The sequence below is a fragment of the Schistocerca americana genome, chromosome 3 (genome assembly GCF_021461395.2).
Source record: "Schistocerca americana isolate TAMUIC-IGC-003095 chromosome 3, iqSchAmer2.1, whole genome shotgun sequence".
Taxonomy (NCBI): domain Eukaryota; kingdom Metazoa; phylum Arthropoda; class Insecta; order Orthoptera; family Acrididae; genus Schistocerca; species Schistocerca americana.
In genome coordinates this window covers 594448067-594592245 of record NC_060121.1, presented here as the reverse complement: position 1 = coordinate 594592245, position 144179 = coordinate 594448067, and the positions used below count along the sequence as shown (strand labels likewise).

The 144179-nt window shown below is 39.9% G+C and overlaps 1 protein-coding gene across 3 annotated transcripts; it reads right to left on the bottom strand.

The window, feature by feature from the left end:
- Positions 1 to 30464: 30464 nt before the first annotated feature.
- Positions 30465 to 112622, bottom strand: LOC124605130 (protein phosphatase PP2A 55 kDa regulatory subunit). 3 transcript variants are annotated; one of them, XM_047136611.1, is made up of 11 exons: positions 112504 to 112622; positions 70439 to 70504; positions 70089 to 70186; positions 68346 to 68511; positions 65062 to 65174; positions 41429 to 41606; positions 39562 to 39726; positions 39066 to 39235; positions 38450 to 38665; positions 36512 to 36691; positions 30465 to 34880 (listed from the first exon to the last, which is right to left on the bottom strand). In XM_047136611.1, the coding sequence occupies exons 1-10, from the start codon at positions 112613 to 112615 to the stop codon at positions 36539 to 36541; spliced, it is 1437 nt and encodes a 478-aa protein (XP_046992567.1). In that variant the 5' UTR covers positions 112616 to 112622; the 3' UTR covers positions 30465 to 34880; positions 36512 to 36538. The 3 variants fall into 3 exon arrangements, with proteins under 3 accessions (XP_046992567.1, XP_046992568.1, XP_046992569.1); XM_047136612.1 differs by lacking the exon at positions 112504 to 112622 and adding an exon at positions 70607 to 70887; XM_047136613.1 differs by lacking the exon at positions 112504 to 112622 and adding an exon at positions 70687 to 70886.
- Positions 112623 to 144179: the final 31557 nt, after the last annotated feature.

The following is a 144179-nucleotide window of genomic DNA, read 5'->3' as shown; positions in this document are numbered from 1 at the left end:
CTCCACTGTGTCCACCCGCGGCGCGTCAACCGTGTAAAGGGAAAACAGCATGGGGGCCAGAACAGACTCCCGAGGCACCACAGCTCGGATAGGCCGGACGGTGGTTGTCACTGATTCTCTGGCATATCTGTATATGGGCGCAGTGGACAGTCGAAGGGAACACCTGCCCTCATCCGCTCTGTCCCCAAGTAGCAGCAGCTAAATGCCCGCTTTCTCAGGGACACATCAATTTACATAACACTGTTGTCTATCAATTTACAGTTTTCGTAATTTTTATATGAGTGGAGTTAAGTAGGCCTTAGCCACAGAAAAACCCTTACCTCCCGTACATATAACCTTTGCCATCTAGAATTTTTGAAGAGAACTGACAGTAGAACATTACCTCGGAACTACATCTTTAAGAGTCCTTGTATTGATTGTTATTTACATCAAAGTATTGAAACTTGTTATGTCTTCATTATTTAATAAATGTCATCACGTACTGTAGTCAGCACTGTCTATCATTAATATGTTGCTGCTGTGGTCTTCAGTCCTGAGACAGGTTTGATGCAGCTCTCCATGCTACTCTATCCTGTGCAAGCTTCTTCATCTCCCAGTACCTACTGCAGCCTACATCCGTCTGAATCTGCTTAGTGTATTCATCTCTTGGTCTCCCTCTACGATTTTTACCCTCCACACTACCCTCCAGTACTAAATTGGTGATCCCTTGATGCCTCAGAACATGTCCTACCACCCGATCCCTTCTTCTAGTCAAGTTGTACCACAAACTCCTCTTCTCCCCAATTCTACTCAATACCTCCTCATTAGTTATGTGATCTACCCATCTAATCTTCAGCATTCTTCTGTAGCACCACATTTCGAAAGCTTCTATTCTCTTCTTGTCTAAACTATTTATTGTCCATGTTTCACTTCCATACATGGTTACACTCCATACAAATACTTACAGAAACGACTTCCTGACACTTAAATCAATACTCGAGGTTAACAAATTTCTCTTCTTCAGAAGCGCTTTCCTTGCCATTGCCAGTCTACATTTTATATCCTCTCTACTTTGATCATCATCAGTTATTTTGCTCCCAAAATAGCAAAACTCCTTTACTACTTTAAGTGTCTCATTCCTAATCTAATTTCCTCAGCATCACCCGACTTAATTCGACTACATTCCATTATCCTCGTTTTGCTTTTGTTGATGTTCATCTTATACCCTCCTTTCAAGACACAGTCCATTCCGTTCAACTGCTCTTGCAAGTCCTTTGCTGTCTCTGACAGAATTACAATGTCATCGGCGTACCTCAAAGTTTTTATTTCTTCTCCATGGACTTTAATGCCTACTCCAAACGTTTCTTTTGTTTCCTTTACTGCTTGCTCAACATACAGATTAAATAGCATTGGGGAGAGGCTACAACTCTGTCTCACTCCCTTCCCAACCACTGCTCCCCTTTGATGTCCCTCGACTCTTATAACTGCCATCTGGTTTCTGTACAAATTGTAAATAGCCTTTCGCTCCCTGTATTTTACCCCTGCCACCTTCAGAATTTGAAAGAGACCATTCCAGTCAACATTGTCAAACGCTTTCTCTAAGTCTATAAAAGCTAGAAACGTAGGTTTGCCTTTCCTTAACCTTTCTTCTAAGGTAATCATTAATATAACAGATCCTTAATCTACCACAAATAAGGAAGTTTCTGCTCCAAATTTAGTTTTCAGTAAATTACTTGAAACTATTAGAGGTAGCTTAATGGGGTCCCATTGTTTATGTTTTTATATCGAACTGAATTTTCATACGAATTTTTATGATTCTAAGTCTAATACTTGGCGCCTTCACGTTTACGTAAAAACGTGTATTCCGACCAAAAATTGATCCAACCAAGTTGAAAGTTGTAACAGTTGATTTTGACATACCAGTACATTTGCACATTCTGAGCAATTTTTGGCTTTCTAGCTTTATTATTTACCACCACTTGTTTTAAATTTAAAACTATGCATTTAGGGAACATATTTATCTGATCACTCTGAGATTTGACAATTTAAACATTAATATACTGAAACATGTGTTGTCAAACTTTGGAAAAGTTTCTTTAATTTTTAATTTCATTCTTAAATTATTGTGCAATACTTGTATGCTACGGACAGGTGCGTTATGATAATGTGGCGCTACTAACAGTAAACTGGGGTAAGTCCCAGCACATTCGCTTGCCCCTGTATCTCTTAAATGGTACAGCCCTTGCTTTGCCACATCGTCCACTGCTTTCTGCCACAAGTTGAAATGTAAGAACAGCATGTTCTACAAGAGATCGGGAATCACGTTCAGAATGCATTGCACAATACTTACAGTTCAGCTATGTTCATAACTGAAGCACGGAACACAACATCTTTCAGATAACCACACAGCCAGAAGTCACACGGAATACAATTAGCTGATCAGGCGGTAGAGAAATGATGGCTGATAATTTGCATTTCTGAAGTGCCTCTGTAGCACCCGCTTCACTGGCTGTGCAATGTGTGGAAGACTGCCATCTTGCATAAAAATGGCCCTATCCACACGTCCTCGCTGTTGAAGGGCTGGAATGACGTAGGTGTGCAGAAGACTCTAATAGCATTTACGAGTGACGGTAATGGTAACAAGGCCTGCAGGTCTCATCTCCTCGAAAAAATACCGCCCTGTGCTAAATGGTGCAATCAGTCTGCCCCACATTGTCACCTTTACAGAAATGAATTGCACTGGCTGACGTGGTGAGGATTTTCTATTGCCCATATTCCGCATTTCTGCATATGGTTAAGTCCTTGGAGATGGAAACGCAAGTAGTGGGACAAAGCGGTTTCTGCTCCACATTCAATTTTTGGCAGATGTATTCAAGTTGGCGGCGATGACGTCATCCCAGATGGCGGTGTGTAGACTTTGCAACAGTGCATGATGTCATCCAAGATGGCGGCCATGATGTCATCCAAGATGGCGGATTTTGACGGGATGATAGGTCAGTTGGGCTACCTCCAGTAACCTATACCCCCTCCCCTTCCCCCCTTGAAAAATGGTGGGAAGTTCAAATTTCAACAGGATAATGTATCACACCTCTACTAACCGAAGAAAATCGTGGGTAGATAGGTCGCTTGGGCTACCTCCACTAACCTAAGTCACCCAACCACCACCTCTTCCTAGGAACTGACGCCAAGTTTGAATTTTTGTGGTAAAGAAAGGTCAGTTCACGTATCTCTACTTGGTTAAGAAAATGGCGTGAAAGAAAGGACACTTGGACTATCTCCAATAACCTAAGTCACCTGACCGCCACCTCCTCCTAGAGATTCATGGGAAAAGGACTCAGCCTGCACTGGGCTGCCAGAGAAAGGAAGGAGTGTACTTTATTTATTTTGGAACAATTGATTTAGGAATGGACTATATTTATCACAGTGATACAGAACACACGCTCTGACATGAAAAAGAGCTTACAGATCTGCAAACTTCTCCTAAATAACTCATGTATAATGCTCTACACATGCACTTGCTAATTGTAAACTGTCAAAATGATGCACTGCACTGCACAGCCTACAGACACACTAACCACTCGTAAATAGTCCAATACATTTACGTACAGAGAGCCAAACAACTAGTAAATTGTCAAAATAATAAATAATAATAATGCCACCACAGGGCACTGTAGTCCATTCTGTGACATAATCCAGGATGGCAGCCATGACATCAGCTGTTGACGCAAGTTCCGTTATCCACGATGGTGGCATATATCGTGTTCAGCATGTGGTCTAGTACCCAGAGGGCGCTGATCCATGATGGCGGCAAACAGTATGTTCACCATGTGGTTTTGTACACAGTACCGGCACCAGAGTACGCTGTCTTCCGTGACATCACCCAAGATGTTGGCAAGCAGTGTGTTCGCCACGTGGTCTAGGACACAGCCAGAGCATGCTCCCCTTACGTAATCCAAGATCATTGCTCATGAAAGATGCGTCACCCCTCGCCCCACCTGTAATCAAGCGCTGAGAGAGAGATGTTGCAATGCTTCCTCTTTCTGCACTATCCTAACATACTATGCCATACAGTATGTATTCCAAATACCATCTTCACTCATAGTATGAATTATTTAGCTGTAAATTGATAAATTGTCATAGGCTCAACTGTCCTCGAGGTACTGGAAGTATATGAATAGTTCAGCTTTCAGTCACTGGGGGTGCTAGTGAGTCCATCCCCAAAATGCTCAACACTCATTGGTTCACACTGAGATCACGTGATACTCCATCATCACATCTATGTAAGGAATCACTCTCCAGCACTCTTTCTCACTTGTCCGTTGTTCATTTCTGGATTTGTTCGTGTGTGTCTTTGTGTGGTTGCTATATCATTTACCAGTTCAAAGGTGAAGAGAGTTAACATCAGCACCTCAGAGTCTGCTTGCAAAAGATTCAGAGTTCAGGATATGGGATTGCCAAGTGAGTAGATAATTTCTACTTTGAGTGTGAATTTTCATGTTTATGTTAAATTCGCCTTATTAATTAAATCTCCTTGTTACAGTGCAATTCGCAGATTTTATCCTCGAGTGTGGTGAGCGAGCTGGACTGCACCAGGTTCCGGAAGTCCAGCATCCTGTGTTCGATGCATGATCGGAATTGCCTTGTCAGTATAACTGTCATTCTAATTTGTACTTCTTCTTCTTTTATATAAGCCATTCAAATTATTTTCTTATTTCATACTTCCTATTTTTTTTTCTTTCTAGATCACTTAAGGCAAATTCAAATCGAGTTGGAGGTAGAGCTGGGTGCTGCTCCACGTAGGGCTGCCGAACTGCATAACTGTGTTCGGCCCCCAGCTGTAGATAGCTGAGAACATCTTTCACGTAAGTATAGAGAAAAATATCTATGTGTGTGATCTTTCAGTGCATCTCAGCATTCAAAATAAATAAAATTATATCTCATCCTGTTACAGGAACAGCTCTAGATGATCTCGATTTAATAGACAGGCCGCTGGAGGCTGTTCATCAGCAGATGCGGGAGCAGCCTCCAGCAATAATAATGAGATGGCCAGGCAGCATACTTGTAAGTTTAAAAAAAGGTTAACTTTCTCTATTAGTAGTGCTGGTAGTAGCAGTATAGGAAGTTTTTTCCTCTAAGAAATCGATTTATATATCTCATTTGTTCTAGGCAGTGATCACGATAAATCACACCTATACAAAAAGTGCGATGATTTTTTTGAGGGGGCGGTGGAGACATCTGGCCAATTGTTTATTCCCTGGAGAAAGATCGAAAAAGGTAATTACTCACAATGTACTTATTTATTTTATCTCTTCTTGCCCTTCTTCTACAGCAGTCGCGCCTCAATATGGTGTCACAAGCGTACTGGCGGCAGCTAAACCCTCATCAAAGCGGCATCCGGAAAGGCATGCGTCCCCCATCAGGGCACCACTAGTCACTCTGCAGGAAGCGCAAGCCGCAGCGGCCACAGCCACTGCATTGGGCCCAACCCCACTCTGGGCTGCTCTCACTGGGGACTGGCTACTACCCCGGCTGCCGCCGCTACCCCATCACTCAGACCTCCATGGGCCACCTCTCACAGCAGCTCAATTCATCATCAGCATCTCCTCCTGCACCATCACATGAGGTACAGCGCATACCAACTAGTTCTAGTTATAACAGTATTAGTGAAGATCCTGTGGCTAGCGGGGGTTCTCTCCCCTGTACTTTTATTGAAAGACATCAAGTCAGAGACACCATACCACAGTTGCAGTACTCGGTGACTGCCAATGCCTTTGGGAAGCGAATCTCGTTCACCAGGACCGAAAACCTGGCAGAAGAGTACCACGATCCTGTTGTATTTCTAAACGCAGGCCTTCCTGTCATGGAAACAGAGCGCCTCAAGTTAGTCAATGATCCATGGTATCCCGCCATTAAATGCAGTGCTGTGCTTCGCTTTGAATTATCGCACCCCCCTTAAGTTGAATCTGGTCTTGAAGAGATGAGTATCCATTATCTTTGGGGATAAAATGGCGTGATAACGTAGAGCACATCAATCACTGAGTGGTTTCGTAAATCTACCTTGAGTGCTATATTGGGCCGATTTTCAGAGATGGAAGTGAAAGGCTCAGCAGAATTCTACACCTGGACATCCATATACACGTCTACAATCCGATAAATGGAGGGTCTAGCTATGTCAAGCTCCCTTAAGATATAAAAATGGTTCAAATGGCTCTGAGCACTATGGGACTTAATATCTGAGGTCATCAGTCCCCTAAGACTTAGAACTACTTAAACCTAACTAACCTAAGGTAATCACACACATCCATGCCCAAGGCAGGATTCGAACCTGCGACCGTAGCGGTCGCGCAGTTCCAGACTGAAGCACCTATAACCGCTCGGCCACTCCGGCCAGCCCTAAAGATATAGCTAATAAGCATGCATGCATTAATGTCGAAAATAGAAAAGATCATGCTTGTTTTGCACGGTCAATCCTGGCTTGCAAAAGAAAAGTATGATCGAAGGGATCATCCTGAGCATCCCATTACATAAAATGTAGGTGATAATATTCATTCGTGTTATAACTTTGATGGTATAGAGTTCCCCGTCAAGATCCAGGACATACCTAAATTTGAGGCCCAGAATACTGGCATATCGATTCATGTTTATGGCCTGGAGAAGAAAAGCAAGTCAGATGAGTAAGACAAACACATTGTCGTCGCCCCCTTCCATTTCTCAAAATTTGCCAGTGAATGTGAGCTGCATGTAAACATGCTGCTCTTCTATGTTTGGATCAAGGACATATCCCGACTCCTTTCCTCCCAACTATCAACTAATCGTTGTCAAGTAGATTGCGCTTCCAAGGAACCAGTAAGTGTTATTATGCCTAATGAGGATAACAAATTCATATAGTTTAAGAATGCTCACCACCAGGCGCGATGACCATTTGTATTGTACGCCGACTTTGAATGCCCCCTCACTCCTGTGGCCCTCTGTGAAGACGACCCTACAACCACACACATCACCTTCACAGAAAAACACGTTTATATGCGGCAGTGTACCAAATTGTATCGTCATATGAGTCCAAACTTAACCAATACAAATCTTACATCGGGGACTGTCCTGTGGTTTGGTTGCTCTCTGAGCTTGGAAAATTTTCACAGGAGGTTGATACACTTTACAGCGGCAATGTTCCCATGACCAAATCGAGGAAGAATGAAGATCTGTATAATAACGCCACTGACTGTCACATTTGTGGGCTGTCTTTAGACTAAAAAGTGGAAACTCCTCGTAGGGACCAGAGTCACCTTACGGGGAAGTTCCATGGAGCAGCTCACAATGCATGCAATTTAAGTACCAGCTACCTAGACACATACCCGTTTTCTTCCACAATTTAAGTGGGTGTCATACTGACTTTCTTTTTGAGCACTTGGCTGATTTCGGTTTGGAGAAAGAAGAAACATCAGGTCAGTGTCCTACCTGAGAGCATCGAGAAGTATATTTCATTCTCCAAACAAATGTTGCCAGGAAATACACTCCGTTTCCTTGATATACTATGTTTTATCCAGGCACCACTCCAGAAACTTGTTGAAACTCTACCTCAGGGAGATATGCGTATTATTTGAGCTGCATTTCCCAACAAGAAAAAGTTTCAACTTGTGATTTGGAAGGGGGTTTTCCCATATGAGTATGTGGATAGTATGGTGAAACTCAGAGAAACCAGGCTACCTGACATAACTGCAGTCTCCAGCAACCTCACAGGCGATACCATAACAAATGCATAGTATGAGCATGCCGTGAATGTCTGGCGGGAATTCAATATTTTCGCTTTAGGAGAGTATGCACGGCTTTACATGGACACAGATTTGGGCTTGCTTGCAGACTTTTCGAGAAATTCTGAAGTCTGTGTATGACCACACCTTTTATTACAAAACACCTGGGTTGTCTTGGCACGCAATGCTCAAGAAAACTAAGTGCAGCATCGAATTATAGACCGATTCTAACATGCTTCTTTTCTTTGAGTGAGGGATCCATGGAGGACTTTGCCAAAGTGTCCATATGCACACTAAAGCAAATAACCCATGGATGGGTGACAGGTTCAACGAATGCCTTGATTCAAGTTATATAATGTACCTCGACGTGAATAACTTACACAGGCATGCCATGTAGTAATCCCTTCCGATAGGCGATTTTCGATGGCTGTCCGGAAAGGAATGCAAGAGATTATATGACAAATCATTGGGGGTATGGCAGCTGAATCTTTAGTAGGGTATATGGTAGAGGCAGAACTCAAATACCCTATTAGTTTGCATAATGCACATATTGATTTGTTACTGTGCTCAGAGCAACTAGTTGAAACAAATTGCAGAAAAAATGACTCTTCCTCAGGAATGCCAGAATTTGGAAGGAAGCTGTGACTAATGTTGTTTACAGGCTTAGACTTGGTGCACCATTTCTGGTTTTACAACCTGACAAGATTAATGGGAGGCAATCTGCCTCAGTATGATGTATACAAATGTAGATGGTAAATAGGTTCTTTTTATCTACGTATGGCTGGTGTTCACTGTGAAACCTGTATTTTCTTGACCCTGCCTGGTAGCATTGTGCACTAAGTCCAGGACATGTTTTGGCATCATTGCTGCTGGTGTAAGAGAAGTCTGAACTGAAAAAATTTTGGTATTTATTTAACTCCTTCACAAGCACCTTTTTTTGTTATGATTCAGTCAAGCTTTTTATAAATGCATTAAAATTGTAATCAACTGACAACATTTATTTTGATAATTTTATTTTTATGACATAGAATCAAAAACTACAGTGCTATCTAAATCTTCCTCACCCTTACATAAGCTTATACTGATGCCTCTTCTTTAGTCTTTCTCTTCTTCTTGTTTATCCCAGCTTCTTGAGATCTCTTGTGAAGAGACATGATACAAGTTTCGTAGTGATGTAGGACACTCAAAATGAAGTTACACAACAGTTAATAATGAACTTTTGAAACTGCCAGTTTATTGGCATCTATGGAAAGAAAAACACTCTCCTACTCTCATGCGGTCAGCAAACTTCATGTGACATTTTGTGTGTGTAATAGGCCTTACTACGTCGGAAATCGATCTAATGAATTAATTAAGCTGGCTTACAGTGTTGCTAGGCAATGTAATCAACAAGGTGATAAGTGTATCAATTAAAATTGGACCTCAATATTTTGAATAAACTTTCGGTTCATTTTTTGTCAAAATGAGCACTTGTCTCAAAATTAATTTCCAACTTCGTGCATTAAGTCCAAACGCATTTGTAACTATTGTACGCAATTTACTGGACAGCTCGATCACACACTGGTATTTCAAATTGAGTGCGCAGGTTTCAGGTTTCTCTAATGGGCTAAATGACTCTTGTGTAATAATGTGATGCGTCTCACATAAAGTTTAAACAATACTGGATTTACTCTCCATTCGGGTCCTGATCACAAAATAAAATTCACCACATAGGTCAGCGAACTGTACACGCGCTATATTGGCACTCTAAGTGATAACTCGGCTCAGAGTAAAAGCCGCACATAAATTCACACTTTTTTCATGCATACAAAATTCAAAACAGCTTTATATTAAACAAATAAATTATGGCATGTAATTACTAGTTAAACATTTCCAATTCTGAATAAACTTCAAGAACTTGTGTTTCATAATCAATAAAATATTATTGCCTGAGAGAAATGATTAGTTTGCTAAAATGGATTCAGATTACAGTCAACTCTTGTCTGGATGATGACATCACGAAACGACCCTTGCTTGGAATGAGCGAAATACCTGTGCTGAAAAATACTGTCCGTTGAGTAATTTACTGACTATTATAGCAAATTTGGTGCCCCTTGCATCATTGCACTGACCCCCAATCTGTAATGTTGTGATAAGATCGAAGATGTTACAGGATTCACTGGAGCATGCTAGGGTTGAGTACTGTGTACATACCTTAGTTCAGCCATCCCAAGATCCATACCACAAGTTGTAACATACACTTCACATCAAATTTTACATGAATAATTGTAAATGGGGGACTAAGAGAAATTGCCCATTTAACCAGTTAAACGAATCTCCAGAAGTCAATGAATATGTTCAAATTTCACTTTCTAACACGATGTACTTCACACTCACTACACAACACACACAACACTTCACTATTTGCTGAGAAGCCCTTTCAACTGGTTGCGCAAGGCAGGGATTGCAGCCAGTTCCGATAGACAATGGATAGAACTGTGACCTCCACTGAGCCGTACGCGCAGCTAAAGTCGGCTCGGTCATCATCTTATTTCTTGCGTTTCAAATGAGCCGTGTACAGTGTAGTATTGAATGACATGACATATTAGCTAGTAACATCATCTCTGCTTCTCCACCGTGTCTCTTGCGATTCTCTCTCCAGCAAGTGTTGTGTCTTTGCCTGATATTGTTTGTCAACCAACACTCAACTTCAACCACTGGTTGTCTTCTTATTATGTTTTCCAGATTGAAACATCGACTAGACAGTTACATCAGCTTCCTTTCCATCCCTTTTTCAGATTTCCGTTAGCTTTGATTGTGCCCATTACACTTACATGAAATTTACTTTCTACAATTAATACATATGAAATTCTTTCAACAATTCATAAACATAAAATACTTATGCCTCTAGGGTGGCATTCTTTTAAACTTAACTAATCACCTTGAAGTCAGTTAATCTTGCTTTCTCTTGTTCTTCAGTCTATTAACTGCTTCTTTCCCTTTTCAGAAATTATCTTTTCTGCGAACTTTTTCATTTTAATCTTCTTAAATTATATTATCGTGGTATGTTTGCCATAACACATATATTATATTTAATAAAAATTGAAGAAAATAATCCTCATAACTATATGTAAAAAATTAACAAAATAATACATCTTGTAGCTCATCCTGTGGTTGAAGTCTAAAGCCCGATCCACACGCAACGATCTGTCTGCGCAGACATCGGCGCAAATGTCTGTACATGCAAAAGATCGCTGCAAATGTGGAGTGTGCACACGACACAAACCCCAATCTACTACTCGCCCGCCATCTGTCGGTATAGAAAAGAAATATTAGTGGCAAGCAACTACGCTCCCCGTAAACGTCAAAAATTTAATTCAGTTATTTTGAAATACAGAAATGGAGGAAGTTCTGTTGTGGTTTGTGTTCGCAACTTGTGCTGCAAAAAACATCCAGACCAACCGCAAGAAACAGAGAAAGCGGTCAAAATGGTGTAGACATTGGCTGCTAAAGCGGAAGCAGTTTTCTCACGTAAATTTACTGCGAGAGTTGCAGGGCGAACCTAACGACTGGCGAAATTAATTGCGGATGGATGTCGAAACTTATAATTATCTCTTAAAGCTTGTAAACCCTCATATTATGAGACAAAATGCTTTTATAGAGAAGGGCAATTTCCCCTTATGAACGGCTGGCGGTAACATTAAGATTCCTAGCAACAGGAAGGAGCTACAAGAATTTGGAATTTTCAACTGCAATATCGAAACAAGAGTTGAGTGAAATAATATCCGCAATTTTTCAATTAGAGCATTGTATGCTGCTGTCTTTTTGTCTCTGTCACTATATTCTTTACTTTAATCTTCCACAAACATTGGTGGTTTCTATATATTTCAATGAACTCGCAAAGTCTCGAGAACACTGACGAGTATCAGCCATTTTAATGCCCTGTGCACACAAATACAAACACTAGACTGAGCAAACAGCTGTTTCACGCCAGATTTGCGGCGATCTCCTGTCCAAACGCTCCAACTTGTGTGCGCAGATGTGGTTTGAACCCACAGATTTGAGAGGTTCCGCTCAAACCTCCAACTCCAACTTCCAGGTTTGCACACACCTCAGGTTGGTGCAAATCTGTTCACACGCAACGATCTGTCTGCGCAGATGTGATGTGCGCAGACATTTGCGCAGACAGATCGTTGCGTGTGGACGGGCCTTAATATTGGTGTCCTGTCGGTAATGCTCTTCTCATTCTCCTTTCCTTCATTATCTCTTCATAAATGGTACATATCTTCTCAATCATAATATTTTTTTATTTCTGTGTGGTAGAATAAACCTTTTATCACATCATAATTTCAGTCAGCAAGTATATAACTTCCTTCGTGGTGATTTTGTATTTTTCTGTATGGTCCAGTATATAAATATTGCCATTTCTTATATAACTTTTTGTTTATCGAGGCCTTTGGATGGTTTCTCACCAAAATTTCTTCTCCAACAACTTCACATTTTTATCGAATTTTGCCTTTCATAATTTAGCTTGATGTTGTAGATTTGAGTAAACTTTCTTCAAGATGTCCTCCTTAGTGAGAGTGTCTCCTTCAATTTGTGGCCATCCTTTTAGCCAGTCTTGAGAATCATCCTTGCCATACATCACTTGGTTGGGCGAATATCCTGTAGAAGTATGAGGCAAGTCGTTATAAAGCCTTTCAAATTCTGATAACAACTTGACCCATTTGTGATGTTTGTGTATGGTATAGGTACATAGAAATCAATTTAATTCGCAGAACAATCTTTCAATTGGATTCCCGCAGGGATAAAAATGTGATATTTTTATATGATCAATACTGCTTTCCTTCATAGTTTCTCTCCACATTCTGCTGGTGTAATAGCCAGCATTGTCTGTCAATATCATCTTCGGTTTTCCAATCTCTGTTATGAAATCATTGACAAATTTCTTTCACATAGGACGCACATGTAGATTCCTCTAAGGATACAATTTCACATACTTCGAAAAAATATCATAGAATGCCAGAATATACTTAAATCTTCCACGAGTAGTATGACATGGTCCACACACATCACAAGATATCAATGTCAAAATTGGTGTGGAATGATTGGATGTAATTCAATTTTTAGGCAATAGCTGGTGGGTTTAGTTTTCTGGCAAATCTTACAATTCTTTAGAATGTCACTAGCCAAGCGTCCTAAGTTCATATGGTAGCAATATTGGGTTAACTTGGCTTTGCATTTTAAAGATCCAGTGTCCCAACTCCAGTTGTGTATACCACAGTAAAGATTCCAGATGTTCCTTTGGAACGCATACTTTCCATGGATCGTCATGAGTTTTTCTTCAAAATAATATATTAGATTGTAAAGTATATAGGCTACCAGAGTAATTTGTAGCTCCTTGGCTGATTACATGTTGAATAGATTTGCAATAAGGATCTTGTTCTTACAACGGGGACATATTGTGACACAACATTGAAATTTGTTTCTCACAAAGTGCAATTGACAGATTCATTACTTTGAAATCTAAAATCTGTTCCTCAAATTCTTTGTTATCCTGTCTTCTAGGCAAACGAGATAGAGCATTTGCTATAACGTTGTCCTTCCCTTTTATATATTGCACTGAAATGTAATATTCGTGAGGTAACAAGGCCCATCTGGTTAACCTTGAGTGAAACAATCTTCCTGTTAAAATATAAAACAAAGCTTTATGGTCACAAAATATTGTTCGTTTCCCATGGACAAAATATCTAAACTTTTTAAGTGCCCATACTACAGCTAGTACCTCTAAATCTGTGGTACAGTATACCCTTTCACATTTAGAGAGCATTCTACTTGCGAATCCTATAATCTTAATGGTATTCATATCTTGTGGATCATCCATTTGGAAAAGCATAGTGCCTAGGCCTATTTCAGAAGCATCAGTGGCAATGCAAAAATCCTGTTCAATTTTTGGATGATGTAACGACGGGGCATTAACTAAAGTGTCTCGAATTTTGTCAAAAGCTTGACTACACTCAGGGGTACATTTCCACATGATGTTCTTTCGCAATAACTTTAATAAACATTCTTTGCTGACTAATTGATTAGGCAAAAATCAGTGGAAAAGTGAGGCTAATCCCATGAAAGATTTTAATTCATTTTTATTTTTAGGATAGGGACGCTCTTTGATAGAACTCATTTTCTTAGGATTCAGCATAATACAGTCAGGCATAATTAAATGTCCTAGGAACCTCACTTGACTTCTAGCGAATTTAAATTTCATTAAATTTAATGTTACTCCATAGTCTTAAGAATTTCACAAATACTTTTTCAAGCAGATCGAGATACTCCTCCCATGTTTTGGTAGCGATCAATAAGTCGTCCACATACAAGGTAACTCTATCCAGCAAATCTTGTCCAAGTACAGTGTCTAGTGCCGATATAAATACACTTTCACTAATATTTAGTCCAAATGGCATAACAGTGAATTGGTAACTTCTGCCTGCCGGAGTGGCCGTGCGGTTCTAGGCGCTACAGTCTGGAGCCGAGCGACCTCTACGGTTGCAGGTTCGGATCCTGCCTCGGGCATGGATGTGTGTGATGTCCTTAGGTTAGTTAGGTTTAATTAGTTCTAAGTTCTAGGCAACTGATGACCTCAGAAGTTAAATCGCATAGTGCTCAGAGCCATTTTGGTAACTTCTGCCCATAAAAATAAAAGCAATATACTTTCGAGATTCAATAGAGATTTACGTTTGCTGGTATGAACTTCTCTTATCAAGGGATGTCAGGAAGCAGGCACCACAGAATTTCTGAATTAACTCATCCAAATTCTCAGGTCTTGTCTGTACCAGTATGATTATCTTGTTTATCTCTCCGGCGTCTAGAACTAATCTGACGTCACCATTCGCTTTGAGGACTGCCAAAAGAGGGCTACAATATTGAGAATAAGAGGACTCTATAATTCCTCACTCTAACATTTTGTTAATTTCTTTCTTAACTGCCTCTCTCTTTGATCAAGGAACAGAATAGGAAATGTGACAATAAGATTCGTGTCGATACGTCTTAATGTCATACTCAAAACCTTTGATTATTCCGGGATGTTTGCTAAATACAGGCAGATAATTACTTAACAAGCAACACAAATCTTCTTGTTGACTTGTAGATAGGTATTTGGATTCAGAGATTTTCTCCTGCAGTGTAACTTGACTTATTTCTTCTCCAGTATATTCAATATAGAAAATATCACCAATTACATTATAGTCAATGCCAATATAGATAACCATTAACTTGATGCAATACTGATACGGGACTGTTCTGCCCTTTATCATAGAGCCTGTCATAATGTCGCCCTAAGAGTCCAATGTACATGTTCCTTCTTTTAAATTAATGACTGCTCCAGAATTACACAAAAAATCTAGACCCCAAACACATGGTACAGTCATTCTTGCAACAATCAAAACGGTACTTTCTATTGAAGCCCCCCACATTATGATGTTGACCCACACCTGCTTTGAGATTGTTTGCTCTTTTGCACTAAATTCTCTAGATACAGTACATCCAGTAACATAGATACAGTACATCCAGTAACAGGAAATGTAAGCACTTTTGCTCCTCGACTAATTTGTTTAAAACAATCTTGCGTCATTACGCTAATAGTTGCTCCAGTACCAATCAAAATTTCAACATCAATACCATTTTGAACTACTGCCTGCAAAATTCATCCACTCTTATTCGAAATGTAAGGTGTTCCTTCAATCAGTTCCTCCCTTAGATCCAAATCATCATTATACCTCAGTACAGTCACTTTAAAATGATGCCTAAGGCTTTCATGGACCAGTTCTAGTTTAATCTTTCAGTAGATGTCATATTTTGTGGTTCATGTACTTCAACAATACGTACAGTATGGTCAGAATTTGGTAGTTGCTCCCTTCGTGACTTCATTGCTCTGTTACCAAGTGGTATCTGTCCTTGTGGTTGTTGTGCTTGTAGGGCTACATTTGCATCTACCCATTGAACTTCAGGTGTCGAAGGGTCTTCTGGGTATATAGCACATCTGTGTGAATTACCATACTGATTACTCGAATCATTCTGTCTGCATTTGCGATTTGGTTTTCCTGTACTAATCTGATTTACCTGATTATTATTATTTCCATAGGTTTCTTTAGTATAATAGGTGTTACGTTTCTATTTATTATTATTGGCTTTAATATATCCATAAGATGTCGCTTTTCCTCCTTTGTGTAGTATAGGTTTAGTATTTCTATCTCAGTTGTCATTATTATTATTATTATTATTATTATTATATTGTGATTTGACATTTGATTATCATTCCATACCTTTACAATCACACATATCATATGACCTTATTATATGGGGACATTCCCCCCATGTCGATAACATTTTAAAAATACAAAAGTAAGTTCTGCGTTTAATAAACCAACTCAGAATTTCCAATAACTTACGAGTCTTTGCTTGGACCATGGATATAATTAGTTTTAAACGTAAGTGGTACAACTGGTTAACAGATCACCCTTTTTATGATATTAAAGAATACTTTGATTTACCAGATTATTATATTAACTTTTAAAAACTGTTATTTTTAATTGTATTATTATGTACTGCATAAACTTTGTAGAACTAATATTTAATGCTACACATTGTTCTACTGTGCATTGTATATACTTTACCTTGTATCAAATTGATGAAACCCGTATAATTGTGAAATGATTTATGGTGAATAAAGATTCTTGATACTCGGGCATCTTCTAGTATCATATCGATCAAATCAACCACAGACAGGAATTGTTCCCCATCATAGTCAAGGACATTTGTAAGTTTCTCACGTGTATGAATAGGTAATCTTCCTTTCAAAATACGTATCACTTCTCTATGGGAAACAGGATCACTTCAGTACCTCGTTTTATTAATGTATTTTTCGAAATACTGTCTTAACGAACCTCGTTTACAATTATAAAATTCTGGTTGATACACCTCCTTCTGTAGCCTCTGCTGCTGCTCGACCAGTATTTCACTAAGAAAAGTTGATCAAACTCCGCGCATGTATTACAATTCTCACTCGTTTCTGCAGTCCACAGTACTGCTTCACCTGTGATCTTGGAGACATTGAATTGAAGTCTATCACGTTCAGACCAACTGCGAGGAAAAATACGCTTAAAATTGTTGATGGAAATTTTTGGATCGATGTCATCTTTTTCAGTTAAAAAAAATGTAGGAAACTGTCTACTTTTGAATATGCTTGTCTCAACCTTTAAAGACGACAAGTACTCCCTTTGGACAAAAGTGTCATTTTCATTTCCATAACAGTCACAACATTTATCAGGTGTATTCCCACAACAGTTACATTTTACTTCACTACAGGATTTATTATTCCTAAGCCCATCTTTGGAATAGTTTCTTTAGTCAATACATTTCATGAAGATTTTTGTTCTAATTCTGACAATTTGCAATTTGTTTCACTTAGCCACTTAGGTAATTTTTCAATTACTTTAATAGCATGAAACTCATTAGTAAATAACTTGACAAGTTCATCATTTTCCATCTGTTTTTCCTTAACTACCGTAAAATGGTATTACTTGAAACACTTTCGAATTTCCTCAGCATCTAGCTTTTTCAATTTTACAAAAATAATGAGTTAATGAATTTTAAAGTACAGGTGACATTGCAGTGTAGATCCTGCTGGCAGAAAAAACTATTTCTTAAATTTCTTTATGCTGATTTTTTTGCAAACATGTTGGTGTTTCAAGTTCCCTCATGGGAGGGTGTTAACTTGAAACACCTATGCTTTTATACTGAAAACTTGCAGTTTTGCAAGTATGACCTACTGTGGGGTGTTTCCAATGATGAACTAATTACAGAAGAAGATATGTGATATATTTTCATCTGTCAGAAATACAAAATTGCGTACAAATTGTAAACAGTAATGAAAATGTCTTATTGATGTAAATTTCAACTGGAATATACGAGGGTGAAATGCAGTACAAGTGCAAAATAATGACAGAAGTACCTCCAAATTAAAGTACAAAGTTATATTTCCAATGGAAAACAGTAACGTCCTCTTCTTTCAAATAAAGGGGTAACCACACGGATAACATTTTTATGGTAATGGAGCCTATATCTTCTACTCGAGAGAATACATATATGTTTGATGCTTTTGTTAATTTTCTAAAGAATTTCACATCATATTTGTCATTAATGCTCTGTATTTGAGCCACAGTGTTTCAGAGTCTGTTTTTTCATCCCTTCATCATATGTAAGACACACCAAGATGAAATCATTCAGCTTCAGCTGTCTAGTCAATATTTCCAGGGCCTGCAGTTGCATGTGTTGTATGATTTTCATACTTGCCCTGGTAGTAATATTCTTCAGTTTCTTGTTCAAGAGAACTACCAGCAAGGTTTATGTCACTGCTAGAGTCATGCACAGAATAATCATCAGTATCACTGCTGGTGTCACTGCCAGTACAAATCACCTTTGGTCTATTCTGTTCCCTCCTTTTATTAGTGCTCTTGACCTGATGTTGTCCAGATTGCATTTGTTGCTTCTCACATGGGTTATTCAGTCTCCTTTTCTTCTGTTTAGCAGTACCGGAACCTGAAGGCTGCAAGTTTTTCATGTCAGTGTGCTGTAGTTCCTGAACATCATCCACCAAAACACTTCTTCCTGGTGTTATAGCAAGGTGCTTATTCTTCCTAGACTGTGGTTTGGAGCACTGGCTCACTGAAGGTTTTGCACTGGTGTGTGACGTTTCATATCTCTTAAATTCCTCCAGAAACTCCTTTAAGCTGTTGGAGCAAGATTCACATCTGCAGTATCTTCATATCCTTTTGGTAGATTTTTCAGAAAGGCATGATCCCAGTAGCCTCAAATCCTGCCATCAAGTTTTGCTTAGATGAAACATATTTTTCTAATTCAGTCAAACACTTCTTCAGCAGACAAGGGAAGCAATTTTTTGGGATGGGTCCTCTGTGCTTCGTCTTATATTAATTGAGAACCATCCACAAAGACCTTGTAAGAGGCCTGAAATATGCTACATCAAGAGGTTGACACAAATGGGTACTGTTTGGGGGAAGAAGAACAAAATGAATGTTATCCTCTTTGCACTCACTGATAGCTATCAAAGAAATTTGGCTGCTGAGATAATCTTCAATGAATACTTTAGGAGACTCTTTATCAAACTTCTTGAAGTACGGCAAGGCAACACTTCGAAACCAGTCCTCGAAAACAATCCCATTGAACCATCCATTTTTAGATCTGTTGTATCGACAGTCAGTCTTGAGTCATACATGTGTTCAGCTTTGTAACAAACAGACTGGTAGAAAAACTACAGAGGCTGAACCCCTAAACATTACAGATACACTAGACTTTGAGTGATCGATTATTCAATCTGGATGCTTACATCCCCTGCGAGTAATAACTTTTTTCCTTTGTGGGTCATCAGTCATGTTGTTCTCATCAAACGGATTCAGATTACAGTCAACTCTGGTCTGGACGATGACGTCACAAATCAACACCTGCTTGGAATGAACGAAATACCTGTACTGAAAAATACCATCAGTTGAGTAATTTACTGACTTTTATAACAAATTTGGTGCCCCTTGCATCGCTACAAGCTGTTTGGTAGTAAGTGTGTTTCCCACTGAAGAAATAAATCATTTTTTTCTGACTTCCCATGTGCCCGGAGTAGTGATGTCAGACAAACAGAAACTGACTGTTGTAGCTGTTTTTATAAACTTGGTACACTGTACTACCACACAGTGTCAGGCATATCCAGTGGTGAGAAATCTTTCAAAAGCTTTCCAAAACCACTAAATTTGTGGGAAGTACAGACATAATTCTGTGTTAAGCATACTTCCCAAGATACTTTAAAACAATGATATTTGGTAGAATGTGTACTTCCCATGGGCCCAAAAGCTGTATTTCACAATGAACATGTTTTAGCTGGTGCAGCAGACTACTACTACTACTACTACTACTACTACTAGATGCTAGGATGAAAAGGTGGTATAATGTATACCTACGAACACAATAAAGAAACACGGTAAATGGTAAGTATATCCCCTATGGCCTGCAGAATGGTTAAGAACTTCTTTATTATGATTGCCCTGACTCCAAACTGCTCCTATTTCATTGTATTCATTTAAAACATCCCTTTGGAACTTTTAATTTATTAATCAACATTGTTGCATTTTTTCATAATTTTGGGTAGGTTTTACTGATAAGAGCTTTGGATATATTCCATCCAATGTTGAATGCAAGCAAACAAAAGGAAAATTCACGTTGCAAGAATAAATTTTACAATGGATATTATTTATTGGAAAGATGACTATTTTGCGAATACTTTCGAGTCTTGCTCTTACGATTGTGTAACTACCTGAAGCGATTCCACAATATTCATAAAAGGAACCAGGTTTTCTGCTATTGGATTCTACATTGTTTAATGAACAAAACAAATAACAAGGATGAGTATTTCTCTGCCATGTAATATGCACCGTTTTGAAATATCCTGGCTGATTAAAACCGAGTGCCATACCAAGACGGGAACCTAGAACCTTGCCTTCTGCATAGACTGAGCTATCTAGGCATCATCTGCAACCTGCTCTCATGGCTTTGTTATCCAGCCTGGCACAGATTTTTGAGCTAAAAGGAAATTTTACAAGAAACCGTTTTTACAGTGCAATTTACATTTCGAATATGAATATAGCAGCCCAATGACAAATGTGATTTCAGGTGGCCTGTACAAGACTATTGGTCATTCTGCATTATTTGGAAATTTTGTTACTCGTAAATCTCTAAACAGGAAAATAGTAAAAACTAGCTAGTGAATGGAGATGATGTGGCAGCATTGTCAGCACTAGGATCAACAGTTAAGCTACACTAGCAGAAAAAAATAGGGTCCTGAAAATATTCTTGATCATGTGGACCACCTGTAGTGACACGTGTACAGAGTGAGAAACCATGGTGACACTTGGAAGAAGGTGAGAAAATATTTGAAAAAGGTGACTACATGGTAATAAAATTTTTTAAAAATGTGACATTCAATAAACAGATGTGGCACAAATGAATTATGTTCATTCTTGATAATGTGTAAAAAGTCCAAGACTATAATAAATTCCTCCATCATCATCCTAGATGGAACAGGCCATTTTGTTTTTTCCTTCATACAAATACATGCTGGTACACTGGTAATTTGATATTGGTAATCTCATTCACAACCAAAATCTACATCATGTTTTTATATCCAATGACACACTAGACTTCATTACTGGAAAAAGACCAACAAAATAGTATGGATTACTGTTTCTGAGTAATATCAGCAAAAAATGAAGTAATCATACTAACATTTCTTTTCTCAAGGTTTTTCTGGATGTTTCTCTGCCTACTTTCTTTCATTCATTCTTCTACTTCCATCATCTACACACCCTTTAAATCTTTTTTCATTACTTTCTTCAGTTTCACTGGAGCTTGTCATTCCTCATCAAATAGATGTTCTTTTTCTTTTCTTTCAAAGCAGCTGTCTCAATTTTTTCGTGTAATTCATGCTTTTAAGCTTCTCTTCAAGATACCATTGGTTTTGATCCTTTTTTTCCTTTCATATTCTTCCTTGTAAGTGATATAATTTGCATGTGCTTTTTCTCCATACCTAAGGGGACATTGTACAGAAAGAAATTGGGGCTTTGTTCCAAAACATCCCCACAGTCAAAACACTTCAACAATCTTGCAGTTTACAATGCTCTTCAGCTACTTACCCACTAGCAACTAGATGTTCATGATGAAGTATATTATATAATTTAAGGCATTCATTACAAAGAAGTTCAGAAATACATTCAATTCTTCCCAATGCAGAAATCTTCAAAACAAAAGCCAAAAAGATTTGAAGCATATTTTCTATTTCTACATACAATCTGTGAATCAGAGGTTTTTCCACTTTGAAAATGTGTGAACTTACCAAATAGTTCTGCACATGAACGTACAAATGACATTCTGCTTTCACTGAAGGTTTTTAGGCACTCACTGGTATCATAGGATTTGGATTTAACAGTAACAGAATTCTTTTTAGAGGTTAATAAAGTAATACTGAATACCAACCTAGTGTGCCAAAATCCTGTAGGTTGGAGGTTTGAATGCTTCAAAAACTTGTGATGTAGAACGTTAAACTTGGATGAACTACTTCAAATTCATCCCAGCAAACAGGCTAACCACCAAAATAATGGTAAATATTAACCAGAAATTTGGATGCTTCCTCACCCAAATGCTCCAAGGCCTTTACATTGCATAAATGTTGCAAGTTCCTATGTATCTCCAGGACATCACGACCTAAAAGCCTGACATTAGGCCTGTTTGATCCCACCATAACGCACTTAGTTAGTAACAAGTTGGCTTCAGAAAGTGTTTAACATAAATTCTGATGCAATGTTTCACCATCCACTTTGCCAATGAGGAAAGTTCTTAGGTGACTCATTTTCATGCATCTCTGGCTTAAAAGTAATGGTTTGTTGTAATTCTTTTTCTATCCTTAACATTGGTAGTTTCATCAAACTCAATTCATATAAGATGCCTCTGCCAACGTGTCTCTCCATGAATACAGTACAGTCCACCAGGTATGTCATTTACTTGGACGAAAGTGAAAAATTTTCAGGAACACTTATCAGGGAACATTGTAAAAATGTTAAAAATATCATTTGAAAAATCCATAGACTAATTGCGAATCACAGATTTCATTATGCGATATCAGTTCAGTGATGGTGGAACTATCCTTGGTACACACTGAAGTTTAAGGTTGTGTCTGATATGAATGGTCTAAATGTAACTGATGTGGTCCACATTTAGTGTTGAAGTTAAACATATGTTTTATTGAAAGTTACTGGTTACAAACTGCCTGAAAATATTTTATCTCAAAATTAACAAAACAAGAACATGCACTGCAAAATAATTACTTGCACTAACTCCCCCCCCCCCCCCCCCCAAATGCAGTACTTTACTTTTTAAACTACCTGTCTCTTAAAGCCAGTCACTATGAAATTTGCATTTTCCCCATCTCAAAAACTTTACTTTAAAAAATGAACAGAGTATCACAGCAGCAGTTTTGTTACTACAACAAATTTAGAAACTGGAACAAAAATATCAGTACTTTCAAGAGAGGGTTACTTTACACTGATAACAATCGGCAAATATAAAAAGCACTAAAAACCACAAAGGAACAATCTAAAATTTCAGAAGTCTCACAGGTTACATTTTATCTACTTTCATAATTGGTGCATTCCAAGAAGATAAACTAACAGACATGAATGCGGAACTTTGAAACGAAAGTAATATATTTTCTTCCTAAAAGAGCAAAAAGGTTGAAAACATGACAAACTGAGAAAGGTGATGCCAAAATGAAGGTGGCTAAGGTCAATTCACACTGGCTGTCATGTAACATCAAATGAAGTGAAGTCTTGGGATCTCAGCTCGCTTGGCTGTCCTTACCTATTTTCAATCTGTAACAAAAGACCAAAAAATGACCAAGTGAAAATAATAAAGAATGAACACATGGAATAACACCTGATATCAACCAAAAAAAAAAAAAAAAACCACGACCTAACAAAAGCACGAAGAAAGAGCATAGCTGTGTCTCGCAACGAAATAAGCTTGAATGTCATGAGAAAAACTGATGTATCAGCTGTCAGAACTTTGCTCCTGAGAAACTTTGACAGTGCCACGAGTGTGAATGCCACCATCGGAAATGCACTGTGGAATGCTCTGACATGCCAGTCGGTGTGAATGGGCCTTAAATGTGGCTGACTTTCCACCCTGCATATGAGGCACCTGCTCAAATTCTCCTGAGACTCCAATTTCATCATATTAACACAGTTTAGAGAAATGCCAAATTTCATTTAGTCTCTATTAACCCTTAACCGGAATCGATATTTTGACAAACATAACTGGAATCACGTGTCCAAATGGACGCTTGAATAAAAATTCAACATAATCCCCATAAAAGATATAATTCATATGTAAATATGTAATGATTGTATTAAAATAAGTTTTGTTTCAAACATAAATCAATTTTTATTGAGCAAAACTTTTTCATAATATTTTTTTTAAACCCTTAAGTCCTACATCTCATATTTTACAAGAATTTTTAGTGCCTTACTTTGGAATGCTACACGATTACAAAAAAGGCTTAGATTAAAAAACCTCGATATAGCACGGGGTTTCTCATAACTTCCCCTTAACATAAATAGGGATTCTTTATGCCATCACTCAGAAACAAAAATAATGACAACAAAACATAGAAGTGTCCAAATGTTATCTATATCAGTACCTGAACTAAGAATGGCACTTGGTACACAACACTTTTTTTTCTGCATTTCGTTTACAGATGAATTTAAGGCATCTGTCACATTTTTGTGATTGTTTGCTGTCAGTTTTAGGACCACATAAATAACATCTTCCTTGTTTTCGTGAGCCACTTTGATTGCTGCGTGAATTTTCTAGTCGTAGGTCATTTTGTGGTTCATCAGCTGCCCCTAGAAAATTATCAATTCTACACTTCAAATCTACTGAAAATAAAGAATACTCCGTCTTCCTTTCTGTGATAAATGGCCTTATCAAATTCAGTCCAATTTCTTTTATGTAATGATTACGTTTCATATGTTTTCCACTATTTGATGCCTTCCATAATACGAATCCATTTGCACTCGCAATATTCAATATTGCTGAAAAAAATGACACATGGCCATCATTGAGTTCTTCTAGAGACTGAATAATTGGCACATTTCTGATCTAATGTATCAACACCACCTTTTGTTCTGTTGTAAAATTCAAGTATCTCAGGTTTTGCACTGTTTTCATTGACTGAATTGTCATGGTGCATTGATGAGATTACCACTACACTTCGATTCTTTTTTGGGACCTAAGATGCCAAAGTTTTATCCTTCACAAAACCAAATAACGTAGATCCTACTACCCGTCGTTTACTGGCTAAAAATTCTGGTGGTATTTCCCTTTTATTTTTGCACATCGTTCCAACATAGGTCAAACCATTTTTAATCAGTCTGTCAACCAACTCCACAGAAGAGAATCAGTTATCAGCAGTTGCATCTCTGTTTGTTCCAAATAAAGTTTCTGCAAGCTGCAGTACATTCTGTGTTGGAACTGAGAGTTGGCTTGTTTTATTAGTGATTTCTTTGCCCTTATAGATAAAAGCATTGTATAAATAGTGCATTTTAGCGTCGCAAAGGCACATATCTTGATGCCATATTTAGCAGGCTTCAATTTCATATAAACCCTGAGAAAACATTTCCCTCTAAAAGAGCAAAGCATTTCATCAACCGTCAAATATTCTGAGCGGCTTTAGTTTTTCTGACAGTTCTGAATGAAATTTCCAAATATTTCTGAGGTGAGACCAGCGCGATCATTAGTAATTCTTTCTTCCCTAGAATTCACATCATCAAATCTCAAAGCAGATAACAGGGACACAAATCGCTTTACCGACATCGTTATTCTGAATATATCTTAGCCAGTTCCATCAGTTGCCCATAAACTTTCTATATCTTCATGGGCAGATTTCAACACACCTGATAATAGCAACCACCCAAAAAAATGCTTTCATTTCCATAATACTCACATGGTTAGTGTAAGTAGCATTAGTTTTATACTTTTCTGAATATTCTGTTATTTTCTGATTAGTGAGTGCAAGTAATTGCGATCATTTCACCAGATATCAGCAACTGCCATGATTCAGTTGGTGACATGTTCTGTTTTTCACGAGCTGTACCAATGACATCAGGCAGGTGAGTGATGATGCGGCTCCTGACTCTGGATCTAGCTGGTGGACGAGTAGACCACTTGAATCAATTTTTGCCACGAAAATATGCACTACTTGATAGCCAGCTATCTCTCTCTATTGAATCATCATCAGATGATGAATTACTTGAATCAGAAGAAATTTGTGTATTTTCATCGTCACTTATGTTCTCTTCATCACAAGGTTGAAAATCACTTAAAAGATTCTGTGTCTGAATAATTTTCGTATAATAATAGTTCACAGATTCCTTTTTCAGTGAGGCCCCGATGCATTGTAGCAATAAAGTGCCTGAAACACCACAAAATAAATCAGTATACACCGACTTCAAAAATCCTCTATCTGGAATCGCGGGTCAAATTGGACCTGGCGATGGCACTTACCTCCACTTCTAGTAAATTTCAAGCAGTGAGCTCCCGGCCCCTGGTGCACCTCACAATGTACTGAGATTACACTGGCGCGCGAAACAAACTCCGCACGTTTCCATTGTTTGATGGTTTTATTGTTGTCGGTAGGTCCAAAATGACCCACAATTCCAGTTAAGGGTTAATATATCTTTTTGCTCTTCTCCCCCCATTAACCTTTAATGAGAACATTCTTTGAACAACTACATTTTATGTCATATTTTTATAACAATTACAAGATAACACAGCATTCCTATTTATATTCATTTTATAACAACAGTTTTTCAAGTTTTTGCACAGATTCTGTACTCAAACTTCAAATACTGCAACAAACAAACCTACTCTATAATCCATAGCTAAAAGCTGCAACAAAAAATTCATATATAATCTATTTATCTCATAAATATCTATCCTTGCTCTACTGCAACAAAAACTGGCCTCAGTCTCTCTACGATTAATAGATGTAATGACTGACATAATAAGATTTATAACTCAACATCTGGGAAAGGAATAAGGGAAAACATTCAAAATGTGTACAATATTTAATGGTTTTAAAAAATTACATTAATTGCCAATGCAACCAAACAAGTCAAACTACACAAACAGTGTAAGTACTGAACACATATGTTTCACTATTTTACAAAACTGTTGAGTGCTATACTGCTTAACTTTTGCACGTTCAAAATATTTCCATATTACATTTCCAAAAATACGACTGGAAGAGGATTGCCTCGTCTTGTTCATTGAACTTCATTTGTAAGAACAGACAATTCTAATTACTGAGCTCTACTTCACCATTAAAAACTTTAGCAAGAAACAGTTTGTAGCAAATACTGAAGCAATGCATGGACAAAAAAACTTGTTTACTTAAAACCCAAAGAGACCATTTTCCCCAATTTCATTGGCTGCAAAATACAACTTAGTGGCATCTCCGGTTGCATTTAAACTTGTGAGACTGCCTTTTGGAAATGTCCAGGGTACTATCCCCTCTAAATTAAAAAGTCCTGGAATTTCCTTCATGCCACCTCTAACAGTACACACTGCCATTTTTTCTTAAATGGCTCCCAAAGATGATGTACAAAAGTGATGTCATAGAAAAATAGATTGTGTACCATAACTAATAACACACTGTGTTTGTACAACACATTTCAAGATTTATGTTATCAGGTACACATGGGGTGCTGCTCTTTTAATCACAGTAGTGTACCTATGTTAATACAGTGAAAATAATTATTGATAGTATAATGTAAATGGACAGATAAAAAAAATCTGTTCACCAAGTGGTGGCAGGGAAAAAACAAAACAAACACACACACACACACACACACACACACACACACACACACACACAATGATTTTAGAAAAGTCACCTAGAACCCCAGGTCAGTGGAGACTGTCCTCTCAGCCCATCTGGTAAGCCTCCCCCAATCCAGGATTCTGGGTGACTTTTCTGAACTGTAACCTTTCCCGAAACTTCTGCCGTCCTTTTCCTTCATGCCTTTTCCTTCCCCTTCAACTCTTCCACCAGAAGCAGCCACAGGCTCCGAAAGCTTGTAAACGTTAGACCCCTTTTGTGTGCGTGTTCCCCTGCAAATTTTTTTATCTGTCCATTTACATTATAATGTTAATACAGTGTTTCAATGGCAAACCAGTTTAAAATTTAGAACAAATACGTATTATCCAGCAGTAATGTCAGCTTATCTGTTCTATCCTCTGCTTCTGAAAATGGCTTCTAGTTGCGATAAGATTATGTTGTTCTGAACAGTGGAAAACCAGATTACATTAAAGGAGAAATGAGTTTTACGTGATGTTTAGCACCAAAATAAAATACTATAGGCTAAATGCATAATGACACTTGCATTGCAGTAAATAGAGACTCCTGTAAATTTTGTCCGGATTATGTATAAAATATATTCCAATCTCAGTGCTGTACGATACATGGTACAATACAGTCAATTATTGGAATGAATCATTCACTTTGCAATGAAAAGTGTACTGTTTTTTAACTTCCTGACATACTGCAACTGCTTGCTAGACCAACACACAATTTTAATCTGCCAAGAAGTTTCATTTTCTGTTGTTTACACACACTTTTACATGACCAGCATTTTATATATGCCATGTCGTTACAGTACAGTAACATTCTACTACTGCTTAACATGTTTATGGGCCTCACTCAATAAATTGCTAATACATTTCTGTTGCACTGTAACAATTTTTATTATGCACTATCCTCCATTATTTAACTTTACACATACACTTTCCTTAATACTGTATAATCGCAACAACAAAATCTTTGATCATAACAATACTGTTAAGTGGATGGCTGCAGTGATGTTACTGCAAATGTCATCCTCTGCTGCTTCTCAGAAACAATGCAAATTTTTAACTTAAATTTTTATCATGGGTATAATCAGTAACCTAATGTTACAGCTTATCAGAAGACTGCCACAAAATATCACAAAGCAAAACCAATAAAATGGAATATGTAACAAAGATACTACTGGCACTATGGTATTAAATCTTGAAATGAGGTTTACTAAAGTCACAGAAGTATGACCAGTTACTGATGTAGCCTATTTACACACTATAATAATGATGACAGGCCTTTGCTGAAATGTTTTATCCAAAAATAATGGTATTTTCTGTAGTCCCTTTTCATATTCAGCTACAATCAATAATGAGCCACAAAAACAAATAACAGAAACTGGTATTCGGAATCTAACGTGCTCATTCTCACAGCCTGCGATTCACTAGAATGCAGGAATAAAAATTACTGCTGAAGTAGATAGCATATGCAATATCTTTGGCTTTCAAATTAACTAACTGCTTCACAAAACACAGCAAGAGAATTATACCAAAGGGACATGGTCTCCTGTATTTCGAGACCCCATGATTACCAGTCATGTATTTTTTTGAGTAAAATTTTACAGTTTCATTGATGTTTTTAATCTCATTTAGAGATAGTTACTTGCAATGAAACTTTTTTCAATTTGAAAACATAAGGACAGATCTACTGCATTAATTATTGGACACTCCTTGCACTACAATGGTATAACGAGGACGAAAGACAGCCGGATTTCTTTGGTATTATCATAAATATAATCACTGAAAAGGAGACAGGCAAAATAATTCACACACATTTACCCTATAAACTTACTACACAACAAAGTCTTTTGAATATCAGCAGCAGAAAAAAGTATCAAATCTTACTCTCTGGGTGTAAAATATTTTGGACTGGTGACAAATATCTGGCAGACGAGACAGCCCTGAAGTCTAAGGGATATCTGAATAGAGACATCACAAACGAGAGGAGAACCAAGAGACTTTGGTCTCAGAAAATAAGGTTAAGCTGCATGTGAAAGTTTTTTTTATACAAGTAACATTTGTGTGCAGATAAGATAAAGTATATAATCAAAAGTCATGTCAGTGCACCAGAAGTACTGTCATCATGGGGCCATAGTTTCGCTGAAAATGGATATTTTACATAATATTTTCGTACAATTGATTTGGAATCACAGAACTGTTCAATAAATCTGTACTTACACAAGTAGTCTTGAATCTAATCATACTGGCAGTATTCAATTACTCAAGCATTCATGTTTTGCAATTAATTACAATCTAACTACCCCACTGTCACAAGGAAATGTCATACAAATAATACTGACAAATAATATACGTAGTGGAATAAATGGTACTTTCATTAGCATATCTGGTATGAGCTGTGGTCAGCATTTTTTTTAGTCTACCTTAAAGCTGAGGGAGTGCTGATATTTCCCAAAAAATATATTCCTCTACACAAAAGAAAAGATTTTCAAAGAGGGAAGATCTGCTTTTTTTCTTAAATTTTTGAGGAATATCGAAGGCACATTATATAGGAACTTCTAACAAATAAAAACAATGCTGCTGTTGCCAGTTTTCATTCTAAAAAATCTCCCAAAGGCACACACATTCAGAGAAGTCATTCTGATGACTATTTACTTATTTCATTCAAGCTCCAGGCAATATTTTAAATTACAGTTTCCACATACTTTAAGTTTGTAAGTACAAATTCTCCTGCACTAGCACTTTTCATCTGTATACAGAAAGTGAAACAGGAGTAATGCCAGTAACAGCAGTAAAATAGCCTGTATCATAGTGTGCACTTTTAGTTTCATAACAGTTCTCAAGGCACAACTTGAAAACTTAACCTGATTGCAGTATCACTTTAAAAAATTGTTGTATGCGAAGATTGTGCTATGTAGCTTCAGTACTACTACATTCATTCATACTATCAATACTGTAACCGTTCGTAACTTCCCAAAGTGTAAGTACAGCCTGAACAGACGCAAATGCATCAATCAAAATTATATACTTATCACTACAGAAATAGTAGCCGCATGATTTTATTAAATATTTTTCATATTCCAGTTGTAATAATATGAAGGAGGCACTGTGACACACACACACACACACACACAGGAGAGAGAGAGAGAGAGAGAGAGAGAGAGAGAGAGAGAGAGAGAGAGAGAGAGAGCGCATTATTACTAAGAATTATTTAACTCTATAGCAACAGGAAAAAAAATATTGACTGCAACTTTTTATTTTACAACTCTCATATATCTCCAAAATACAACAGCAAATACACAGATAAGAAACTGTAGCCACAATCTCTTATGTTTCATCTTATATGAACTGAGAATCTTGTGTTGAGCAACAGCAATTTCCAAATATGCCACCACGGGTAAACACTGAAAACTAACAAAATAACACCATTCTGCAGACATTCAACACTTTACTCAATGGAATGGTTTTCTTTTTTTTTTTTTTTTTTTTTTTGTTTTTTTTTTTTTACAGATTCTGTTGAATATAAACGTTTTACAGTGTAAAGTGAAAAAGAAAATATACAGGCTTCCTAATTATTTGATATACAATGAAAAACCTGAAAAGAAACATTTCACTGTCACAGAATTAGCCATGTTTGAATAGTACAAAAACAATGCTGAGCAAACCGCCTTCATGAGGTACTTCGTAATACTCCTTCTAAAACAAAGGAGTACTAAATGCCCAAAGCCAACTTCATATGTGAACACACGCAGACACAGAGAGAGGAGAAAAGTCCTAATTTTTTTTTCTATACACATACCTCCATTAACACAATGCAGGTAAGCATGAACGTCACTACACAGTTCTTGTATATAAGCGTACCACATACCAATTGAAATACTTCAAAAATATGGAGCTCTATTGTCTGTACACAAAACAATGTGTCAACATTTTCGAAGTGTTTGATTCAACATTCGCTGTAAATGAAAGCAAGATCCAGTAAAAATCTCCATCAGTGTGAAGGGCACACACTGCAATTGGCACAAAAGTGGAAGCAATCAGCAAAATTATGGCAAAGATCACCAACTGAATGACGTACACCTTTTTTTGCAAAAGAGTAACACTCTCTCATGCAAAAGTTTTGACTCCAAGTTTTTATGCAAGAATGTTAATACACAAACACAACATTCAGCTTCCTAAACCATTTTGTGAGTGAATGACTACAGGAGGACAGAACAGATTTTTCTTTATACAGTTTCAGACTTTCACTTTTACTTTACAGCCATTCTGCAAAACAGCTGGAGAAACACAAAGTACTTAGTAAAGGAAGGTAAAACAAAGGATGTGTCTCAAATTCTACCAGAATTGGTCATGAAATTGTCAACAAATATCAAATGACACAAATTAGCTATTAAATTGAGGCATGAATGATTATTGATCAGTTCAAACTTTCTCGTTAATTAAGCTTACACACAGCTGCATTGTTTAAGAGAAAGTTTAAAATGGGGAGGAAATGCAGAACTTGGTTGCTATATGTCACGACACATCAAGAACCTGAACACATGCTTTTGTCGCTGTATGACTGAAGAAACAGTATTTATAATTAAAGAAAAGGCCATCAAAAACTGGAAATTACTTCCTGCATGGAGTAAGTTTTTTATTAGTATTATTGTCTGTCAGTAGCAACGTACTACTAGAAAAATTTCCATAGTGATTCTTTAGTGTGAGCAAAGTTACTGATGCAGCTTACTTTTGAAATCCAATGTGACAGAATCTCCCTTGAAGGAAGATAGACAAACACTAACTACAGGTTTCAGGTAAAGAAATTGAGCAACAGAACGAGAAAAAAGTAGCACATATTTGACTGACTATAAAAGGTGGAAATATTACTCCTTAATTTCTATGAATTATTGTGAACATAACTGGAAGATACAAACTATCAAAACACTGAAAAATGAAGTACAAGAGCAATCAACTCCACAGCATGAGTTAACAGATCATAATGTGATGTAAAAGATTTCATCAGATATGTGGTGTATCAGAGAATCACAATTAAAATTATGAACACAAGAAAGTCACACTGCACAATAACCCTGACAGAAAAGCTTCTCCTGTCATTTTTTTTAGGCTAGTCTACAAAAGCATGTCACTTAAAAAAATTAGTTGTCCAGCTAATCAAGATGAGAGCTGCAGTGGTATCACTACTTATTTGGATTTTTCCGAATTTTATGTGAATGAAGTCTCCAGTATATAGTCTGACAATATTGAAAAACCTAGTGGCAAGCTGCTGTGACACTGTTTAATACGTTCCATAATACCCCTGAAAACTGTGATACGTCGCCTTTGGAATGTAGACTTCCAGTTTTATTGAAGTATCTACAGACAAGCTGGAGTTTGAAATTGGATTATGACATTTCATTCCATCAGAAAGTAATCTTTTGGCATAGTTACAAATCAGTAAACTACAAAAAAAATTTCTTACTACATGACAGCTGCGCCTGAAAAATTTATGCAATTTTTTTCGCTGATGATATAAGAAAAACATTCTGCAAAAAATAATTTCAAAGTGCCAGATGTAGGTAGTTTTTTGACATCTGATATTTGTAAAATTTCAGGGTTCCAGAAAGGCAATTATATTCACATTCACAGTTAGCTGAAAATATATTATACACATCAAAAAGTAATACATTGTAAAAATGCAGTATGAGTCAAATAGTTTTCACAATTATGAAGGCATCTGTCTGAAAACTAGCTATGGTTTTCTGTTAGCCCATTGCCCACAGCAAAATACAGAAAAGTTGCAACACATGTAATGCACAATGTTTTAGAATATCTAGTTCACTACAGCTTCAGAAATTCAATAATAGTGATGCTGGTGCAAAATTTCTTATGTGGACCTCTGTTACAGATACATGTGACGTCCTATTAACAATGCACAAATAACTTAGTCCAGGAACTACTAGGAAACAAAATTCTTAGAGTGAACTGGTGGTTCTGTGAAAAGATGACGTACTGTGCATTGCTTTTGTGAAACAGTAGTTCTAACAAACTAATGTATTTATTCTTCCGATTTTGGTGAAATATTGGTGTTGTTAGAAACTAATTTTGATAATTGTATGTCCACAGATTTTATGTTCCATATTTATAACTAATAACTAATTAACTATTATGACTCCCACTGCACTGAGTGTTTTTATTTTATGTTCACTTACTGAAATATAAGATGTTATGAATCATTTTCCTTAACATATCAGCCAACAGTCTGCAGAAAATCACAGCTCATATAGAAATAAATAAATAAAGTAATGGTGAATAACTTAATCATAATATGATACATTGGAGGATGACACATGGAGTATTCACTCATATCCCACCTACTTTTAATGGAAGGAAACTGACTTCAATCAGCCATTCTGTAACAAGTCATATTATGGTATATTCCACTTTATATGTATTGGTACAGCCAAAATTAAAATTAATTTTTAAATAAAAAATGAGTACAATTAAAATATATCTACTTTTTTCATACACAAAGGAGTAACTGTCGAAGTGCCTTACATCGAAAGCTTCAGAGAAGGAAAACAACAATCTACAGCACACGCCAGATTCACATCTTACTATACATATTTTGTGCACCATTCTGTATCAGTAATACATAACACAAGAAATAATAAATAAAAGGAATAGAATGCCTTTGAAACGTTGTTCAATTAACACAACATATATTTTACAGTGTTATTCAGGACCATGCATTTACAATTTCAATTGCCTACCAACAGAGAACGCCAATTTATTAACAAATCTTTAAAAAAGGAGACAAGATTTTTTCATAAATTTTATATTAAAGGTAGTGTTTGTACACAACAAAATGAAAATAATCAATATATCAAATTAACCTGTCATTCACTCGCCATGTCCCCTTACTTATTGCCGTAATCCACAAAATACTCCAATATAAAATGCTAACAAATATGAGTAACGAGTGTTATACCAAAACTGTTTCACAATCTGATTAGCAAAACCGGGAGTAACAACACTGTTACCCTTGTTTATCTGCAGCAGTCTCTCTCTCACAAAAACATTTTCCAGTCAACAGATACACTTCAAACTGCTAAACACTATTGAAAAAATAGTTTTAGTCCACACTTCTTGAGTATTTCAAAACAGTTTCCACGCATACACATTCCGGTACAGCCTCCAGCATGTAAGCATACACGTCAAAAATAGAAACTAAAAATTTATGAAACCAGGCAATATAAAGCCGCATACTGCCAGGCCGGAAAACTATCTGGCGTGCTTTTTCTTACATTTGGACTGTCTATAAAATAGTGTAGTCCTTGCACTGTAATAAAAAAAATCCCAGCATGCTAGACATAGATATATACTGGAGCACGTTTATGTGGAGGCAGTTGCATTATTTCCAACATCACAGACACTGGGGACAACTGTGCACTGGACTCCCTCACAAGCCCTCCCTTTTTATCATTTTGAACATTTTATATAAAAAAGTACTTCACAGACATGTCTTGACACTAGCGGTGGAAGAACGATGCTGATGAGCTTCAAAATGGGCATATGGATTCTGCACTGTAGCAATGGCGCTCACCCATATTATTGCTCCTCTTCCTTTGCAGTTATGGCTATTAAGTTCCACTGTCAATAGCACTTCACAGAAAGCTGAAACAATTTTAATTAAATTGTTATGTTACTCAAATATATTTTACCTTTTGAATACAACATGCACAAATGACAATCAAATTCACATCATTTAGCACTTCGGCTTTCACATTCAAATGTACCTGGGCATGGCTCAGGTGACTAACTCAGCACCGAAACTATTTATCCCATACACTTCAAGTGATTTAATGATGGAAGAAACTGTTCTAAGATAATGATGATGGCAAAAAATATGCTTGTTCTATACTATGAAGCTAGGATTTTTAATTAGAAGAATAACTGTCATATAACCTAGTGTTGCACCAATTAACATGCCTCACTGCATACTAAGGTACTTCATATTGTTTCACAGAAATTAAATGCCTGCGAAACTGCAAATTGTTAAAATGTGTGAATGTGTGTGTGTGTGTGTGTGTGTGTGTGTGTGTGTGTGTGTGTGTGCTGCCGCTGCTTTGTGAGTAAACTTTTTATCTATCCAATTAAATAATACATTATTATTTGGAAGCAATAATTCTTTTACTTTGGGGAAGAAGTTGTCACATATACCACATCAGATTTACACTTCAATTCTGCCTCAGATAAACTATGTTTTCTTGCTACGTGAAATACTTTAGCAATTACAGAAACATGAAAACAAATAATTATATTTAAATAAACATATTAAAATTTTATAATGTTTTAAAATCTAACTAACACTATAAAATAATGTATCCTGCCCTACACAAATAGTTGGGAAAATTTATGACAATTTTTAACAGCTATGAAAATACCTCTAAGATTTACAATGAAAAATGTGGGGTGCATGTGACATAATAGTTACGAGGTCAACTATTCATTCAATTACACACCGTACACGCCCTACACTTTCTCTAATAAATCTCTCAAGTATGTTCACAGTTATTAAAAATTTAGAATCATGAATTTTCAGAACTATATCTATGGGGTTATGAATCTGTATGTGGGTACTGAGAAATTATTTCACACTTTCCAACAAAATGAGCTCCAGCAGATTTCAGTATAAACATGCAGACATTACACATAATTGCGTAAGAGAAACAACATTACTCTAAGGAAATTGAGCTGTTTTGTGAGTGCCACTACAGTCACCACACTAAATTCACGCTTGCAAAAAGGTCAGCAAACACGTTACTTTAGGAAAAATTCATTTTGTAATGAATACCAGCACAGTCTTTGCTTTCTGCTTTTGTGATGACAATATCTTAGTAGACACACTCATCCACATTTAATTTAACTTAGATATTGTCATGGTTGTCTTCATTATTTCTAAGCTGCGAAATTGTTGAAAGACTCAGAAAAGCAACAGTTCATGCATAACGAACTTATAGAAAAAGGGTAGTACCAAACAGAGAGCACTCTTAAAATAACTACACAGCAGGGAGATAATCAAGAACACATGTAAAACACATGAATTACTGGGATACTCTCACATTTGTTGGTTTATAGTCTTGCAGCATACTCTTGGTAATCTGTCTCTGAAAGCACTTAGTTGAAACAATAAGCAATACAGAAGATTGTGAATGGCGTGTAGGTTTCAGATAACGTGACACAGAATTTAACAGAAAGTAATCTTCCGAATCTACATAATGAGTTTGGTTTATGATGATATTTACCCAATTTGTTTCTCTCATGCCATTCTGCTAGAACTTGTCCTGGAATAGGAACAGATTATTTGTAGCAGCCACTGCAATTATGTTTTCCGAAGGGTGCCATGCTGTATGCAATATTTTTTTATTGAAGTCCAAGCAGTCAACAGTGATTTCATCCTTCTTCCGTTTACCTCCTGTGCATACCTGTTGAACATATAGAATGCAATTCTATAAACCTGCAGATATCTATAATATTTAAGGGAGCATTTCTTCCTGGTTACTTAAAAAATACGTTTGTGGTGAAACTAGAATGATCATTTTTACTTTTAACTGAAAGTGTAATTAAATGGAGTAGTTTGTAACACGTCCACACTTTACGACCAAAATATACCAAAGGGACCAAAAGCGATTCACAGAAAAAGCACTTTGTTCCGTTTCAACCCCAACATATTTCAATTTGTTACATAAAACTACATACCAGTACAAACGTTATGGGAAAAAATTACACAAAATGCAAGAACAACCCTAAAAATTTATTTTTCATTGTTTAGCAGCCACATACATACATTTTATGAGCAAGAGTATCCGGACACCTAGCTGAAAATGACTTACAAGTTCGTGGCACCCTCCATCGGTAATGCTGGAATTCTATATGGTGTTGGCCCACCCTTAGCCTTGATGACAGCTTCCACTCCCACAACCATACGTTCAATCAGATGCTGGAAGGTTTCTTGGGGAATGGCAGCCCATTCTTCACAAAGTGCTGCACTGAGGAGAGGTGTCTATGTCAGTCAGTGAGGCCTGGCATGAAGTTGGAGTTCCAAAACACCAGACAGGTGTTCTATAGGAATCAGGTAAGAGCTCTGTGCAGGCCAGTCCATTACAGGGACGTTATTGCCGTGCAACCACTCCGCCGAAGGCCGTGCTTATGAACAGGTGCTAGATTGTGTCGAAAGATGCAATCGCCATCCCCTAACTGCTCTTCAACGGTGGGAAGCAAGAAGGTGGAAGGCCTGTGCTGTGAGTGCCATGCAAAACAACAAGGGGTGCAAGTGTATTTTGTCTTCTGATTATTTGGGGGGGGGGGGGGGGGGGGCTATCTGGAGACAATATGAAAATGTGCCCAAGAGAGTTAACATTCACACAACAGAACATATCAGATGTAAGCTTGTCATTTGCCCCAGATGGTGGGAAATTAAATGTTTGGACCTAAGTGTGCAATCTCTCTCTCTCTCTCTCTCTCTCTCTCTCTCTCTCTCTCTCTCTCTCTCTAAATCTTTGCACTACTCGGTGTAGTGTATTCAACACTTTAATCCCCTTCTTTGTCTCATATGAGGACTCTCAAAGACATTTCAAAACATTTCCCACAGTGATAAATTTATTGAATCATACTCTGATGCTCTTCACATGAAGTAATGCAAATTTATGCACTTCTTGGGAAATTATTGGCACTGATATTGTCAATCTTGTGGTGTAGCTACATCAATTTATGTAACTGTGAGACTGTCTGGAACATTTATCAGTCCTGCAATAAACTTTTCTTCTTTGTAGTGCTGATTCTTTATATATCAACAGCAGTCATCCACTTACAATTATTACATGAAAGTGTTTCACAATCAGAGAAGTTAGGTACGGACACCTCTACTCCCTGTTAGTAAATTATGAATAATAATGTCAATTACTTTTACGTAGGTAAAACAACAGTTTCTAATAAGCAATATTATTTACTGTGCTTTTATGTAGGAGAGAAACATTAGTTTAGAAATTATGAGAGCCATGGTTAATGACTGTAGTGACTAGTTTCTACAGACATTAAAGTATAATGTTTTGGAAAATTTTATATCAGTAGTGCTTGTTTACACAAATGCCTACAGTAGGGCATACCATCCAAGCTCTCATAATGATGTCTTAAAAAATGAGTAGTTGTGGAAGTTTTAATTGACTTATTGTACTTTTACACACCTTCCGAGGTTTCAGAACAGTTCTTGGTTTATCAATATCTCTAGATGCCTCCAGAGTAAGGTCTCTCTTCGTTGTGCGATCAAAAATCCTAAAGAAATTATTGTATGATCCAGTCATAATTGATGTATCATTTCCATTCCAGCAGCATTCAAATTTATCAAAGATACAGTCATTTTCATATAGTGAACATAATTTTGATCGCAGGTACTCGTGAACCTGAAAGGAAATATCCTTGTGTATCATATCTTGATCTCTGACACAAGTAGTAATCTTTCTGAACCAGACACATTTACAAAATGCCAAAGTTTGTCTATTGCTTCATGCATCTACAAAAAAATTAGTTACTAACTAATTATGAACAGTTATAACCAAGTTACAGTCAGCAAACATGAACTGATTTTAATTAAGAATTTAAATACAAGGTGTTTAATAACAATTGCAAACAAGAGGTACCATCTGCATTCGGTTTTATTCTCTGTCTTTAAAAAAAGTCAGGAAAGTAAAAATCCAGTTTTAAGCAAGCAGATAACAGGCAAAACAGTAGTACATTTGGAAATAATATTCATGTTCCTATACTACTGCCATTCCATGTTGAAAAAGCATTTTGTCTACTCACTGGATACGATTCTATAGGTTTGGTTTCCATGTGAAGATCCCAAACCTTAACTGTCAAATAATCCCTAGATATCATATAACGACCAGAATTAGATAGCTTTACATCTGATATACTTGAGATTATCTCTGAAAAGAAACTCCTATTCGTTGGATCCTCTGGTTCTTCAAACACTGAAACAAAAGGTAAATACCATATTAGACAATGTAACGACCATTACTGATGGAGTAAGTTGTTTTGAAGAGGAAGCATAATTTGGAAATAAGCCTCAAATTACATGCTCTTATTCTGAGGTAAGCCACATTTTCCACAATTATAAGGGGTGTGTGTGTGTGTGTGTGTGTGTGTGTGTGTGTGTGTGTGTAAATTTTGTAATGAAACGTGTGCACTAAGGTCATTCATATTTCCTCAGTGTACATTACCATTGAATATTCAATATGAGAAGGAGCTGGAACAATACTGGCAAATTTTTACTGATATAAAGAACAGTAATACTCACTCTTTGCATGCCTGTCACAGAGTGCTGCCGCTCGCATGTCACACAGCCTTATTGTCCCTTTACTACTGCTATACACAAACAGATTACATTCAACTGGGTGAAACTCTGCAGCAGTTATAACTTCTGTAAGCTCCTCCATATTTGTCGGTTTTATGTCTACAATATCTAAAGCACAAAGTTAAGGATAGAAACTTAATTCACTCATTTTATGATAGATACTGGATAAAATAGTTTCCTTTTTATTTAATTATTTGACTTATTTATTTGTGCAGTGCTCAGCTTGATTCATAAAAGTAGATTATTACACAAATAACTTTTGACACCCAATGCCCAAAGGAAGCTGTGAATAATCATCCCATCACATAATATGACTGTACTGAATCTAACTACAAGCTTTTAATCTTGTGACTGCTTTAACATCAGAACACTCCTACACAAACAGTGATACGTCAAACACCTACAGAAAAAGAAAAAAGAAGTGAGAAAAAGTTACTTCATGGAATGCATTTGACACCTGATAAATTCAGAATAGATCCAGGAGAAGAAAGTATACCACCATCAAGTTTCAGACAAAGCACAACATTCATCTTCATAATTGGCACTAAACTGTTTCTTAGCTGAAAAGGTAAAGGTGCAATATGTATTCAACACTTTTAAGCATTGTTGGGGATATTAAACCGAGATGCTGAAAGCAATACTGATGCATGAGATACAGACACACTGAACTGAAGAAACTGTGAATTTCTCTGACTGCAGCAATAAAATTTTTGAGAATATAATCTAGAATAGTGTATGGTCTCATGATAAAGTGCCTGCTCATCCTCACACATCCTGGGAAATTTGGAGAAAATTGGAAGACTGTTATTTAAAGTTATAAAGTTGTGAAGTTGACGAGATGATCCAGGCAGAATATAGTCATTCCTATATACTCCACAACAAAACTTCTACAAAGCAATTACATGAAAGAAATCAAAAGATGTGACAATTGCATGTACCACTCATTCATATAGAATATGCCAAAGGCTAATGGTTTTTCACAAGTTCTGACACTAGTTTCAGAAAGCAGCATGTTGATCTCTCATTCATTTGAATCTCTCAACAATGTTTAAAAAATAGTTCCACCACTGATCCTGTTCTTCAGTGATAATTTACAAGAGGTTCACATATTTTACTTCAACATATATTTGCATTTATCTCAGTTTTTAGATGTGAAAACATTGTTCAGAATGTTTTACACTGGGTATCTTCATGCAAGAAAAATTGAAAATTCCACAAAAATTACAGAAAAACTGTAAAATAATTTAGAACTGGTATACATTAGTACTCAAAGTTACTTTCAAGCTATCGACACACACGGCTAGATGCCTTTAAACATAGTACTACCCATTATACCAAACTTCCTGGCAGATTAAAACTGTGTGCCCGACCGAGACTCGAACTAGGGACCTTTGCCTTTCGCGGGCAAGTGCTCTACCAACTGAGCAACCGAAGCACGACTCACGCCCGGTACTCACAGCTTTACTTCTGCCAGTATCTCGTCTGGTAGAGCACTTGCCCGCGAAAGGCAAAGGTCCCGAGTTCGAGTCTCAGTCGGGCACAGTTTTAATCTACCAGGAAGTTTCATATGAGCGCACACTCCGCTGCAGAGTGAAAATCTCATTCTGGACCCATTATACCCTCTACACATTTTCTTAGAATTAGAACCCTCTAAAACTGTACACACATCACGCAGCCCATTGCCTAGCATACAGGGAGTGATGCAAAGTAACAATTAATACCGCTGACCTTTATTTCTTGTGATCACTAATTAGCAATCTGCCAGTGAATCATAAATTTGAGTTATATTTTTTGTGATGGAAAAGGATACTGAAACTCTGATCAGTAATTTCTAAGTGCCACAAATTTATTCGAAGATCATCTGCAGACAGGTATGTTTCCTGGTCGGAATTGACACTAATTGAATTAATATGATAAGTATGTGCATTAGCAAATATTCTCCGTGGTGAAGCTTCAACCATCAGTTCCATTGGTTTTATAACTGGAACCTGAAACAAGCAATCCATATAGCCTTCAGAGTACTGTAAAAAGTATATTTTATATGGAGCAAAAAAAGTCAATGAGAATGACATCCAAAAAATTTAGCAGGAAAAAACAATGAACATTGAAAATGTGGTCACAAATAATGGTAAATCACTGTTTTTATTACTGCCATGATACTGGAAAATACTGTCCACTTTCCTAAATTCTCTTCATATAGAGTTAAAGATATGTTATTTAGAATAAGTTATAGTATTTTACCAAGAAAATTTTGGTGATATATCTTAGCCAACCTTCAGTACAAAAAATTGTTTTTGTCATACTGACAATTTCAATTTTCACAAAGACAATGATGACTACTTTAAAAGGAATTCAGACACTTATTATTTCAAATTCTCATGCAACCGACAAAAGACATAGATGTGACACTGTTTACTGCCTTTTCAATAGTAATATACGGCTCCAGTGATATGACCACTGTATGTTCCACGTCAATGTGCAGTAACCACTCGGATGGCAGGGACAGCTCTGGCAGTGTACAACACAAAGTGTTCAGGGGGATGAGGAAAACAGTGTGATGACTATTATAATGCGTGAATGGAACAATTTACCAGCCATCCTAAACAGAATCTGACGAAAATGGAGCGACTTCTTCAGTTTATTCACACACACCGTCTTCATCAATATCTTTGTGAGCAATTCGCTCATCTTTTACCAAGAACTGTTTCCCTGCTAGAGTTTCAAAAATTCTGCAAAATATTTCTTCTCCAATTTCCACATGTTCTTGTGTTATTACAGCAACACGTTTCGAAGCAATGAGATTGTTTTGGAGAAGGAGCTGTTCACTGTACAGAAGTGTCATTTTTAATTGTACTTCTGAAGCAATTCTGCTTCACTATCAGGTTCAAATTCTCTTGTTGTCGAAGAACCAGGCGCATCAATACATTTACTCGTAAAATCAGACATCTTGGAGCATTGACATGTAATTAACACGGGGGCTAACACAAAATGAAGTATTTTTCATGTTTGTAAATGCTGTTCCTTTTCTCTATCCATCCACCAATTGTGATTTGTTTGTGCACAAGCCACTATTGTGGTGGGTCAAAACAAACTACAGGATTACCAGGAAAATGGGTTCATACAGTGAGTCATACCATACCTGTATTTCTGTACTTATTCTGGGAAAATGGGCTCGTGGTGGGTTGAAACGTACCTGCAGGAATATGGTTGTAATGGTGAACCACTACCGGCACATTAGAGAAAAGTCCAAATTTTCAAGGTGAAGATTATGTTAACAATAAATGATTCCTTATTTACTGATAATCTGCCTATTCATAATTAACCTGCTATTAGAATCTTGTGTGAAGGGGGAAGTAGTGGGAGCAAGATTCAATCCAGAGTACATCTTATGAAACCAAGCACTTACTCAGTAAGCTCTGTTGGCTATGCACTCCTTGGCTGCTAGCAACGACACATTACTATATATGCACTATATTTTACATTCAGACTTAACTTTCTCGAAAATAGTTGATAGTTTCACCATCCTTTTTACATACATTGAAGTCCTAGCCCCCAATCAATAATCCCTATCCATATGAATCAAATTGGTGAGCAAGTACATACAGTCCCCTTGTTAGTCCTGGTTAGAAGGCAAACTATGGGGATTCCATGATGAAGTTTTGCATTCCGTAACTGGTGGAAAAGTACTTGTTATGGGTTTTCAAGATGTACTACTACTACTACTACTGGTCATTTTGTTCTAAGGCAGTTCATGAGCAACTGGGTCTTTGGGTTGTGGATAGAATGGGATGACAGGTTGTGGTTTGGTATCAAGTTCATTTTAATTGTGTAGTTGATTCAAGTTTTTTGGAATGAGTTGATAGTGTAGTACTGAAAAAATTTCATTTCAATGCATTCATGAAAACACCTTTGAGATTCTACAGTAGTCTGTGTGAGATCATCTTAAGACGGTTTCTGTATACTGGCGGTAGCTGCTCCATGTGTCTACAATGTGATTTTGTGTATAGTTCTATGCCAACACCTCTTCACAGCTCTATGAACAGCTATTGTTTTCACCTACTGCCATCTGCACATCACAACTGAAAGTTATTAAAACCACTGCCAGGCATCAGGGATTTCCTTAAGTTGACTCAACTGTAGAAATGTCTCAGTAATAAAACTGTATTAAAACTCCATGCATTGTGCAGCATTTTTTCACACACCTCAGTGTTTATGGTGTCTTATCTCTTGAACTATGTGTGGTACGATATAATTTTGTAGGTGCATTTAGCGGCATATGTGGACACTCTCTGCAAAACTTATTGCAAACAGTGTTAATAGTACAGGAGTAAGAAATTTAAATGTCAAGCATGATGTAGCAGTTTTTCCATGTATTTCACTGTTTATGATGTCACATCTACTGCACTGATAGGCAAGTGATTCTTAGCACCACAGTGATTGTTGCCTGAGAGTAGTGTGTACCAAGTCTGGTTGAAATCTGTTCAGTGGTTAGGAGGAGATACAGAACATTAAAACATACGAGGGTCACTCCAAAAGAAATGCGCACTTTTTTTTAAATCCATCTTTTATTCTACATGTCTGAAAGTTTTACAGTATGTAGATACATCCTTTAGGAACAATATTTTCATTTCTCCACGTAATCTCCATCCCTCTCAACTCCCTTACCCCATCCTGGAACCAGCACCTGTATACCCGCATGGTAAAATTCTGGACCAACCTGTTGGAGCCACTTTTTGGCAGCGTGCACAAGGGAGTCGTCATCTTCAAACCTTGTTCCACAAAGAGAGTCTTTCAGTTTCCCAAAGAGATGATAGTCACATGGAGCCAGGTCAGGACAGTAAGGCGGGTGTTTCAGTGTTGTCCATCCGAGTTTTGTAATCGCTTCCATGGTTTTTTGACTGACATGTGGCCGTGCATTGTCATGCAACAGCAAAACATCCTGCTTTTTCCGATGTGGTAGAACACGACTCAGTCGAGCTTGAAGTGTCTTCAGTGTCGTCACATATGCATCAGAATTTATGGTGGTTCCACTTGTCATGATGTCCACAAGCAAGAGTCCTTCGAAATTGAAAAACACCATAGCCATAACTTTTCCAGCAGAAGGTGTGGTTTTGAATATTTTTTCCTTGGGTGAATTTGCATGATGCCACTCCATTGATTGCCTCTTCGTCTCTGGTGAAAAGTGATGAAACATGGCTTCATCACCTGTCACAATTCTTCCAAGAAATTCATCTCCACCATTCTCGTACTGTTCCAAAAGTTCACTGCATACCGTTTTTCTTGTTTCTTTCTGAGCTACTGTCAACTTCCTGGGAACCCACCTGGAACAAACCTTTTTTAAAACCAACACTTTCAGTATTCTGCAAACACTTCCTTCGCCTATCCCAGCGTAACGTGATAATTCGTTCACTGTGACGCGTCTGTCAGCAGTCATCAATTCGTTAACTCTCTGCACATTGTCTGGAGTGCGTGCTGTATGAGGCCTGCCGCTGCGAGGACAATCCTCGATATTGCTGTGCCCGCTTTCATCATATAGCCTGCTTGCCCACCGACTAACTGTATTGTGATCGACAGCAGCATCTCCATACACCTTTTTCAACCTCTTGTGGATGTTTCCGACTGTCTCGTTTTCACAGCACAGGAATATTATGCCAGCACGTTGCTTCTGACAAATGTCAAGTGTAACAGCCATCTTGAAGACATGCTGTGACGGCACCACTCACAGGAACAGGTTGAACTAAGTTTGAAAACAAGCAGGAGGGATATATCTACACACTGCGAAACTTTCACACATGCAGAATGAAAACTGTATTTTTACAAAAATAGTGTGCATTTCTTTTGGAGTGACCCTCGTATATAAATCTTATTTTTGTATTACGTGTGTGGATTTGTGCACCAGCACATGCAACTTTTTGCTCTGTCAATTCCTGCTTCAGAAGCATCTGGAATGGAGAAAGTATTTTATACTCTGACTTTTAGGGAAAATTCTCAGGTTACCACGAATAAAGCAAGTCAGAGAATATACTTCATCCAATATTGTTTTCAGTTGAGTAAAGTGGTGAAAAAGCTGCTCAACACAGAAAACATCTCTGATTTTGTATGAATAAAGGTAACAAAGTTCCTCACAAGCAGAACATATTCAGTGTGTTGAAGTAAGCTCTGAAGCACACGTTAAGCTGGGTAAATTCTGCTGTAGTTGAGTGTTACCAAGTGTTTTTAGTAAAAACGGCAGAATTTATGGTGCTGAAAAGGCAACAAATGATATATGTAGCCAGAAGAAATACAAAAGACAGACACCGAAAAGTTTGTACAGGTTTAAGAGTGAAATCATTCTTCAGCTGGCGAATTACTCACTTCCGGAAAATCATGAAAAATGGAAACATTTTTGCACTGTTTAGCAGACTCAAATTTTCATAATGGTGTAGGAGAAGACTTGGGCATACACCAATAACTGTGCCACTGACATTTTCATATGTTGTTCACTATGTTAACAAAAAGCACTGTTCTGATCCAATTTTCCAGAAACATAGGCAAACTCAAAACAGTAGAAGTGAAGTAGCAGTCAAGATACCACGTTTCCATGTGCAGTGGGGGCTCTCCCAATTGCGCGCGCGCACACACACACACACACACACACACACACACACACACAAACAAACAAACAAACAAACCTATAATAAACCTTCAGTACATGGAGATGAATATATTAGCCAAAAGGGTTTTCCTAGTATCAGCGTGCAAACGACATGTGATTATAATGAAATGTTCACTAGTGTCAATGCTTTTATGGCCCGAACCATCATGTGAGGATATGGAAAAGCCCTGATATGTGCCAGATACAAAAAGAGAACCAGTGTAATGCTTTAGTTTTAGGAGGTGAAGGGCACAGCATCGCATCAGGGTTAATAAAACCATTCCAAAATCTTACAGCAGACTTCACTTAAAGGAAAAGGTGATAAACGGTGCATCGGGCATGTGAAAGACATTGCCCAGTTTTTCCAAAACAAAGGAAGACTTTTCCAAACAGAAATCGCCAAAATGATCACAGTCTGTTTTGTTCTGCACAATCTTGCAAAATTAGGTAGGTTGGTTGGTTGGTTGGTTGGTTGAGGAAAAGGGGAGGGGGAGTGGTAAAGGACACATTGTACACTGGCCATATTAAATGTGTATATGGATGGGGTGGGGCTGAAAACAAAGTAAACAACTGTGAAACACAACTGTACATCTGTCGGCTACATCATTTACAGTAGACAGTACTGCACTTCCAACCCCCCACTCTTTTAGGCAGCACATCAACACCGAGGACAACAAACAAAGAAATAAAAGAGGGTGAATGTTGTCACAGAGACAACTATGATTCAAATCATACAATTCAACATAAAAAATTTTTGCCTTGCACCAGTTATTTAAACTCACTGTCTCAGAATGAGTGAGACTTAGAAATAGATACAATTAATAACATTTCTAGAATGAATAACTATCCACCAAACTATATATACTTGTAATAAAAACACTAGTAAATATAAGAATGACAGAACCATGTAAGAATAGTAATTTGGAAAACACGAATAATATAAAGTACATATCTTTGCCACATTAGGGAACATTAGCAGCAATTTTTAAATAAGATATAAAGATAACATTTCTTTCTCAACAGAAGACTACGTATCTTTGATTTTGGTCAATTTTATCTACAAGAAAAATATTCATGCATCCGTAATATATAAAATCCAGTACCCAGAGTGTGATGCTCACTACATGTGACAGGCAGGCATTTAAAAGAAATACACTGGAGAGAAGGGATACGGAGAGTAAGTCTAATTTTGCTGCAGACATAGGTTCCTTATTCCCCCCCCCCCCCCCCACACACACACACACACACTCTAAGCTGCAGACCCAGAAAGGGAGGGTTTATGATCTTTTTGGAGGCAGAAAAGATATTCTGTCATCATAAATCTTCTGGTGTTCCCCCAGGTAAAGAGCATTTGTTACTGAAAAATATCTACTTTTGGGAGCTGTTTGAAGAGCATCTTATAAGAAGATAAGGCACCTCGACCCATGTTGAGGCATGTCCAACAACAGCATTGACCTTTCCTTATACAACAGACTGGAAATTTAATGTTCAAGTGTGCCATTTGTATTTATTTCAGTTTTGATTGTGTCTTCCAAAACACAGTCCTCTTGTATTCAATACTGGTTTTAACATTAACTGGCATTATAAATATTGTAATCCCCACTTTTCATTTCACTTAGCAGTTATCTTAAAAATCGTTGTATGTAACTTGAAATTATGCCACACGTGACGTGCAGCACTACTGAATATGAAAAAGTTCCTTAGCTGTTATTGTCATTTCTTTGTGCACTGTATTACCGTATCATCATCTTTAAAAATTGAAGTTTCTTTAAAGGTTTGTAATGGCTCTTTCTATAAGGTTCTCTTATATGACAAGTAAACAGAGTTCCTAGTAAAATTTCGAAGTGCAGGTTTGTGAATTGCTTCTATTATGATGCAGTGTTTTGATGTACCTATTAGCAACAACTTAATAGCTATGTAACAGATGTAAGTATGGAAGTGTGTAAATGGCACTTCATTCAAACATTAGGTTCTTTCCCATAAAACACGAGGTTAATCCCAAAAGTAAGGTCTCCTATTTTTTTTTTATAAGTACATAGACCTGTTTATTTCTACAACTGTATACATCAGTTTACAGCTTGAACATTTAGCTATTTTTTGACATAATTACCGTTTCTGTCGATGCATTTTTGTAGACGCTGTGGCAGTTTTTGTATGCCCATGTCATACCAGCTCGCCGCCATGCCGTTCAGAAAGTTATGAACCTCTTCTTTCACTTCGTCGTCTGAGCTGAATAGCTTTCCAGCCAAATGTCCTTTTAACCAAGGGAACAGGTGATAGTCACTGGGCGTCAAGTCAGGACTATAGGGTGGGTGGGTGATTACGTTCCACTGAAAATGTTGCAGGAGAGCAACGGTTTGCCGAGCGATGTGTGGGCGGGCGAGTGTTGTCATGGAGAATGTACACGCCCTTTCTCAACATTCCTCTTCTCCGGTTCTAAATTGCCCGTTTGAGTTTTTTCAGAGTCTCACAGTACCTGTCAACATTAATTGTGGTCCGGGCGATTCAGCTCCGATGACGAGGTGAAAGAAGAGGTTCACAACTTTCTAAACAGCATGGCAGCGAGTAAGGTATGACATGGGCATACAAAAACTGCCACAGTGTCTACAAAAATGCATCGACAGAAATTGTGATTATGTCAAAAAACAGCTAAATGTTCAAGCTGTAAACTGATGTAAACAATTTTAGAAATAAACAGGTCAATGTACTTATAAAAAAATAGGAGACCTTACTTTTGGGATTACCCTCGTACTTTTAGATTATTACATCTCTACGCCTCATGCCTCTTGTGCACCTAATTTACTTTATTTTATACGACTGCAGATTTTTCAGGTTTCATTCACAGCATCCCTCATACATTTTGTCTTGCATAAATGAAATACGCCATATAAAACTTCTATAAATGTATTTTTATGCTATTAGACTTCTTATAAAATTCGATATGGTTTTGTTGCAATGTGACCCGTAGGGTGACAACTATCTTTTAAGGCTGTATTTGAATTTAAATGTTTTGTTTGCTTTCACTATGTAATTTGCGTATCTCAGATATACTGCATATTAAAAACAAAGATGACGTAACTTACCAAACGAAAGCGTTGGCATGTTGATAGACACACAAACAAACCCAAACACACACACAAAATTAAAGCTTTCGCAACCAATGGTTGCTTCGTCAGAAAAGAGGGAAGGAGAGGGAAAGACGAAAGGATGTGGGCTTTTAGGGAGCGGAAAGACTTACCTTAGGGGGAAAAAAGGAGGAAAGGACAGGTATACACTTGCGCGCACACACACACACATATCCATCCGCACATATACAGACACAAGCCATATTAAGATTCATTTAAATGTTATGGTCTTCAATAAAACTGAGCTTCATGTTCTCAGATGTATACTTCAATAGAGAGCACTATAGGTCCTCGATGATGCATATCCTCGCTGCCTGCGCTGGTTGTAAGCAACAGCTTTAGTTTTGTTTCTGCCATGTAAATGCTAGTGTAAATTACCACACATTTAGGTTCTGACGTGGTTATGCCTATATTAATCTTCTGGTAATGGTGTGTCATCTCTATGTCCCCACTTATATGGATTTACATTACCATGTTTTATACATTTTACATGTCTGTTCTTCATTCTTTCTGTTTTTGTATTTTAGCACCCATGATGAAAATGTTATGGTCGAAACACAGATCTGCAATAAATTATGTATTCTGTGACCCACTGCTTGGCCTTTACATTTGAACATTCAACAGTCATTGTGCACCACCTGTACCCAATGGATTTCAATTTAGTTAAATAACAAATAGTACTTATATGGTTGGATGCACGTCTTTTTTTCACGTAATCAATAACCTCAGCTCAAGAATTCCTCTACAGTACAGGAGTTTTTAACAACTGCAGCTCAGTCATGTCACCTTGGCCATGTGTGTAATGGAGTTGTGGTTTTGTGAATTTGTGCGCGTTTTCTATTTCCGAAGAAGGCATTTCAGCTGAAAGCTTAATGTTTAGTAATCTTTTCATTGTGCCTGTTTCTCACAGAATGCCTCCTCTATGTGGTAAAGTGCAGTTTATCTTTTCATAACATTGTTGGTATTCTAACTTCCCATTATGTGTATGACTTGTAGTAGAGCAACCAACAAATGCTAAAAACCATTCAACTCTCAACTAGGATGTGGATACCTATTTTCAGATATCTTCACAATTACATAAATTAAAATTAAAATGGTTTCAACACAGTAATTTACTGTAATCTTGCAACTTTCCTTGAGCAATATAACAATTATTAAAGTACAAAATTTATGTCAAATGTCTAAATTTCACAGTAAAAGATTCCGTACTTCTCAGCTACACTTGAAATTTCAAGTGTGTAAAATTTCAGCTTCTTGGTTTGCCTTCCCTATTATTCTTTTTTTTTTATCTTTAAGTTCGTATTTCTTGAACTGTTCTCCAGTTAAGATTAGACACTTAAGGCCTGTACTCTTTTTGATGAAGCATTCTTTGCAGCTCATATAAATGACTACTATAAAGTAAATGGTCTAATGATTGTACTGCATTGTAAACACTTCTTTCCACATCAACGATCTTTTACGTCTTCAACTAAAACTTCATTGTTGGCAGAAAAGCCTCTCAACTGCATCATTTCCATGAAACATGCGTAACAGCTTCTGTACAAACTTGAAGTCACGGTTTGCTCTTCGCAGTGAATTAGTCAGAATGTGATTAAGTTTGACCTCATTAAGACTGTATTCAGACTGCAAAAACTTGCACACTAATTTAACAAGGATATCCTTTTCTGTGTTGTTCTTGCTAGCATCAGTGGCACCACAACTAACATCCAAATGATGACTTCTTTTATGATTGCTTTGGTAACATCAGTAGCTAGTAATTTGCTAGAATTTGTTACTATTTTGACACCAGTTTTCTTTATGAACAGAGAAACAATGATCTACATTAAACTTAACAAATCCTAGTACAAAAATGGGAACTGGTAGCCCATTTGACTGATGCTTAGTGAAAACTTCCTCATTTTTTATTTATAATTAATTAAAAAATTGAAGTTTTGTACAAGGGAATTTGTCTTCTATATGACATATAATCCTTTCAGAGTTTCTAGTGTTGGTGGACTTATGTACTCCAGCAGCTTACTTCAAAGGTGGAAGAAGTTCAAATGCTCTTTTCATGACTTCCATATTTCCAATCTATATCATAGAACAAAATTTAGAGCAAATTAAGAAAAGCCAGTGATGTTTGAGAAGGTTGCCTTTCTTGAAGAAAAATCCTTCATAAAATACCATACTGCCCTAAGAAATCCACAATGATTACAAATCATCCAACATCTTGAAGCTCACATTTGGTCTTCAAATTTAAATTTGAATGATTTTTCAGGTGACAAAATTCAAACCATTCATTCAGATCTTCCAGGGAACTTAATTTTAACTCCGAAGATTTGACAGAACACAAAACATAAATGTTTCTTGTAGATACAGACTGATTTCATTCCTCCCAGAAACAAACCACTTCTCCCATTTGGGCAACTTTGTTTTAAACTCTGGTCATATGACACACAAAAGAATCCAACTTTCGCGGGGTCTGCCAGCTAAGAGATAAGAGATTTCCTATTCGTTATCTGCTGCAATGTAGTTGGTTCAGCAGTAGGCCCTTGTTTCTTAGTCAGTTTTTCCCTACATCTATCGCACATTCTGTAATCTGTCACCCGTCAACATTTGTACTCAGCATACTACAGAAATTTGCTACTGGCCTGTTCACATTGCTACCTTAGTGTGTTGCTATTACATTATCTTTTTAATAGTTAACTTGTTTTTAAGTACTTCATGTAGGCCAGACTCCTTGGCAGCCAGGGAGGGGGGAGGGGTGGGGGGAAGAGAGAGAGAGAGAGAGAGAGAGAGAGAGAGAGAGAGAGAGAGAGAGAGACACATGCGCCTGGTTATTCTGATGGAGGCCTATTTGGCCAGAAGCTTTGTTGTACCAATCTACGATTCAGCATCCCCACTATGTGGTCAGTAGCACCTATCGTTTTTATAATAGTGTCATTTATACAGCTTTATTGTTATCACATAGCTGTAGGAATTAATTTATACCTCCTAATCCAAATGTCATCCCAAGCTGATTTTTTTATGTTTTTGTATAACATGAAGAAGCAAATATCTTTTTTCCAGAAAATTTTCAGGCGACATGTTTTGAGATATTCAAGGTCAAAAGTCACAGTCACTGACCTTAATTACACACATTGCTTGAATACGGCCATGCTGGATATCATTTTAAAGTTTGCTCTTAACCCTTCCAAAATTATTCGATTCACAGTTCTCTCTCTTTTGGAACAGAAGTTATAGCAGTCTTCGTCAGCAACATTTGGCGAATTTTCTGCACATCTTTAGACCTTCGGAGAGCCATTAATTCGTGTCGTACTTGCGCCAGAATACATTCTCTCAACAAGTGCAATGAACACATCAAAGCTGATAAAAATATGAGCTGTTCTGACTGAAACTTGTATGTCTGTGTGCTGATATGACACGAAATGACCCCAGCTGTAATGTGGCATCTCTCTCCCTGTTACTTGAACAGCCTTGGATAACTTCCTGCACACTTTTTTGTACATAAGAACTAATAAACCAGGCATTTGCAGAACTAAATACGTCCATAAAAACAGTTCTCTAACAGAGCTACCACTATGAAATGCCTTCAGTAAGCGGGGAAAGACCTGGCGATATTTTATGATTTAAAGATAATACTATGGGCTCAGTAAATTTATAAATAGTCAACTCAGAATGGTGCTTTTGAAATAGAAACTGCTTGTCTAACCATTCCATTACTAAACAAATAGGTGACAAACCTGGTGTACATTGCCTTCTCAAAGATTTTGGACAATGATATAAGGAGTGACACTGGTTAGTGATTTTTTATATCTGTGGTTTCCCTTTCATAGGGAGAACTGACAATTGCATATTTTAATTTTTCTGGGAAAATACACTAGGTTAACAATGCATTACATAATAAGTGACTAAGAACATTACTTATTCTAGGGTCATTACTTTCAGGGTCTTATTGGAGATGTTCTCATATCTAAATAAACTTCCGGTTTTTAGAGTCAAGATGACATTTCTTATTTCAGATGTGGATGTGAGATTAATTTTTAACTCACAAAATGTTCTCTGTATTTCTTCTTCAGTGTACTGTTTTGCTTTCTCTTCCAAACCATTAGCACTAATTTTCTCCCCTATTTTTAATTGTAGTAACTGAAAGTGTCTGCTACACATTATGCATTTTAAAAGGCCCCCATTGTCTTTAACAGAAACAATGTCATCGCACACAATCTCTTTCCCTGTTCCTCTTTTAGCAACATTCCCTAAGGATCTGATTTTAATATCTGATCTGTCAAATTCAGACAGGTTGTGCATACTCCTCTTTTATTATAACTTTTCTTAATATGTTACAGCACTGTTTTTTTATATCTATGTCGTTACTTGTTCTGGCTATTTTGTACAAATCCTGTTTTTCATTGTGAAGAGACTGATAAACTGCACTGACCCAAGGTTTCTTTAAGGACTTTCCACTTTTATATCATCCCTTTAGGGAAACTACTTTAAAAATGAATACAAACTCATTAAGAAGTAGGTTGAATTTGGAATTGGCAATACGCTCTTTGCAAACTGGCCCTGCAGCCAAGCGACTAGCGCGAGGTTTGGTGTTCTCGTAAAGATAAGTTATTTTAGATTATAAAACACATAGATTAGTACTGATTACGTGGTAAATAAGTGTATTAGTGTGCCGTTTAAGTGTACCATTAAAGGTTTCATTTCTCATTACGTAATATAGCAGAAAACGCGAAAAGACCGTACAGTCGTATTTTCTGTTTACGTTCTGCTGCAGCAAATCTATAGAATTTCGTTTAGTTGTTCCTTGCTCTCTCCAGCAATTTAACTTAGCGTACCTCTTCATTATTTAACTAGCATTTCCGGAAAGTAGCGTAAAGTTTAACTTGTTGTTTCGGAAACTTTGCACTTTTGTTTTTGTTTACACACAGTTGCGTATAGGCCAAATTTGTGTAACCATATTTTCGTGTTTATCTGTAATTTAACTGACTTATTCTTAATAAATTATTACGTTTATCATGAGTGAAAAGTGCTTGACTTGCCGTAGAATTGTTAGGTCGGGGCTTTGGTGTGATGGGTGCTGTAGTTTTTTCCATGTGGGTGACTGTAGTGGCGTGGGAATAGGGGAAGTAAATGAGACTCATCAGTGGTTTTGTAGGATTTGTAGTAGAGATAGGAAGATACTGGAACAGGAGGGGAAAATTGCTGCCCTTCAGGCTGAGTTAGACAAGGCCAGGGGAGATCTTGACAGGTTAAGGAGGGAGAAGGGTAAAGAGAGGTGGGAAGTGGCAACAGGCAACAGGAGGAACAGGCCTAGAACTTTGTCTGACAGCTTTATGGTGAATGTGGAAAATAGATTTGACCTGTTGCTTCAGTTAGAAGCTGGTGAGCCTCAAGCAGTTACAGGTGTAGACAGGGCACAACAAACTTTCAGCAGCAAATTGAAAAGTAAGAATGTAGGGAAATCAGTAAAGAGAAAGAAAGTGTTGTTGTTAGGTAGTTCCCATGGAAGAGGTGTTGGCCAACTCTTGCAGGATGAACTAGGATCAGAATACCAGGTCACCAATTTTTTTAAACCTAGTGCTGGTCTGGAGCAGGTGACAGAGGATTTAGGATCACTTTGCAAAGATTTCACTAAGGAAGACACCGTGGTTATAGTGGGTGGGGCAGGTAACAGTATTGACAGAGATCCTGGGTACAGCATAGAGTGTGACCTGGCGAAGATTGCATCAGCATCGAGGCATACCAGTGTTGAGTTTGTATCTGTTCTTGGGCGCCATGACCGACCTCATTTGAACTCTTCTGTCAAGAGAGTTAATTTGGAGCTGGAACGGCTGCTCATGTCGGGTGCGGGGTCACACATTGGTGTGGTTCATGTTGATTCTGTCAGTAGGTGGGATTATACTAGGCATGGCCTTCACCTCAACAGGAAGGGGAAGGGTAAATTGGCTGGGGAAATAGCAGGAAAGTTAAAGGGGGGAGGCACTGTCATGAGTGGTAAAATACCAGTGGTTATAGGATTCAGAAAAGACCCTTTTTTAGGGTAGGGAGGACAGAAAAAAAACAAATTTTAAGAGAGGTTAGAACTGAGACAAACCTTCAGTTTGAGAAAGAAATCAAAAAACATAATTCCAGCTTATTACATCAACATAAACAGCCATTGGTTAAGAATTTTCAACTGTCAGCAGATATTTTAACTCCATCCAATTTTAAGTCAGTCAATGTGAAATGTCAGCTATCTTTATTGCATCAAAATATTCGAGGACTGAGAAATAAAATTAATGAATTAACTATCTGCATAGATGAATTAGAGTCTTCAAACCCAGCTGACATAATCTGCCTCTCTGAACATCATGTGACCACTGGTATAGAACTTTTAAGTGTTACAGGGTTTAGGTTAGCATCTCACTATTGTAGATCAGAAATGGAGAAAGGAGGAGTTGCCACATTCATCAGGAACTGTCATAAATTTAAGAACATAGACATTCATAAATTTTGCCTAGAACAGCATATGGAAGCATGTGCAACAGAATTAGATTTTCACAAAAAATCTTTCATAATATTAAGTGTATATCGAGCACCTGCAGGTAACTTTAATCTGTTTGTAAACCACCTTGAAGCTGCACTGGCCCATTTAACAACCAAAAACAAAGAAATAGTGGTTGCTGGTGATTTCAATGTAGATTTCCTTAAAGACTCTCCCAATAAGAACCTATTTGAGTTAGTAACACTATCATTCAACTTAATTCCCACAGTAAAGTTCCCCACTAGGATAACCACTTGCTCACAAACAGCCATTGATAATATCTTTATAGAAAAGTCAAATGAACAAAATTATATTACAAAACCAATAGTCAATGGCCTCTCAGACCATGACATGCAGTTCCTTCTGTTAAATGTTAATACTGAACAGGATATAAAATCTGTTAAATCTGAGCTCAAGAGGGTAATCAGTAAGCCAAAAATTGATTATTTTAGGACACTCCTCAGAGACATTCACTGGACTGATGTTTACAGTGCTCATGGCATGAATGAAAAATATAACATTTTTGCTAATAAAGTGCTTACCTTATTTGAACACTGCTTTCCCCCAAAACTTACCAAGGTTAGAGCAAAGTCTACAAAGAAGCCATGGATTACTCGAGGAATAGGGGTATCTTGTAAAACAAAAAGAAAACTGTATCTGTCAATCCGAAACATTTCCAATGTTGATGCTATAGCACATTATAAGAAATACTGCAAAATATTAAAGACTGTAATACGGATGTCAAAGCAAATATATTACAAGGAAAAGATAGTCATATCAGATAACAAAATAAAGACAATATGGGATATAGTGAAGGAGGAGACCGGTAGAACCAGACATGAAGAGGAACAAATAGCATTAAGAGTAAATGATGCATTGGTGACAGATGTGTATAGTGTTGCAGAACTTTTTAACAAACATTTTATAACTGTTACTGAAAAGATGGGGTTGTCAGGTTCGGTAGATGCTGCTATGGATTACCTTAGACCAGACATTTCAAGTAACTTCCATAATATGAATTTGACCCTCACTACCCCAACAGAAATAATGTCCATCATAAAATCTTTAAAATCAAAAACATCTAGTGGGTATGATGAAATATCAACAAAGTTAATTAAAGAATGTGATTCTGAGCTAAGTAACATATTAAGCTATCTGTGTAACCAGTCGTTTATCAGTGGAATATTTCCCGAATGGCTGAAATATGCTGAAGTTAAGCCACTGTTTAAGAAGGGAGATAAAGAAATAGCATCAAATTTCCGTCCAATTTCACTGTTGCCAGCATTCTCAAAAATTTTCGAAAAAGTAATGTACAGTCGTCTTTATAACCATCTTATCTCAAATAACATACTGTCAAAGTCACAGTTTGGATTTCTAAAAGGTTCTGATATTGAGAAGGCTATCTACACTTACAGTGAAAATGTACTTAATTCATTAGACAAAAAATTGCAGGCAACTGGTATATTTTGTGATCTGTCAAAGGCATTTGACTGTGTAAATCACAATATCCTTTTAAGTAAAATAGAATATTATAGTGTAACAGGAAATGCTGCAAAATGGTTCAAATCTTATATCTCTGGCAGGAAACAAAGGGTGTTATTAGGAAAGAGACATGTATCAAGCTATCAGGCATCATCCAACTGGGAACTAATTACATGTGGGGTCCCACAAGGTTCCATTTTGGGGCCCTTACTTTTTCTTGTGTATATCAATGACCTTTCATCAGTAACATTACCAGATGCCAAGTTTGTTTTGTTTGCTGATGATACAAACATTGCAATAAATAGCAAATCAAGTGTAGTCTTAGAAAGATCAGCCAATAAAATATTTGTAGACATTAATCACTGGTTCCTAGCCAATTCTTTGTCACTAAACTTTGAAAAAACACACTACATGCAGTTCAGAACTTGTAAGGGGTGTCCCAAGAGTATATGTCTAACATATGATGACAAGAAGATAGAAGAAGTGGACGGTGTTAAATTCTTGGGATTACAGCTTGATAATAAATTCAACTGGGAGGAGCACACCACAGAACTGCTGAAGCGTCTTAACAAATCTCTGTTTGCAATGCGAATTTTGTCAGACATAGGGGATATAAAAATGAAAAAGCTGGCATACTATGCTTACTTTCATTCCATAATGTCATATGGGATTATTTTCTGGGGTAATTCATCAAGCCAAGCTAAAGTTTTCCGGGCACAAAAACGTGCAGTAAGAATTATATGTGGTGTGAACTCAAGAACATCCTGCAGAAGCCTGTTTAGGGAACTAGGGATACTAACTACAGCTTCCCAATATATTTATTCCTTAATGAAATTTGTCATTAAAAATATATCACTTTTTCAAACCAACAGCTCAATTCATGGAATCAATACTAGAAATAAGAATAATCTTCACAAGGATTTAAAGTCACTTAGTCTTGTACAAAAAGGTGTGCATTATTCAGGAACACACATTTTCAATAACTTGCCAGCAGCCATAAAAAGCTTAACAACCAATGAAATTCAGTTTAAGAGAAGCCTAAAGGATTTATTGGTGGCCAACTCCTTCTACTCCATTGATGAATTTCTGAGGAAAACCAACTGATTTGTATATAAGTACAACATAACTTCTGCACAATTTCAGTGCAGTAATGTGTTCACTGAAAATTTGTGTGTGTGTGTGTGTGTGTGTGTGTGTGTGTGTGTGTGTGTGTAAGTATAATCCAACTTCTGCACCATTTCATTGCAGTAATGTGTTCATTGTAAATAAGTATTACAGTAGTTGTATTACATGTTTCTTACCTTATAAATAAATATAAAACTTTTTTATTTTAAATTCAGTGCAATAGTATTTGTAAAATGACTCTTAGTGTTCATTAAAAAATGACGATCATTCCACTTGGGACCTGTGGAATGGTACATTAGCTTATTTGTTTTAGTTTAAATATTTGTCATGTATTGTTGTTTTTCTGACATGTTCCACATCCTGGAGGACCTCCTCACTACGGATCAATTGGAATGAAAGTAAATCTAATCTAATCTAATCAAAACCAAATTATGAATGGCTAAAAGCATCTATAAATCACTTTTCCTGTAAAGATTCCTTTAAGAAATTTGCATTAAAATAGCCACAACTTAATAATCCCTTCTGTCTGACAGAAGTTCATCAACTTTTTCATTTCCCAATTACCTAGTGGACACTTGTATACTGCAACAATCACAAATATTACATATGGGAATGCAAGCTTTCTCGGGGAATTTCGATGATGAAATCTTCGAGTTATCAACACATCTTTCAGAGTTCTTGCAGAATCTTGTCTTGACTTCGCTGATAACCCGAGGAGACTACATCAACAAATATTTGATTTCCCAACAGCAACTCACAAGCACATGCTACAACAGAGACAAGACAAAAAATCCCAGAATCTTTCCGGATTTCTCAGTTAAAAGTATACTTCTCAATTCTTTAAATGGTGATGGTTTTATACGCTGGCATAGAACTTGCCAGTATTCTAGGAAACAAAACTCACAAAAATGCGTTTCAGAAAGACCTTTGATGCAAGACAATACACAAGACGTTACTTTCGTTATTACCAAAGTATAAATACAAATCCACCTAACACAGCATGACAGCTTCTGAGCACTGAAACTGAAATTGCAATGCTTTTCAACCAATCATAGCTCGTCTCACATGACCTCGCCAGCCAATGACAGCATACAGCATAGGACATTTGATGCAGTCTGCTAACAGCAACATGGTTTAACCAGCAAGAACATACAAATAGGAAAAGTTAATGCTTTAAATTTATATACATAGAGTACGGCTACAAGAAAAGTTAAGTTTCACATATAATACTGGTCTTCTTTAGCACATTACTTTTTAATGTATATTGACAATAACTATGCCAGTAAAACTTTCAATAATGGTGTAAGTGGCTGGTCTCCTGAGCCCAAAACTTTTCTAAGCGGTTGGTCCTCAAAGCGTTGGGTTTTGAACGAGAATCAAACACTCCACGATATAAGAAATTCATCACACATTTTCACAAGTAACATAATTCATTTGTGTAAAAGGAAATATAGTTTGAAAGTAACATTTCTCAAGCCACCATTAGTAATATTTTACAGCAATCTGCTAGAAATGTGAACTGTGACATCACAGTCACTGAAAGCAGTTTGCTGTTACAAAGTACTGCATAGTTTTTGCTACGGTCTGTCCCCACTCACGGCATGGCTTGGAGGAGGAGGAGGAGGAGGGGGGGGGGGGGGGGGGGATCGTCTCATTAGCGAAACAATGGCAAGAGACTGCTATTCGTTGTTACTTACACTGCTGCTCTCTTTGATAATGATTAACAAGAATCAAATAATAGACTGCGTATGATAGAAGATGTTCTGAACGAGAGTTTAGCGAAAATTTTTCTCTGTTTGGAAATCCTTGCAGACGCCTCTTTAGTACAGAAATTAGAGTCATCGTAGATTTGAAAATCTAGTCAATTGCCATGCTTCATTTCTATCACTACTAGGCATACAGGCATAAGAATAATACGAATATAAACATGACATGATATGTATATTCTTCCGCGTTTGCTGTTGTCTCACTCTAGTTTTGTAGCTTATTAGCAAACAGGATTTACATGAGATAGCAGCAAACATGACAGAATACATGGTAAAATGTTTATATTCATATTATTCTTATGGTGAAGAGAATACTGGATGTGATTCACAATTCATAAAAGTTCCTATTAGCAACCATCTCTTCTCACAGGTAGGAAAGAATTCAGAACGTAGAGTTGGTCATATTGAAAAACATCCCAAACAGTCTTGCCAGTCGGATTTCCGTAGTACATTGAAATGCTGTTACATTCGAAGATAAACAATACGGAATTTGTATTTACTTTATTGGATAATGTATGAAAATGAAGTGGTCGAAACTCGGGGCGGAGAAAAAAGCTCATCTTCCATCTTTTCTTTAAATTTATTTACTGACACAGAGGTTTTGGTGCCAGTATTTATTTTTGTGCCTGCAAAGAATGCCTGTGTAGCGCTACATATATTCGACGGCAGAAGTTAGTTGTGGCAGCACCTACCAACATTTTTCAGAACTTCCGCTTACTTTGCACTCGATTCTAAGCCACAGGCAGTTTTTTGGATCACAAACACCGGAAAAAAGTGCGGCTTCGATTCGAGTAAATACGGTAATACTGCTTGGCAACATAATGCCCAAGATATTCTCAAGGGCACTCCAGGGGATACCTATTTCCCTAAAGAAAATTCGCTATCCAGGCCAATTTACTGTCTTCTACTACTGGAGATGTCTTCAACCCACTCACACATCTGGAAACACACTGTACATTCAGATCTTCGGTAACAGTCTGCAATGGGAGACTTAAAGGTTTTTCAGGAATGTATGAAAATAGAATCTAGCATGTTGCTCTTCCACGGTGTATTTTGCAAGAAACCCAGGGAGAAATATTATGTCACATTTTCACGTTATTCATTTACAGAAACTGTTCACAATATGGACATTATCACATTCCCCTATCACATTTCTTTAAATTTTGATAAATTACACAGGAATACCAATGTTCTAGTAACGGTCTTCACCCATGTCATTGTTAACAACACAAGCAGTATTTGTTTTATAACTGTCAGTCTCCTCTTAAAATGTTGCTTTCACTACAATCCATAGAGACTTACTGATGACTTTTTAATCCTGTCAATTGGGGTGAGTGTGTGATCCTCTTCTGGAATCCCATTTTTGGAGACTGTCTTTAAATGGCTTGAGTAAAAAGACATTAAGCACCTGCAATTTTTAAGTTGTACCTCCAGGTATAACAACTAGGTCTACGTTTAACACAGTAACTTTGGTCTTTATCTCTGATGTGATGTGCCCTATAATAGCATTCCGAAATAGTATAGCTCTCCGAGTACAGCACTAAGTTTGCAATTCCAAACAGCATCTAACCAGATGGTAAAGCACTTGCCCGCGAAAGGCAAAGGTCCAGAGTTCGAGTCTCGGTCCGGCACAGATTTAATCTGTCAGCAAGTTTCATATCAGTGCACACTCTGCTGCACAGTGAAAATTTCATTCTGGAAGCATCTAACCAGTCCATCATTAATTCTGTTCTCACCAGCACTTTTATTAGCAAAATTTAACTGAAACCTAAGGAAAGTCCCTTTGGTCAAAATTTTACACTTCAGAATATCATAAGGGACAGCTTTATTTCCTCAGCAGTAATTACTGACAAATGATAATTCTTTTCTACTGATGTCCAGTTGTTCTTAATGAAATATGCTTGCCACCCCTCCACACCTCACTGCTGTATAGCTCAGCGTGTCCCAAAAGACAAGCTTCTCATTGACACTGTGAATCTGGCGTAGAATGTAAGAGTATTGCTGCGACATCTGGATCAAGTGCCTGTGGGAGCTGGAAAGATTCTTGGTTAAGTCTTCAGACACTCTGTTCAAATAAAGTACTTCATCATGGTGGTTACTCAGACTTGGGGGAGGGGGATGGAGGTGAGTCCCCTGAGAATTCCAGGTATGGGGAAGGAAGATTTCATGAGAGCTCCTGAGATAGTAATAGCTGGAATATATGTGTGTGTGTGGGGTGGGGGGGGGGGGGGGGGGGGGTGAGCATCTCACAGTGTAACGACTTTTCTTTCCTCTCACATGTAGTTTAATCACAGTTTCTGAACATGGTCTGATATCCAAAAAATTAACATACTTTTGAATATGAAGTATTTTAAAATGTGTGATTTATTAAGTAAGCTCAACAAAAATAAATTCCAATGTTACATTAAAAACACAGAATTCCCTGCAATTTTATAAAATTCCTTTGGACTTCCCTTACTTTTCCAGGTAAAATACCCCGAGAGTTCTCAGTTTTCCAGACGAATCGCACCCTGTTCGAAGGATACACGAGTTACTTCTATATATACACTTTCAATACCAAATCGCACTCCCATTACAACAACAGAACTACGAGGCTGATAATCGTTAGTACTTAAATGACCTGTCAATTTTCAGATTGTTATACTATTATTTCACACACACAACTAATTTCCCTGCCCCGGCAAATTTGTTTTTCATTTCAAACTGAGATATTAGTAATTAGTACTACAGCTGAAGTTGTATGTGAAAATATACCAGGTATTTGTATGGTTGTGCTGATAAATCACACACTTTCTTCAGATTTGAATTATGCCAAAAAAGTGTGGCTTGTATTAGGTAAACACAGCAAATGCATTATCAGGAAACATGTTGCCTTACTAAATGTCCTTGGGTATGCTATATTCTAGTACGATGTCTGAACTGCTCTAAACCCCAACAGCACTCTTTCCCTTATCTCAATACTTTGACAACTGGAGCATGATTTTGGCCAAATGTATCATGAACTTATTTTGTCTAGCAGGTGTTGATTCGGTGCTACATCAAATGTATCATGAAGTTTGTATGTATCAAATTTATCTGCTTGGCTCTGTCCACTGCTAACATTATAATGTCATTGCACAATCGTTATGTATGAGATCTAGGTTAGTTCGAAATTAATCAACTTTCAGAAATGTAATTACTTACTACTAAATTCAAAATATTTTCTAAAATTCTGCCATAAATGATTGATTTGGGACTGTAGTGACGTGGATCAGTCACATTCTCCTTTATAGATGGGTGTGACCTGCACTTTTTTTAATCACCGGTACAGAAACAAAACAGTTTTCTTAAAAAGAAAAACTTGTGACTCAGCAGATGAAACAATGTAAAACTGGTGCAATCACGAGACATTCATTTTACCAGACAGGCATCCACAAATTTTTCTTGTGAAAAATGGAAAGGCATTTACAAGCTATTCATGAAAGTGCATGAGGCTACAACATTTCAATGTATTCTACATTATTTTGTAGAACTCAAAAATTGAGGGTGTTTTCAGAATCCTTGTTCCCTTCCTTTGTTCTCCTATTCTCTTCACCTACAGTTAGCTACAGGAGTTACATGCTGGATAGGAAGCTTTTCCTCTGTTCTACACATGTATTATACAACAGTTGATGTGCTTTAGTAAGCAAAACTGAACTTACACATTTTCTCTTGGAAGTGTGCTATTTCCTGCTCACTGCCTCAGGCAGAGGTTCACTTGGGCACGAAACTATTCTATATTTCAAAAACAATAATTAATTAAAAAACATTGCTGTAAGAGAATATAGAAGGAAACTCCACACACTGAACTAAAAACGTTTAAAAAGTTGTGCAATAATCATTTGGATCACATATATTTGCTAACAAGAAGCTGAAAAGGTAATGAATCCTAGAAACAACAGATTGAGTCCATGTGCCTCCTCTCAAAATATAACTACTGCATAGATAATTTTTTTACTGATGCTGTCTCTAGGCATTATGTGGATTATTCATAGCCTTCAGTCAACCATTTTCTCAGTTTTATAAAAATAGTTCACCAGATTCCTCTCGACCCAGTACTACTATTTACTCTCAGATACCAATGTCCACGTGTGGAATCACCCTTCTCATGGACCGATTGTAGCTCCTTGTTTGTAGTACAGATGGTCTGTCCTAATTTCATGATATCCTTGATTCCCTTATTCAATTTAATGATGTTCTTACCATTTCATAATTTCTTTATTGCTGTTCCAATGATTCTGCTCTCTGATATCCTGCTCAGAAGCATTTTCTTGCATTTTTAATACCTGGTTCTGTGGTTAACTTGTAGTGTTTTATTTCTGTGGCTACTGCTTTAAAATATTTAAATCTGTATACGATTCCGATTTCTTGTGCTATTGTTTTGTTAGTGACACATCATATTAACCCTGTTTTATTTTTAAGGATATTTTGAGCCGAATCTTCTGTACTATTTCATTCAGTGATTTAATTATCCTTCCATTATATATTCCAACACATAGTTACCATATTTTTATCAGGAATAGTTCATAAAATCCCCCTCTGAACTGGAGTTTACTGTGTTGGCTAAGGTTAGCTCTGCCAATTTTATTAATCTTAGGTAGTGTCAAAAATTGCCTAAGATTTTCAATATTGAAGGTCAATGAACATGTGTACATATAAAATATACGGTCACTTCATTGTAAGAGGCTTGTTTTGTTTCCTGTAATGTACCGTGCGTGGTTAATCTGGATCATAATACACATCTTTTTCTCTCAATGCTATGCCAAATGAAATACAAATACTCACCCGGAGTTGTGTTATACAAGAAGGATCCTTCATCTGTCCATTTTCTTCCTTGGTATTGTAACCTTCTACTCTCTTGTCACGTTCCGAAACCTTCCATAGTTTTATAGTCTTATCTGGAATAAGTTGAACAGTGTTTAAGTAAAATATAAAGGTAACAGAAAAAAATACACTTTACACACTGAATAGCTTCATTACATTTGGCTCCACTATAAAATGAACATATTAAGTTACCCATAAAACTGAACCTGTCAACATGAAGTGCATGGTCTGAAGAAACCAGTCATTCAAGTTCAATACTGTATGTGCAAAATAGCAACATAACAAAAATGAACCAATCTCTCTACATTTGTTGGCTTCACTAATCCAACTGTCAAACTCTCTGAGCCATGTTACAGATCATTACACAAGCACAGCTAAGATTTCATATTCACATTCACTGTCTTCACCCTCACAACTAAACCATCTTCCAATCTGACACATACCTCAGGATACACTACAAGACCAGTCCATAAAAAGCAAACAAAATTATAAAAATATCAAAGCAACAAAATAAATATTGCTTTTGTTCTCTTCTATTTGTTTGCATCTGCATGCCACATTAATATGTAGTGGTCTAAGACCAAACTGTCTCAAAATCTGCCAGAAAATCCATAGAAATTTCTGTCACATGTGAACTATACCAGCAGTGAGAGAGAAACAATACCTTCACTGTCCAACATAAATGGTAATGTCACTGATGACAGCATCACTGAAGCAGAGTAAACACAGTTTTCTGAAATTCCTTCCTCGATAAAGACTAAGTGAATGTTACAAAATTCAAACCAAGGACAGTAGTCAACATGGCTAACTTAAAAGTGGCTATCCTCCAGGTAGTGAAGCAGCCTAATCATTTAATAAAGCCAAGTCTTCTGGCCCAGATTGTACACCAATTAGTTTTCTTTCAGTGTGTGCTGATATACACAATCATACAACAGCTTACTAGACGAAAGATCTATATCTAAAGACTGGAAAGTTGCACAGGTCACACCAATACCCAAAAAAGGAATACGCGTAATCCACTGAATTACACATCCGTATCACGCTCATTTGCAGTAGGATTTTGGAACATATATTACTTATTAGCATTATGAATTATTTTGAAGAAAAACTACAGACAAATAGTCAGAGCAGGTTCGGAAAATATTGTTCATGTGAAACAACTAACTCTTTGTTCACATGAAGTAATTAATGCTATCAACAGGAGATCTCAAATGGTTCAAATGCCTCTGAGCACTATGGGACTTAAAATCTGATGTCATCAGTGCCCTAGAACTTATTACTACTTAAACCTAACTAACCTAAGGACATCACACACATCCATGCCCGAGGCATGATTCGAACCTGCAACCGTAGCAGTCGCACGATTCCAGACTGTAGTGCCTAGAATCGCTCGGCCACTCCGGCCAGCAGGAGATCTCAAACTGATCCATATTTACCAAAGTCTTGATACCATTCCTCACAAGCAACTTTTAATAAAATTGCATGCCTATGGAGTGTGTTCCAGGTTGGAAGGCTGGTTTCGTGATTTCCTACTTGAAAGGTCACACTCTGTAGTAACTGTTTTGAAGTCCTAGATTAAAACAAAAATGGTATCTGGCATTCCCAAAGAAGTGTTACAGCCCCCCTGCTGTTCCTAATCTATATAAATGATTTAGTAGATAATTTTACCAACCTTCTTAGACTGTTTGCAGATGATACTGACTTATCTGTTGAAGTCATCAGAAGATAAAAATAAACTGCAAAATGATACACACAATATACCTGTATGGGATGAAAACAACTGATTCTAAATAACAAAAATTGTGAGATCATGCACATGGATATTAAAAGGAATCTTAAATTTCAGTTACACAATAAATCACACAAATCTAAAGGCTGTTTATCAGCTAAATAGTTAAAGATTAGAATTAACTTGGATTGGAATAAGCACATAGATAATATTGTGAGGAAGGCAAACAAAGACTGTTTTATTGGCAAAACTCTTTGAAGATGCAACACATCTACTGAGGAGACTACCTACATGACACTTGCCTGTTCTATTCTGGAATACTGCTGCTCCGTGTGCAATTTGCATAAAATAGGATTGACAGAAGACTGTGAAAAAGCTCAGAAAAGTCTAAGTCCTTTTATATTATTGTAAAACGGGAGGGTGTGACATGGATACGGCAAAGAGGTGGGGTGGCAATCATTAAAACTGTAGTGTTTTTGCAATATGACGAGATCTTTTCACAAAATTTCGATCACCAATGTTCTCCCCCAATGCAGAAATATTTAGCCGCTGTCCACTTACAGCAAGAGAAATACGTGCTCACAAGTAAATCTTTAAGTGATCATTTTTACCACATGCTGCTCATGAGTGGAACAGTAGAGGAATAGTCTGTAGATGGTTCGATGAATCCTCTTCCAGGCACTTAAGTGAGAGTGGCACGCACGCGCGTTATTGACACATTTAAAGTTACTAACTGCAGCAATCACATACACTTATCACTAGAAAAGGAAACTGTGAAATACAGTGAGGTACAACAAAGTAACACTGCAGCCAACAATGGCTTACTCACACAGTACTGGCAGCTAGCTAATGTTGGTCAAAGCCAAATACAAATTACCACCGGACAAAGCCACCTGACTTTTACCAAGTTCTACCAATTGTGAGTTTGAGAGCAGTCTGCCAACCAATTGTGAACAGTAAACCAAGAAGTTAATATTTCTCTTCTTCCTATGCCAACTACCAAAATCCAAAAACTTTGAATACTTTCTGTTTTCACTCCATCTCACACGAATACAATAGTAATAGTTGCATTCACATTCACACCCACACCCAAATACAGACCATGCACCTTTCAGCTTATATTCTATTATATAAACAAACTATTTGAAGTAAAAGTAATTGGTACACTGATACCTATGTTTAATTAAGCACTACACCAACCAAATTATTATATACAAAAAATAATGGCTGTATTGAGAAATTACTAGATAAACAACACCAAAAAGAAAAAAAATAATTTTGCTAGCTCATATTTTGAACATCAATGAACAAATTTACACATGCTGTAAATATGATCACAACCTATTGTACTGTAAAATATTGAACTATTTGCTGCCTTAGAGCTAAGCGATTATTTAAATCTACAATCATTGTACAATCACAGACATTCAACCAGATTTGTCAAATACTTAATTTCGAGAGCCAACAAAAATTAAATCTAATTTGACAACAAAATAAGAGGTATTGTCTGGACTACCGTTAGTGGAGAGAAGAAAATGGGCTTGATTCCTCCTTTTCAACCACCTAATTTTATTAATTTTCTCTTCAATTTCCAAACTCTTGAGGTAGTCGAACTCAGGTTCATGACTATGAAATGTGCTGTACACTTTGTACTCCCCACGTCTTGGAATGCAGTTTTTACTCTGAAATACGAGTAAATAATGAAGCTGAAAGCTATGTGAACACAACTTAAAACCAAATAAAGTTAAATGGACAATGAAAACATTTGTCACATTTCACAATACCATGACTTCATCCAAAACTCACCACAAATTAGTAATACACAGAGATAATTGCTATTTGAGTTTATGATACAATAATACACTTGTTGATGAGTATTTTTCAAATATAATGATACCGTATACATAGCCTACTGGCCTAATTTTTCACAATACAGTGAGATTGTCTACAGAGCAGCACAGCTTCTTTGAATTCATCTGTAAGTAATGATTTGGAATATGAAATGTGTCAAATATGGCATAAACATGGATCTCTGGCTATAATATTCATGAATTTGCTACCACAACCTGTATCTTATTTCCACAGTGAATGGCCTAACTAAACCTTTTAACCTAAGACAAACTTCACACTATGTTACACAAGTCTGTCACCACCACCACCACCACCACCACCTCCTACAGCAACACCACCAAACTCTACCCTATGATGAAGATATGCAACTTAGTGTTGGCAAAATAGCTCCCAGATGAACAGCTGGGTGTCAGAGCCAAGCAGGCACCAATGCTGAAGTTAAATCACAATAAAAGCCCCTTGTTGTTCACATATTTTAATAATTACAGTTATCCATGAATGAAAAATTTATATAAATATAGTCACATTGATACGTCGTATCAGTTTACTTCGTCTTCTGGTTGTGTTAAGAGTGGGCCACTGCAGGTAAGATAAAAAAAAACTTACATTATTTTGCACTTTACACTTAAAATTTCTGTCATTATGCAAGTCAACAGTGAACTGGTTTCTTTTCTGTCACAGTAACAGCAGCATTCAGAGGGTGTGACAAAAATTATGGACTGACCTGATATAGCGTACAAACAATGCTCACTGACCAGATTTTGGCAAAATGTGAAAGACTGTGAGAGCAACTTGCCCAATCAAATGGTGAAATCCATCATAAAAAAATTACAAAAACCAATTCCATCTAGTGACCAATGACGCCTGTTTTAGCTATGGTCAGATATTTAACAACACTTATTCTTACTCTACTGAACAAGTTCATTTGACCAACAATATTTGAACAAAACACACACACACACACACGTGTCACACACACACACACACACACACACACACACACACACACACAAAATCACTGACAAGTAAACAAGAAGAATTGGCATCTAATTTCTCATTCTAAATTTTAGTACTGAATCCATTATACTATACACCATCAGGGGTTTATATTCATCTGTAGCGAACAAAAGTTCGCAATATGCCCAGTTTCGTTATTACAGAGTTAAGGTATCTTATATAATGGCAACTAGGCCTAAATACGATTATTCTGAGCAGTTATGTTTTAGGTCAAAGTACTACAGAAAATGGTTAATACTTTATAAATTCACCAAATCTGTCTAACGACTATACCGACAGCAAATTAATTAGTCTCAAAAGTTTTGCTTTAGGATTCACTCAAAGTCTACGCACTACATTACACACGTACGAAAAATTACTTTTTTCCCAAATGCAGAAAACAACTACTTACGATAGGATCCCTCTGAAATATGACTACTCGTCCTCCTTTATCCCCTGTCGCTAAGAGATCACCATCGTGGTTAAATTCGACACAGGAGATGATATCAGCTGTAACATAAAAAGTTCACACAAATGAGATTCGCAAGGTGGAAAAACGATTTATTTTACTAAACGTATTTAACTGGTACTACGAAGATTACTGGTACTGTCTGCTACCCCTTACCGCAACTATTGGGACTAGTTGTTGCTACAACATTACAGTTACAACTACATATCTACAGTGGTTTTCATTCTCTCTGTTCTCCGAAGCAACTGTTACATGAATGTATAACACAATAAATAGCCTGACATGAAACTTACCGTCTGTTACATCCTCTTCCAGCGTCCCTTTCACCTGAGAGAAGCACCATTGTACCTCCCCATTACCTAAAAGAACAGATACAATCCCTTATAACAACGCTCCTCAAAATACCATACGCACAAAAGCACAAAAACAAGATCTTTGTTAGTTATCGAAAGTGAGGTTACCGAGATTTAAATTCCTAACCGTCATGTTTCCAGAGAGCAATTAGGTCGCCGTATTTATCCCACATAAACAAGTTGCTTACCGGCCATAGCAGACACCGGGGAGAATTTCGGAAGATTACTGCAGTCTGTGAGATATTTAAAAATTTATTTTCACTGGGTTTCTTTAAAAGGAGGAGCGATAAAAAAGGATTTGTCACATTTCAACATAAAATTGTCACTAGCAATGGCGGTATTCACGAGTGCATAACAACCAACATGACGTCACACGCCGAGCAAATATCAGGAAAACTTGACTATCGCATCGCGCCACAAGCACTTGGAGACTTACAGATCACGTGACTAAAGGTGTGGAAGCAGTATTATCTCTGCTTCTGCGCAATTCCAGAGGTACGCCAAGTAGCAACTGCAGAACAATTGTAGAGTTATCGACAGGTCGAGAGAGTCGCTGTATATAAAAATCGATTTTTTGCTCTCTGAATCGTCATAGCGTCAAAACACGTCAAGGTAAATAAAGACCTACCCTAAACTGTTTTTAATTTGTTTTGAATGACATTCATAAATTAATTACCGCTTTTCTTGACGCCGGTACATTTGCGATCGTACGTTCGTTGCAGCTATTAGAAGGAAAACTACGATTAAAATTGCGTAAAACAAGTTTTTCATCTGGGTGGAAAGTGGGGAAATTTCATAATTTTTATGTTGTCTGGAGTTTAAAGTGCGGCTGAAAGATTTCGTTTCCATCGCCAGTACATTCCTGCTGCCCTGATTCCTCTACCGATATTCTCGTCGTACACATGATGACATATAGAATAGCATCGAAAATTAGGTCAATATGATGCGAAAGCGGGAATGAACGTAGTTTTGGATACGTAAAAAACAGTTATCTTAAAGAAGTTAAGTACCTTTGGATTCCAAACAGGGACAGACTGCCACAGACGAATATAAGAACCGAAAAAATAAAGGTAGACAGAGACAAATTAAGACACAATCGATCCAGATATAAGGAAGGAATTGAATCATTCATTGAATGGGATAACATGAGGCGAAATATGGCGAAACAGGCTGAACTATGGGGAAAGGAAGAAAAGAAACGGAAGCACTGGTGGTGGAACAAGGAATGTGACGAAGCGGTAGAGACTCCCAGGAAAGCGTGGAGAGACGAGCAGCAAGAAGGACCCGGAAAAATGGGAAGTTTTCGTAGGAGCAAGAAAAGAAGCAGCCCTAACCATAAGATGCACCAGAAGACAGAAGATGAAGCAGGAACTGGGCGAGATTGAGACCAACTTCAGGAAGAACAACAGCAAACACGTTTTCGGGAAATTCCAAGAGAGTCTGATTGGATACTAGGGCAGAGAACCGTTTATAAGAGATAAGAAAGGGGAGTTGGCTGTTAGTGCGAAAGAGAACTGTAGGGTTTTTGCAGAGTACTTTCACGACCTGTTGACCTGGGGACTGATACAGAAGAGCGAGAGCCACGCCCTTCAAAGCTGAATTAATATTTATTGTGCTTTTGTAAGGCCTGCCCGCTGATAGTATCCTCTTTTTTCTTCCAGTTTCACAAGTAATGTGGAATCCAATTAACATTCTCAGTTTAGCAATAAGGAAATATGAAGAACGCGGTTCCCAGCCGAAATAACGTCAGTTGTGACAGTAATAGTTACGAAGAAAAATATCCACCAAGACTTAAAAAAAAAATAGTGCAACATCTTTCAGTGACAAAGAAAAGGCAGTGAAATATTGGTTAAACGAAGGAGGGATAAAACGCTTGAAGTTAAGTAGTGTGCAAAGGCGTTTTCGTTTCGGAAAATCGGAGCGTTAACTACACAAATGGAAGAATGAATTACATGAAGTAAGAAATATGCGCCAAACGGAAACCCGAAACCATCTGACTGAAAAACTGTTCGTAAGATCTAGAACTCCTCGTGCGAGAATGTGCACCATTACCGATGGAGAGCTGCGAAATGGGGCCCTCCGAATCGCATCTGACATGAACATTGCTAATTTTCAGGATTCATCGACCTGGCTATGCAGGTTCAAGAACCGTACAGAACAGGGAGTCGGAAAATTACCAAGTTTACGTCATGTAAACGCGTACGGCAGCTGCCAGTGATAAACATTGCTATACAGGGTGGTCCATTGATAGGGACCGGGTCAAATACTTCACGAAACAAGCATCAAACGAAAAAACTACAAAGAACGAAACTCGTCTAGCTTGAAGGGGGAAACCAGATGGCACTATGGTTGGCCCGTTAAGATGGCGCTGCCATAGGTCAAACGGATATCAACTGCGTTTTTTTTATAGGAACCCCCATTTTTTAATTACATATTCGTGTAGTACGCAAAGAAATATTAATGTTTTAGTTGGACCACTTTTTTCGCTTTGTGATAGATGGCGCTGTAATAGTCACAAACGTATAAGTACGTGGGAGCACGTAACATTCCGCCAGTACGGACGGTATTTGCTTCTTAATACATTACCCGTGTTATAATGGACCATTTACGATTTGCGGAAAAGGTCGATATCGTGTTGATGCATGGCTATTGCGATCAAAAAGCCCAACGGACATGTGCTATGTATGCTGCTCGGTATCCTCGACTACATCATCCAAGTGTCCGGACCGTTCGCCGAATAGTTACGTTAATTAAGGAAGCAGGAAGTGTTCAGCCACATGTGAAACGTCAACCACGACCTGCAACAAATGATGGTGCCCAAGTAGGTGTTTTAGCTGCTGTCGCGGCTAATCCGCACATCAGTAGCAGACAAATTGCGCGAGAATCGGGAATCTCAAAAACTTCGGTGTTGAGAATGCTACATCAACATCAATTGCACCCGTACCATATTTCTATGCACCAGGAATTGCATGGCGACGACTTTGAACGTCGTGTACGGTTCTGCCACTGGGCACATGAGAAATTATGGGACGATGACAGATTTTTTGCACGCGTTCTATTTAGCGACAAAGCGTCACTCACCAACAGCGGTAACGTAAATCGGCATAATATGCACTACTGGGCAACGGAAAATCCACGATGGCTGCGACAAGTGGAACATCAGCGACCTTGGCGGATTAATGTATGGTGCGGCATTATGGGAGGAAGGATAATTGGCCCCCATTTTATCGATGGCAATCTAAATGGTGCAAAGTATGCTGATTTCCTACGTAATGTTCTACCGATTTTACTACAAGATGTTTCATTGCATGACAGAATGGCGATGCACTTCCAACATGATGGGTGTCCGGCACATAGAACGACTGTGCTCGAAGCGGTATTGAATAGCATATTTCATGACAGGTGGATTGGTAGTCGAAGCACCTTACCGTGGTCCGCACGTTCACCTGACCTGACGTCCCCGGATTTCTTTCTGTGAGGAAAGTTGAAGGATATTTGCTATCGTGATCCACCGACAACGCCTGACAACGCGCGTCAGCGCATTGTCAATGCATGTGCGAACATTACGGAAGGCGAACTACTCGCTGTTGAGAGGAATGTCGTTACACGTACTGCCAAATGCATAGAGGTTGACGGACATCATTTTGAACATTTATTGCATTAATGTGGTATTTACAGGTAATCACGCTGTAACAGCATGCGTTCTCAGAAATGATAAGTTCACAAAGGTACATGTATCAAATTGGAACAACCGAAATAAAATGTTCAAACGTACCTACGATCTGCATTTTAATTTAAAAAACCTACCTGTTACCAGCTGTTCTTCTAAAATTGTGAGCCATATGTTTGTGACTATTACAGCGCCATCCGCCACAAAGTGAAAAAAGTAGTCCAACTAAAACATTCATATTTCTTTACGTACTACACGAATATGTAATAAAAATGGGGGTTCCTATTTTTAAAAAACGCAGTTTTTGACCAATGGCAGCGCCATCTAGCGGGCCAACCATAGAGCCTTCTGGTTTCCCCCTTCAAGCTAGACAAGTTTCGTTCTTTGTAGTTTTTTCGTTTGACTCTTATTTCGTGAGATGTTTGGCCCGGTCACGATCAATGGACCACCCTGTATAGAAATTCAAAGCTGACGTGTAGACTACACTTGCTGTTATCTCCGCAACTGCTGTTCATAACGCTGATCAGTCAGGTTTCGTGAAAGAACTGCGCGCACATAGCACTTTATCATTTCGGGGTGAAAAGAAGACGGAGTCGGTTGCCCAATCAATTAATGCAATGACACATTCAGGTATAATAATGCCAGTGATAAGTATGAGTCGTTTACTGTTTCCGCCGCCGTATATCTGTCTTAAAGAACAGCAATGCAAATTAGGCCAAAAAAATTAAAAAATGGACTGTTTAGTTGCAAAAATCTTGTAACCGACGTACCAAAATCTGGAAAAATGAGAAAGAATAATTTTCAGCATTTAGTTCGAAACTTATTCCTACGAGCTGCAAAAACTAATTCATTGCTTTTGTTGGATTCATGGTCAGGACATAACGACGCCTCTGTTTTTATGGGAGGACGACGAAAAATCTGTAGCTGTAATGTGGATTCCACCTGGAATTACTAGTCCGATTCAACCTTTCGATAAAGAATTTTTTCGCTAGTGGAAAGCATTTTTCAGTACAATATCAGACAACATAATTTCCGATACCCCTCTCTCATTTCAGGTTAATCAGCGGAACAGTATTCTTAAGTTCCACTCATTTGTGCATTACCATTACCCGGTAGCCTCTTGCAGGTCTTTCCACTGGACGCAACTGGAGCTGCTTATGTGTCCCTAACATTCCCCAGTTACCTAATTGGGAAATGGAGACCTGCAGTTTAACGTGGAATACGAACCACATGTCTTTAGTGCCCACTCCGACATCTGTGAGATGTGAATGCTCGGTTAAAAATCACAGTGAAAAAGTTGTCGTCTGAACTGGATTTGACCCCACACTCTCTGGATCACGAAGCGCGCGCTTTGCGACTAGGCCATTTTTGTTTTACGAAAACAAAACAAACAAAAAATTAGACCTTACACGCGTGTCACCTCTTGAGATGATGCTCGATGTCGGCAATTAGTGTTCTGTTTATAAAAAATGGTTCAAATGGCTCTGAGCACAATGGGACTACACATCTGAGGTCATCAGTCCCCCAGACTTAGAACTATTTAAACCCAACCAACCTAAAGACAGCACACACATCCATGCCCGAGGCAGGATTCGAACCTGCGACCGTAGCAGCAGCGCGGTTCCGGACTAAAGCGCCTAGAACCGCTCGGCCACAACGGCGGGCTTCTGTTCATAAATTTCCCGCAATGGTAATTAGAAGCCAGGGGAAAATGGCAGTTGACATACAAGGAAAATTTTGGACCAGTGCTAAGGAGAGATGGAGAGGCAATTCCGTGTAAAGTGCACGATCTCCAAGCCTGTCACGCTTTCAAACTAATTGAGACACTTAAATTCTTCCTTCCCTGCGCGATTCTGCATACTGTGTCAAGAACAGTGGGCTCGCCATGCAAAATAATCCTCACAGAATAGCAAAGGTTGGCACTGTGGCTCTAACAAGATAAGAGTTGTATCCTGTATGCCGAATATTACCTCCAAAAACTAAAACCTAGTGACACAGCGTTCATAGACAATGTTCACGACCTCGTGTTCTCTTCCGTTCCCACTAGTATAAGCGTTTCTGCACATATACAAGCGAATGGTAGTGAAGTTTCTGCAAATGCTCACTCGCACTTCTTCGCTTCCATTCACTCCATTGTACACCAGGCTTCAGGTGCTTAAAATTGGTGTCTGTGAAGTCCGGATAACTCCGCTACGCGGCGCTGCGTGAGTGATTCGCCGAGTGTCGTGCTAGGCGGGCAAGGCTGTACAAACCGCTGTTCTAAGTTGTTCTTCGCGCGGCAAAAATGTGTCAATTCAACATTTTTTACAAAATTCTTACAGTGCCTCTTAATAGCTAAAATTTTGGCAGTGCATTTCTGTCATTGTCTTCTTCCCGTGTAAAAAATTTCAGGGTAGGTTTCGATGTGTCTTATTGGACCATGTAAGTCATTCTCATAATCATGACAAATGAGCGCTGGAGGCAGATGCAGGAATCCAGGGCAAGGTCGTAGTGGAATAGATTTGCGAACATGTCCCTCCGACCTGTTATGAAGAGTCGAGTGCACCATGTTTATGACTGTGAGGGTTGTCTCTACACCGTAGTATTGTGTTTATTGTGATATGAATGAACGACATGGATCCAAGAGGGGAGGGGTGGCTATCATCGGGGTTGTAACCCGCCCCACCCCCATACCTCTCCCTGCAAGAACATTTTACTGAAACGTTTATATTTTACATAATTTCCAAATTTCCAAGACTCTCAGCTAACATTCGGACATTTCCAGGGGCAGATGTGGACTCTGACCACAATTTCTTGATTATGAACATTAGAACTGAAGAAACTGCAAAAAGGTAGGAACTTAAGAAAATGGGACCTGGCAAAACTGACAGAACGAGAGGTTGTAGGGGGTTTCAGAGAGAGCATTGAGGAACGACTGACAAGAACATGGGAAAGAAATACAATAGAAGAAGAATGGGTAGCTTTGAGAGATGAAATAGTGAAGGCAGCAGAGGACCAAGTAGGTGAAAAGATAACGGCTAGTAGAAATCCTTCGGTAACAAAAGAGATATTGAATTTACTTGATGAAAGGAGAAAATATAAAAATTCAGAAAATGAAGCAGGCAAAAAGAAATACAAAAGTCTTAAAAATAAGATCAAAAGGAAGTGCAAAATGGCTCAGCAGGAATGTCTAGAGGACAAATCCAAGAATGTAGAAGCATATGTCACTAGGGGTAAGATAGATACTCCCTACACTAGGGGTGAGATAGACTCTGCCTACAGGAAAATTAAAGAGACCTTTGGAAAAAAAAGAGAACCACCTGAATGAATTAGAGATAAGATAGGTACTCCTACAGGAAAATTAAAGTGACCTTTGAAAAAAAAAAGAGAGCAACCTACATGAATAGCAAGAGCCCAGTTGGAAAACCAAACCTGAGCAAAGAAGGGACAGTAAAAAGGTGGAAGGAGTATGTAGACGGTCTATACAAGGGCGATGCACTTGAGGGCAATACTGACATGGAAGAGGACGTAGATGAAGATAAAATGGGAGATATGATACTGCGTGAAAAATTTGACAGAGCACTGAAAGACCTAAGTCGAAACAAGGCCCTGGGAGCAGACAACGTTCCATTAGAACTACTGATAGCCTTGGGTGAGCCAGCCATGACAAAACTTCTCCATTTGGTGAGCAAGATGTATGAGACAGGCAAAATGCCCACAGACTTCAAGAAGAATATAATAATTCCTATCCCAAAGAAAGCAGGTGGTGAAAGGTGTGAAAATTACCGAACTCTCAGTTTAATAAGTCACGTTCGCAGAATACTAACGCGAATTTTTTACAGACAAGTGGAAAAACTGGTAGAAGCCGACCTCGGGGAATATCAGTTAGGATTCTGTACGCGAGGCAATACTGGCCCTAAGACTTATCTTAGAAGACAGGTTAAGAAAAGGCAAACATACGTTTCTAGCATTTGTAGACTTAGATAAAGCTTTCGACAATCTTGACTGGAATATTCTCTTTCCAATTCTGAAGGTGGCAGGGGTAAAATACAGGGAGTAAAAGGCTATTTACAATTTGTATAGAAAGCAAAGGGCAGTTGTAAGAGTCGAGGGGTATGAAAGGAAAGCTGTGATTTTGGCAAGCAGTAAAGGAAAGAAAAGAAAAATTTGGAGTACGAATTAAAATCCATAGGGAAGAAATAAAAACTTTGGGGTTTGCCGACGACACCGCAATTATGTCAGGACCTAGAAGAGCAGCTGAACGGAATGGACAGTGTCTTGAAAGGATGATATAAGACGAACATCAACAAAAGCAAAACGAAGACACTGGAATGTAGTGATGCTCAGGAATTAGATCAGGAAATAAGACACTTAAAGTAGTAGATGAGTTTTGCTATCTGGGAAGCAAAATAACTGATGATGGTCGAAGTAGAGGGGAGATAAAATGTAAACTGGTAATGGCAAGGAAAGCGTTCCTGAAGAAGAGAAATTTGTTAACATCGAGTATAGATTTCAGTATCAGAGTCCTTTCTGAAAGTATTAGCATGGAGAGTAGCTATGTATGGAAGTGAAACATGGACGATAAATAGTTTAGACAAGAAGAGAATAGAAGTTTTAGAAACGTTGTGCTACAGAAGAATGCTGAAGATTAGATGGGTAGATTAGATGAGGATGTACTGAACAGAATTGGGGAGAAGAGGAATTTGTGGCACAACTCGACTAGAAGAAGGGATCGATTGGTAGGACACTTTATGAGGCACCAAGGGATCACCTGTATAGTATTGGGCGGAAGAATGGAGGGTAATAGTCGTAAAGGGAGACCGAGAGATGAATACACTAAGCAGATTCTGCAGGCTGTAGGTTGCAGTAGTACTCGGAGACTGAAACTACTGCAATACATAGCCACAAAACAATGCACACTTGTGCCAGTTGAGGTGGTACAATGATTTTATTCATTTTCACAAATCAGTATAGGTGAATCCTGGTGTCGTTTCTCCAACAAGGCCACGATCAATTTTCTGCTCCACTGATGTTCTATTGAGCCAGAGCTATGTCTGTAATGTCCGCGACGTCGACTGGAGGACAAACCACAACCTTCCTTTCATCGTCCTCCTCCTTTCTACCCTTTTCTCAGTAGAACGTGTCAGGTATTTATCTTTCCCTTATGGATGACTGTTATGAGAGCGTGTGTTTGCGATATTGTGTTCTGGTTGAATTAGAAGTCACGTCTTGATGGGTAACGTTAGGGTGTCGGCATCACATGCGATTGTCTCCTAAAAACACGAGCTTCTAATTGAAAGGTTATTAAATTGAAATGGTTACCGATGTGTCCTTGACGATTCGTGGAAATGGCACTGCTATTCTGACAATAACCGCGTCGCGCCCGAGTGGTGGGAGCCGACGCGCCACTGAGCCCACTGCAGCTGCAGGAACCCACGTTGCAGTATGCAGGTAAACAATCAATGCGTAGCAAAACCACGGCACAGTTTAGCAGAATATTGAATTTCTTCTTCACAGCTTGCGCTTTGTAATTCATTAATAATTTGTCAAGTTTTTAAGTTTTTGCAAGTCTTCCTGTTTTCGTAAATTCCTTAGCATGATCAGCTTACACAATAGAGCAGTGGTTCCTAACATGGATGTAATTACCCCGTAGTGTTTTGAAACTGTATAAATTTAAAGTATTATTACTACACTCCTGGAAATTGAAATAAGAACACCGTGAATCCATTGTCCCAGGAAGGGGAAGCTTTATTGACACATTCCTGGGGTCAGATACATCACATGATCACACTGACAGAACCACAGGCACATAGACACAGGCAACAGAGCATGCACAATGTCGGCACTAGTACAGTGTATATCCACCTCTCGCAGAAATGCAGGCTGCTATTCTCCCATGGAGACGATCGTAGAGATGCTGGATGTAGTTCTGTGGAACGGCTTGCCATGCCATTTCCACCTGGCGCCTCAGTTGGACCAGCGTTCGTGCTGGACGTGCAGACCGCGTGAGACGACGCTTCATCCAGTCCCAAACATGCTCAATGGGGGACAGATCCGGAGATCTTGCTGGCCAGGGTAGTTGACTTACACCTTCTAGAGCACGTTGGGTGGCACGGGATACATGCGGACGTGCATTGTCCTGTTGGAACAGCAAGTTCCCTTGCCGGTCTAGGAATGGTAGAACGATGGGTTCGATGACGGTTTGGATGTACCGTGCACTATTCAGTGTCCCCTCGACGATCACCAGTGGTGTACGGCCAGTGTAGGAGATCGCTCCCCACACCATGATGCCGGGTGTTGGCCCTGTGTGCCTCGGTCGTATGCAGTCCTGATTGTGGCGCTCACCTGCACGGCGCCAAACACGCATACGACCATCATTGGCACCAAGGCAGAAGCGACTCTCATCGCTGAAGACGACACGTCTCCATTCGTCCCTCCATTCACGCCTGTCGCGACACCACTGGAGGCGGGCTGCACGATGTTGGGGGGTGAGCGGAAGACGGCCTAACGGTGTGCGGGACCGTAGCCCAGCTTCATGGAGACGGTTGCGAATGGTCCTCGCCGATACCCCAGGAGCAACAGTGTCCCTAATTTGCTGGGAAGTGGCGGTGCGGTCCCCTACGGCACTGCGTAGGATCCTACGGTCTTGGCGTGCATCCGTGCGTCGCTGCGGTCCGGTCCCAGGTCGACGGGCACGTGCACCTTCCGCCGACCACTGGCGACAACATCGATGTACTGTGGAGACCTCACGCTCCACGTGTTGAGCAATTCGGCGGTACGTCCACCCGGCCTCCCGCATGCCCACTATACGCCCTCGCTCAAAGTCCGTCAACTGCACATACGGTTCACGTCCACGCTGTCGCGGCATGCTACCAGTGTTAAAGACTGCGATGGAGCTCCGTATGCCACGGCAAACTGGCTGACACTGACGGCGGCGGTGCACAAATGCTGCGCAGCTAGCGCCATTCGACGGCCAACACCGCGGTTCCTGGTGTGTCCGCTGTGCCGTGCGTGTGATCATTGCTTGTACAGCCCTCTCGCAGTGTCCGGAGCAAGTATGGTGGGTCTGACACACCGGTGTCAATGTGTTCTTTTTTCCATTTCCAGGAGTTTATTATCACTACTTTATAAGACTGTAATACTGACTAAATTAATTACCAGCAATTACTTTTTCCGCAAATACAACCAATAATGACTGACACAATGTGGTGCAGGTTACAGCTTGTGAAACGACTGCATGAACCTATTCCTCACATAGTCCAACCACCACATGTATAATTTGTGCGCTCTAGTGTTCATCTATGATAGTAAAACTGAGACATACTGGCCAGATAGAACATCAAAATTTAAAAAAAATATTTTTTTTCAAAAAATGTTCATTTTGTAGCCCACATCTTTCTGAAGAGTTTGATATATAAAACATACATGTTCGAGGATATGTAAGACGTTATTTGGTCTTAGGTGTGCCAAAGTGCAGTGCCACGCCTCTTCACACAGTATTCTTCCATCGCACGTCACTGTTTCCCATTCTGTGGAATTCAAACGTGTATATTTTGCAATGGAAGCCATCAAACCTATATTCGGGACAGCGGGAATTACAAATGTCCTGTGGTGTCTCTCCTGTTCCCCGTCGGCTGGTTCGACACCCTAACCCCCTTTAAAAAAAAACTCACCATTGATACTGGGTGGGATTATTTGTGACCAGGAGAATAAGAAGCCTTATTAACTTATAACTTTCTCTTTTGCGTGTTATTAAATTAAATATAGTAAACACGAAAGTAGTAAAGATAAGAGACAAGAAAAACAGTACACATTTCTTCAATCCTTTGATCCCAACTTTTTTCCTCTCTAATCTTGTTACAGCTTTACACGGCGTGCTTCCCTTTCTGCGAAAGAATCTATTACCTCATCAAAGTTCGTCAAAAGTTTTGCTACATGAAAAATCAAGATGTCGTTATCTAATACTGAAAAGCTGTTAATTCGACCACCCAAGACTTGATTACGTCTATCTTGTCACTGTCTGCTAGATACAACGAAATAGGCCTCACTAATATTGCAGCTATTGTAACACACGCCAAATACGCGAGACTGTTTTGGCACAATTGGTCATTTTTATCTACCTCATTTACATAAATAACTCGACAGAATACAATTCACGAAGACCAATACCAAATGCCTAATAGGCCTACTACAAGAAACATGTTTTATGTTAGGAAATAGTTTCACATTTCATTTATATGCTCCTGTTTCTCAAGCATGAGATTGAAAAGTAGTGGTAGTGCGAAATTTTTATATAAATTTGAAGTAGTCATGTACTTGTACATAATTAGCGTGATGTCCTCTTTTCTTCTCCTTCCTCGTTCTAACAATCAATCTTGTCATCACTAATTCTGTAACTATTCCTGCCATTGTCAAAATTTAAATTACAGTAATCCTGCCAGAACCACCGATTCAGTTATCCCGCGTTTATTCTCCGGTTAGGCGTTATTGTGTATTCGTACAATGCGTTTTCCGCACTATTACGAGAACAGAGCTAAAGCCGATGTTTAAGATGGCTGTACAACTGGCCCTAATTAGTATAGCATTCTGGCAAAAGATTTCTGTCAAAATTTCATTTTTTTGGATACAGTGAGAAGATAATATGTAATCTTTGCAAACTGTCATTCCTGTTAGTCGTTTATTTCCACACTGGTAGTATGAATCTAGGAGTTCCGCTAAAAACTACAACAAAGCTTATCACTGGAACACGCAATCAGCCGCATAAACAAACAGCAGCGACTGGCATTCACGCATTCCGATTTATTCGACTCAGCTCGTATACCTCCGTCCCCTTTTGATTTTGGAAAGGGTTTTTTTTTTTTTTTTTTTTTTTTTTTTTTTTTTTTTTTTTTTTTTTTAGATGCGACGAGGATTCCCCTGACAGAGACGTCACGTACACTATGCTCGCATTCAAAAATCAACTTATGATTCGTTCAGAAATCAACTTCGAATGTGTTGAAAAACCAACAGGGATGCGTTTCAAAATCATATGACATGAACAATCGAATGACCAACGAGCCATGAATGCTAGGCGCTTCGTGAAACAAGGTTTCCTTCTTCAAGAATATGAATGTGGCACGAACTGACCTCTCGATTATGTCCCATAAATCATCGCTGGGATTCAGTCGGTCGATCAGGGTTGCCAAATCATTCACTCGAATCACCCATAATGCTCTTCAAACCTATTGCGAACAGTTGTGGCCCAGTGACATGGCGCGTTGTCACCCATACATATTCTATCGCTGTTTGGTAACATAAGCCCACGAATGGCTACAATCGTCTCCAAGTAGCGTAACATAACCTTTTCCAGTGAATGATCTGTTCAGTTGCGTTAAAGGCCCCAGGTCATTTCATGTATACACAGTCCACAACATTATGGAGAGGCTAACGGAACAACTACATAAAAAATTGAAGAAAGACGTATTTTTCCGCTTACGATTGTAAAGGTTTTTGTTCTGCTTTTACAATTTCGGCGTTACTCCATTATGAAGTCTAAGTATCCGATGCCGTCTCATGTTGCAGGTACAAGGTGATTCCGTGATGATGTTACAAACCTCCAGGGACGATGGAGAAGGGTAAATGTATCAATCTGAGGGTAGAGACTCTGGTCCGGGAACTATATAATCGAAAGTTATAAGCGTCAATCGTTCTGATACCTCTCACAGTGGAATATATATGCCAGAACTATTGTTGCTAAAATTGTAGGTAGGCAACTCAGAAGCGGTAGTTGGGCCAAAAAGAGAGCGTTTGTTCAATCTTCTATACCGTTAAACACGTATTCCTATTGCAAGCTCTTTGGTTTCCATGTTTTTGGAAGTTGTGGTATGGACTAAACCAAGAAAAAAAGTCCAGTAAATATGGGACGAAAATGCATATCTTAAGAGCTAATGGCACATGCTCAGCAGAAGAGGCGTGTTTCGCAGAAGCGAAGATGAGCGAGTGTTCAGCCGCGCGGGATTAGCAGAGCGGTCTCAGGCGCTGCAGTCATGGACTGTGCGGCTGGTCCCGGCGGAGGTTCGAGTCCTCCCTCGGGCATGGGTGTGTGTGTTTGTCCTTAGGATGATTTAGATTAAGTAGTGTGTAAGCTTCGGGACTGAGGACCTTAGCAGTTACGTCCCATAAGATTTCACACAACGAGTGTTCATAGATTTAAGATATGTATTTTAGAGCCCATGTCTATAGGCTTTTTTTCTTGTTCTTGTCCATACTACCATCTCTGAAAGTTGCCTGTCTACAATATCAGCAACAACAGTACCAGTATATGTATTCCACTTTCCTAGATATCAGAACGATTTTTCGCTTCTAATTTTCGACTAGATCGTTTCGGAACCGCGGTCCCTTACCTCACAATGATACATTTACCATTCTCCATCATCCCTGAAAGTTTGTAACATCATCACGGAATCGCTATGTATTTGTGACAAGACATGGCTTCGAATGTTTACATTTCACAATGGGGTTACGCTGGAATTCCAATAATAGAACAAAAACTTTTGAAGCAGTAAGCTAAAAATTACATCCTTTAGACAGTTCTCAATGTTGTTGATTCGTCAGTCTCAACTGCTAGTAATTTTGTGTCACTGGTTGCGATGTTATGTCTGTGTACGATTTGCAGTTGCACACAAGCATAACTTCAAAATCATCAATATAACAATGTATTATTCATTCCTTTATATTTTGTGTACATATTGAATTACTCAAGGTTAAATGGATTTTCTAGCAGCTGACTGAACACATACTTTTTGTGTTGTTAGTCCGAAACGTCTACTTTAAGGCATCCAATGTTGCCTTTACCACATCTGTCTCGATCATCCAAAGCAGTGAGTGATTGCTGTATTTATTAAGTCGACGGACAGATGGTGTTCTTGCAGCACAGGCGTAAGTCCTGTCGACAACTAGGTAATTTGAGATAGAGCACAAACTGGGGTTGGGGAAAAGATTTGGAGGGAGGACGGCAGTGTACTTTTCGAAATGAACAGTCCTAGCATTGTATTTGGCAATTCGAATAAACCAAGAAAAAGCTAGATATCGATTGGCTAGATGGCTACAGTTTGTAGCACTACATTAGGAAAGTGGAACTCATTTCCTCCAAGTTTCAGTCAATGTATGTGAGGAGCTACTTCCCCCATCAGATTCTCACAACGTCCTCCAATACCGGCCAAGTGTGCTGACTGTACTCGCCCAGCGCCCTCTTCTGAGTGTCGTGGCATAGTGGTAAGGCACTGTCATATCCAACTTTTCGGCAAGAACATTTGCGTAGGAGAGATCTCCCAATGATAAGGACTTTCCGAGTGTTGTTTACAGAGAATAGGTGACTACTGAAAGACAGTGTTATGTACCTACGAGATGCTATCCAAAATTTTCGGGACTGGTGCTGCCACCTGTTGAAAACCTTATCTTTAGACTAATGGTCACCATCACCCTCGAACTAGTTCCCATCCGCATGTACACACAGCGCTTCTGCCACTGGTCAAACGTTTCCGCAAGTCCTGTTCTTTGAGGGTGTTTATCACCGCCAGCGATGCTTCTAGAATCCTCTACGGAGTGTCGAACCGACGGCCTTTCAGCTTGAGTTTCAGTTTTGGGAATAGAGTGACGTTGCAAGGCGCCAAATCTGGCAAGTATGGTGGGTGGCGTACAACTGCCATGTTGTTTTTTCCAAAAAGGTCCTGGTGAGCAAGGACATGTGACAGGGCGCGATGTCGTGATGCAGCAGCGAGTTCGCTTGACGCCAAAGTTCGGGCCGTCGTCGCCACACGTTTTCACGGAGCCGTCGCAAAACGTCACAGTACTATGCGGAATTCACTGTTCGGCTGGGTGGGACGAATTCTTTGTGCACAATTCCCTTGGTATCAAAGAAAACGATGATCATGCTCTTCACTTTGCTCTTCACCTGTCTCGCTTTTTTGGATCTTGGAGAGCCTGGGCTCTTCCACTGGGACGATTGTTGCTTTGTCTCTGGGTCACAACCGTAAATCCAGCTCTTGTCGCCAGTGATAACCCATGACATGAAAGTTGGATCATCAGATGCGGTCTGACGAAGGTCCGTGCACACTTCTCATTGCTGTGCCTTCTGACCGGCAGTCAAGATCCTTGGCACAAATTTTGCGGCGACACAATGCATGCCCAATTCATCAGTCAACATTCGTTGGCATGTCCCATAAACAATGGGACGTCGATCCGCACAAACCAGTTGTTGAAATTTGGCAACAACGTCTGGCGTTGTGCGGTTAACGGACCTTCAAGTGTGAGCATCATCTTCGACGTCTGTACGGCCGGCCATGAACCGAGCATGCCACTCAAACACACGCGTATGTCTCATGATCTGTCCCCCAAACACTCGTTGAATCATTGCAAGGGTCTCCGTAGCACTTCTCCCGAGATTCGCACAGAATTTGATACACACGCGCTGTTCTGTTCGTGGATACATCGTAAAATCGCCACATACTAAACACAGTGTATTACAGGCATCACTGTGAACACGCAACAAGTCCTCCCAGCTGAACGCCACTCCGCACACTGACTCATTAGATATGAAGCTCTCACCACCTAGCGGTGCAAAGATCTACTGCTCCTACTTTCCAGGTGGCAGGACCAGTTCCGAAAATTTTGGATTCCACCTCTTATGTCTCTTTGAAGGGTAGTGCAGCATTCAATAAAAGTAATAATGCGTAACTGATTCCCTGAAATCCCCTCGTAATTGCTTGTAAAGTAGTGCATTATAGTACTGAACAGAAAACAGTCTTCCAATTCGCTTCGAACATCACCTAAACACATCTGTACCTCGTTTTCAAGGAACTCTGTGGAGGAAAACTCATCTTAGAACCAAACTGATCGACTGCGAGATGGACTGTACACAGCTGTCAATGCAATTACTCTCATCACTGCCAAATGTGTTGCCATCAGCAGCACTCAGGTGCGGATTCTGATGAACACAGGAGGGTGGGGGAAGGGTCATCAGCCCTTCCTCTTCCAAACAAAAATAGTAAATGCATTTATATTTTCATACAGGTCAGTTTCCGAATTTTTCAGCTAATTTTCGAAAAATAAAATAGCTCAAAAATGAAGAGAATCGAAATTCGTAAGAAATCCCTGCCTTGTTTAACACAAGATACTTTTCAGTTCCTCACCCACATGGATGGGCTTGTGTCCTGATCATCTGCAGAGAACATTACAGCCAGGTTAAGGTGCGCACCGACAGTCTGACCGTACCTGGTGCCAACAACAAATCCGAGTAAGGCCTGTGTTACACAATTTTTTTTTTTACAAAGATCTTAGATCAAAGCCCTGTGGTCAAATTCTTTACAATGTACTAGGGAAGCTTTTATCAAACATATCTTTGATTAAAGTTCGCCATTGTATGCTTGACTCGCTTCTAACCTACAAAATGACATCGAAGTTTACTTGCCATGTGACTACCACCAAGTAGATGTCTAAGTATGGAGGATACGAAGTTCTTCACAACACCAAGCCCATTGATTACCACGACCGGTTCGACTCTCATAAAGAAATAGCTGTAGCCATTAGCTGCCTTCTAAAAGGGTTCACCGTAGATGAGGAAAAAACTGAATAGACTTCAGACTCAGTACTTCTTAAACGAATTACGTACTGCTTCACATGTTTCTGGAACAACACATGGAATGGTATGTACACTGTGAAATGCCATTACTATGTTTTAAGCTCAAATAACTTTCGCCTGTTGCTAAAAGTCGTAAGTAACCATGAAATGATCGTTATCACAAATCGCATTTCTTAAGTGACTACCTTGTTTGCAAGTATGAGGAGCTGCTTTCATAACGGCAAACAAATATTTGTTCGTCCATTCTCAAATAATTTCCGTAGCTCTTTATGTCCTCGCACATAGCTCACGTAGCAAATTCTGATGGACACTTCGAGCTTTTATTCTCGCTATCCAACTTCTCACCCACAATCGTTTCCCTTTTTCTTTCATTTCAAACAAGGCTCTCGCCGTTAACATTACATTAAATCGTCTTCGATTCCATAGGGAATCGTTGTGTAAATCGACCGTAGACTATGATAAGTAAGGATAGGAACACAGCAATCAACTGTAGTCCCATTGATCTTCTGCTGTTCTTGCATATCCAGATTTCAGATAACCTGCCGTCTTCAGTGCTAAGGTACAAGGAAATTACATATCAGCATTGATTTGCACTAATTAAAACACCACATTGTATTAAGTCGGCATTTCTCAATATATTTTCAAGTGATATGCAAATATACTTGCTGATTTTATTTATTAAAAAAGGGGTTTTAAACTACCATATTGGACTGAAACTGGGTTAGTTATTTTGTATCATATAGGGTGTCCACAAAGTCTGGATACATAGACAATTCTAAGAAATTCTAATAAATATTCTATATTCTTTAAATATTAATAAATTTAAATAAATAATAAAATAAATTCTAAAAATCCTAATACATTTTGTTTCTTTCAGATTGAATGATGGTTCTGACTAAAGAAGAACGTGTGGAGTTGGTGCTCTTAAGTGGAACAGAAGGCGGAAGGATGGTCGTATCTCAAAAATGCGGAAGAATTTAACCTTCGATACCCTCATCATCAACCTATTTGTTTTAATGCAGGCGGGAAATAATTACCATGGACAGTGTGTTGGACAAACCCTGTTTCCAACGACCAAAGACTTCAGACGAAACGAAAGAGGCTGTCTTGGCCAAGGTTTATGCTAGCCAAAGAAATCGCTTCGTCGGAGATCCACAGAGTTTGGTGTTCCAAGATCAACCATCCACAAAATACTGCAGAGGAGAGGTTTCATCCATACAAGTTACTGATATTGCATCACTCACATGAAGATGAGCCCAACAGATACATGTAGATGTGTGAATTGTTTGCAGCTAAAATCTTCGATACTGATCTCAAGGCTGTCCACATTGGATGAGTCCATCCAAACGCTAAAAGGTGATGGTGTAGCGTGGTTTGTGGAAAGGTCATTATAGGATGAATATGTAACGAATGAGACTTATCTGAAAATGCTGAGAGACAAATTTATGCTTCAGATTGGGTGTTTGGGTGACGGACTTCCGGTCTGGTTTCAGCAGTATGGGGCCCCTGCTCATTTTGCTGCAGCTGTTAGAGATTGGTTGCGTGACAATTTTCCTCCTTGGATTGGGAAAAGAGGTCATATGGAGCGGTTCCCTCGTTCACCAGACCCTTCTCTTCTTGATTTGTTTGTTTGGAGTAGGCGGGAAGAGAAAGTTTACTCGATGAAGATTACAGATTTAAACCATCTGACAGAACGCATTACCAGTCTGTGTGCTAAAATCGACAGCAATTCAAACCTATCCTATTGAGTTCACCTCAATCTTGCAAAGTGCATCAAATTACGCACTAAAAAGCACGGATGTCATGTTGATAATATTATTTACTAACACCAAAATGACTAAAATGTGCTTTATTATTATTTATTAGAGTTCCCTATGTACCCAGACTTTATGGCACCCTGTAGAGGGCGTTACTTACACTACATGACGCAAACTGAGACTGCTGTAAGTGTAAACAACAACCTCAGTTTATTTCTGCTTCTAGAGTAACAAAGTAATATGGTGAAGTATACTGCTGCGAGTTCGTTGTATTGTTAACTCACTCAATTAGTATGTCGACTCTAATCAGATCCGATTCTATAATTTACTTGTATTTTAGCACTGAAGATGGCAATTCATAGCTGAAATCTGGATATGCAAGGACAATGAAAACCCGATGAGACTGTGACTGATTGCAGTGTTGCTGTTCTTCCTTATTACATTAAGTGCTGCTGCAAGTACGATTAACTGTTAGCATTCATTCTCGAACAACCATAACGAGAAATTTGACGATGCCCATCGTGCACACATTGGTGTCATCGTTGGCGCCAATGACGGCTAATATTTGTGGGTCATTGCCTACACATTCGCACTAACGTTCGGCTGAATTCGTTCAGAACCAACATAAAAGTGTCTGACACACAGATCGCTGCCGGTGCATTTGCGGTTTGCGATTGAATAATTATCTTTTTTTTCGCTGGAAAACACTGAAAGGAAAACATGTAAAAGACAATGGTGGGCTTTAACGCTCCATACATTCCGAAATCAGTACATTTTAAATAAAGTGTACATCATCAGTTGCAATAATTAAAATTCCGTCAACTTGTCTAGTGATTTTATTTGTAAATACTGTTGCAAGTATGAAGGACGTCAATTATTATGCCATTGATGTATGAACCCTCAGGACAATTTGAAGACATTTGTCGTACAGTCAATCCAGGTAATTTTTAACCGGTCAGAGTATTTTTGTACCATCCACTACTTTTGTTTAAAATGGCTGCTGTTCCACCTGCTTGCATTATTTTGTACTAAAAGTAAAAGTTTTACCTCTGGGATTTTTAATTCGTGTTTCAATTGTCTTTCCATATTCCTGTAAGTTCTTAAGACTTGTGATTATTCTTTAATTGCGTTTGATGTGTAGAGTGCTCCTGAGTGGTGACGTAAATTGAACATTGCCACGTCGATACATATATCCTGATATTTCAAAGTAAACCTGTAACACCGAATTAAGACTGTTTATTTTACTTCTGACACCAGCTTTCATTTTGGCGTGGTCTGAAGTCACCCAAAGCATTAGGTACATTTAAGTTTTACTCTAATAGAGCATAATTAGAATACGTTTTCACTTTGCCAAGCACTCAGTAAATACAGATCTAAAGTGTTACAATGTCTGAGGTCATGTGTGATTTATTTTGTGTCGAGTGCTTCCAGAAAGTTGAAAAACGTGGTACAAAGTTGCCCCAGTTCGCTGTTTATCAACAACAGATTTTGATATGGTTGTACAAATGATTGAACTCAAAATAAAAGACGATAAGTTGACATTAAAGATTCCTTTTCTAAAAAAAATTCGCCTATGATGTAATCCTTACAGTACATCCTTTTGCTGGAGGTATTGCCTTGCATCCGCAGTGGCATTGCAATTTTCATGGTTCCTCGTATCAGGATTCCATAAGGTATTTCTTGTTGTCAAAATTCAAAATATTCAAGAACTTGCATGTTATTCCAGTGTTCTTGGGAAATTGTGATTTCAAAAACCACAATGGACGAGCAACAAACAAACTGAACAAGCGACAAATAAACTCGGGTATCGATATGACAACAGCAAAATAAATAAATAAATAAATAAAAATAAAAAATAAAAAATAACGTTGCCGCCAATGTGTGGTTGACGTTTGTTTGGATATAGGCCTCCAACGCCCTTTGATATTTGGTCGAAAAACCGACAAGCAGTAGAATCATACCAACGTTGGCCCCAATGTTGGTCCCAATTCTATTTCATCGATTCACCCACTGAACGAACACTGTTGGCGCCAAAGTTGTCCCCAATTTATGGACCTCTCCGTAGAAGTCCAGTGAAGTAGTCTGGTCAAAGAAGTTTGACAAATCTTTGACAGCTTTGATCGAAGAACTTCCGACAGTCTAGTATGAGCCTTACGCCGAAACTGAAAGGGAGAGAAACCCAAGCTACAGAGAAAATAATTACAGAAAGACGAACTTCCGGAAAATAGGCGGAAATAACTGGAAAAAAACAGCATTCCCCTCATTTACACTCAGAAGTAATCTAGCATCTACACTAATAAACAAATGCCTTAAAAGACAGCCCCTGTGACTATCACAGATAGGTTCCACCAAGTCCCAGCAGCGTCAGCACCGACACTAGACCATTAACATACAACCACGAGCCGCAGATCACGGGGGTAATCACACACATCCCTGCCCGAGGCAGGATTCGAACCTGCGACCGTAGCGGTCACGCGGTTCCAGACTGAAGCGCCTAGAACCGCTCGGCCACAGCGGCCGGTGCACTCAGCTAAATCTACGTCTGGTTGTGTCTTGGGCGGACGTGAATCCTGGAATTCAGGAAAGGTCGAGGAAGAGTCCACTAATGCACCTACACGAGCTCTGCAACTTGCCATTCAGGTAGAAAAGCGCGACACATATTTAGGCTGATAATTCCTCTGCACTTTGGAACACGACGAACGTGTGCGAGAGTTTTTATTCTCGTTTTAAGTCTTTGTTTGAACTGGCTCACCCTAACACTTAAATTTTTGTGGGTAACCAGAGAAGAGTACAAACACTCTCACGTTAGGCTAAATAGCGTTGATTCTGGTTTCGCTACTAAAAATTGACGAGTATTCATCCAGAACAAAACTTCGCAATGGTAAAATGGCGAAATGGAAAGATTTTATCTTCTTGAAATCCACTTCATGCAAAGTTTAAATGTTATTGTTAGCTTAAAAATTATTTCTCATTGGAAGTACTTGTCACTGAAGCTCTTTAACACATATTTTCTTTTCTCGAACCATTTTTTTCTTCATCCTTATGCAAGGAAATATAACATAATAATTTATCTTTTTTTTAAAAAAAATGGACAAAAATGTAATACTGCTCTTAAGCTTAATATTACTAAATTTATACGAACTTGTTTTCTGACGTTTTGCGAAGACTGGTCAAGTGAAGAAATCACGGATCTGCTGCTAGTTGAGGAATTGGGCGCTAAGGACAGTTATCGGCAACTTGCTGAGTTCGGATGGTGAGCAGGAAAAAGTTGCGGAGTTGTGTGAGCCGGATATTCGGATATTTACATCTACTTCCATACTCTGCAAACCATTTTAAGTGCATGGTCGACAGTTATTAAGGCTTTTTTCCCGTTCCATTCACTTATGGAGCGAGGGAAGAATGACTGTCAAAAATTCCTCTGTGCGTACTGTAATTAATCCCATCTTGACCTCACAATCCCTATGGGGGCGATACGTAGAGGTTTGTAGTCTTTTTTTGGGACAGCTTTACATATATCTTCAGGAGTCGGCCAGTTCAGTTCTTTGAGATGGGTCGAAACAAATCTATGACCATTCGTGCTGACATTCTCTGCATACATTTAAAATCCGCTGTTAGTCCTATTTAACAGGAGTCCCACATACATGATCAGTATTCTAGGGTGATTTGCTCGAGTGGTTGGTAAGCAGTTTACCTTGTATACTGGCTGCCAGACAAGGAACCTCAAGACTGTGGGATAGTCATTTAAGGAAAGTACATATGCTGTCGAGTTGCAGTTGTCGAAAAGATGTTGTTTGGTCATTGGCCTCATTTAGACCAGTTAACAACGACCAAAAAGGAACGTAGTCGTAAATTTTTGCACAGTGCAGGAGGGATTGTCCTGAGCAACATACAAAAAATCCTGACCAATGCTGTTTCGAGTGTTGGGATGGTGGAGGGGCATTTAAAGGTCTCTTTATATCTGTTTTTCTCGAATGATTCGAAAAACCGCGGATTCTACCGAAATTGTTTCCCAGTACAAAATTAAACTTCATATAATGTCCTGCAAAAAAGTCTTATTCTTTCTACCTCCAGTACTAATGGTTTCTGCATTGCAGGGGTTGGAAACATCGCAGATTATTAAAGATATTGTTCTAGCGGCGTAAAATTAATGTTTATCTTTAAATGAAGCGGTTAAAAACAAATATAAAATTTGTGTACCATATACAAGTTGTAGTAGAGCCTTATTAAAGGACAAATTGTGTTCTGGGAATGTAACAGGGTGGAAGGGGAAGATGTGTGGGGTAGAAGCACGAGAGAAAGTAGGCCGCTGTATTGTATTCATGCACTTCCCTCCTTCGTAGGCCTGCAGACAGAAGGTCGAGCAGGTGATGTCCCACTCTGTCTACCCCACTACGTCACAAGACACGACTATATTGCGTTTCACAAAGTTATACGGACCGTCCACAGCGTGCATCATGAGTGACTGGCGACGCCGTGAGCAGACATGCACATGCGGTGTCTATTTTCCACAAAGTGTGTTAAAGCTACATGGAAAGCAGATATGAGCTACGAATAATACTAACGAAAGTAACGTGTAAGGACATAATGTACGTAAATCTCTGCACGCTGTTCTACACTGGTAGAGGGAAAATTGATTCTTAGTCATACTGTATAGCAGCTGCAGCCTCCTGCTGGGAAAGGTGACTTCCTCCATCATGAGCGTTGCTCGATTTTCAGTTTACAACAGACTACGTATCCTTACCATTTCCTGTCCAGTTCTGTCCAGTTCCCTTATGTGAACAGACAAAGTAACTTCACTGAGCAATACATCTACATCTACATCTACATCTATACTCCGCGAGCCACCTTACGGTGTGTGGCGGAGGGTACTTATTGTACCACTATCTGATCCCCCCTTCCCTGTTCCATTCACGAATTGTGCGTGGGAAGAACGACTGCTTGTAAGTCTCCGTATTTGCTCTAATTTCTCGGATCTTTTCGTTGTGATCATTACGCGAGATATATGTGGGCGGTAGTAATATGTTGCCCATCTCTTCCCGGAATGTGCTCTCTCGTAATTTCGATAATAAACCTCTCCGTATTGCGTAACGCCTTTCTTGAAGTGTCCGCCATTGGAGCTTGTTCAGTATCTCCGTAACGCTCTCGCGCTGACTAAATGTCCCCATGACGAATCGCGCTGCTTTTCGCTGGATCATGTCTATCTCTTCTATTAATCCAATCTGGTAAGGGTTCCATACTGATGAGCAATACTCAAGAATCGGACGAACAAGCGTTTTGTAAGCTACTTCTTTCGTCGATGAGTCACATTTTCTTAGAATTCTTCCTATGAATCTCAACCTGGCGCCTGCTATTTGTTTTATGTGATCATTCCACTTCAGATCGCTCCGGATAGTAACTCCTAAGTATTTTACGGTCGTTACCGCTTCCAATGACCTACCACCTATGGCATAATCGTACTGGAATGGATTTCTGCCCCTATGTATGCGCATTATATTACATTTATCTACGTTTAGGGAAAGCTGCCAGCTGTCGCACCATGCATTAATCCTCTGCAGGTCCTCCTGGAGTACGTACGAGTCTTCTGATGTTGCTACTTTCTTGTAGACAACCGTGTCATCTGCAAATAGCCTCACGGAGCTACCGATGTTGTCAACTAAGTCATTTATGTATATTGTAAACAATAAAGGTCCTATCACGCTTCCCTGCGGTACTCCCGAAATTACCTCTACATCTGCAGATTTTGAACCGTTAAGAATGACATGTTGTGTTCTTTCTTCTAGGAAATCCTGAATCCAATCACAAACCTGGTCCGATATTCCGTAAGCTCGTATTTTTTTCACTAAACGTAAGTGCGGAACCGTATCAAATGCCTTCCTGAAGTCCAGGAATACGGCATCAATCTGCTCGCCAGTGTCTACGGCACTGTGAATTTCTTGGGCAAATAGGGCGAGCTGAGTTTCACATGATCTCTGTTTGCGGAATCCATGTTGGTTATGATGAAGGAGATTTGTATTATCTAAGAACGTCATAATACGAGAACACAAAACATGTTCCATTATTCTACAACAGATTGACGTAAGCGAAATAGGCCTATAATTATTCGCATCTGATTTATGACCCTTCTTGAAAATGGGAACGACCTGCGCTTTCTTCCAGTCGCTAGGTACTTTACGTTCTTCCAGCGATCTACGATAAATTGCTGATAGAAAGGGGGCAAGTTCTTTAGCATAATCACTGTAAAATCTTAAGGGTATCTCGTCTGGTCCGGATGCTTTTCCGCTACTAAGTGATAGCAGTTGTTTTTCAATTCCGATATCGTTTATTTCAATATTTTCCATTTTGGCGTCCGTGCGACAGCTGAAGTCAGGGACCGTGTTACGATTTTCCGCAGTGAAACAGTTTCGGAACACTGAATTCAGTATTTCTGCCTTTCTTCGGTCGTCCTCTGTTTCGGTGCCATCGTGGTCAACGAGTGACTGAATAGGGGATTTAGATCCGCTTACCGATTTTACATATGACCAAAACTTTTTAGGGTTCTTGTTTAGATTGTTTGCCAATGTTTTATGTTCGAATTCGTTGAATGCTTCTCTCATTGCTCTCTTTACGCTCTTTTTCGCTTCGTTCAGCTTTTCCTTATCAGCTATGATTCGACTACTCTTAAACCTATGATGAAGCTTTCTTTGTTTCCGTAGTACCTTTCGTACATGATTGTTATACCACGGTGGATCTTTCCCCTCGCTTTGGACCTTAGTCGGTACGAACTTATCTAAGGCGTACTGGACGATGTTTCTGAATTTTTTCCATTTTTGTTCCACATCCTCTTCCTCAGAAATGAACGTTTGATGGTGGTCACTCAGATATTCTGCGATTTGTGCCCTATCACTCTTGTTAAGCAAATATATTTTCCTTCCTTTCTTGGCATTTCTTATTACACTTGTAGTCATTGATGCAACCACTGACTTATGATCACTGATACCCTCTTCTACATTCACGGAGTCGAAAAGTTCCGGTGTATTTGTTGCTATGAGGTCTAAAACGTTAGCTTCACGAGTTGGTTCTCTAACTATCTGCTCGAAGTAATTCTCGGACAAGGCAGTCAGGATAATGTCACAAGAGTCTCTGTCCCTGGCTCCAGTTCTGATCGTGTGACTATCCCATTCTATACGTGGTAGATTGAAGTCTCCCCCTATTACAATAGTATGATCACGAAACTTCTTCACGACGTTCTGCAGGTTCTCTCTGAGGCGCTCAACTACTACGGTTGCTGATGCAGGTGGTCTATAGAAGCATCCGACTATCATATCTGACCCACCTTTGATACTTAACTTAACCCAGATTATTTCACATTCGCATTCGCTAATAACTTCACTGGATATTATTGAATTCTTTACTGCTATAAATACTCCTCCACCATTGGCGTTTATCCTATCCTTGCGGTATATATTCCATTCTGTGTCTAGGATTTCGTTACTGTTCACTTCCGGTTTTAACCAACTTTCCGTTCCTAATACTATATGCGCACTATTTCCTTCAATAAGAGATACTAATTCAGGAACCTTGCCCTGGATACTCCTGCAGTTTACCAATATTACGTTAACTTTTCCTGTTTTTGGTCTCTGAGGACGGACGTTCTTTATCAACGATGATAATGTCCTCTCTGGTAAGCCGTCAGGTATTTTATCGTTTCGCCCAAGGGGGGGTCCCTCTAACCTAAAAAATCCCCGTGTGCACGCCACACGTACTCTGCTACCCTAGTAGCTGCTTCCGGTGTGTAGTGCACGCCTGACCTGTCTAGGGGGGCCCTACAGTTCTCCACCCAATAACGGAGGTCGATGAATTTGCAACCATTATAGTCGCAGAGTCGTCTGAGCCTCTGGTTTAGACCCTCCACACGGATCCAAACCAGAGGACCGCGATCGACTCTGGGCACTATGCTGCAGATATTAAGCTCAGCTTGCACTCCGCGTGCGATGCTGGTTGTCTTCACCAAATCAGCCAGCCGCCGGAAGGAACCAAGGATGGCCTCAGAACCCAAGCGGCAAGCGTCATTCGTTCCGACATGTGCTACTATCTGCAGCCGGTCACACCCAGTGCGTTCAATAGCTGCCGGAAGGGCCTCCTCCACATTACGGACGAGACCCCCCGGCAAGCACACCGAGTGCACACTGGCATTCTTCCCCGACCTACCCGCTATTTTCCTGAGGGGCTCCATAACCCGCCTAACGTTGGAGCTCTCTATAACTAATAGGCCCGCCCTCTGTGACTGTCGGGACCTTGCCGGAGAATCGGCCACTGGCCCAACAGGCGAGGCATCCTGTGGTGGCTCGGAAACGATGTCATCACCACTAGGAAGCACCCCGTACCTGTTGGAAAGGGGTAAGGCAGCTGCCACGCGACCAGATCCCACCTTTGCCTTTCGGCCAGGCACGCGCGAGCCCACCACTGTCCGCCATTCACCCTGGAGTGATGGCTGACCGGTAAGATGCTCACTGCCGGAAGACGCAGCGACATCAGGGGTTCCATGTGATTCCAAGGCCACCGAAGTAGACATAGGTCTCACCACAGTTGCCCCAACGCCACTACGAGCCGACGCCTGCGCCTCGAGCTCGATGAGCCTAACAGACAAAGCCTCCACCTGCCCCCGAAGAGTGGCCAATTCTCCTTGCGTCCGCTCACAATAACCACAGTCCCTACACATGACTATGTTTACCCTACTCTATACGGTGACAAATTCCCAAGATAATCTTCTGATGAGCTACTCTGATAATCAAGAAACACTCACTGAAATACGAGACGCGAAAACTACGCTAGGTTTTCCCAGAAAAACTATTTAAAAGCTAAGCGCAGCAAATAAGTACAAAAACGCTTTATACAAACAGTACTCGCTGCTGCTGGTGCTCTCGCTCTGGCTGTCACAAGACAACTGCTGATTCAAGTGACTAGTGGCTAACGGCCGCGAAACAAACAAAAGACGGTTTTAGGGCGCTTTCTATTCTAAACGATCAAGAAAACACTAAGAAATCTAACACGAAAACTACGTAAAGTTTTATCAAGAACTGTTAGTTACTATGCAGAGCAGATAAACACAAATAGAATCCCTTCCTTAGTGGATGGTCGTAAACAAAATGCAAAATAAACGCTTTATACAAACAGTACTCGCTGCTGCTGGTGCTCTCGCTCTGGCTGTCACAAGACAACTGCTGATTCAAGTGACTAGTGGCTAACGGCCGCGAAACAAACAAAAGACGGTTTTAGGGCGCTTTCTGTTCTAAACGATCAAGAAAACACTAAGGAATCTAACACGAAAACTACGTAAAGTTTTATCAAGAACTGTTAGTTACTATGCAGAGCAGATAAACACAAATATAATCCCTTCCTTAGTGGAAGGTCGTAAACAAAATGCAAAATAAACGCTTTATACAAACAGTACTCGCTGCTGCTGGTGCTCTCGCTCTGGCTGTCACAAGACAACAATAGTGGACTTGTTTTCAGTTCACTGAATGACTGCTTATCTGCAGTTGTTAAGTGAGCTTTTATGTAAATTATGCTCCTATGTGTTTAGTTTGCAAGTGTAGTGGTTTTCAATGGCCTGCGTAGTGCTGGTGAGAAAAGAATTGGATTGGTATATGCGCACGTTGCTGCTGCCTATCACTGACAGTGTGTTGTAAAGCCATGTAATGGTACTCGTAGTTTAGTCACCCGGTGGTGAATTAATGATGACCAATAGTTACTGCACTTCTTTCATCATTAATTTTGTTTCTGGTAAACTCCTTAGGGAATTCAGGAATTAATGGCACTTGTAAAGTGGGCTGCACAGAGTGGAGCCACTTACCACATTCACAGTGTATCTTCCAAGCTGCATTTTAATATGTCTGGTGGAATGGTACTGAGCAGTCCACAGGTGTACTGCCGGTCCATAGTGTCCAACGAATCTGTGGACTGTTCGAGCAAGAAATACGCCAGGAGAAACTGAAGAAGGGGGAGAAACTGAGGAAGGGACTAATCACGCTCAAGCCTAGATCAGCAATCTGCTATAATGCACTGCTTTCAGTTATGCTAAAATGTCTGAATCTCTGTAACACCTAGATGAGCCAATTTTTGGCAGTTTAGAATTGTAAAAGGCTCTTCAATGTGGTAGACACATGACAGCCCCAAATGTCGAATCTTTTTGCATAATAGCTCGATTAACAACTGCTATTAAGTACTCACTTAATAAACTAAAAATAATTCCACTACACGAGCACGAACTTAGTGAAATTATTTTGTCTACTGGACAGGAAGTGGTGGAGAGGTATTATAGCCTGTCTGCAACCTGGAAGCGAGTAGCACTCATGGTGGGGGAAGTTGCCTTTCCCCGGAAGAACGCAACACCTGCCGTACAGGGTGACTAAGAATCAATTTCCCCTCAAACAGTGTAGAATAAAGTGCAGAAATTTACATAGATTCTAGCAATATTCATTACTTGCTTTAGCGTTATTAGTATCTCATATTTGCGCTTCATGTAGTGCTAACGCATTTTGTGCCAAATAAACATCCCCTGGGCACGTCTGCACACTGCGTCGCCAATGATTCATAAGGTGCTCCTACACAATTTTGTGAAACACCCTGTAGTTGCTTCTTGTGACGTGGTTGGATAGATAATGTGGGGAATCACCTTCTCGACCTTCAGTTTGCAGATCTATGAAGGAGGGAAGTGTATGAACACAATACAGCGATCTACCTTCTCTCGCGCTTCTACCCACACTGTTACACCCCAGAACACAATTGATCCCTTAAAACGGCTCTAAAGGACTTACACTGGTATACACATTTGATACTTGTTTTCAACTCACTTCATTTAAAGATTTACATTACTTTTATTATGTTAGAACAATATTTTTAATAATTTGCAGCTTTTCCATCCCTTGCAATGCGGGAACTATTAATCCTAGAGAGAAAAAAAAAGAACAGGACCTCTCTTGTAGGACGTTTGTGTAGTGTAACTTTGTACTGGGAAACATTTTTCACTAGAATGTGTGTTTTTCGAGTTATTCGAGAAAAACATAAAAAATTGGCCTTTAAACAAACCCACCACCCACCCAACCCAACCCTCACTCATCACTGTTCAGGATTTTTAGTATGTCGTTCAGGACGCTCTCTCCAAGCAGTGTGCAAAGATTTGCAACTACATGATTTTTCTCCTAATTTTGCTTCGTTGACAGGACTAATTAGCCTGGGAAGGGCGTTGCTGGATGTACCACAGATATTTCGCACACTTATTGCCCACATAACGCCACAAAAAAATTCCACTTGAACTGTATCAGTTCGTTCCATCTCAAAAGATCTGTACCCAGTGTTCAAGGCTCCATTGGTGGTTTATCTGCAGCTCTACTGAACTACGTGGGCTGTGACAAACGGTTACTAGAGACACCCTTGTGGCAGGGAGGGTTCTTTGTCCTGTAGCAAGGTCATTCTGGAAGAAACAGGTGATCTGATTATTTTAGTGCAAGACTGAACTGTTAAGTAATCAGTTTCATTGTTGCACGTCTATCTACTATTAACAGTCGAAGAATGGTAACAGCGAACTCGGTTGACCAAAACGAGTGACACAGGTAATGGAAGTTTTCAACGAATAAGGGTAACCACAATACGCCAGTGACTAGGCAATATGCCAGTAGCTAGGTACCTTGTGAAAAGTTAGCACGACTTTGGGGAGGTAAGGCCCTGTACCTCTAATCCTGATTATATATGCCACAAGACGACAGAGCAATTACTATTGTCACATATTGTATAACTTCAGCTATCGTCAAAATCACGTGTGCTGTATCCAACTATTCATAAATCATGCGCAATTGCGGCTGTATATATTGTCGATTAAGTCATCAACCCAAAGATAGGACTGATGTTCTCCAGCTCTACCACTTGTCCGCTATCCTCTCCATTTCGTCAAAATCGCTGCATCCTATGTCATCTACGACCTGTCTTATATACAGTGCCCACAGTGCCCATACACACACCTGCTCCTGTGATTATTTCCTTTCACCATACTTTCTTCTTCGATTTTCAGAAATGACCCAGGTTGTAATATGAGCCCAAGAATTTTACGTCTTCAATTCATTATGTTCTTTATACGGAAATTTTTCTCATTGCCGTAGTGGATGATGCCTTTCACTCCTCACTCACTCAGTCCATCTGGTCTTCAGTATTCTTTTGTAACGCCGTAGTTCAATAATTTCTTATTGTTTCATTCTTGTCTTCCCCGTTGTAAGGTGGGCTTCAAAAACAGCTTTCCGTTAGTCTTTTTCTGGATTCATTGTTTATATTTTCGGGCTTTTGTAGAAAGGACTTGTGCCTATCACGCCTTTTTTGTACATCCCTTCTTTACACGATCTGCTTGTTCAAAAGCGTCTTGGTACAAGTTTAAAATTTAATCATTCAGTGTGTAAGATGACTGCGAATTACGTTACTAGCAAAATTCAGCATTAGGGCTTGCAGCTCTTGTGTTTGCCATGTTCAGTTAAAAATTATTGGATATAAGGTCCAAACGTTACGCAAAACACTTTTTTTCTTGTGACACAAACACGTTTCAGCACCTCCGTCTCATTATTAGTGGGTATACGATGTTCTAGTCCGTGAAACGCGAACATATTTTAAGCGATAACTGGCCTACGAAAATTAGGCTTTAAGACCGTTTTTTTTTTACTTTTTTATTACCTTAATTTTACATTGTATGGTTTTTCAGGACCATTTGTACATATTGAGTACTGATAACTTGTCATTTGCAAACAAACGATATTAATGTGAATTTGACTGGCGAGTTAGCACATCACTTTATGCTTAAATGTAATTTAAATTTTGTTTCAAGTTCATATTAACTCGCGAAGTACATTCAGATAAACGTAGTTGGTTGCAGATAACAAGATATTAGTATGAGATAATGTACGTTCTGCAAAACCATATAATGTTAAATTAAGGTAATAACAAAAACAAACAAAACCTGTCTTTAGGCCTGATTTTCTTAGATTCCATATCACTTAAAATACATTCACATTTCTCGTATTTGGAACCCTTGCTGTTGTATATTAATGACCTTGCGGACAACATTAGTAGTAATCTCAGAACTTTTGCAGATGACAAGGCTGTCTGTAATTAAGTACTGTCTGAAATAAGCTGCATAAATTTTCAGTCAGATCGGGGTAAGATTTCAAAGTGGTGGGAAGACTGGCATGGTGCTTTAAATGTTCAGAAACGTAAAATTGTGCACTTCATAAAATGAAAATAACGTACTATCCTACGACAGCAATATCAGTGAGTCACAAGTGGAATCGGACAGCACATAAAAACATCTGGGATATGAAATGGAATGATCACATGGACTCATTCGCGGGTAGTCTTTGATTTACTGGTAGAATACTGGGGAAGTGCACTCAGTCTACAAAGGAGACTGCTTACAAATAACTCGTGGGACCCATTCTAGAATGGGACTAATGAGGAATATGGAATGGTCATAGGTTTGTCCGATATATGGGGGTGTGTCACAGAGATGCTGAAGAAACTGAACTGGCAGGCTCTTGAAGATAGACGTAAACTATCCCGAGAAAGTCTTCTAACAAACTTTGAATAGCCTGCTTTAAATGATCACTCTAGGAATATACTACAGCCACTTACGTATCGCTCCCATGCGGATGCGAGGACAATATCAGATTAATTAGAGCACGCACATAGCCATTTAAGCAATCATTCTTCCCGCGCCCATATGTGAAGGGAACGGGAAGGAACTCTAATAACTGACAAACTCTGCCACGCACATGAAGGTTGCTTGCAGAGTTCAGATGTAGGTGTAGATGTAAATTTGAATAAAGAAAACCTACTAATGATGGCACAGAAGTGCTGATACATGTTTGAGTCACAGGAACAGTGTTTTGCATTACAGGCAGACCTCATATCCAATAATTACTAGCAGTACTCCGTCCTTGAGAATCTGGCAGTGATCAAATGCGTTGCGACGTCTTAGATCTTACTCATCCTGTCTTTGGGTGTCACGCCGATTGAATTTGCTGGGACGACTGCAACGGTATCTGCACAACAGGGTAACTGTCTGGAGCGGGGAATGCCAGACATTTGCCACACTTGCCCCTTCGCCAGGTAGCTTGGGTAGCGATCCCTCAGGTAAGGGACGGCCTTCCTCGTACTTCTTCTGTCCGCTTTCAAATCGCCGTCTCCACATCTTACTCGATACAACCAGTACGTAAGGGACCTTCTTCTTCGACATCTTGGCCGAATACAGAGCTTCTTTTCCGAAATCGAAATATTTGTAACTTTTGGGAAACGAAAGCAATACCGACTATTATGTCAGCATGTAATTAGTTCTGCCAAGTGTAAATTTAGATCCCTGTGTTTGTAGGGTAGCTTCTTTTCACGCTTACTGATTGCGATATAAACAGTCCATCGGCATGGGAGCAACAACAAAGGAACGATGTAAAGAGAATGCGAATGTACGCTAATCATTTCTTTTTGCTCACTCCATTTGTGCCTACTTTAATTACTACAACTGCATGCCCAAAATACAATAAGGAAAGACGAAATGGGAATGTGAATGTTTGAAAAGAAGAACGACATAATCCACATTAATTTACTCTCTAAAATCCGATATCCCTTGCGGTGAAACACTAGTTAATAAAGTGTAGCGGGACAATGTTCAAAACATGACTGAAAATACGTACACTAAATAAAGATAAGAACATCTATGATTGACATGTCATCTAAAGTCGACGTACAATTCTAAAATGTTAGAAATAAGGAAATGAAGTAATACAGAATGCTATGCTTGTAACGTACGTTGTTGTTCTACATTGTTTAGCTCTGGTACTTACAGGGCCACAGAGAAAGCATCCTAGGTTTTGGAGGGAAAATAATTGTAATGATCTGCAATACAACAGAAACAAGAAGCACAACTTAAGGAAAAATAATGTAATGTGTGTTTCAGCTCACAAGCGACATTGAAGCAGACAGTTCCTGTGACTTAGTACGGGCAGCGTTTATATTCGACAACCGGAATAAATTAATAACTGGCTCCTTTTACCGACCCCCGGTCTCAGATGAAACAGTTGCTGAACAGTTCAAAGAAAACTTGAGTCTCATCACAAATAGGTACGCTACTCATACAATTATAGTTGGCAGTGACTTCAATCTACCTTCCGTATGTTGACAAAAATACATTTTCAGACCCTATTTTAGATAGAAGACAACTTCCGTAATTGTTCAAAATGCTTTTTTTAAAATTATTTTGAACAATTAGTTCACGAGGCCATTCAGATTGTAAATGGTTACGCAAACACACTTGACCTCTTAGCCACAAATAATCCTGAGCGTCACGACGGATACAGGGATTAGTGAACACAGTCGAGCGAGGCTCAATTCCGTAACAAAGAAATTCACCAAAACTAAACGCGAAATATATCTATTTATAAAAGCAGCTAAACATTCGGTTGACGTCTTTCTAAGAAGCAGTCTCCAATCCTTCCAAACTAGATAAGTGACGACCATATGTGGCTTAAGTTCAAAGAAATAGTATCAACAGCAATCGAGAGATTTATATCAAATAAACTAATAAGAGACGGAACTGATCCCCCATGGTACACAAAACACGACAGAAAGCTGCTGCAGGAGCACCGAAAAAGGCACGTATAATTTAGACGAACGCAAAATCTCCAAGATTGGCAAAGTTTTGCCGAGGCTCGAAATTTAGTGCGAATTTCAACGCGAGATGCATTAAATAGTTTCCACAACGAAAATCTCTCTAGAAATGTGGCAGAAAAACCAAAGAGATTCTGGTCCCATGTTAAGTAAACCAGCGGAAAGACTCAGTATGTACCTTTACTGCGCGACAGCGATGAGGAGCAGGAGGGGGAGACAAGGGACCCAACCCTTCGGAGCGGGTAAAATCGTGGCAAATGTCCGGCGTGGCAAATGTCCGCACACCCTGGAGCGCGTACCAGAATCCCAAAATCCCTTAGTTGGTCTACTGCGAACAGCGGACGATTTGAAAGGCGGCCATTGTGGTGGTAAACTTAACGAGCCTTCCTTTGCATTATCTCATAAACATAATGTCTCATTTAGGTATGTAAATAAAAGATAGTAATTAATTTTATGAAGAACAAACGGCAACCAGTTACTGTTTACCGGTTTGTTTTTTACATACTACAAGAAATCTGTCATAATTGTTTGTTCAAAACCGAATCCGACTTATTAAGTAAGCATGAGCGCGAACTGCAGCGTGGCGTTACTTAGAGCTCCAAATATTTAAAATGAAATGTATTGATTTTCGATCCTCATATCCACCAGTACTGTCAAATGTAGCAGGTACTATTAAAAAAATGGCTGAAAATCAGTGATGCATCCCTGTTGAAAATGTACGTGCTGTGACTGAAAGTCCACAATATAGAACATCTGAACATACGCACATATCTGTGAAAGATAACAATAAGTTTCCTTTAATTTACGTCTATGGTCACAAACTGTTTGATAACAGATTACCGGTCTCGGTCTTTAATGACCATCATCAGATCTGTTTCATAAAAACAAAGTCTTAATGTACTGCAGCCATAGTGTCATCGTCGAATGTTACGCGACGATGTCGCAGCTTGTGAAAAGATAACAATGCCTCTTTTCCCGAATTTATTCGTGCAATTAAATGCTGTATAACTCTTCATTTTTTTTATCTTAACGTACGGAAGGACGCTTAGGCATATTTACGACTAACAAATAATGTATGCACGTACCAACGAATGTGTAATGATAGATATGTGTACTTATAAGTCATAATACACTTCATCCTTCCAGACTCTTTACGTCATAACGGCGTTCAGCCTTCGTTCAAAGTTTCCCGCGCTTGCAGCCCCCTCGGCGAGTAATTGTTTTTACAAGGTCTTTGGTCTCCAGTTCAGTTGTTCATTATCGTATTCTGTTGAAGCATAAAAAGAACTACGCGTGAGGTTTCTGGTCGGTATGTTAGCTTACATCTAACAGACTCAAGGTCGGAGCTGCACCAAACTGTTGTTAAACGGGCATTTTTACTTCCATCCGTGGGTATACAGCGGTTCTCTATTCTCGAGAAATTAACGATAGAAGCTCACTGTCTTTCACATTAATAGGAAGGGCGGAAGACAAGAGTTCAACGTTCTGTCGACATCAATATCACAGATATGGAGCACAAGTTCGCTCTAGGGAAGGATGGGAAAGAAATCGTCCGTGTCGTGGCATTTACTTTAAGCGATTTAGGGAAATCACGGAAAAGCTAATCTGTCTCTCATATTACTCTGTAACTCTGCCATCGAAGGTCAGTTTTACAAACGTTTACAGTAAAGAGCGCCTCCTTAGCCACTGTGACTGTCTAATTTCACAGCCTCTTCACAGCTGATTCCGGCAGCCCCAGATGTTTTGTGACGGCTGTGTCACCAATTATAGAAGGTCAGGCTGATTTCAAATTTACGTTCTCCAATATACCACCGCACGCAGGTGCACTTGCCGTACGCCCGCAGGGGAAATGTCGAACTAGCACTGTTGGGCGAAATTTTTATCTAGTTGGACTATCTCGTGGCTCCCTCAGCGTATGTATTCTGGTAGAGGCTCAGTAGCAGGTAAATATGGGGAACGCCCCCCCCTCCCCTCCTGCGGGGCCATCGGCATTGTCACCCCCCGCCAGTCAGCCCGCATGTTATTCGTTCGATTCTATCGTCAGTCGACTCCACTGAATCGAGTTATCGAGTAGCTGTACATTCCAATGTAGCACGCGCATCCGCGTCATCATATTTTACACTTTTCTGTCTGGAACATAGATAGCTAACATATACCTACCAGAAAAGTCGCGGCCATTCTAGTGATCTCGATACGTTATTCTGTCTGGCATTTGTTCGAGAAAAGTCGCGACTTAATGGTTTAGCTTGTTGAACACTCACCCTGACATTGATTGTCCTATTGATGATGTAGTTAGTTTCATCATTTAAGGAAGAGAACCACAATTGTAAATTTATTATACCGTAAGATGGCACTGTCTTGCATATGTGTCTAATCAGTTTAAAAAAAAAAAACTTTTTTAAACTTTTCATGTGACTTTATTATTTTTTATTACGGTAAAAGTGAAGGTTGCTCAAGACATCTTTACCGCCTCCTCCTTGAGGTTTTTCTGCATCTGCCACTTAGAGGATAAGTCTCACCGTGTAGCATTTTTATATGAAGGCATGAATGAAACGGGAAATTCTTCAAATAAAAGTAAATATAGGAGTCTAATTAACCGCTCGCAATCTGCACATTGTTGCACTTAATGAAAGAAAATCAGGGGCTAAACATACTACTCAGAGGAAACTGACGTCGACGATAAAACTTCGATGATTTCAAAGCCTGAGAATTATGTGAATATCTTATTATCAAGAAATATCTGAATCACTTACAAGGTCTGTTACTCGTACATGCAACATTTTTTCCTGCAAGACTATTCGTAGCCAGGTTTACTACATACACTGCAAAGAAATCATCACGATTTATAAAAAATCTTTGTAACAGTGTGTGGCTGTCGTATAGGAAAGTAAAGGAAACAGTATCTTTTCCGATTTTTTTAAAAAAAAAAACATAAAATCAATAATATCCGTTTTCATAATTTTTAGTACCTCTTCATAACTCCGTAACGAAGGTGATAAATCCGTAATAATTACGGACAATCCCTAATAGTTGGTAGCTATGTAAGGTTATGAGACAGTAACGATTTTATAAAGGGTGAATATTCCAGTTCATCTGAACTTTTAGTCTGCAAAGTGATACTTCATTCTTCGTAGTCATTTTGATGTTATTACGAATCGCTACTGCAATGACATGAACCAGAGTTCTTTTTACACCATGCATTACAAAAACATTTGCAGTGCGCTGATTTTCTGTCTTGTTGATAATGTATACTTTAGTGAGAAAAATGTACCACAATCTTCTTTAGTTCTTTGAGTTGAAGCTTATAAAAATGAAGGCAAGGCCGAATGAACCCCCGTAAAATTGCAGTTGTGAAGCAGTACAGTGTTATAGTAACGCTGACTAGTGAATGTACCGTGTACAAAGACCTGCAGTTCAGTAAGCCTAGGCAACATTATGCCTCCCCATGTCATAGCTCTTGGGCCGCAAAACGATCGTGTTCGACCATGTCCCTGCGTGGGTTACGATTTCCCACATCTCATCATGTGCAACATTGTTAGACATGATTGTTTTGGTGGTCCTGGCTATGGTGCGGGTAGGGATAATGTTACATGGGCGTCCTGACTAAATCTTTGGGCACAGTACACTCGCTGGTCAACGTTACTGTGACTTGTTACTCCGTCCCCACGTACGTCTTTTCTGAGGTACACTCGACCCTCAATTACATTTTCATGGATGACAATGCGTAACCGCGCCGAACTGCTCGGGTGGAGGAGCTCTTGGAATGACCTTATCTCCCCCCGTCGGACGTTCGAGTCCCCCCTCGGGCACGGGTGTGTGTGTGTGTGTGTGTGTGTGTGTGTGTGTGTGTGTGTGTGTGTGTTGTCCATAGCGTAAGTTAGTTTAAGTTAGCTTAAGTAGTGTGTAGGCTTAGGGACCGATGACCTAAGTAGTTTGGTCCCATAAGACCTCACCACAAAGAAATGACCGTATATATGGCAATCGGATTGGCCATCCTGTTCCCACAACTTAAATCCCATCGACCACATTTGGGATGCGTTTGATAGACGTGTTGCAGCACATCCACATGCATCAACGATCATCCAACATTTATCAAGTACCCTGGTGGAGGAATGGAACACTCTACCACAAGAACTCTTTACCAATTCTGTGGCCAGCATGGAAGCACTCTGCACAGCATGGATCGCTGTCCACAATGATCACACACCCTATTAATAACCTCGTGCAGTCTTTTGTAATGTCCAGGAGACCATCTTGAACCGCAGTGACTTCAGTGAAATTCTGTTCGTCTCATTGCGTAGGGGTTCCTTCCAGTTATCTTCTGTACTAGACTGTAGTAGTTCTTTTTGCTTATGGCCAAGTTTCATCGAGCTATCTTATTTGGCAGTGACACATCATGTCAAAATTATTTGTGCTTAAGCTTGGGATACCAGTACATATGAGGGAGTGCTGAAAAGTAATGCCTAAGAATTTTTTATATCCACATATTTATGTCTCAACGTAGTCACCCTGGACACGAACACATTGCTCCCAACGAGAGACCAGTTTGTTATTACTACCACTGTAGAACGTCTGACTTTCTTGACGAAGGCACAACCTCATCACCACTTGAAACACTTATTACTATCAAAGTGAAGTCCTCGAAAGTGTTCAAATGGTTCAAATGGCTCTGAGCACTATGGGACTTAACTGCTGAGGTCATCAGTCCCCTAGAACTTAGAACTACTTAAACCTAACTAACCTAAGGACATGACACACATCCATGCCCGAGGCAGGATTCGAAGCTGCGCCCGTAGCGGTCTCGCGGTTCCACACTGTAGCGCCTAGAACCGCTCGGCCACACTGGCCGGCTCGAAAGTGTTCTTTACATTTTGGAAAAAGATGAAAATTGGATGAGGCCAAGTCGGTTCTGCACCGAGGATGATCGATGACAGTGAATTGAAAGCGTCGTATTCTTGCGGATGTCGCAGCGCTCGTATGTGATCCGGCATTGTCGTTCTGAAGGAGAGGGTGTACCATTTCTGGACGGCCTTTCTCCATTCGAAACTCTATTACAGCACGCTGATTCCCACGTACCGACATACAATCAATAGCCAGAACATTATGACAACCTACAAAATAGGCGGTACGTCCACCCTTGGCACGGATAACGGCCGCGACGCGTCGTAGCATGGAAGTAAAGGGGCCCTGGTAGGTAGCTGGAGGGAAGTGGCAGCACATCTGCACACACAAGTCCCCTAATTCCTGTACCTTCCGGGGAGCGTGGCGGTTGAGCACCGACACCACGTTAAATCACATGTTCGATCGTGTTCAGATATGGCACGCCACTGTGTTCCTCGAACCACTTCATCATCCTCCTGGTCTTGTGACATGGCGCTTTACCTCGCTGAAAAATGCCGCTGCTGTCGGGAAATACGATCGTCATGAAGTGACGCACGTTGTCTGCAACCAGGGTACGACACTCCTTGGCCGTCATGGTGCCTTGAACGAGCTCCACTGACCCCATCGATGCACAGAGTGTTAGGGAGCCGTTAGGGAGCCGCCGCCAACTTGTCTCTGTCGCACAGTACAGGGGCCAAGGAGCTATTCCTCTGGAAGAGGACGTATTCGCGCCCTCCCATCAGCATGATGAAGAAGATATCGGGATTCATAATACCAAGCAACACTCTGAAACAGCGCCAATGGCCAGTGCCAATGGTCACGTGCCCATTTCAGTCAAAGTTGTGGTGTTAACATTGGTACATGCATGAGTCGTCGACAGCGGAGGTCCGTCAAAGAGTCTTCGATGCACAGTGTGTTCAGACGCATTTGTAGTCTGCGCAGAATTAAAGTCTGATGTTAGGTCGGCCAGCCCCGTTTTACCAGTCTGCCCAGCCTACGACGTCCGACATCTGTAATGAAGGATAGCCACCCAACTCGACGAAGTTGGTTTCGCCACATGTTGAAGACACTCACCACAGCACTCCTTGAACACCCGACAAGTCGTGCTGAGCCTCCTGGGCATCACAGTCTGCCCTCGTTCAAACTCACATAGATCTAGCCCCTTCCCCATTGTACACACGGGGAGCAAGCTCAATGATATTACATGCGCCGTGCGTGTGTCTGACTAGCAGTCATTCCTCGCCAGCTGACGCTGCTGTCGACTGGACGGGTTTATATCGATAGTAGGTCGCTGATCATAGTGTTCTGGCTGATCAGTACAGTTATGTCACCAACCGCCATGTTACAAGGTACAATTCGGAGAGCCCTCTAGGAGCAGAGGGCTGTAAATCTGTAGACATGAATAACAAAGGTCTGGAGCCGCGCGGAGTGGCCGCGGGGTGAGAGGCGCCATTTAACGGATGGCGCGGCCCTACAGCCGGAGGGCACGGACGGGTGTGTGTGTGTATGTGTGTGTGTGTGTGTGTGTGTGTTGTTCTTAGCGTAAGTTAATTTAAGTAGTGTGTATTTAGAAAGGTATAGAATTCTATTTTTGAATAAAATTCAGTTGGCAGTACTTTTGAGCGCGCCCTCCTATATATACGGAATATATCTCTTTTCATGCTGAACAGATGCACTTACACCTTGTGTCCTTTGTTTTGCTGTTGCGGCATGCTTTTTTAAGAATCTGTGAGTGGTTCAAATGGCTCTGAGCACTATGGGACTTAACATCTGAGGTCCCCTAGAACTTAGAACTACTTAAATTTAACCAACCCAAGGACATCACACACATCCATGCCAAAGGCAGGATTCGAACCTGCGATCGCAGCGGTCGCGCGGTTCCGGACTGAAGGGCCTAGAACCTCGGCCACGGCGGACGGCGTGAGTGGTTCGACTCAAGATGAAAACGAAAATATATTCGCTGTCAATAAAGTGTAGTGAACTAAAAATCAAACGCCTGTATGCAGAAGAATATTAGGAAGCAAAAAATCCTTAGTAATAATTGTAATTAAATACGATTTCACAGAAGTAATATGAAACATGAAAACTCTTAACGAACTTGGCAAACATCCACTGTGACCACTGATGATGCTCTGAAATTATTACCGTCCCAAAAGACGGTATATAACCATATCACTAGAACAAAACGTCGCAATGACTTCGCTTTATTTTTTTCGCTGAGCTTTAAAACATTACAACTCTCTTGTATCGGCGATGATTTTTTTTCGCCATCTGGATTCGAACCGCCTACCTCTGAGATGAGAAGCTCCGTACAGCCGCGTGTTAGCAAGCTCATCTGCAGAGTGATCACCATTACGCTACGTTGTAATCACAGAAAACGAGCCTACTGGAGAAATGAGTAGATAAGTGCAGCACTTAGGCCTACCAGTAGTGGTTTGCTTACTGCTCCTCTTGCTGTTGACGGCCGTGTTGATCATGACGCCCAGCTTGGTGAGGCTGGCCTGGCGGATCATGGCCCCCCCGCTCGCCCTCACCATTGGAGCCGCTGGCGGGGCGCGCGCCGCACGCCTGCCTCTGCCGCCGCCGCCGCCGCCGCCGCCGTCGCCGCAGCAGCCGTGAGCGCGACCGTGTCCCGCGACGCCGCCGACGCCGCCACACCGACCTGAGGGCAGCACACGTGCCACACGTCGATAAACGTCCAGGGGAAGCGTACCTGCCAGTTTGTCTTGTAAGGGGTTCGGCAGAAATATGGAGACATAGCGAGAAATGCACGTTGAACGCAAATGCAGATGCTAGCTAAGCCTGCACGTTTGTGCCGTTGTATCTGACGACGAAAGGAGAGACCCGTGCACAATGTCCTCAGTACGTCGCGAGTGTCAGCCGTTGCCAGAACACTCAGATGACGAAAGTCATAGGATACCACCTAACATCGTCTCGGACCTCCTTTTACCGGACGTAGTACAACAGCTCGATGTAGCGCCGGCTCGACAAGTAGTTGGAATCCCGTGCAGACATATCGAGTCATTCTGCCTCTATAGTGATCCATAACTGTGAAACTGTTGCCGGTGCAGGATTTTATGCACGAACTGACCTCTCGATTATGTTCCATACAAGTTGGATGCGACTGATGTCCGACGATCTGGTTGGCCAAATCACTTGCAAACCAAAACTGCCGACCACTGGCATGGCGCATTGTAATCCATAATAATTCCATGGTTGTTTTGAATCGTGAAGTCCACGAATGGCTGAAAATGGTCTCCAAGTAGCCGAACATCATCATCTCCAGTCAGTGGTCGACTCGGACCACAGAATGTAGTCCATTACATGTAAATAGGGCCCGCACCATTAATGTGTATTCACACCTATGTGCCTTGTGCCTAGTCGCTGTGCGACTGTGTTTGCGTCACGCGCAAATGGAAGCACGGGTGTAGGTTGCATGCCTCTTCCTTCCCTAGCGATTTCCGAAATGGAAGGTCCCCTTCGTTTAGCTCCAACTACCATTCCGCGTTAAAAGTCGTGATGCAATAATCACGTCGGAAACCTTTATGCGTGAATAACCAGAGTGGAGATGACAGCACCGGCGATGCGCTGGCCTTTTGTGCCTTGTGTACACGATGCTACCGCGTATGTGCATACCGTTATCCCGTGACTTTTTGTTGGGACTTCCGTAACCAAGGCAGCCACAGTGTTTGGTGTTTCAAGAGACACCGTATCGAAGATTTATATAGCATACATGGAAAGCGGAAAAACATCAGCTGCTAAGTCACAAGACGAACGAAAGTGTACGGTGAGTGATCGTGACGAGCTGTCGCTGAAGATGGTCAGGTCGAAAAATATTAAGAACCACAGCTGCAAAAGTCACTGCAGAACTGAATGTCGCAGTCACATACTGTGTCAGCACCAAAAAAACACGAAGGGAGCTCCATAAGCAGGGAATTGCAGGACGAGCTACAATTCGGTGATGCAATTGCTCGAAACAGGAAAACGCGGTGCCGAAGCCTTAAAACCTGGAGTGCGGAGCAATGGAAGAAAGTCGTATGGACGGATGAGACTTGTTTCACACTGTTTCCACCTTTGGTGCAGTTTACCTCCCACGAGAAAAACATGGCGGGGCTTTGGTAATGATTTAGGCAGCCACATCGAGGTATTACGTGGGCCTATGGCTATTCTGCAAGGTCGCAATACTTCCAACGATTATGTGACAATTTTGCGTGATCAGGTCCATCCCATTGTGAACGGTAAGTTCGCTATGGGCAATGCTGTGCTCCGAAACGACAGGGTCTCGTTCACACAGGTTGCATCTTCCAGGACTGGTTCTATTATTAAGAGCATCAATTTTCGCGTCTCCCCTGACCATCACAGTCACCAGATTTCAACATTATTGAGCATCTGTGGTCTACTCTGGAGGGAAGGCTGCGTGAGCGCTATCCATCTCCATCCTCTTTACCTGAACTTGCCACTATTTTGCAGGGAGAATGACATAAGATTCTTTTGAAAACCATACAGGAGCTGTATTTATCCATTTCTAGACGAGAGGAAGCTATGCCGATTGTCAGTGGGTTCGTACACCATGCTGTGAATCGTAATGTGTTTTGTTTTTGGCGTTTCCATATTTTTGTCCAGCCCCTGTAGATGGAGATTAGTCACGACGCAATAACAAATGAACTAAAATCAAATTGTCGCGAGATTGAAGTAGATACTTCCTGTGAGTTAGTATGGCCAGAGGTCATTCTTGGCAGACGGAATAAAATAATAATTGGATCCTTTTACCGACCTCCCAGTTTAGATGATACAGCCGCTGAAAGGTTCAAAGAAAACATGAGTTTGATTTCAAACACATACCCGACTCATACGATAATAGTTGGTGGTGACTTTAATTTACACTAGATACGTTGGCTAAAATACATGGTTAATTCCGGAGGTACGCATAAAATATCATCCGAAATTGTGCTAAACGCATTCTCTGAAAATTATTTCGAGCAGTTAGTTCATGAGCCCACGCGAATAGTAAACGGTTGTGAAAACACACTTGACCTCTTAGCAACAAATAATCCTGAGTTAATAACCAGCATCAAAACCGATATAGAGATTAGTGAACACAGAGTTGTCGTAGCGAGACTCAATATTGTAATCCCCAAATCCTCGAAAAATAAGCGAAAAATATACCTATTCAAAAAAGCAGGCAAAAATTCACTTGACGCCTTCCTGAGAGACATCTCCACTCATTCCCAATTTGTAATACACTCCTGGAAATGGAAAAAAGAACACATTGACACCGGTGTGTCAGACCCACCATACTTGCTCCGGACACTGCGAGAGGGCTGTACAAGCAATGATCACACGCACGGCACAGCGGACACACCAGGAACCGTGGTGTTGGCCGTCGAATGGCGCTAGCTGCGCAGCATTTGTGCACCGCCGCCGTCAGTGTCAGCCAGTTTGCCGTGGCATACGGAGCTCCATCGCAGTCTTTAACACTGGTAGCATGCCGCGACAGCGTGGACGTGGACTGTATGTGCAGTTGACGGACTTTGAGCGAGGGCGTATAGTGGGCATGCGGGAGGCCGGGTGGACGTACCGCCGAATTGCTCAACACGTGGGGCGTGAGGTCTCCACAGTACATCGATGTTGTCGCCAGTGGTCGGCGGAAGGTGCACGTGCCCGTCGACCTGGGACCGGACCGCAGCGACGCACGGATGCACGCCAAGACCGTAGGATCCTACGCAGTGCCGTAGGGGACCGCACCGCCACTTCCCAGCAAATTAGGGACACTGTTGCTCCTGGGGTATCGGCGAGGACCATTCGCAACCGTCTCCATGAAGCTGGGCTACGGTCCCGCACACCGTTAGGCCGTCTTCCGCTCACCCCCCAACATCCTGCAGCCCGCCTCCAGTGGTGTCGCGACAGGCGTGAATGGAGGGACGAATGGAGACGTGTCGTCTTCAGCGATGAGAGTCGCTTCTGCCTTGGTGCCAATGATGGTCGTATGCGTGTTTGGCGCCGTGCAGGTGAGCGCCACAATCAGGACTGCATACGACCGAGGCACACAGGGCCAACACCCGGCATCATGGTGTGGGGAGCGATCTCCTACACTGGCCGTACACCACTGGTGATCGTCGAGGGGACACTGAATAGTGCACGGTACATCCAAACCGTCATAGAACCCATCGTTCTACCATTCCTAGACCGGCAAGGGAACTTGCTGTTCCAACAGGACAATGCACGTCCGCATGTATCCCGTGCCACCCAACGTGCTCTAGAAGGTGTAAGTCAACTACCCTGGCCAGCAAGATCTCCGGATCTGTCCCCCATTGAGCATGTTTGGGACTGGATGAAGCGTCGTCTCACGCGGTCTGCACGTCCAGCACGAACGCTGGTCCAACTGAGGCGCCAGGTTGAAATGGCATGGCAAGCCGTTCCACAGGACTACATCCAGCATCTCTACGATCGTCTCCATGGGAGAATAGCAGCCTGCATTGCTGCGAAAGGTGGATATACACTGTACTAGTGCCGACATTGTGCATGCTCTGTTGCCTGTGTCTATGTGCCTGTGGTTCTGTCAGTGTTATCATGTGATGTATCTGACCCCAGGAATGTGTCAATAAAGTTTCCCCTTCCTGGGACAATGAATTCACGGTGTTCTTATTTCAATTTCCAGGAGTGTATAAGTGTAGACCAAATGTGGCTTAAATTCAAAGAAACAGTATCGGCAGCAATTGAGAGATTTATACCAAATAAATTAACAAACGACGGAGCTGATCCTCCTTGGTACACAAAAGGGTTAGAACATTGTTGCAGAAACAACGAAACAAACATGCCACATTTAAACAGACGCAAAATCCCCAAGATTGGCGATCCTTTACAGAAGCTCGAAACTTAGCGCGGACTTCAATGCGAGACGCCTATAACAGTTTACACACCGAAACTTTGTCTCGAAACCCGGCAGAAAACCCAAAGTGATTCTAGCCGTTATGTGAAGTGTATTAGCGGCAAGAAACAATCAATGCCTTCTCTGCGCGATAACAATGGAGATACTATCGAAGACAGTGCTGCCAAAGCAGATTTACTAAACACAGCCCTTCCGAAATGCCTTCACAAAAGAAGACGAAGTAAATATTCCAGAAATGTTTGCAGATGATGCTATCGTTTATTAACTAATGAAGTCATCAGAAGATCAAAACAAACTGCAAAACGATTTAGAAAAAATATCTGAATGGTGCGAAAAGTGGCAGTTGACCCTAAATAACGAAAAGTGTGAGGTCATCAACATGAGTACTAAAAGGAACTCGTTAAACTTCGGTTACACGATAAATCAGTCTAATCTGAAAGCCGTAAATTCAACTAAATACCTAGGTATTACAATTACGAACAACTTAAATTGTGAAAGAACACATAGAAAATGTTGTGGGGAAGGATAACCAAAGGCTACGTTTTACTGGCGGGACACTTAGAAAATGTAGCAAACCTACTAAGGAGACTGCCTACACTACGCTTGTCCGTCCTCTTTTAGAATACTGCTGCGCGGTGTGGGATCCTTACCAGGTACGACTGACGGAGAATATAGAAAAAGTTCAAAGAAAGGCAGCATGTTTTGTACTATCGCGAAATATGGGAGAGAGTGTCACAGAAATGATACAGCATTTGGGCTGGAAATCATTAAAAGAAAGGCGTTTTTCATTGCGACGGAATCTTCCCACGAAATTCCGATCACCAACTTTCTCCTCCGAATTCGAAAATATTTTGTTGACACCGACCTACATAGGGCGTTCCGCGATAAAATAAGGGAAATCGGAGCTCGTGCGGAAAGATATAGGTGTTCATTCTTTCCGCGCGCTGTACGAGTTTGGAATAATAGAGAATTGTGAAGGTGGTTCGATGAACCCTCTGCCAGGCACTTAAATGTGATATGCAGAGTATCCATGTGGATGTAGAATAGGAATGGCGACTGGACCTGATCATTACCATACCCCATCAGTCCAAAAAGTAACGAAACTTTGATGAAAAAAATAGAGAAACGTTAAGACGTTTTAATACGCAAGGTATTTTACATAGTCTCTCCCCCCCCCCCCCCTCCCTCCGCCTTCCACACACGCACACTCACTTGAGTATAGCGCACTAAAGTCCTTCTTTCGGATGGTGTTCAACGCGCGTATCTCGTTGATTTGATTGCTAATTATGTCGTCAAAGCGTTGACCCTTCGCGTGAATTTCTGCAGTTTGTCATTTTGTGGTAGGTTCTTACTGATAACACCAACTCTCTCACCCGTGATGACTTTTTCCAAAAAAGAATCGTCCGCGTTTTCAACTACATTCAAGTCGCGACAGGCGCCCACGCGTCGTTGTTTTTGTTCGGGAGTCGAGGTGTGCGGGGCGAACTTCGCACACACCTCGATCGTCTTCAAAACATTCTGTAGAAAGTTTTGAACACCTGTTTTCGAGCTGTTGTTCCACTGCGGTTTGTGCCACAACAACGCCGACTGCGACCGCACGTCCTGCGTGCTCGCAATTGACTGGTCGAATGCACATCTATTATTTGCAGGAATAAAATCAGTCTAGAAACTTACTGGACTGACTTTGGGCAAATTGTGCAATTATTTATGAAGTAGTATGTCCTACTTTTATATAGACGACGAGGAATTTTAATGCATATGAAGTGAAATATGTGAATATTGTTGGACACGAGGGCAATGTCCTCTTAACAGTAAAGAATACGTATTGATGTGCTCAAGCTTGGTGATTGGATGAAGGGTTCTAACAAGTCACATCATTCTCAACGGAGAGATCTTCACACGTAAAATTAACTGCGAGCTGTAACGTTACAGAAGTGGGCGTGAGTTCCCCATTCAGAAATTTTGGTACAAAATGAGAGGCTGTGGTAAGGCTATGTCGCCATAGCTAGCCGACGAGGAAAAGGCAGCTATGAAATGTTAGGAGAGTGGCGATAAACTGAGTTATTGCTGGGTTTTCCTTCCACAGGAACCGGTAGCCAACGATTAGTGCAGCTGCCTCGTGTCCACTAAACCATGTATTAAATAGTCATGTGCTAAAAACACTGTCTCAGCGACCATTTAAGACACATTCAGTTTACATAGGTCAAAAGACGCTTCTCTGGGACACGTGTATACAGAGATACATGCCATGTTAAATGTACGACAGAAACTATGAAAATTACAGTATGTCTAAGTAGATAGTAGACAATGAATTATTAAGGTCAACAGCTGCTAAACGCGTAAGTCAGCAAAGCCATGCTACATTTTAAATTAAATAGGTTAGTGAGAGCTATTATGTCTTTAAGTGTCACATACAGGGTGTTACAAAAAGGTACGGTCAAACTTTCAGGAAACATTCCGTGCGAGCTCTGATTTCCCTTATTTTATGCACTCCCTCAGCACTCTTCGACACGTAAGGAACAAGGCCAAATAACGATTTTTCAGAGGTGTAAATTCGCAAAACGTGGCCTCCGTTCCTTCCACTGACGCATAGTCCGGGCTGTTCAACGCGATTTTTCCACGGTCTTGTCGTGAAAGGTCTTCATGTCGACAGTAGTCAATATATCGTCATCAGTATGCAGCGGTGTCCAAGGTGCTAGTTTCTGACGATCCATGGTGACTGTTTGTTACTGCGACGATAACAAGGGGAGACGAGATCATGTGGTAATCTGTCACGTCTTTTCCAGGTCTAGGAAAGCGAACTGAAGACGCTTAGGCTTCTCACAATGTCTCTCGATAAGCAAGAGAGTTTTTGCGAATTATGAAATTCAGGAAGACCTGCAAATTTTCAACACTCGATGGAAAGACTAGCATCTAATGCTCTACATAAACAAACTACAGTGTGCATAAATAGTTGTAAAGACCCGAATTGTTCGTTAGATCATCAACAAGGAATCATTGTTGTCCACAGTCATGAAATAGTCAGCCGTATCAATCTAGAGCGATTTATAGCACTGGAAAAAGACATACGCAACTAAGAGTGATTAGAAGTATATTAAGAAAATTTTAATTCATCGTCAAACAGGTCACCAACAACTCTCTAATTTTGTTAATTCTCAAGTAGTTTTTATGAATCTGAGATGTTTACTAAGTTGTTTAACGGGAGGAAACAGAGCTGCTTGATCCATACTGATTTGTTTGGTCCAAATGATGATGGAACAGAATTAAATTTGCATGGGGTAAAATGATGGAGGAGAATGTTTTGTCTTGGAACACTTTCCAGATTTCACCTCTAGCCAGTCATGTAATAGAAGTTTAATACATTTTCTTGTAATAGAAGTTTAATGCATTTTTAAGTGATGACACTCTCTTTCTATATGCTGCATCTTTTTCCGAAATTACAAAAGCTATTCCAGAAAATAAAGGTATTTCCAAATATACAGATATCCTATTGAAATTTAAAACTGTTGCAATCAAAAAAATATTGTCAGTAATATGTTTAGTAGCTTATGTGATAAATTATTACTCTACTACACACCAATAATCAGAAGTGAAATCAAACCAAGCAGAATTTGAATAAAAAACCAATTACAAGTTAGATACGTTTTGAAATTTACTTTATTGAACACTGACACAAATTTCCATTTTCAAGGCAGTTAAAACTGTTCAGACACTAATGAATCTCAATTATATTGCAAATAGCACATGTTCCTTGGTAAAAGGCATTCTTCTGTTTCAAGGTTCAAGATGGTGCACGACTGACGTAGTATGGCTTCGTTACCATGTGTTATATAATTAGTTCTAAAAATACACAGAATTTTACGTGGCATTAAAATTGTAACTGTAGAGTCTCTGCATATAAAAGACATCTACTCATATTTACCCAGGCCAAACCACTAAAGATAGACGCTTGAAATTTGCAGAGGGTGTCGATCATGTACTGTGGGCGTCGTTTAAGAAGGGATTTTTCGAAATTCCACCCGTAAGGTGATGAAATAGGGGATGAAAGGTTTTTTTAGAAAATATGTCGCCATTAAAGCAATTTTGAAGCTAGAGTTACGAAAGTTGATATTAGAATTCTCTGTCCAAATTAAAGCACGTGCTTCAGCATTTTTGGAAATTCAACCACTAAGGGTAAAATGCTGGGTGACAGCGTTTTTTAAAAAATAAATCATTACTAAACATCTAATAAAGCATTTTTAAAGCTACATCCACGAAAACTGATATTTGACTTCTTGGTTGGAAATTAAAAAATAAAAAATAAACTGTTTCAGTGTGTCTGGAAATTCAACCTCCACGGTGGTGAAATAAGGGATGGAAATTTGTATGAAAATGTTTCATGATTAAAGAATTTAAGCTAAATCTACGAAAATTTGTATTCTTTTCTTGCTTAGGGAAAAAAGTACATGTTTCAGTATTTTTGGAAATCCAGCCAATAAGGGGATGAACACTCTTATGAAAATATTTCGTTATATTAAAATATTTTTAAAGCTGTATCTATGATCCTCTGCGTTTGATTTCTAAATCAGTATGTGTCAGGGGATGGAAGTTTCAATGGAAATGTCACCACAAGAACTCATAAGGCAGAATTAACAAAGATCTCCGATCCTTAATTGCCAGAACGAGAAGTAAATTCAGAAAAAACCATGTTTCCATGGCCTTAATCAGCGTGTAAAGCTTAGAAGGTGTTGCAATTTGTGAACAACATAAAAATTCGATTAAGGGAAAACAAAAACATAAGGAAAACAGTGTAGACCATACAGACAACGTGAGCGAAGCTACGGGCGCTAAGCTAATTAACAACCTACCGCAAATGGCATTAATATATTTTACAGCACTTAAATGTATAGAACTACAAATATTTACTAACGCTGCACAGAGCGCGACCTCATACCTAACAACAACAAAGACTATAGAAAATGTTGAAAACTGCTTAAGGAGCCTCTAGTGCGCATTCCTTCTTGGAATTCTAAAACCATTCACAACTAAAGTACCGACGAAGACACATCATGTGTTCCTAAGTACACTGCCCTCCGCTTGCAACTCTGTCAGTTAGTCATACCTTATGTAAGCTACACAACACATTGTATGGTGCCTAGCTGAGTGGGAAAGGAAACGCCAAGTATACATACTGTACGTCTGCCCGGATTTGCTGCATGCCAATTATATATCTAGAAAGAAGAGAATAGTGTTAAGATTACGGTTTTACATCATGTTGACGACGAGATGATTAAATACGGATCATAATATATTCTGACAGAGCAGGAATGGGGGCAGAAACTGGCGGTGACCTTTTTCAAAAGAACCACTCGATATTTTTTCGTAAGTGATTTTGGTAAATCATGCAACATATGGCTCTGAGCGGTCGGAAGACGATCTAAATGCTGCCCCTCCTGAATGCGTGCTCAGTGCCTTATTCAGTGGGCCACTTTGTTCGGTACCAAATGCAAAACTGAAATGGTTAAAACGACACTGATTCAACTAGGAAGATGTGGGCTTAATACAGGCAGTCTGAGCTTTAGTTATGTAGTATATGCCAGCTGGTTCTACTAACCAGCTCCTTGCTGACTCGTTTTCACATGCTGAGCTATAGCGATCTTTCTCTAATGATCTCGATGTCAACGGGACTACAACAGCCCCATTCCAATAAAGCTTCATTCCAGAAGACAAATCTTTCCCTGGGCCTGAACCCTTCTTCCCCTGGCCTTTCTCGCACATACTGGATTCTTAGAATGTACCGACTGTAGCATTCCAGATACTGGATCGGTAATTTGAGAGCGCGACAGACAATTAAGGCTTAAGAAATTTGTTTAGTTAAAGTCCAAGAAACAACCCTTCATTGTGCGTTAATGTTTACTAAGGTTCAAAGAAACAACTTGATGTTGATGCTTGACAAACGATACACTCTAGTAAGACAAGAACTCTGCTTGGCCTGTCTTTATAAGCATATAGCAGGCACTGAAACTTCTACTCAAGAGAACAACAGGCATGCCTATTACCAGTGATAGCAGATTTGCGCCTGTCTTTTCCCAGTCAGAAAAAGGAACCGTGATGTCGCTCAAGAAGGGGAAGTACGAAAAGACAAGAAGCAAACATGCCTACCAACTTATAATAGCTTTTGCACCGTCTGCTTCTTAGTTCTCGTCGAAAACCATCATGAGGTCTACATTTGGAAATATACAATAAATATTCAAAGAATTTTACAAACGGCAACTAAAATGTGTCATAAAGCAGAATATAAAACTGTTTCACAAAGGAGAATACACACTACAGAATGCCTACTGACATACTTGCAACAGTCATTAGTTTAACATATCTTTTGGACCCTGTATTATGTGCAGATAAATTAAAAGAGTAATCGCTGATAGCATGAAGAATATCAGGTGGTTAGTTAGTAAGCTAGAGTTTCGTTCGTTATCAGAATCAATCATACAAAACTCTCCACCAACAAAGAACGAGCATAGAATATCACGAGCTAATCGTCAAAGAGCTATCGACCAGTCAATTAATCAAGTGTTCGTATCTAAATAGATAGTGCAAGGAATGCAATATGTATATGTATGCTCTCAAATGACAAACTTTACCGAGCGAGGTGGCGCAGTGGTTAGCACACTGGACTCGTATTCGGGAGAACGACGGTTCAATCCCGTGTCCAGCCATCCTGATTTAGGTTTCCCGTGATTTACCTAAATCGCTCAGGGCAAATGCCGGGATGGTTCCTCTGAAAGGGCACGGCCGCCTCCCTTCCCCGTCCTTCCCTAATCCGATGAGGCCGATGACCTCGCTGTTTGGTCTCCTCCCCTCAACAACCCAACCCAACAAACGTTGAGATTCTCAGTGTTTATTGGATTTATTTTATGCTGTAGCTCCGATGATAATTTTCGATAACAGTGGAACTGGTAAAAGCAATTTCAAAAAACCCTTTGTGATCCAAGCGCTGAGAAAACTATTATAAATGTTAAGGGTTGCCGATCCCATGACACTATGTCACAATTTGAGAAGAATGTCTAGGAACTTTCAACCTTTGTAACATGAAAGAGATACATATTGCAGTAAGATGCTGAAAGGGAAAAGGATTATGTGACAATGCATTTCACATGGGAAAAAATTAAAAATGAATCCTAGCCACGACCTAGGAAATGACTGGTAAGGCAAGTGGATGATGAAAAAATTGGAGAAGTCGTCTTTTATTATGTATGGTCGTAATGCCAAACAACACATTTCGAAGATCGGTCATAGCCGAGGGTGTTATTAATTCAGTCTCAGATATCATTTGGTAAATCAAATGTCGTTGTCATAACAGGTGTATTTAACAGGAAAATGATACTAGTTGTACACTTTTTTTTTATATTCTCCGTCACTTGCGTTCTCTATTTTATTTCTACTTTACTTCCTTCAGCAATACTTAAGTGTAAAGTGTCATCAAATGATGTTGCCTTGTAGGCTTATTTAGTTTGGCGATCACTGTTGGTCCTGAGTAGTCAGGTGCATAACATCAACCATCATCCTTAAAAAATTTGGGCAGACATTACATGGTTGTCCTAATTATCTTGTACAGCTTGATGGCCCAGTTGTAGTGATTTATTTTAATCAGAATCTTTCGGTTTAGATAGTAACGGACAATGATATTTCGAAGAGCTTTTTATGCGTCTGTATGTACGAAGAATACAGAAACATGCAACTAGTGAGCTACTCAAATGCATTTTAAGGCTACAGTACGTTTCATTCCAACCTAACGCACTTATGAGACAATCATTAGAGACTCTTACCCTCAGGTTACGGAAGGGAGAACTCACGACTGCTGATCATAGTAATCAATGAAATTTGCAGACAAGGGTTCTTGAACAATTTCCAGCAAATAGGAAAAAAAGTGAATAGTGGAAAAAGAAACTTCATTGTAGAATCTTGCTTGAAGAATTCTGAGCTGTAATGTACCAACAGTGCAGTTACTAAGGGTAATAAGTATGTTTAGGTGTTACATGGATGTTGCAAGTGAACGAGCAACCTCATTGCCACAACTGTTTTACTGAGGAGAATGGTCGAATGCGAATACCACTTGTCCCCATGTTCCATTAATATGTCTTACAAAATCCTGATTACCGCCATATTCGTGAAGGAATCCACAAAACAATTCAGGAAATGGAAGTTGTATTTGTTGAAATCAACATTTCGAGAAAGTTTCTATTTGGGCGAGAATGTGTAATGAGTTGTGAAAGGTAACATCGACAATTAATCGTTTGATAAAGTTGGTAGACGTTGATGCATAATTTTCTTTGGTAAATTAGCTTAATAAAACTGTTTATTGGCAAAACTGAATTAAAGTTAACCTCACTTTGTAGCCTGCGATTGCCGGCCGTGGTGGTCTAGCGGTTCTAGGCGCTCAGTCCGGAACCGCGCGACTGCTACGGTCGCAGGTTCGAATCCTGCCTCGGGCATGGATGTGTGTGATGTCCTTAGGTTAGTTAGGTTTAAGTAGTTCTAAGTTCTAGGGGACTGATAACCACAGATGTCAAGTCCCATAGTGCTCAGAGACATTTGAACCATTTTTTTGTAGCCTGCGATTAAACGTAGCGCAAAGGCATCTGCCCAAACTTTCCTAGTCTACGGTCAAGTACAGTTCTGCGCTTCATTGCTGAGAACTAGTAGCAGTTTTGCAAGAAAGAGGAGTTGATATGGTTTTCTAGCACGGGACACCAACCCCTGTATGAGTCTATTAGAATTATTCCGTGGAAACGCAAAACCGCGCTTTCTGTGACTTACGATTTTTGAGTATGATCCCAGTTAACAACAATGCCTTAGATAACACAACAACGCATGTTTATTTACACTTGCACTAACCAAATTTTCAGACGTGTTCTAGTAAGCCACACAGAACCGAGAAGTGATGAATCTTAGAAAATTTACTAAAATCTTGCAGTATACGAAACTAGTCTGAAAGAAAGAATTAATAGCGATCAAAATTACTTTTTTGCAAAACATTCATTAAAAAGGTAATTTGTTTATTGGTCAAGGTTCCAGTTGATGAACATATATTTAACATCATATTGCTATAACACTGATCTTAATAATATCTTGGTAGATTTGGCAATCTTTATTTATGGATCTCACATTTTGTGATACAAATGTGGTTTCCACTTGCATTAGGCAGTTAAGTTCCTCTCTTTGCTACTGGTCTACAAGAACCTTGTGTTGTTTACACGTTAACCTTCACGTTATTAACTCCCGATTTCGACGCGTGACAGCTGCAGCAATCGCGGCCATGTTTGTTAACGCCGAGGCATTATCTTAGTTATCTGAACTGTCCGTCAATCGCTCCCTACGCAATACGCACAAACCTTTTATTAACATGGCATGACAGGTAATAAACAAGCGAATTTATAAGCAACGTTCCCTAGGCTGCATCGACAGTGTGAAATTCACATCTACATCTCTACATCTACGAGATTACTCTGCTTTTCACAATAAAGTGTCTGCCCGTTAATTGCTCATTTGATAAAATTTTCACGAACACAGCCACTGACTGACTTGTTTTTAAGTCGTTCTCCACATTCATGAAAGAATGGTAAGCGCCTGTCTCAACGAAACAGATAAGCACACAGTAGGTGCTACATCGGAGGGGCATCTGTGGAGAAGTCAGATTTACTTATAGTCGAAGAGTGGCAGCAGCAGCTTTTATAGTAGTAGCGTGGTCAAGAATCTGGCCTTGTAACATTAGTCAACATGGACTTGCTATGTTGGTACTATGATCACCTGAGAGCAGGAGGAAACTACAGCCGTTGTATTCCCTAACGACATGCTGCTCTACTAAAAAGTTTAATGACGATAACATCCTCTCGGGTAAAATATACAGTATTAAAATAGTTCCTGATTCGGATCTAAGGGCGGGGACTACATAGAAAGGTGTTGTAAGAAACAAGTCTCGTGTTATACAGATGGAGTGTGGCGTGTTATAGATCTTAATCGGATAGGTAGGTTAGAGAAAATGAAAAGCGAAACGGATTGGTTGACGTTACGATGCGAATTAGTGAAGTTTGGTGCCGAGATATTCAAAATCAAACAGGTGTGTCGCAGGAGTACTACTAGTAATAATGACTAAGAAAATACGAATGCGGTTCAACTGCTATGAGCAGCATAGTGAATGCGTTATAGTGTCCAAGGAAGACTGTGTTCAATTCATTAAATGGAAACAAAAACTTAATTGTAATGAGAAACTGGAAATACATAGTCGGTAAAGGAAGGAAAAATAGTACGTGATAATGGGTTGGAGGAAAACAATGAAGGGGAAGTCTCCTGATAGAATTTTGCACTAACCGCAATGTAATCACTGCAAACACTACGTCAAAAAATTATTAAGGAAGATTGTATACGTGGGCGTCTTGGGGAAACACCAGGATGTTTCAGATACGTTATGCAATCGTCACACGAAGATTTAGAAATCAGCTCTCAAACTGCAATGGACAAATAAGAACAAAAAATGACGAACTGCAGATTAAAACTGGATAAATTACATAAAAGTAGGAAATTAAGGCAATGGATTGTCAATAAATAGAAGACCCAGAGGTTGTTGTGAATTTCAGGGGGAGCATTGAATGAAATAGGAATAGCTCAAGGTGTTACAAGGAGAAAAGAACAGATGATGAATGAATGGTTTTAGGGAAAAAAATAATGAAGGCAGCAGGGGATCAAACAGGCGAAACAACAACGCTCATCAGAAATCCCCTGAATGAAACAAGAAATACAGAACTTAAATGATGAAAGGAAAAAAATATAAAATTGTAGATAATGTATTAGGCAAAAGGAAATAAAACCTGCAACAACTCATTTCCTGGCTGTGCCTGTGTGCTCTTCCCTTGGCTGAGGGGAAGGAGGCTCTCTTCGGCCTGTAGCTGATGGGCCGATCTTTAACTTTAGTCCGATCCACGAACGATGGCGGTTCGAGGCACGGACGGGAATGGCACTGTTGACGGTTGCAAGCGACAGTTGCGGTACGCGCATGCGCGTGCTTTCCACTTGAAGGAAATGTGTATCCTGCAAACTGTATCTCTCGCTCGCTTATGTAGAATTTATCACTTACCATCACCATCAGCAATGACAACTAGCAACAAATGAAACATAAATTCACTAAAGAACTCGCTACGACCACGTTTAATGTTCGCATTAGTTACGGCATTCAGAGCACTACTGAATGCTCATTGGCTGTCGGAACGTGGGTAACGTAGGTGTCCAGAAGCCTAAACTCGACCGCCATCGTTCCTTACTCCAATTATAATCGTCCTAACTGGATAATGGCTTGGACATAAGAAGCCGGTTCAAGATGGAGTGACTATGCCAGGGTGGCTCATGTTTCCGACACACATGGCAGGCAAATTCCCAAAGTCCTGCCAAGGAGCAACATTTTACAGAAGCGCTATATGTTGGAGCTGGAAATGGCCAATGAATTTGCCAACACGCTGCTCCTAAATCAGATGGGCAGGAAACCTCAATGTTAAATAAGGTGCGTTCGAGTAAAGGTACCACAAACGACTGCAACCGTTTTCAAATTGCCTCTGCTGCGCATGGGCAGCTCCAGCTTCGTGATAGTTGCAACGGTTATAAATCTTTGTGTTACTTGAACGCATACTTCACGTATTTCAGTGTTTGGCCACCTGTAGCGCTAAATGATCTCCTGCTCTCTTTGCGTTGCTCAAACGTTTCCGATGGAGCATCAGAAGTGATTCATCTGAAAAGACCACGTGTCGCCACTCAGTGGACGTCCAGTTTGGATATAGGTGTACAAATTTCAGCTTTCGTCGCCGATGAGCAGCAGTATGCAGCAACGTTGACTGAACGGTCGTTGAGGACACGCTGTTGGCTACCCCTTCGTTTATCTGGGCGGTCAGTCGCTCAACAGTTGCACGTCTGTTCGCCCGTGCACACCTCTGCAGCCGCCGTTCGCCCCTGTCATCTATGCCCGTGGCGCACCACAGCTGCCTCGGCGCCGGTTTAGGACAACACCATTTTGCCATGCATGGTATATATTGACCACGGCAGCAGGTAAACAGTTTCCACACTTAATCGTTTCGGAAACGCTTCCACCTTGGCTCGAACACCAATGATTATGCTCATTCGGACGTCAGATGCATGGCTCCGTTTCCGCATTACGACGACTGCACCCCCCCCCCCCCCTGCCCCCTCCCCGCCTTACACGCTTTATATATCCTTCACTGTTAGTGCTGCCACATCCGTATTTGAGATGTTATGGCACAATGACATCGAACACAGGCGATTGCGACTGGATCGTGTAAGTTCACTGGATAGTGTGGCAGTGAAAAGAGATAACCTGCGTCCGCCCATAAACGCTTCCGATTAATCTGCGGAGGAGTACGTCGTGTAGTACGCCTCACATCGACAAGTGAGTCGATTATCACCGCGACCGTGAGTGTGAATTCACGCGACGCCATGGAAGTTCAACTCAGGGGTACGGAAGGAAGGAACGCTTCGAAACGTCTACATAAAAGCGATATATAAAGTAAACGAACTGAAAGACACTGTTATTGAAATTAAACTGTAACTAGATGAAGATGAGACGAGAAATATGATGCTGAGGGAAGAATTTGACAAAGGACTTAAAGTGCCTATATCGAATACGACGCCTGGAGTAGACAACATTCCCTCAGAACTGGTGAGATGCCTGGTAGAGCCAATCGTGACAAAAATATTCCAAGATACATAACACAGGCAACCTGAGTCGAGTGATCAAATGGCTCTGAGCACCTTAGGTTAGTTAGGTTTAAGAAGTTTTAAGTCTAGGGGACTGATGACCTCAGATGTTAAGTCCAATAGTGCTCAGAGCCATTTGAACCATTTTTTACCTGCATATTGCGAGATGATTGTTTGCAGCCTGGCTCACTCTCGATGTTGTTTTCAACAGTATTGTCCTAGTCTTGTTAGCCCATAATACCAATGCATTAATTGCATGACTATTGCTAACGATGATGTTTTCCAATGCACATTCAACTCGTTTTTCGATTTGCACGATCTGAAGACGCTTGTTATCACAACAAAAACCTAGCCATCATGTTTCAATTGTATAACGTAAACTACGGTCCAGAAAGTAAAAATTTCTTATTCAGCATGTAATTAAAAACATATCATTTTAATCTACATTTTTTCATATCTGAATAAATGTCGATGCACTTTTCATTTTCTCAGTTTGCTCTTTATAATGTACGAAGGGCGTTAGATAAGTGAAACAACATTTTTTTCTAAGCCAGTTTCGGTTGAAAAAATGCGGAATTTGTTGTGGGACAATACTGGAATACTCCCGCTTCAGCCCCTATACTTTCATGAACGTCCGACAGATGGGGCGCTATACGTAGCCTTCAAAATGGAGTCTGTAACCGAGGTGCGATCCAAGCAGACAGCTGTCGTTGAGTCTCTTTTGTCGGGAAACCAAAGCATCATAAATATTCAGAGGCGCTTGCAGAATGTCTACAGAGAGCTGGCCGTAAACAAAAACACGGTGGGTCGTTGGGCGAGGCAACTGCCACCATCGCAACAAGGTCGTTCAAACTGCCCCATTCCGCGTGGCGGCCGGCCGCACACAGCTGATTCCCGCAACGGTGGAACGTGTGGACACTCTCATTCGAGGTGATCGAAGGATCACAATGAAACACCTCGCTGCTCAACTTATCCTCCTCTAAGACAACGCAAGACCTCACACAAGTCTGCACACCCAAGAGCAGCTCACAAAACTTCACTGGACTGCTCTTCCTCAACCTACAGCCCAGATCTCGCACCTTCTGACCTCCATCTGTTGGACTAACGAATGATGCACTTAGGGGGAACCAGTGTGTGGATGTAGCAAGACGCTGGCTCCAAAGTCGGCATGCGGGCACACAGGCCTTCCCATTAAGTTGGTGTAACGCCGTGTCACTGAACAGGGATTGTGTTGAAAAATACGGTTTTATGGCCGAAAGAGTGGAGAATAATGTGAAGTACTGTAATCCTCAATGAAACCAACCTGCTTTCAGAAGAAAAATTTGTTTTGGGTCACTTATTGAACGCCTTTCGTATTATATTTGCAACAACAGATACATAGAATTACGCGCACAAGTTTCATGAATATTTCAAAAATTCTTATGAGAATGCACCAAGGTAAAAGTTTGAAAACATAGCTTGATCAAAATAACGTTGTTTAATGACTAGTGGTCTGTGACTCTGCAACAACCTTTGTGGACGCCCCTAGAATAAGAGAAAATGTTATCGGGGATTGTCACGGTGGTTGGATTGCTGTCTGCTCAGTGCAGTAAGCCCTCAGCTTGGCGAATGTCCGTGGTCTTGGGTGACATCAGCGAATAGTGTAGCGGCGATCACGGTTTCGGCTCCTCCGTTGTACATATGCGCTTCCTGAGTACCTCACTGTGTGGATCGGAACGATAGTAACTACCAATACCCAACTGGAATAAGATTTGTAGCTCGTACGTGAATAGAACATTCTGGAAATATTCGTAGAGAAACAGAGTTCCTTATAATATTCTACAGGGAACTGAAATGCATGAGATCGTCTTCTCATCCCTGTGTGTTCCGAGGCTTTATTCATCTTCCTACACACATACATAGGTGAATTTAAAGTTCATTAACTGCACCCTGTTTCCATACATATTATTCGGATATTATCTTCAACTTGTCTAGGAATCCTTTTGGTATTATCTTCAGTTTCTTGGGTGATATTACAGAAAATTTTCTGAAATTTGCTACGTATCACTGATACTGCAGTTCACAATTTTGATGCTGAATCTAGCCTAATCGCAATGAAAACGCATAATTCTGAATATGAAAGGCGCACTGGCTTCATCAGTAGTTTTAATTTTTGAAACACCGTCAGCAATGAAGGCTGATTATAGCTGCACCGACACAGACAAATTATGAATTATCTTTCGCCAGACACATGTTCTAATGTGGTAGGATTTCATCCTTGCTTATAACACTACACAATATACTGGGCATCAGTAAGGTTCACATCTTTCTTTTAATTCCATAAAGATACGGAATATGCGAGTGAATTACTGAAAAAAATAGCCGGGCTTCTGTACTTGCTGCAATTAAGGATGTAAATTCAATTCCTTTTAGTTTTAAGAACTGAGCACTCTATTACTTGAAGTTCTATTTTCTACCCACCTAGAAGGTAGGGATGAACTAAGAAATCCCGTAATTGTTACAATTCACAGCGATTGAGATGTCGCAGTTTTCATTATAATAACTTTATAGTATCTGGTAGCGATTTCAGTCACAACTAACTGTCACATGTAGGAACTAAAGTAGCATTTAACAATTCAAAGCCCTGTGACTGTGCTGGCCGATGTTCGTAATTCTTTCTAAGAAGGTCGAAGTTAGTAACTCTTTCTAAGAACCTTGTCTCTCATGCCATCGTTGTGTAGCCTACCTGTGATTGAAAAAATGAATCAATAAGCTAATCTGCACTGACTTATATGTTTGACTAAGAATAAAAAACATCTCGGTTGGGTAGCGTAGCCCTAGGTCTAGGTTAGACTGAAAGTTGATAATTCGGTTGAGAGTTGGTGAAGCCGACGAATGTGATTGCCAAATAAAGCCTGCGGTAACAGACAGACCTATCGCACAGACTAATGTTATAAGTTCGCGCCATATTTAAACTCACTTAACAAACTTCTCAACATTGTTGTTGTTGTTGTTGTTGTGGTCTTCAGTCCTGAGACTGGTTTGATGCAGCTCTCCATGCTACTCTATCCTGTGCAAGCTTCTTCATCTCCCAGTACCTACTGCAACCTACATCCTTCTGAATCTGCTTAGTGTATTCATCTCTTGGTCTCCCCCTACGATTTTTACCCTCCACGCTGCCCTCCAATACTAAATTGGTGATCCCTTGATGCCTCAGAACATGTCCTACCAACCGATCCCTTCTTCTGGTCAAGTTGTGCCACAAACTCCTCTTCTCCCCAATCCTATTCAGTACCTCCTCATTAGTTATGTGATCTACCCATCTAATCTTCAGCATTCTTCTGTAGCACCACATTTCGAAAGCTTCTATTCTCTTCTTGTCCAAACTATTTACAGACCATGTTTCACTTCCATACATGGCTACACTCCATACAAATACTTTCAGAAATGACTTCCTGACACTTAAATCTATACTCGATGTTAACAAATTTCTCTTCTTCAGAAACGCTTTCCTTGCCATTGCCAGTCTACATTTTATATCCTCTCTACTTCGTCCATCATCAGTTATTTTACTCCCCAAATAGCAAAACTCCTTTACTACTTTAAGTGTCTCATTTCCTAATCTAATACCCTCAACATCACCCGGCTTAATTCGACTACATTCCATTATCCTCGTTTTGCTTTTGTTTATGTTCATCTTATATCCTCCCTTCAAGACACCATCCATTCCGTTCAACTGCTCTTCCAAGTCCTTTGCTGTCTCTGACAGAATTACAATGTCATCGGCGAACCTCAAAGTTTTTATTTCTTCTCCATGGATTTTAATACCTACTCCAAACTTTTCTTTTGTTTCCTTTACTGCTTGCTCAATATACAGATTGAATAACATCGGGGAGAGGCTACAACCCTGTCTTACTCCCTTCCCAACCACTGCTTCCCTTAAAAACTAAATATTGGACTTAAACCATTCCCGTTGTGAACTTTTAACTGGAAGATCCGTATTTTTTACTATTTTCACTTGCATACCATCAAACTTAAAACACATAACCAACTTTTTATCAACAACTACAGGAAATTAAACTTGGGGGTATGAGGCGGCAATTACAAGGGGAGAATGAATTTTCATTACTCACTGACAGTGTATTCTACAATTATTTATCATCCCTTGGAAATCGCATGATGGCTTCATGAAACATTTTTATATAAATATTTTTGGAACAGTGATCAAAAAATTTAAAAAACTTTTCTTTTTAAAATTCAGTCTTGATCGCACCACATATGCTACAAGAACATGCGATGTCAACTGACATCATAGCAGCTGAGAAGAGTGCTCCACCTACCATCTTCGAAGGATGCCATGGGTCTGATGATGGTCATGTGATATGACCGAAACCGGTTACTTACGTTCTTGTAGCATACGTGGTGCGATCAAGACTGAATTTTAAAAAGAATTCATGAAACACTGTTGAAATCCTCAGTTCGCACCGAGCGAGGTGATTAGAACAATGAACTCGCATTCGGGTGGACGACGGTTCAAATCCGCTCCGGCCGTCCTCGTTTAGGTTTTCCGTCATTTCCCTAAATCGCTTCAGGCAAATGCCGGGATGGTTCCTTTGAACAGGGCACGGCCGATTTCCTTCCCCATCCTTCTCTAATCCGATGGGACCGATGGCCCGCTGTTTGGTCCCCTTAACCAAATCAGCCCACCAACCAACCTACCCAGTTTGCACACTTTACAGCCGAGAATATATCACTTCCGTTGCACTGACACCGTTCACCTTTCTAGATATACCAGTGAGCAGATGGTATATTTACCAGTGACAGTTAGTTTTCACTTGTGACTAATCACAGTGCAACGTCAACGGTGACAAATGGCATTTTAATATTGGTGGAGTGCGGAGGGCTTCAAGATTGTGAATTAGTAAAATGTGATTTTAAACTTTGGCATATGGTAACTAAACATAACAGTAACACAAAAGTAACATTCACAAATCCCACTGATATCGGAAAGTCACAGTTTAGCCCATCCCTACTGGAAGGGATATAAATTCTTCGTGTGCTTGCACCGCAGCTGTGGCGTCCTCCAGCGGTAACACCCCTCCCCCACCATTCGCTCGTCAGTACACCTTCTACAGTTTTGAAACCAGAAGCTCTCCCCACACCACACTGTACAGCTGCCACCCCAGCCTGCCCAGTGCCCAGTGCACGTGCCTCCTGCGGAAGGCATGCAATGCCAGGAATGGCCACCTCGCGTGCCGGTGGCTGCGTGACCGCTTGCAGTCCCTCCTAGCACGCAGCCCGCACCCATGTAAATCGGCTCACCCGACGGCAACCTGGTAATTATTTTTCTGGCTCGGACTGGAGTTTTGGCCCAATCCCTCGCTAAACAGAGTAAAGTATAGAGCAACGACGTGGCAAACGGTGCTACTTACTTCTGATTACTGATGTCCGCCCATTATGCATACAACTATCCTCTTCATGGCTCAAACATGTTTCAGCACCATTGTGCACGCAGCGAAGGGTACTTTCATTCGGGTTTGTAAAACACAAACACAGGTTAACTAGCAACAATTATTTTTCTTGTGGTTTCTGTCTTCATATGGATGCTCATCCACTGCAGAAACATGAACAGAAACACGATTCATGTTTTTATTAACAACTCTCGCAAGCAAAAAATAGAATTTAGCAAAACACTGTGAGTGATCACAAAATAGAGTCGTGAATTAGTTTTGTGGGACTAACGTTTAAAGATCAAGTGATCTGCTAATTAGCCAAACTATTACAAAAAACACAATTTTGTTTCCGATATAACAAAGTAGAAAGTGCGGTAGTACAAAATCTAACAGTCTAGAAAGTAAGGTCTCAACCACAACAGACACAAAAGCTTTTAGGCCTAACTTACGTTCTAATAGTTATGTGCCAAAATATTATTAAAGGAAAAAGATTAGTTTTGTACTTAACAGAGGGGCCAGAACTCCCATAGTTTAACCTGTAAATACGGCAACTGTCGGAGAATTAAACCAATGGATGATGAATACTACGTATGTTCAATTCAGCAGCAAGCTACCTCTGAAAATGATTTTTATATCTCCTGTTGGGTCTCGAAAGAGGACAGTGTCGAAACATCGATGCTGTCGATGATCTCCTGAATGGCTGTTTTCAGCTCAACAATGGTTTTGGGGTTATTGCTGTAAACATTGTCTTTAATATAGCCCCACAAAAAGGAGACACATATGTTCAGATCCGGATAATATGGCGGCCAATCGAGGTCCATGCCAGCGGTCTCTGAGTACCCCAGAACCAGAATGAGATCCCCAAAAGTAGTCCTCCATAACATCAAACACTCTCTTGCTTCGATGAGGTCGAGTTCCGTATGGCATGAACCACTTCTTGTCGAAATCGAGGTCACTTTGGAAAAAAGGGGGTGAAATCGTCTTCCAAAACATTCACGTACCTTTCGGCAGTCGTCGTACCATCGAGAATTATCGCACCGATTATTCCATGCCTGGACATTACACACCAGACAGTCACCCGTTGAGGGCGAAATACTTCTCGATCGCGAAATGCGGAATCTCAGTACCCCAAATGCACCAATTTTGCTTATTTACGAACCCATCCAAATGAAAGTAGGCTTCATCGCTAAACCAAACCCGCATGTGCATACTAATTCCTATAATGCCATGCGGCCAACCGTGCAGTTTCAACGTTCCAACGCAAGCCGTTGAGAAATTATGACGATTATATTACGCATTACTCAGCTGTGTGAACTAGACAAACTGTAACTAAACTGCAACAAGGCTGCCCATCTTAACTCATGCGGGATAAAATACATCCAGCACAAATAGATGTTAAAAATAACTTACTGAAAACAGATTACAACAAAAATAATAAAAAAGCGGATTGGACGGTTTCTAGATTCGTATTTTACCAGTAAACCTCACCACAATTATTTAAAAAACCGAGCTCCTACGTACGAAACAGCTTCAAACGTCTGATTACATTACAATTGACTTAAAGTGTCAAATATCTGACTTTTAACATGTAAGTGAGTATAGAGAAAGTTTGTTTAAAGTTTCAGGAAGTGCCTAAGTGCTCTCATTTTCAAACGTTGGATGAGTATGGTCAGAGTAATTTAAATTTTTATATTCGGTCAATAATACTGAAAATCAAATTTTTGTTGCCCCTGGAAACCGTTAGACAGGCAACCTGCAACTGAGTTTGTGAACCGTGCACCGGGTTAGCCGTTTAGTAATAGAGATTTCTTCATGTTTTGTTTATCCAGTTCATTAGGAGCAACTAAGCACAACGTTCATCGTACAAAACCTGCAATCTGAGAAGCCATAACATAGTAACAACGTTTCGTTCTTCGTTTGGAACAAACTATCGATATATTACTAGTCTGCAGAGATTAAAGCCACTCAAATATTTCGTGTGGACTAAAACGGATTTTCCTTAGCGTACTCTAACATAGCATACGAAATGACAGTCGATACGAAAACACAGTGTTTGTTCACAAAGGTTTGCTAAACCCGAATCTCGTATACTGTTCGCACAAACTCTTCTGCGTTCTGCCATTTATGACCTTGAAAGCATAGATACAGAAATGTTAACAAACAATGACGGTTCTCTTGGTGAAGTGCGATTATTACTTTTTCCGTGATTCAACGCCGCTTTAACTGTGATACCTTCAGAAATAAAATATGACGCTGTTGAATAATGAGGGAAGGCTTTGGTCGCAGCTTCGCACGACAACGAAATGAAAACATATTTGTAACTTTAACATCACGTTGAAATTTTGATCTTTACCGGCGGAACACTAAGGTGAGCAAGAATTTGACACTTTTTACCGATGATACTGTAGTGCAGGGGGCAAACTGATTTTTGGAGGCTACAGGATGATTTGGTGTGATGAACGGCAGCTTGCTCTGGATGAGGAAAAATGAAAATTAGCGCAGATGAGTAGGAAAAGCAATCCTATAACGTTTAAATTCGGTACAAGCGGGGTGCTACTTCAACGCAGTCACATCGATCAAATATCAAGGCATAACATAGCAAACCGACATGAAATGGAACGAGCAATTAAGGTCGGCTGTAGGAAAAGTGAATGTTCGATTTCGGTTTACTGGGTGAACTATAAAAAAAATTTAGTTCACCTATAAAAGAGGCCACATACAGAATATTTGTGCGATCCATTCTTGAGTGCTGCTCGACTATCTTGGATACCCACCAGGTCGGATTATTGGGAGGACATCGATGCAATTCAGAGGCGTGTTCCTACATTGGTCACTGGTAGGTTCGATGCATATATTACGGGAATACGCAATGAATTCAAAGGGGAATCCCTGGAGGGGAAAATACGTTAAACACTATTGAGAAATGTTTAACCGGCATTTGTGACAGCGCAGAATGATCCTATTGCACCTCTCCGGTCGCAGGTTCGAATCCTGCCTAGGGCATGGATGTGAGTGATGTCCTTAGGTTAGTTAGGTTTAAGTAGTTCTAAGTTCTAGGGGACTGATGACCACAGATGTTAAGTCCCATAGTGCTCAGAGACATTTGAACCATTTGATCCTATTGCCTCCATCATACATATCACGTAGCGGCAGCGAAGACAAGGCAACAAAAATCGGAAGTACAGCACGTGGATAATTGTTTTTCCTTAGCCTCGTTCGAGAGTAGCGAGTGAAACAGCAAACGGAATGAATAGCAGTAGTACTGTGAGACACCACTTTCGGCTACGGAACTCAGTGGCTATTTTTTCCTGCGTTTCCATCCTAGAAAGTATCAAGCCAATAATTAAAGACATTTTTCTGGTAAGAGTTGTGTAAATAACAAAATTGTGTATTGTAATACATATTAATTGAGATTGTAATGTTAATAATGCCATGTTGCATATGTACTACGCCGACTGAGAGAGCTGAGGCGAAGGCAGAGGTATCTAGCGAGAACAACAACAACATGGACTACACATCCTGCCAGACGTCAACGCCTGCAAGGAAAAGTAATTTGCGCTGGCCGCCAAATTTGAAGACCATTTTGAAAGGGGTAATGGAAGACTTAAGGACGAAGAAGTAATGAAGAATACAGGAGAAGAAAGAAGATTATTGGAAGTCGTCAGAAAGAGGAAAAGAATATTGGCTGAGGCATGTACTGCGTAGTAATTTTTTGCAACAAAGAATTTTAGAGGGAAAACTGGAAGGAGTGAGAAGAAGAGGTAGGAAGAGCATTGGAATGATAGATGATGTTAGAAAAGGCACCTTACAGACAGATAAAGGAAGATGCTGAGAACAGGACAAGATGGAAAGCCTCCGGCTGAAACCTAGGACCTACTATGTAGGAATCAACATGGATTCCGGAAACAGCGATCGTGTGAGACCCAACTCGCTTTATTTGTTCATGAGACCCAGAAAATATTAGATACAGGCTCCCAGGTAGATGCTATTTTTCTTGACTTCCGGAAGGCGTTCGATACAGTTCCGCACTGTCGCCTGATAAACAAAGTAAGAGCCTACAGAATATCAGACCAGCTGTGTGGCTGGATTGAAGAGTTTTTAGCAAACAGAACACAGCATGTTGTTATCAATGGAGAGACGTCTACAGACGTTAAAGTAACCTCTGGCGTGCCACAGGGGAGTGTTATGGGACCATTGCTTTTCACAATATATATAAATGACCTAGTAGATAGTGTCGGAAGTTCCATGCGGCTTTTCGCGGATGATGCTGTAGTACACAGAGAAGTTGCAGCATTAGAAAATTGTAGCGAAATGCAGGAAGATCTGCAGCGGATAGGCACTTGGTGCAGGGAGTGGCAACTGAACCTTAACATAGGCAAATGTAATGTATTGCGAATACATAGAAAGAAGGATCCTTTATTGTATGATTATATGATAGCGGAACAAACACTGGTAGCAGTTACTTCTGTAAAATATCTGGGAGTATGCGTGCGGAACGATTTGAAGTGGAATGATCATATAAAATTAATTGTTGATAAGGCGGGTACCAGGTTGAGATTCATTGGGAGAGTGCTTAGAAAATGTAGTCCATCAACAAAGGAGGTGGCTTACAAAACACTCGTTCGACCTGTACTTGAGTATTGCTCATCAGTGTGGGATCCGTACCAGATCGGTCTGACGGATGAGATAGAGAAGATCCAAAGAAGAGCGGCGCGTTTCGTCACAGGGTTATTTGGTAACCGTGATAGCGTTACGGAGATGTTTAATAAACTCAAGTGGCAGACTCTGCAAGAGAGGCGCTCTGCATCGCGGTGTAGCTTGCTCGCCAGGTTTCGAGAGGGTGCGTTTCTGGATGAGGTATCGAATATATTGCTTCCCCCTACTTATACCTCCCGAGGAGATCACGAATGTAAAATTAGAGAGATTAGAGCGCGCACGGAGTCTTTCAGACAGTCGTTCTTCCCGCGAACCATACGCGACTGGAACAGGAAAGGGAGGTAATGACAGTGCCACGTAAAGTGCCCTCCGCCACACACCGTTGGGTGGCTTGCGGAGTATAAATGTAGATGTAGATGTAGATGTAGATACACTAAAGGAGACTGAGAGAGTAGAACACACATTAGAAGCCACTGCCTGATGAGGGAAAACCTCTCTTTTCTGTGGAAGTGTGAAAGCGGTGGAGCCGTGTAGGATTAGCTCCAATCTCTTTTAAACTGCTGTTGGGTAGATAGCGTAGGTTGGAGATTGCTAGAGAATTAGTGGAATATCAAGGCATTTTTTATGACTCAGCACCACGCCAAGCAGGGTAATAAATCTGAAGAATAAAATGAACAGCAGTCCAACATCAACGTCTGTTAATTTTGCATGTAAGTTTAAAGGGGATGAATTGATAATAAATATTAATGAGGGCGCAAATAAAAGAAATCTGACCAATCTAGCAGTAAACCCTCTTTTACTGCTAACAAGTAGTTACACTCTGATCCGAAAGTTATATTTTTACCACATTTTGAATGTGGTAATTAATATATAGCCACGCGGCATCAGTAATTCAGAACAATAAGATACGAATCAGTTTTCACCAGTGAAATAATAAAATTTATCCCCTTTTTGTGCAAACAGTTACGCCGTTATTTCTCTGATTCGAAGATAATGGCCGGCCGCGGTGGTCTAGCGGTTCAGGCGCTCAGTCCGGAACCGCGCGACTACTACGGTCGCAGGTTCGAATCCAGCCTCGGGCATGGATGTGTGTGATGTCCTGAGGTTAGTTAGGTTTAAGTAGTTCTAAGTTCTAGGGGACTGATGACCACAGATGTTATGCCCCATAGTGCTCAGAGCCATTTGCCCCTTTTTTCGAAGATAATGCTTAGGCAGCCAACGGCATATTAAAAACTGAAGTTTGTGATTCATAAAAAGTATGTATGCCAGAAGCTAAAAATAAATCATCTGTAAAAAAACGAAGCCACTGATTCCAAAAAAGCACACGTCCACCTTTTGGCACTATACGAGCTATTGGTATCAGTGTATTCATCCCACACTACGCAAACCATTGACAGTCAAAACAGCACAAAATTGTCAAAGATGGCGTGTTTTATAGTAACAAAGATGTTCATAAATGCACATGTCGCCGGCCGGTGTGGCCGAGCGGTTCTAGGCGCCACAGTCTGGAACCGCGCGACCGCTACGGTCGCAGGTTCGAATCCTGCCTCGGGCATGGATGTGTGTGATGTCCTTAGGTTAGTTAGGTTGAAGTAGTTTTAAGTTCTAGGGGACTGATGACCTTCGAAGTTGAGTCCCATAGTGCTCAGAGCCATTTGAACCATTTTTGAATGCACATGTCCATGGACTATGCTCCTCTGATTGTCAGTAGAGGTGATTAATTTCATGTGGTTGAGTTTCAAGACAGCGTATATTCAGTTTTATGTTTGTTAGCGCGCCGTTGCTGTGTGGCTGGGAAACTAAGCTGTAACACTAATTGCAAGTGTATTGTTGACATGCGGTTGGTGTCCGGGTAATAAAGTTCTGATTACTTTATAAGGAAGTATGAGTATGGATTCCTGTAATAGTTATACGGAAGTCGAACCAGTTCCAAAGCGAAAATCAAATCCGAAGTCATGCAAGAACAACCGCCTTAAACGAAAGAGAATTTCAGACCGGCCTTATGTAAATTCGTTTGTGAAAGCTATGCTAGAGAGAACTCCAGGCGAAGACTGCACATAAGATTAGGGTTTATTAGAACAGCTATTTTATTATCATTTAACTAAATTTTATGAGGCCAAATTTTAATCAGGTTAATCATTTCGCGTTAACACAACTTCAGTTCCCGTAGACGTCTGTGACAGTATGTCTGATCTTTCGTTTTAGGTACATGCGGAGCCTCAAAGAACTTCCTTATTACACAATTTAACACCATGAGTAACAAGAACACATACCTTTCAGGCTTGACATCAGTTTCTGCCAACAAGAAAGAGACAGGGGCTGGAAGAATCGCCGGAACCTCATTCAAATGTATTTCACTAACGACTAAAGCCTATAACATCGTTTTAAAAATTCAGTTTGTTCCTATGAACATGATTATTTACAACAAATAGTTTAACATTCCTTTAGCCCGTGCAATGACAGATATATGCGCTGACTGTGAGAGACTAAAGCTAGAAATTCCGTGTGAGAAAAAGGTAGTAGTCAGAAGCTTCACAAATCACTGCCAAGAGATGCTATCAGGACATGAGGGAATGTCAGATTCTTATACAAGATAGAGCAGTAGTGTACGCGACTTCAAAATGTGTGGGATCTGACTATACGCGAAAAATATTTCCCCATGTTTTATTCAAGGCAATCATGACTGTATGTTTTAGGATTTCACCGCATGTCAGATAATCATGTATTTATGTGTCATGTATTTGTGCGTGAACTTAACTGGCAGGAAAATCCCCAACGAAATTGTCTGTTTCTTGAACCAATTCCTGCAACAGATTCCTGTAAAACTCAAACTGGCAACAACACTAAAGTAAAGTATTTACATTATTTTTGAAGAGTGGACATTAGCACTAATTCTGCCATGTAATCCCAGCCAGAGGCCATTTATTCCTCTGTGACCGTTTTTTTGTCTGTACAGGAATGAAGAAAAGAGAGAGAGATACTGTCTTCATACACTAAAGAGCCAAAGAAACTGGTACACCTGCCTGATATCGTGTAGGGCCGCCGCGAGCACGCAGAAGAGCCGCAGCATGGCTTGTCATGGACTCGACTAATGTCTGAAGTAGGCTGGAGGGAACTGACACCATGAATCCTGCAGGGGTGTCCATAAATCCGTAAGAGTAAGAGGGGATGGAGATCTCTTCAGAAACAGCACGTTGCGAGGCATACTAGATATGCTCAATAATATTCATGTCTGGGGAGTTTGATGGCCTGCGGAAGTGTTTAAACTTAGAAGAGTGTTCCTGGGGCCACTCTGTAGCAACCCTCTCTGTAGCAATTCTGAACGCGTGGAGTGTCGCATTGTCCTGCTGGAATTGACCAAGTACGTTGGAATGCAAAATGGACATGAATGGATGCAGTGATCAGACAGGATGGATGCTTCCGTACATGTCACCTAACATAGTCGTATGTAGACGTATCAGTAGTTCTATATCACTCCAACTGCACATGCCCCACACCATTACAGAGCCTCCACCAGCTTGAACAGTCCCCTGCCGACATGCAGGGTCTATGGTTTCATGGGGTTGTCTACATACCCGTACACGTCCATCTACTCGATACAATTTGAAACGAGACTCGTCCGACCAGCAAACATGTTTCCAGTCATAAGTTGTCCAATGTCGGAGTTGACGGGCTAAGACGAGGCGTAAAGCTCTGTGTCGTGCAGTCATCAAGGGTACACGAGTGGACCTTCGGCTCCGAAAGCCCATATGGATGATGTTTCGTTGAATGGTGCGCACGCTGACACTTGTGGCGCAGTACTGAAATCTGCAGCAATCTGTGAAAGGGTTGCACTTTTGTCACGTTTCTCGTCAGTCATCGTTGGTCCCGTTCTTGCAGGATCTTTTTCCGGCCGCAGCGATGTCGGAGATCTTAAGTTTTACCGGATTCCTGATATTGTCACTTGTTATGCAGAAATCGTAACTGTCACCGTTCTGTAACGGAGCACACGTGCCACCATGTTTCTAGCTCCTGAAACTGCTCTGCGTTCCTTTATCTTGGCTGATAGCAAACAGAGCTTAACTCGGGGCACTGAGGCTCCAGATCCCCCGCCTCTTATCTAGGAGGCTGTGGCTCACGATAGCACTGCACTCTTATCCATATAGTGTGTGTCGTTTTAAATCAGCCAAAGCATCCTCGTTATGACTGGCTAGCTGCGAAGAATGTCACTAAGATCCCCACACGCTAAAATATTCTCTCAAAGTAAATCTTGAATAAGTGGTGCAGTACAGGTATGTTCCTTTGTGAAGTCACCCATTGTTAGCTTCCGCGTCAGCAGTTACACAATGTAAGCTACCTCGGAATAGTTAAATACTAATGTTATTTCCATTCCATTCAATGAATGAT

Excerpts from the sequence above, each read along its gene's own strand:
- LOC124605130 (XM_047136611.1), bottom strand. The coding sequence starts at position 112,615 with ATGGTGAGGGCGAGCGGGGGGGCCATGATCCGCCAGGCCAGCCTCACC. Across the intron at positions 70,505-112,503 it reads CAGTAAGCAAACCACTACTG|GTAATGGGGAGGTACAATGG; the intron begins GTAGGCCTAAGT and ends CTGTTCTTTTAG. Across the intron at positions 70,187-70,438 it reads GGAAGAGGATGTAACAGACG|CTGATATCATCTCCTGTGTC; the intron begins GTAAGTTTCATG and ends TTTATGTTACAG.